The 144,179-nt window shown below is 39.2% G+C and overlaps 1 protein-coding gene across 1 annotated transcript; it reads left to right on the top strand.

The window, feature by feature from the left end:
- Window positions 1–30,927: 30,927 nt before the first annotated feature.
- Asxl3 (ASXL transcriptional regulator 3) lies at window positions 30,928–138,018 on the top strand. The gene is made up of 10 exons (XM_052155944.1): window positions 30,928–31,020; window positions 32,478–32,586; window positions 54,197–54,318; window positions 66,933–67,050; window positions 68,135–68,254; window positions 78,999–79,162; window positions 122,038–122,134; window positions 125,063–125,168; window positions 128,722–130,675; window positions 134,060–138,018. The coding sequence occupies exons 1-10, from the start codon at window positions 30,943–30,945 to the stop codon at window positions 137,831–137,833; spliced, it is 6,642 nt and encodes a 2,213-aa protein (XP_052011904.1). The 5' UTR covers window positions 30,928–30,942; the 3' UTR covers window positions 137,834–138,018.
- The last annotated feature ends 6,161 nt before the right edge of the window (window positions 138,019–144,179 follow it).

Genomic DNA, 144,179 nt, shown 5'->3' with positions numbered 1-144,179 from the left:
TGTGGTTTCGTCCTGTTCAATATTGTTTTGAAATCAAAATGAGACTGCCGAGTCTACAGCAACCCCATTCAATACCTGTACATACTGAGAGTCTGCAGATTACCTGTTAACGAGGGAAGGGAGCGTGGCTCTGTGGCTTTGTTCTTAGATATCTTAAGAAGCACTGGAAATGGGAAAAGGGGATGACAGTTAAAATGCAAATAAATAAGATATCCAATAAAAAAATTAAATGTGTAATTTAAACAAAATCTCAAAGCCATTTTTTCTGACACAGCTAATGTGGATATTAGAATAGATTTAACAGATATGAAATAGTGTGACCTTGACACTTGTGACATTTTATACTGACTTTCCCTCTTCGCAGGCGACACTTTAAATTGCATATTTTTATGTAGTCATGATAAAAGGTACACAGATTTTGTGTGTCATTTCCATGTAATTTTTGAAATACATAGACTGTGATTACATTCTAACTGGAAAAGACAATGTGTGAGTTTTTTTTTTTTAAATATCTGCACATAATAAATTGCATGCTGTTGTTGAGAAGTTGGTAACGTGATCGATCAAGTTACAGCTTTCTATAGACTAGATTCTCTTTTCCAGGAGGGTATCTTTGCTAACCTTTCCTCTACCTTCATATACTGGTATGAAGGAATGCATCAGTATCATTTGTCTTATAAAACATCTGGTCCAGTTGTGTTTATGTTTTTCTGGTTCTGATGATGCTTAGGCTTTAGGTCTTTCAGGCCCATTGGCTGTCACAATCGATCAGTCACAACTGTTTGGAAGGCTGTTCAGATGGTTTGTCTTATAATCAAATAGTCAGGCTGCTTTGATAGAGGGGAGAGTGGGCACGTTCTACCCTGCTGTGCTGTGGTGGATATTTGATGCTCTGTGAGCTCCTCAGCTGGGTGTTTCCAGGTCATCAGGACAGGAAGCTGGTGGGCTTTCATCTGCAGTCAGAAATAACATTTGCATCCAATCCGCAAGTTTGGGAAGGTGGCAGACAAGTTTTACTGCTGATTTTCTGTATTTGACTTGCTTATTCAGAAGTTGCTTCTGTAGGAGGAGCACTGAGGTAGTTTTGTTACCTCAGGAGGTTTCTTGTCCTTTCTCATGTAATTTAAAGGTGAAGATCAATAAATAATGTTCAGTTAGCATGACATAGACAAAAGCTGCAAGGTCACAAGGTCATGGATTTAGGCTTGTCACCCAACAGGAGCTAAATAAATAAATAAATAAATAAATAAGGCAACCATTCACCATGGGCAGGGTTCACTATTTTAAGATTCCAGTGACATAGGCTGTTATGTTTTTATATTATTTAAGAGATTAATTAAATAATTCCTAATAAGGATAATAGGGTTATAAAGGATATATACAAGTATATGAACATACATGGGTGCTCACACATACTCATACATACCCATATACACATACACACACATACACACACATACACACACACACACACACACACACACTCCCACACAAAGAAATTATCAACTCAGTGTCTTGAGGGTTAGAGACAGGGTAGTATTTATAAATATGTTTTTACAATCCTATAGATGTAAATGCTATCCTATATAAAAATGTGTTAAAGATTTCATTAATATTTTACTGTAATTACACATCCCAGTCGGGACTCTTATACAGTTTCCTAAACAATGTCTATTTGTTTTGGCATTACTCAGAAGGCAGGCACATTCCAGAATTCTCCATGTGAAATATTCGTTTGACAAATGAAGGTTTTGTAATTACTCTAACATGTATGGGAATCTTTTTACCGCCATGATCATTCTCTGAATACATTTGTTTTTACCTCCTACTTTAAATGCATTTTATGTTTTTCTGTCTGTGAGTCTTGGTGATGATATGTGGAAATTGGGACCTCCACTTTAAACTGCGGTTTATTAAAGATTTTGCATTTTTAAAGGATAAACTGTCAGAAATTCAATTACCACATTTAGTGACAAACAATAAAGTCTTCTGACATTGCTCTTGGTGAGATTTATGTTGCTAATTAGCACTATAGGAGGTGATTCTTCCAGGGTGCTGAAATGTTTTGTCTAGAGATAAGAAACACAAATAATTTCTATTGCAAAATCAATTCTTATCTCCACTGTCCACGTTAGCAGCCTTCCCTTCATGCTGAAATGGCGGCCCAGTTTGTTTGTGTCGGAACGTTCCTGGAATTACAGTGTTAGTGCACGGTGTCAGCCCCACCATTTGTCAACATCTAATTCTCTCATTGTGGAAATGCTGTGCACAGTCAGCCACGGAGAGAGGAATGTGTGTGACAATGGCGTGATTAGACAGAAACACAGCCCAATTTGCATATGGTTATGTGTGTGCACTTGTGTATAGGCAAGCACTTGGAGTAAGCTAGTACTTGGTTAGCCTGTGATTTTCCTTACTTATTGCATGAGAGCACCCCTGGCCCTTCTCCCACTCTCTACGCTGCCCGGTTGCTTCGTGAGGCATATCAGCCTCGCTTCCTGATTACCCCCCTCCTGGTCCACATTCCACCTTTTCCATTATTCAGACACTTACTTTGATATATATTATTGTACCATTTTCTTATCTAGACACTAGATCTCAGAAAACACCTTTTCCAATCTATTTTTTCCCTCCAACAGCTACTGTCCTCTAGAGTAGCATTTCTGAGCTGATAACTGCAAATTATTCCAGGGCCAGTATAGGCCAGTTTGTGAGTTAATGAAGTAATAAGGACTAAGTCATATTCTGTGATAATTACATGAAATTAGGTTCAGCACTTCATTTCTAATAATGTCATTGAAATAAATCCATGGCATTCTGAAATATAAAGCTTATGCTGAAAGAAAAAGCATATTTCATATTTTACAAGTAAGTAAAAATTTGAATTTTGAAAGTTTATATATATGTCTGTTGGCTTCCAAAAATATATCAGTTTAAAAGTTTTGTTGATGGTTTATGTCTTATGTATGAAAATGATTTTCTATTAAGTGATAGAATATGGATTATGTATATAGCTTAAACATGAATATGACTAATTATTTTAATATGACTATAGTCTATCATAAAAATTTTGCTTAGCTATAGAATAATTGAAAAGATTTTCTAAATTTTAATTACATTTATTTACTTATTTATCGAGCATGTGTACGTGCATGTGCATGCAGTTGCACATGCACACGTGTGCATGCACATCCTACAGCGTGCACATGGAGTAGAGAGCAACTTGCTGGAATCAATTCTTTCTTCCCACTAGGAGCGTCCCAGGGACCAAACTTAGGTCATTAGGATCTGCAGCAATTGCTTCTACCCACTGAGCCATCTCACTGGCTCTTGAAATGATTCCCAAGAGAGACGTATAACATATTAGTGGTAAAACAGTTTGCAAGTTAACACACAATTATGTGGAATGATTCTCTGTATGCTTAGAGCTTCTCTGAATAATTCTAATCCAGCTGGACTTGGGGACTTGTGAAGCCTTCAGAGCAGGCATTTGATATTGCTACTACAGTTAATTGTTTACCTTTTATAATGTAATTTTCTCCAGTGTTTCTTAAGAATTAGAAGATAGGGTTAGAGACCAGGAGTATCTTGGCCTACATAATGGGGGCCTTACATATATATGTGTGTGAGTGTATGTATGCGTGTGTGTGTGTATGCATATGTATAGAACCCATACATCATTCATAAAGTTCAGAGTGTTCATGTATGTATTTGTATGACATGTGTTCATCTATGTATATGTGTGTGTATATATATGTACATATATATGTGTGTATATATATATATGGTAAATGTCTTTTTTGTAGAGCATGTGCCCATGCATGTATATGTGTGTCACATACATGAATGTGTATATGACATACATGTGAGCATATGTGTGCATGCATGTATATGTTCATATGTGTATATATGTATTCAGTATTCATGTGTACCTTACGTGTATATGTGTATGCTGTGTGCATGTGTATATGTATCTGTGGTATGTGTGTGTATGATGTGTATGTGTTATACCCGCACACTCACATGTTCTTCTGTCATTTTTCACATTGGTGCTATGTAGTTGGACTTCTGTATCTGTCAGAGGCTATGCTGCACACTGATGTAGTAAGTTTCCAGGGTAACTTTTCCTATTGCAAGGTTAAGATATATCCAGAGTAATTCTGAGTCTGCTGTTGCTGTCAAATCTCAAGTTGAAGTCTGGTGATCTCTTTTCTGGAGAGCTCATAAGTCTTGTATTTCCCCACCTTTTGCTGGTCTTCAGCTTGCCTTTCTTCAGGAAACCACACAGAAAGCCACATACTCTTCAGTTACAGTTTTACAAAGATCAGATCATAACTCCATGGTCATGCCTTTATTACTCTCATAGAGGTGTAGTCACACTCAGGTCTAAGGTTTCATCCTATGAATTTCTGTGAGGCAGAAACATTCAATCAGTAAGAGTGACTCAGGATTTGGAACGTTTCCAGAATCTCTGAGGCACTGTATGACTGTCTGGAGTCTTGGTTATCCGGCTTGCTTTAGAAGGAACCCACAGCCACGTGTTCAAGCACAGTGCTGCATCTCCATCGAATGCACCATGAATGTGTGCATTCCTGTATTATTTCTAATGCACCAACCAATGCAATACTCAGCTTAAGAAGGTTTGTATTCAAGTATAATATATATATTTAAATAATATGAATTGATTTGGATTTTATTTGAAGCCTTTGGTAAAAAAAAAAAAAAATGCTGTGGTGACTGCGTACAACCCTGAAGGCATCAATATCCACTAAGCTGTGCAATTACAGCCACGAAATGGCCGTTGCTTAATACGACATTTTATTCTGTCAAGCTTTCGTTCTCTATTCTTCCAAGTAATTGAACAAAAAAAAGGTAATTTAAGTGATTTCAGCTTTACCAAGATCTAGGTATAATTTACTCCAGAAACACTGAATACCCTATAAATATTTCAGTGCAGAAATAGAACCAGAAATGGATGTAAAATTACCCCGTGCACGAGTCTTTCCAAGTATCCTGTTCAGGTAAAACTCTACAGAAAGGAGATGACATTTACCTGGGATATCTTATTTAATTCCTTAGTAAGTGTGTTTTTGGCTTCATCTCTCATTTCATCACTCTCCATTCTTAACTGTCACATGTCAAAAGCAGTTTCAGTTTTGCTTCAGTGTTTTGAACTTGATGGTACAATTCAAATGCAAAACACTTGGTGTGCTGACATACAGACTTCTTTTTAGCATTGATTTGTTTTTACAGGCAATAAAAAGGAAGAGAATTTTGTGGAGCAATGATTTCTAAAAGCTGCAGCAAATGATTCCTAATAAGTCTTAGTCTTTTAGGTAACAAAAGACTATCATATACTCTCTCCTACATAATTAAGTAAAATCAAATTGATACTTATTGTCTAGAGTTCTGTCTCAAGTTCAGGACATTAATACATAAATATATATCTGTATACGTGTGTGTGTGTGTGTGTGTGTGTGTGTGTGTGTGTGTCTGTACTACATGTAATGAAGTCCAAAGTTTCATATGTACTTTCAAAGCTATTTAAGTTGGCACTTATCCTCCGCCTCATGGGCTGCTTCTTAGTCTGCAATTATGTGTGGCTATAGTGTTTAGATGTCAGACAGAAAGGGTATCATAGTGAGAGGACAGAGGAACATCACAGGGCAGCAGGGAAAAGAAATTCATGGAGGAAAAAGATCATCACACAAGATGATTCAAGGGAGAGTAGTGTTTACTTTAAATGGCCGTAGAATTTGAGAATATTTTAAGACAAAGATTGGATCTGTTCACATGTTTTGGGCTATTGCTGTGTTCTCAAGCCTGTAACTGTTGTGGTAAACACAGGAGCAAAATTATGGTCTATTATTTGAGAGTCGTCAGTGTGAATTTTCTTTGTAAAGAAACCTCTTCTTTGCAAGCAACTCTAAAACACAGTGCATGCTGTCTTTTAAGATTTTTATGTTTGGGAACTTTTAATTTTCAAAGTATTAATAAATGTATGATATTGGAACATACGAGGAAGTATTATCTAACTACTGCGTTCATCAGCTCGCTAAGGGAAGTTACTCCATGCTTGCATCCATTGTTGGTTTTAGCATAGGACTGAGATAGCCTGTTTCCTGTAGCTATTGCAAGAAGATTAATGTCAGGCTTTCAATAATGAAATCAATATTGACATTTATTAGGGTTTTCTGTTGTGCCTAATGCTAAGAACATGTTACATGAGTTACTAATCACTTGTTAAAGCAAGCTGTGATTGAATAGAGAGACTGCCATGCCCCATTTTGGCAATAAAGATCTGGAAGCAGATGAAGAAATTTGAGAACCTTCATTTCATAGCAAGTGCTAAACATGGGTTTTTTGAAGTTCTAGGCTTTGATTCACAGATACAGTCCTTTAACCCTTTGAGACACCTGGAGCCTGACTCCAAAGTATAGTTGTTTTTATTAAAAAAAAAAATCTGGCTACAGAGATGATTCAGTGGATAAAGTGCTGGCCATGCATTAATTAATACGAGAAGTCAGGTCTTCAGAAATACATAAACCAGGCAGGGCCGGTAGCCTACCTGTAGGCCCAGAGCTTAGGAGATGGATCCAGGGCCCTGTCGCCTAGCTGCCTAGGTAGACTAGACAATTAAGTGAGCTACAGGTTCATCAAGACCATGCCTCAGAAAATAAAGTAGAGAATAAATGATGTAGAACAGGCGGTCAACCTCTGAGAACACCCATACACACTTTTGAAAGCACACCCACATATATGCATATTCACATATACAAATGTACCTGCATGTGTGCACACAACACCACACATACACATTCAGATGTTGTCAATGATTTGATTCAATTCTATTTCACGTGCATACACATGTGATTCTATTATACATATATATGTATATATACATACACACACACACATACACATGCACACATACATACATACCACCCTTGGAAGTAGTTTATTGCAAGATGGGTACCTTATATACATATTAGATTATATATAATACTGATATCACTAATTCTAAAGTCTGTCTTGAAATAAGTATGTTCAGATAATTTCATGAGTTAATGGCTTCATTATTAGTATGGTAGATGGGTGGGGGATAGACACTTCATAGCTCATATAGATTTGGTGGATGTTCAAGCTGTGGGCATGTTCTGAATGCCATTCTTGATAGAGGCAAAGGTGGTGACTTGCACTGGAGATCTGGGCTACAGAATCAGAGTCTACATTTCAGATACAGCTTCTTACTGTAGAAAAATGATACTACAAAGATATAAAACGTGCTTTGGGTAGTTAGAGATTTAGAACTCTATAAAATACTCACCTTTTCATTTTAGAATTGTTTCTAGGGAATGGGAAAATTATGGACAAAGCCTGGTTACTAGCAAAATGTGTATATAATGTAAAGAATGATTTTAGGTGATTGTAGTCTGTATTCTTGTGTGGGAAAATGAATAAAAAAGGGTGATTCTTATGTGAACCACAAATAAGTTGTATAGAGGGATGAATTCTTTCCAGGGCTGTGGATAGGAAAAGAAGTCCCAAGTGAACACATGAGTATAATCGTTGAAATGACACCACTACCTTCTTTAGGACAATTCTTCATTCAAAGAATCATCATATAATGTTCTAGTCTTATAATCTAAACTAGGACCATTAGGCAATGCTCCTGCCTCCATCCATTTACTTTCTGTGGTTATCTAGTATTCAGGTCTGTGTTGTTCATTATCATTCCCACGTGAAATATAGCCTATCTGCGTAATGAATTATGTTCAGTTTGTGATCCAGTGCGTACTCATTGAAGGTGACTTGCTAGCTACTGGAAATAGAACAACAACATTCACAAAGAGCCACTGAAACAGCTTGTAGCTAATGAGTAGTCAAGAGAGTGGCTCAAGTATGAAGTTGTTCTCTGCTGGAGTTGGCACTGAAGGTCCCTTTGGAATGCCCAACCCCCTCCTTCTAAGAAGAGAAATTATGAGTCAGGAACCCAGTTCTCTTAGGAGTTAGCAAATTCATTATTACTGCTCACTTTTGATTTTGATTTTTGGCTTTTGCTTGTGTTTGCTTGTTTGATTTTTTCGTTTTGCTCTGTTTCTTTTGATGAGTCTACAGTGGCTTCAAGCTTGATATGTAGCCAAGACTCACCTTGCATTCCTGTTCCTTCTGCACCTCTATTCCAAATGCTGCGGTTAGCAGGTATAGCCACTCCCGGCTTATTGCTCCCAATTGAAGCCCAACTATGATATTTTATATGTTAGCTTAATTACCAAGATTAATATTAATTTATTGTCTTCCTGAATACTATATTGCAAAAAGACAGTTATCATTTTCCATTTTCAACTTCTCAAAAATTACCTTGTACAATATGGTAGTTGTACAGTACTTTTCAATATTGTATGAAATAGAGGAGAGATTTTGAAAAACTTCTCAGAGGCATTTCTGAACTATCTGAAATAAAAATTGCCTCAAATGTAAAACCCACTCTTCCCTGTTCACCTACTCAAGCAATATGTATGTAGCCTTTTTGAGAAACTGCCTTCCCCTGAGAATGTAGGGGATGCTGGTTCTGGATAATGGAGGGAGTTATGTCTCTATATGAGAGAGGGTATTAGGACTGATTTCTACAGAAGACCATTTATTGAGGTCAGTACTTTTACAACATAAAAATAGCTCGAGAAGTTAATCTGATCACGACTTTCCTGTTAGTCAGATCATTCAAAGCCCCTCTGCTTCAGGATAAGCTAAGCTGTGAGTGAATTTTCACTTGGAATTATAATGATTTGCTTCTTGTGTTGACATATCATATAGCCTTTGGCTCTTGTGTTTACAAAGAAGTAATCTTGGCTTGTAAAATGTATATGCTCTGTCTCTACTAACAAAGCTGGCGAATGTTCACATTTTCTTTCCACCTCAAAGAGACTGATCATTTTGGAGTGGGAGGCCATTCTACAAAAGCAGTGTAGTGGAGACAGGGAGGAACTGTTCAAGGAAGAAATGACATATGTCTTGTTTAAGTTCTGGTTGGAGAGATGTGCCCTTCTCATGTTTTGTTTCCACTGACAAGCCACAGTGACCTGTAGCTCATTGGATTGACTTCCAGCAGTACATGCTTCTGAACTGGTTGGCAGATGATAAGATGAAAGAGATATAGCACTGAGAATTTATATGTGTAACTAAAATTCTTGGGTTTGGTTTTGTGGACTCTTCTTTGGCTTCAAGATCTTACCCAAGGGAGGTCCATAACAGATGGGGTTGGTCCTGTGTTTCCTCCATGGGCTTATTAGAGAGTCAGATGAACCCAGCCAGGGTCATGGAGTCTACAAAATGGCAAGAGCATTTTTTCTGACCATCCTTAGCTCATTATTTTTTTTCAAGAACATACGAAAAGATTCACAATGCCATGTAAGGGTAAGATGCGTGAGGCAAGGGACAGAACATGGTCCTGCAAAGTGATGAAATCCAAAGGCTTCTACGGCACACATATTTTTCTTATTCTCAGATCACATGTGTTTGTGATTTTTATGTAGTCCTGTTTTAAAATATCATGCTGTTATTTTATTTTACTTATATCTCCTTATTGCTATATAAACAAACTGAAGACCAATTACATGTATTAGATAGATATAATTATATTAAAATATTGTGTGTTCATAATATGACATGAAGAGCCTGAAAAGTGAATGGAAATTTGTCACCTAGTAACAACTGAAGCAAAATTATTCATCAGGTTTTCCCAGTAGCAAAAATCATTTGAGTCATCTTATGAGTGGAGTTTTAGTTATCAGTGTGGCATGGGATAGAGGGTGTGTGTGTGTGTGTGTGTGTGTGTGTGTGCGCGTGTGCGCGCATGTGTGATTTGACTAAATATGGCTAAATTCAGTTTCATTTGATGCTATCAAATCTCACTTTCAACTAATTTATCATATACTGTTTAGTTCCTCAATTATAGAAAAGTTACATATAGAAAATATAAATTAAAATTTGAGAATAAATTTTAAAGCATATTCTAAAGATCCTGAGATTATGAAGATATCCATATTTAGTTATGACTTTTAGATAGTTTGTCATGGGTTTGGAGAATTGAGACCAAACAAATGACTTCTGACTGCTTTAAACTATAACTAAGCAAGTGCTTAGGCATCTGATGCTGTTGTGGGCAACTAGAACAAATGGCTTAGTCACATTTAAATTTATGTCTCAGGTTAACATCTACAGAGGGAACCAAGGAGCAACGAAATGGCTGGCTCTGCACGTACGTCCCTGAATGCTATGCCGCCAGGTCCTTGGATCATGTCCCTTTCCCATCTCTCTTAAAGCCAATCATCTGAGAGCGGCTAGAGCTGAAAATGGGAAATCCCTCTAAAGGCATGTTCTGGAAGCATATATCCATTTCCCTATGCCCCATTAGCCTCATACACATTTGTATTGATCTAAAAGGGAAGTTAGGGGATATATTTTCATGCACCCATGAGGGAGATAGGTGTGTTCCCAAATAAAGATGATGGAGAGAAGAGGGGGAAGTCACAAGGAAGGACCCTAATATGGGAATAGCGCCAGCCGTTCTTTCAACTTATTTTTCGTTCAAATTTACTTTTCAGTTTTGATTTATATTAGACAAGTATCCATTACACATGACATGCACTTCCACCTCTATCTGACTCTACTTGGCTTGTGAGAGTCTTTCTATCTCCACCTTCAAAGCCCAATTCAAATGTGAGGTTTTCGGCCAGTAGCCTTCATTTATCATTTTATCTCCACTGTTTCATGCTAATGTGATGTGTGTGTTCCTTTACTGTGGTGTCTAATAAGCTCTTAAATTTCCCATGTTGTAATAGGACTGCCATTTCACTCATACAGGAATTTATGTCTCATTGATTTTTCTTTCTCCTATGGTTCCCTTCATATAATAGGCTGATGAAATTTTCTGATTGACTGAATGGAAATGTGAATTCTAGCTCTATTTCTGCTTCAAACATAATGTGTTATCCTAGATAAGTCACTCAGTATTTTTCTCTTGTCTTTTCAGTAAAATAGGCTAAATTCAACTTTATTTGCATCATAAGACTGTTATGAAGATAAAGTAATTTGGAAAACCTTGGAAAATGTGCCGCCAAGTTTAAGATATTTAGTACAGAAAATTTCACTGTTGGCTGCTTTGTTTCTAACTTGGAAACAGTTAATCATGATGGAATGGGGCCCAACTTGTATTCTGAAATAGTATGCAGTAGCATTTTGGCAGCCAATGCCTCAAATTGCAAAAAGAAAAATATAATAGTTTATGCCTCTTATTTTATATAAAATTTTGTTAGAATTGAAAAGGGGATGCTATTTAGTTTGTATTCTTAATTAAGAATCCACCACAACATTTGAAACAATTGTTTCTTCATGGGATAGAAGCCAAGTGCTTTGCATTCCAGGAGAAGGGATTTCCCTGATGAGCACCTTAATGGCAAGTACATCTTTCATTGAACCAGATTTTTAGAGTCGTTCAAGTTTTGTTAGTGATTTGATCAAAAAGCTTTAAGCACAGAAAATGAAATTTAGGAGGATAGGTTTCAAGAGAGAACAAGAATGCCATCTTAGAAAGTCTACCTCTATATGTGTAAGGAATCATTTCTTGGTAAATCTATCTAGTTACTTGTGTTTTGTCATTGTGTCTCACATGCTAATATTTATTGGAGGTTCACAGCATGTTAAGAGTTTTCCTTGATATTGAAGTAGATTTATTGCCCAGTAAACTGCACATAGCATAGAATTTGTTTCAGTTATATGTAGTACCTTTTAAAGTTCTTGTTAGTTGCATAGATCTAATGCTTTGGCTGGCTGTTGTAGCCATTAACCACATAATTCCTGTTTGCCATTTAAGTGAGGTACAGGTTGTCACCTCCCCTGGGATATCTTTTCCATAGGACCTTGGCAGAAATTAATTTGCTTCTTTTCTGTCCAGTGAGTAGTCTTCAACGTGTTGTTGTTGTACTTGTTATCTTATTTGCATGTCTTTCTAAACCTAGCTGAGTTATGAATTTTTAGAAAGCCGTTGACACACGCCTTCATACTTGCAGTCCTTTTTGCTATTCCCAGATCATGGGTTTATTATAGCAGACACTTATTTGATGAAATATCTATTACTTGTAGGCACCTGTAACAAGTATCTGCCTAAGGGATAGTCAGAACGTTGGGTTGTACAGGCGGGGATCAGTGATAGATCAGACATAGGATACACAATGTGAGTGACATATTGCTAAGGTCCCACTTTATTGTAAATTTGAACTATGCAACTAATAGATTATGTCTTTATTTTGTATCTCTATGATTGTAAAATAATATTTTCTGATTTTTCCCATAATTCTTCACATGAATCTTAGTGAAAGACAAACCACTTTCTATGAGATGTGATGATGTTTCTGAAGACTATGTTAGACAAATATAATGAGTATTATGTTTGGTAGAAATCTCAGGTCCAGATCTGTCTAAAAGATCTCTGGATATTAAACATACAGAATACTGAGCAATGGGTGAATGCATGTATGAGGTAGGCAGCAGAGGCAATATAGCAGATGGCCATTTTAAAGCTCTTTCATCTTAATGTAAACTGAATATTGCTCACAAGAATGAGATGAGCCTGGCTAGTAGATTAAGGTAGAGACAGAGAGGCAGTATTCTATTAGCTTTAAATGGAATTGTTTATAACAGACAGTTTGCATATCACACCTCTTTTTTTTTAAATGTAGGGTGAATACATAGACGCTGAAGCTGAGGTGATCCAAATCATTTAAGTTTATTCTCAACATATCCTAGGAACATAGAACTTGGAAAAATTTTGTGGTGGGATTGAAAATTATAGGTAGTAGCTAGTATTGCATGATTTTAAGCTAAGGGACATGCCATTAAGGAGACAGTCTTTCAACAAAGTACCCAAGAAAATGTAACTAGATAACTCTTTGGCCAATCCTTGAGAAATCATGTAAGAATTCAAGTAAGAATTCAGTAAGGAGAAAGACAGAGTTTATGTTAGTTTTAGTTCTTTCTACTTTTTAAGATAGAATAGCTCTTGGGGTAGCCCAGTCATTTATGCCGCTGAAGCTTTTGCTCAGTCTAAGATTCCGAGCCCTGTGCCTATGATAGATCTAAAGCTCTTCACAGTGGACAGTCTAGGTGTGCCTTTGAAACAGAGGTTGCTAGGATTATGAAAGTGTTGCTCACAAGGTAAAATTCAGGGCAGGTCCTGAGATGCTTAGTAAAAAATGGAGCCTCAAAAATTAATCTGCCCTAGCTATTTCCTGGGAAAGCTAAGACTTCTTAAATATATATAAGCATAGTTTGATCCTGTTTAACAAATTTAGAAGATGAGGCTTGGAAACCTACATTGTGTTTTCTCTCTTCCCTTCAGGACAAAGTATGTTCCATTTGGGATCACCTCAAGAACCTTACCAGGCAGCACCAGGTCTTCCTGGGCTTATTGCTTCCTTTCTACTGGAAAGAACCTTTCCTTGAATGTTCATATCTCCACCCTGAAAAGGCAACACATAGAGATGGGTTTAGCGGCTATAAATAAATATGACAAAGTAGAAGAGTGGTTTGTGGGAGTTTTACTATATATACACATATATAATATTTTCCAGTCTGGTTTCAGACCCCGGCATGGCTTGGCGACAGCGTTGGTGTGTATGAAGGCTCTTCCTGGAATGAAGGATTTGGGACACCTTTCCATGATGATTGTATTAGAGCCTCAGCTGCTTTCGTGGTGGTCATGAGGTGATGCTGAACCGAATGCTTGAACTAGCAGGAGTGGCTGGGATTGCATTGGAGTGGTTCCGTTCATTCCTTCCGGGTAGGTACCAGGTAGCGTTGTGGGTGAAATGGACATTGAGGGACTTCCTGTATGGAACCCCACAGCAGTCACTCACTTCCCCTGTTTATATTTAGTGGACATGAGAGAGTCACAGGATGCCCAAAGGCCAGGTGGTGCAAGCTGAGTGATTGGGTCAAAAGGTGATGAGAGAGATTCCTTAACAGAAGTCACTCATATCTGTCATCTCTGCTTCTCCAGTGTGACACTGTGGACTAGCATGGAAACTCAGAAAGTGGGATGTGTTGGGAAGTGAAAATATGAAAGGCTGTAGAGTGATTTTAATATCTCTGCTTGAATTATGTCTTTGTCAACTTGTGTGGCCATATGCTATACATTAATTTATCTAATCATGATAATCCTACTTTAAAATTAGATACAAATGTTTATTTATTTTTCTCCCTGGAATATCTCCATGTCTTCTTCCCTGTGAATAGTGACTACATTGACATGGTCTTCTTTGTATAAGTTGTAGTCTGCTCATTCCCCATTTGTTTAGGATGCTTTACAGGATAGTAGCCGGATTACATTAATGATTACCTTTGAGGCTAAGGGCGCATGTATTATTTTTGTCTTCACCAAAAGCACATCATTATTCTGGCTGCTATGCTAAGAATGAAATTGGGTTGTACCTTTAAGGTATATTGTAGCATATGTCCTGCCTTTATTATTTTTTGTGCTGCTCAAGCGTTGTTAAGTTTTTTTTTTTTTTTTACAATGTTCTATCTAGAATTTCTTCTACATCAGATATGTTCCTCAGAAATTCAGTGCTTCCCCTTGGTTGTTATTTATGCACATAATATTATATAGTTATTTTCATTTAGAGTATGATGTGTGTTGAGTGTTGAACATCCAGGAAATTCAGGTAGAGACCTGAAAGGAAACACAGATGTGTGTGTCTGTAAATATCATTAGAGCTGCTGGTTGAATGTCATCCTGGCAAAAGGGCGGGAAACTCACATTTGTGCAGTGAATGATCAGTGTTAGGAGGAGGGCCAAGCACTTTCTATTTTTTCATTCATTAAATCTTCACAGAAGCGTGGAGGAGGAGGGTGCTGGTTCTTTATTTTATATATGAGGAAGTTGATGCTAAGCGAAGTCATGTATTTGGTCCAGCTCCTCACAGTGTCACTGGGAAGAGGTGACACTTGTGAACCTTGGCTTGTTTTCTCCATCACAATAGGCTACAAAAATGTTGGATTTCAAGTCCAGATCCCCGGGGGTTGGGGGGGGGGAATAAGAAGAAAAACAGGCCTATTAGGAAGCAAGAACAAACCAAAGAGGAAATGGGAGACACAGGAAAGTACTAGCTAACTGTTTATTTTGAAAACTTCCAGAGCTTGCTTAAAACTCCCCTTTGACAAGCTCTGACAAAGGAACCATTTTAGGGTCAGCAAATGTTTCCCTTTTGGGAGGAACAGATTTAGAATTTGTATTTTAAGGCTTTGCTCTGATACTTGTTCACTGTGTGTGTATTGAAAATGAAGTAATGATGCCTTATATCGTATCCTAGGAAATTAATAATCAATGTGTAAAGTCATTATTCAAGCAAATGCAGTGCTTCAAGACAAACACCAGGTGCTTAACAGTTTATAATGGAAGTTTTTTTCTTTAAAAAAAACTATATCTGTGCATGTTCCCCATGTAGAGCTATGTGTAACCAAGGGTAGAGATTTTGGATATTCTGCCTGCACATGTTATGGTGGGTCTTTTCATTTCTATGAAGTTTGGAGCCCTCCAGGTGGTTTCTGTTTTGATGTGGCTGGATCACCACAAAATGGATTCACCAGCCTCCTCACCTGATAACCCCAGAGTTGATACAATGCACCCTTGTGCTTATAAACTGTTGTTAGACCCTAGGAAATTATACAAAGGGTATTTAAGTTGTTGTAGTTGCCACTCACAATATGCTGATACTGCTACTGGCACCTAAAGGTACAATTGATTCACCCAGAAAGCTCTTTAAATTGAGATCTGTTCAGCATCCACAGTATCTTGGCAACCTATGAAGTGGTGTTTAGAGATGGACACAGCACCTTGCGACATCCTGACTTAGCTGTAGTGAAATATTGATTTCTAAGAAGTGGTTGGCAAGTGCATGAAGGAACTATTTCCTGAAAGCTTAAATAATTGGCAGTGTGAAGCCTCCGGAATATCAATTCACGCTCAGTGAGTACAGTGGATCTTTCCGTACTTAATGTCTGACAAATAGCCAGAAGCCATGACATCCCAAGTTCTAGTGTTTAGGTGGATTACAAGATCAAGGCAGATAAGAACCTTTCTCCTACATTTACATAAGGAGGTAGTATTCTAGAGCATCCACAGCTATTAAATCAGTTCCCAATGGTCACTGAAGTAGAAGCACAGGTTTGCAGTGTTTTTTCTTGCACTAGCATCTTAGCTTGTCCTTCTCTTGCTTTCTACCCATTTTCTCCCTCATCCTGGCTGGGAGAGAATTATCCTCTTGGGAAATTCTTTGTGAAACTGGTTGGAATGGTATTGCCTGAAAATTCAGTATCCAAAAGTTTGTTTTATTTAAAACTGCATTTATTTTCATGAAGTAGTCAAAATACATATTCTCCTAAGGAAGATATTATTGTAAAGCAAAAGTTCATATATATATATATATATATATATATATATATATATATATATATATATATATGAATACACACACACAATTGTACCCACACAATTACACACTCATACCCACACAATTATACACTCATATACACATATGCTTGCACACCTGCCCATGTATACACACACATTACTACACATATACAGTTTTATACACACACACACACACACACACACACACACATAATACAATTACTATTTATTCTCTTTAAGTATTTGCACTGATCTTCTCCATACTCCTCTTTGTCTTACTGGGCACGCATTCTCCCCCTCTGAATTAAGACTATTCCTTTTGGTTTGTGCCATGCCTAAACATTTCCAAAATCCCTACAGGCCACTTCTGTCTCTTCTGTATCCCTTTTCCACGATGATGGACTTAAAGCAAGAATCGTGTGAACTATACCTTAATTAGATCTGAACTTTGTTGCTGTGTTCATGTGTTATATATTAAGTTTGAGGAAGGGAAAGAACACTTGTATTCACATGTCTTTTTATTAAAACTTCTGTTTCAGAAGGTAGCTTTCACACGAAGCCTTACCCTGAGAGGAGTTTTGTAAAATAGTTTATTATATAATTTGATTCAAATTTTACAGATGTATTTCACACCAGCATAATGCTATGACACATAAATTTCATCAAGCATTTTACTAGGGTATATTTATTAAATATGCACATGTGTTTACTAATAAAAATTAGATCAGTAAACAAAGTATCTTGCAAATAATTGGTCATAAAAAGGAAAAAGCTAACTTAAATCATCGTTATGAACACCAGTCTTAAACAGCAATGGCTGTTCTAATTATTTTTAGCTGTTTCCTTTGTCAAACATTTAAAGGTAAAAATTTTCTCATAGCCAGCAAAATTCTGAGCTGAATTCTCCTGACATTCTGCTGATGAAGGAATTTTAGATGAGGCCAGCCAGAGAGAGAATTCTAGGAGGGAACAGATGGGAAGAAATGGACAGGGGAGTGCCTCTCTTCCTTTCGGAGCTTTGGAGCCATTGCAAATGATACATTCTTATTGAATTATTGTACTAGTGTGTTTGATGTTGGCAGAGATACAGATATGGTAGAAAACTAAGATGCCAGGTAGTCACACTATTGGTGAAGAATTTTAAGAATTGTAAGATATGTCCTTGGTCGGGGAGTAAGCTTTCATGGCTGTGAGGCACAAACAGAAGAACAAGCATCCCGAGGTTTCTCATGCATTAGTGTATGAAGAATTGCAACAAATGGAAATTTACTCACTAGGAAGACACATTGGTGATATGTTAATTGTATTGGCAGAAATTATTAAGATAATAAGGAAGAACATAATGACAGTGGAACTTCATGGCCCAGTCACATGCACAAAGATGTGCTAATGTGTAAAACAAGGGAGTTCACAGGTATGTGGATCACCATTTGGACTTGCTACTACTAATAAAAATAAGATAAAGCTATCCTTGGTTATTTTTTGTTTGTTTATGTGCTTAGTTGGCTAATCCATTAATTAATTAATTAATTATTCTATTCATGCACTTTTATTTCCAAATGATACTTCTAGCCAACCATTTATTACTGGTAAAGACAGAACAAAACAATTCTTTTTAAAACTTCTTGGAGCTTTAAGCAGAAGGATCTTTATGTAATTACATAATTCATATCCTTATGAGTTAATTATTTCATATCTACAAATTATTTTAAGAACATCAATTAGTTATAAGAAAAAGATGAAGATTGAGAGATTCCAATCATCACTTATTTCAATGCTGGATACATTTAGATGTTCCCAGGTATCATCAGTGGGACACTTAACTGTGTGCAAAGGTCATTTAGAAAGAGCAGAGGGATCACTGATTCTTGGGCTTCACTGGTATTCTGTTGTTGCCATTGTTCAGTAGATATAGAACCCTGAGGTTGGCATTTCAAAGTTCCCCTAGAAGTCTAATGTATAGAAAGGTTGAAGACTATTGAATGAGAAGCAAGAAGGTAGAATATTCAACCAATCAACATTTTAACATTTAATTTATGATGCTTTTATAGCAGTATCAAAAAGAATGAGTTTAAAAAGTGAAATACTCTTGGGTAGTACTTAGGTAAAGTATAACTTTAAAATGGGAGAAAGCAAAATAGACTAGAAGAAAGTTTGCAAAAATGCAAAGTTTAAAATATTTGAGGCATGTGGTATGGCATGATTCTTCCTCTTTTATTCATTGGCAAATGTTTAGCTGCATGCTTGTATTTTTTTAAAAGCAAAATTATATTAATATCTTACTGGCAAGATCTTCTTCATTACTTCCTATGCATAGGTTATTTGTACTGGCAAATCGAGACTTATTCTGGCTTCTAAAATAATCATGTACTTTATTAGGTCTATTTAATAATATTTAATGAAATCTTTATATCATTTTCCACTTTCTTTGATGTCAGGAATATTTTAAATTTGTGTTTTGAAGTTTGAAATATAATTAATGCGAGAAAATGATTTTTCTCCTTTTTCCTCTATCTTAGATGCCTCAGGTGTCCCCACCTTAAATGTCTTCTATATATCATGTCCAAGTATTAATCTCCAACATCAATCCTGATGTGTATATATGAATTTTGTTTGCCTATCCTTAAAGTTCAGAAGCTAATTTCCCATTGCTTCAAAACTTCCTCTTCTATGTTATTTACCTTAATTAATAATACTGCAGTTTACCTATAGTACTGAAAACAATCCTAAATCACCCCAACATTTATCTTGTCGATGCCTTTTGCATTTACATTTTGCTGAAGATAGAACCCAGGGCCTCACCCTTGCTGGTATTTACTGTAGCATGGAGCTGAATGCCCTCTCTATCCACAAGTTCTTTGAGTTGTCCTCCACAACTTTGCCCTAACACATCTCTACCATGGTTGTAGTGGCGAAATTCTTTACCATCTCTACTGCATTCCCATAGTATGGGTTCCTCATTGATCTATCTTCTTCTAGGCTTATCTAAGTTGAAATCTGTCCTCATGCTGAAATCCTCTCGGGTACACTGTCATCTTCCACATTCAGAGCAGGCTGTATCCATGATTTTTAAAAAGATTGTATCATGTTAGTTAGGCGTGGTGAATTATATCTTTTATCCCAGCACTTGGAAGGCAGAAGCAGACAGATCTCTCAGTTCAGGACACTCTGATCTACAAAGTAAGCTTCAGGACAGCCAAGGATATACAGAAAAAAACTGCCTTGATAAAACAACATAAAACAAAATACAAAGATTGCAGCCTATCTTCACTAGCCCCTGGCAGTCGGCTAAGTATCCAGCACCACATCAAAGTGCGTCATGGGGTATTCTATCCTGTCCACGTCCTATATGTTTTTCCATCTATTTGGAACAACCTCTCATTCTCACCCTGTATTAGGTTAGTGTAGGCTTACAGATGGATATTAGCCATCATTGACTAGTTACTTTTGTTAGAAGGTAGCTTCGAAAAATTTTAATGGACACTTTAAGTAAAAAAACTCAACTTTTGGAATTTGTTTCTGAAGGATAGCTATACGATAATCATCAGCATATACAAGTCTCTTTTTCAGTGTGTGAATGGTTAACATGGCATGCAAACTAAGTATTCTATATTATTTTACTGTTTAAATGTTCTACGGTAAACACTTAAAATGTTACACAGTATTTCTACATAATAAGATATTTTTAAAACCATCTAAGATTCTATTACTTATTAAACCCCCAAAATAGAATATTTCTATTGGAAAATTTCCCAGTCACAGCAAAAAGACAAGCCTGTTGTAAGGCAATAACTAGAAGAGATGCCTATTCTATAGGATTGATTGATTGTATCTATTTCAGTACAAAATGTTGTACTCACTCCTCCTGGTACAATGTATGGAATTTATGTTGGGGGGCAGGGAAGTGTGGAGAAGACTTTTAATTGTTTGTAATAAAGTACCTATATACTTCCCATGGCAATAATTACTTATTTCCTTGTATAAAATGACAATTAAAAATAAAATCACAGGAGAATAGATGATACAATTTTAGGAAAATTTGTGAATAACTAGCAATAAAAGTCAGACTTTTTTTCTAGTTTGAAAAAAAATTGAAAATAATTAGATACTTCCATACTAAAGGAAAAACTGACTTGTAATTCACATGTGGACATGTCTTCATGCTTGCTTGCTTCTGATTCATTAAAGGCATTTCAATAGAAACAGCTGACTTCTCTTTGAGTTCCTTTTCTCCTCAGAGGCAACCGATATCAAAGATTTGCTATGTATTATTATACTTTAGACTCCATAATTTACTGTGATTACCTATATAAATATTTATCTACATTCATAGGTATATGTACTAAACATTTAGATAATTTTTGTCCTGTAGCTACTCTCAGGAAAAATAAGAGTTTTTTCCTAGGGCTTATACAAAAATATAGGATTGTTAATCTATAGAACATATAGATAAAGACTCTTTTCACTCAATGATGCCAAATGTTTTTCCAAATTAGTTTGTATCAGCTTATATTCTCAGAAGAATATTTCACCATCTCCATGTCTGGATAGGCTCAGCCAATTTTTGGAACTGCCAAGCTTCCAAATTTTTCTTCTCTGTAAATTGTGAAATGTTAGCTTATCAATGATTCCTGAATGTGTGAGGAGCATAGAGAATCGTTAATAGAGTCAGACTGCCAGCAGTAGCAACGTAGTGTCAGACTGGCCAGAAGCTCACACTGTCAGATCAGCTTACACTGTAATGCCTGTAGTGGGCAGGAAGATCATGATAGACAGGAGAAGCCATTAGTGCTTTTGGTAACAAAGAATACTGACAGCAGAGAAACATACAGTCAAGTAGCCAGTAGGAATATACTTTGAAAAGCTAGCAGTGTAACAATTACAGGTTGATTTAAAACCTTAGTTATAAATGTATTAGGAGATCCTTAAAGCTCTGGTTGTGTCAGTAAGATGGCTCAGTGGGTAACAACACTTCCAACCAATCCTGATTACCTGAATTCAGTTCCCAGGACTACCATGGTGGAAAGAGAAAACCCGGTCTTAACAATCATCCTCTGACTTCCACACGTGTTCAATGGCACACATTTATACACATTTACCTATGAGGAAGAAGTTAAAAGTAAATGAGGTAAAGTAATTTAAAAGACCCTACATCTGTGCTATTTTATGTGCCAGATAAGGAAGTCATAGATTGGGTGAAGTTATCTTGTCTTGGGCTTTCTATTATTCAGGTAAGGATGTAAGCAGACCAATTTTGCTTTATTTAACTTAGTCATCTTGTGGTTCATTTTCAATATCTGATGCAGGGGATTCTGGGAACGTCATTGTCTACCCTTCTCTAATTCTAGGAATGGTTTCACTTTGCTCTGGCTAGCTTTATTCTCAGTAGGCTCTGAGGAGGTTAAACACACAGGAGTTGTTTGGTTTTTTTTGTGTGTGTTTTCACTGCTAATATTCCAACTGAAAGTTACTTATGTTGTCTCTATATTTTTATATTAATATTGCAAAAAGTATGCAAAACTCCTAATCATTATGTCCACAGAGATACATCCAGCTATCATTCCTGGTGGAGAAACCAAGACTATTTCATTGATTGCTATGCTAGAATCACATTAATAAGGAGGAGTGAGCCAATCTTCTAGATACCAAACAGCCTAGGGTAGATATGTTATGTTTGCATGCATAGCAGCCCTTTCTTTCAAACTGGTTGCAAGTGGTGAGGTTGGGAAGATAAACTGTGGAAGAGTTTGAAATAGCATGAGAAAGAAATAAAGTTTTGAGAACTTCCGAGGGGAGGGGGCAGCTTCTCGGAGCACAAAATTATCATTATGCATATGGCGGTTTGACTCTTTTGGAATTTGTATTTTGAGTGCAAAAATTAAGCATTGTTGGTGAGAGTGATGATTCCCAACAAATGGCTTCCCGTGGACCAAAGAATCATAGAAGCATGACAACTTCCTGAGCATAGCCGAGTGGATGCAGAGATGGAGCAGATGAAGCTGAGGTAGGCGTCAAGGGCATCATAGGAGACTCAACTGTATTTTGTACTCAATCAGTATTTCCTCTGGTAGGGAAAGGAAAGTCACCAATTATCAAAATCAGTCCCTGACTGCTATGGCTGTAGGAGGAGAAAAATTGCTTGGCCAAGTGTGTAGGACAAATTGAAACAGGAGGAACTGAAACCAGCTAGGACACTGAGAGGCAATGGAAGGTTTCTCTTGTGAGTGAGGGACAGAGTGATTAGAATGTGTGAAAGAAAAGAATGTGAATTTAAGATGAACTCTAGTAAGGCTTCCTACAGGGGAAAGGAACTGAATAATCCCTTGCTTTATTTAGGGATGGTGGGAAGGAACCAACAGGAATCAGGAGAAAGGGGTTTTTCCTTGCCCAGTGTGTCTTCTGTAAAGGTAATTCTGAAGTCATGCCATTCTCGGTTATGAATAGGTACATTTTTCAGTGCTACCTAAAGTTCTTGGTTATATCTGTATTTTGATTTCTAAAATTTGTACAGGGAGAAATCATTACATTGCATCATATTTTGTGATAAAAAGATGTTTTAGGGAGTGGCAAGATGGCTCATTGAGAGCATAGATGGCTAAGAGATTAGGGTTGGAGAGATTGCTCAGTGGTTAGGGCTGCAGAGATGACTCAGTGGTTCATAGCACATGTTGCCATTGTAGAGGACTCAAGTATGGTTCCCAGCACACACATGAAGATTTACAGCTCTCCCAAACTTTAGAACTAATGGATTTGACATTGTCCTCTGGTCTCCACAGGCACTAGGTACACATGGTAATACATATGCATAATACTTTTTTTAAAATTGGATATTTCATTTATTTACATTTCAAATGTTATCCCCTTTCCTGGTATCCCCTCCACAAATCCCCTATCCCATCCCCCCTGCTTCTATGAGAGTGCTCCCCCATCCACCCACCACTCCCACCTTACCACATTGGCATTCCCCTCTACTGGGGCATCAAGCCTTCACAGGACCAAGGGCCTCTCCTCCCATTGATTCCATATAAGACCATCCTTTGCTACATATGCAGCTGGAGCCATGGGTCTCTCCATGTGTATTCTTTGGTTGGTAGTTTAGTCCCTGGGAGCTCTAGGTGCTGGTTGGTTGATAAAGTTGTTCTTCTTATGGGGTTGCAAACCCCTTCAGCTCCTTCAGTCCTTTCCCTAACTCCATGATGGGGTCACACACATAAAATTAAAAAAAAACCTGCATCTTTATAAATAGATGTTTTGCATGCTTTTGAAAATATCATTATCATTTTGGCAATAAAACTAAATGTTCTGAATATTCCTAAGTACTTTTCCTAGTGATTTCAATCATGTAAATATAGATAGAATTGTCTCATGCTTTGTCATCCCAAAATAGGACACATTCCTCAGGGTTGTGTTTTGAATATTCTTTTAATATATGGGTAGGAAACAAAGGTAAAATTTTCCTAATTTTGATATGCATTGTTGATTTATTTGGTTAATTTGGAGGAGGGGACATAACAAGTTGTGTTTTCCAACGCCATTTTGCAGCATTGTTTGGAGCATGGCTTAGTATATCACAGATGGCTGTGGGACTGTGGCTGTTAGGCTTTTGTCACTGTCTGAAAGGATGAGAGCTATAGGTAGAGCACAGTGTGTACATCCACTTTACTATGACACCAGTCTATCATGCTGGGCTTAATGTCTGCCCACTGGTATATGGATTCAATATTTTATTTTTTGGAAGACCAGTTTTTGGAAATCTCTCTTTGGGAACATGTCCTGTGTCCTGTCGTGGATGGGGAATGATACAAAGTTTCCATGGGTTGACTGTAGGTGTAATCCAAATCTTGCATTTGGATTAAGGGCAGTTATCCCCTTGGAGTACACTAAAGGCAGCATTTAAATTCCAAATGATTTTCCTCTGCTTTGAAACATGCCTTAAGGCTGCCTCTCTTGATTCCCCTGTCCTTTCATATGTACTCAGAAAATTCATCTCAGCTCAGCATACATTTCTATTATGTGCAAAGCACTGTCAGAGTGTAAATTTATTTGAGGATTAGCTTGACTTATATAGGGTTTGTGCAAATGTTTGTTCAATGAATAGAAATTTTTTCTTTAATGATCTAGTTCTACAGAGGCATCTCAATTATGGGTCTGGATTCTCCACTCTGCTTTTCCAAAGCCTTTTCTTCCTTAATTTTCATGACAAGTATTACCTAAGGAAGACAAGCAGCCATTACCTTCTACAGGCCAGCTCGTTATAACATCTGAAATCAAGCCTTAGGAAATGGTTGTCATAAGCAGTGTCAAGTGAAGGCAGGCTCCGCTAACTTAACATCTACAGTATCTGGCTTTTGTTTGTTTCTTTCTTTTTTCCTTCTAGTATTCTAGGGAGGGGCAGTTCTGTGGTTTGAGTGCCTGATGGTTCAGAGAGCATGGGCCTAGGAATAAAGTCTGAATTTGGTCTAGAACTTGGCTGTCATTTGATATCTTTCTTAGTGTTCAGGCCTCAGTCACAGCCATAAGGCTGAAGATTGTGTTGACACTCTATGGTGACCCTACGGAATATGGAGAATAATAGCAAAGGCCTAGACATCCTATAGGTGCTCTGAATATATGACGATCAAAATAACAGATATACATTGCTATCTTTCTCATTTATTTTCAATATTACGTAGAACAAGCTATTCACCAAGTTCCGTGTGTATGTGTGTGTGTGTGTATGTGTGTGTGTGTGTGTGTATGTGTGTGTGTGTGTGTGTGTGTGAGAGAGAGAGAGAGAGAGAGAGAGAGAGAGAGAGAGAGAGTTATTTACTATGAGGTTAAAAAAAAGAATAGAAATTAAATAAAACTTTACCTAGCCAAGTTTTTACATGATCTCTGAAATAGCCAGATAGACCTCAAATACTTAAAATTTACCAACATAAACCTCAAATTTATCAATGCTTTAGCTCAATCTCATTATGATCTAGGTCCTTCAAATACAAAATGGGAATAGCAAAAGTTACTATTTCATAATAGTCCGATTAAATATGATACATTTCGCAAATAGCCCAATTTCAGTTGTACCTCAACTGACTCTGGAGTCTTTCTTGTTATGTTTGACTACTTTTTTTAGTAGTCCAGGTGGCATGGCAGTGTGTAGCAGTTGTATGAGGCATTTACCAGTGTCAATGTGCCCTTGTGGAATATACCCCACAAAATGTCTGTAATTGGTAGGAGCAACCTTGCCTTATGTTAAACAAAGTCTTTGAAATTTATATAATAGATTATATCCTCTTTTATATTTAGAATGAATTTAGAAGATTTCTTGGACACTAATAAATTAAAATAGTGAGTAAACTCTTGTCCTTCCACAGAAAAATTTGTTTTCCATGATGACATATCAGTGCAGTAAGTGTTTCTATGGGTTTCTGAAGTCCATTAGCCAGACTTGTAGGCTTTATATAGTGGAGAAAATTCTAGCCTTCAATACTAAGAATAACAAATACTCTAAGAAGACGTTTCTTCATATAAGCCAACAGGCAATCAGAGCTGTGTGTTAAAGTTTTAAATCTGAAGTGTCTTCTTAAAATGTATGCATTAAGTTGGAACACAATTAAATCATGCTATTTGATAATTATCTCTTGCCTAGGTGGCTCTACTTGATAAAGGAGTATTAAGATAAGACTACATTTTTAACTTTTCCTTAGAGATGTAATGAATACTGAAAGTCATGGAAGAGCTGAAAATAAAAGTCAGTGGTGGAATCCTTGCCTAATATGTGCAGAGCTCTGGGCTTGATGTCTTGTACTGAAAAATTATGATGTAGATATGTTCCCATATAAATTTACAACATGTCTTCTTTGAGCCGTCTCACTTTGGTTCATATTTATTTTACACTTTTTAAATTCCAGTCCTGTTATTCCCCACCTCTCAGACTCCACTGGGTTCCCTGGAGACTTTCTTCCACAAATCATGTAGATTCTGTTCTCAAAATCCAAACATCAGGGTTATTGCAGTCCTGTGAAATGCACATTCTGTGGTGGGGTTATTCATCTGTCATTCTACACACACTGATTAGTCACATAATGTATTCACAGGTATCTAGTTTTGAAAGTATTTTGGTTTTTAGTGACAGTAATATTTCACAGCTGCAAGTTAGTGTGTTCTTGATTTTCTAGGGTGTTTTTAATCATCTATGTTACTGATGTATTACTTGCATACCTTGTGTTAGTCAATATGCCCACAAGGCAACTCATTCACTGCCAATATGATCAATTCTTCTCCATTGGCAGGCCTATTTGTAGTAAGCATTCAAATAGCCAAAATAACCAAAGATGCATTTTTCATTTTTTTAATATTTCAAGAATGTGATTTGTAAAATATGACGTAGAGTTAACTGTACACTTTCTGAGCATAAACAGCTCAGTTTTCACCAGTAAGCCAAAAGAACCCCAATCTATTTTTATACTCTAATGTGTATTAACAGATATCACATCATTTATTCTTAAAAATATTCTTTATAAAATGAAGTTATTTTATCAAACCTTACAGTGGAAATGTTTGTAAGAAGTTATTATTCATTCCTTTCATAAAGGAGAGTGAACATATAATTATTTATATTAATAGCACTTAGCATAGCTTTTCTCTAATAAGAGTGCTACATAATTGCTTATTGAACTTCTTGAGTCTTTAGACTTAAGTTGCATAACATTGATTTTTCATAGTCATATATTTGAAAAATGAAATTTAAAAACATTTACCAGAAGGAGATTCTATCATTTTATCAAAAGCCACACTAATGTAATAAAATAGTTTAAGATTTTCATGACTTAAATATTCTCCTGAAATACTATGTGTATTTATGTGTGAAGGAGTGGACACCTGCAGTTGAGATAGTCTTTGTCAGAATTCTTTCAGTCACATTTCCCAGCATCCTTCCTGGTTTTTAACATTACTTAAATAGACATGCTGTCCATTCTCAGCACTCAGAATTTGCTGTCAGTAAATTTTATGTGTTCCATCAGCAATTGGATGGTAGAAAGAAACGGTTTTTCTGTATTTCACATAGCACCGGAGCTCTGCAAAGTGTCTCTGGGGGTTCTTTGATGTCTAGACAGTTTAAATTATGCCTGCTCCCTCCCTCCAAATTCCACCCCTGTTCTGCTTCAGGGGTTGTGGGAAATGAAACAAACCAGAAGGGTTCCACAAGCCTTGAGTCCAGGGGAAAGCCAGCAAGCACAGTAGCTCTTCTCTGGCAGGTGTAGAGCAAACGGCCCAGTTACAGGCCCTGTGAGGCAGAGGTTGGGGGCAAACACCCTGCCTATTTATTTCTTCTTATATTTTTCATATGGAAATAGATGCACATTGTCAGTAAAGTGGAAACATCTTAGAAAATTTAGCAAAGGAGTCACAGTCACCCTAGAGCCTAATGTTTCAATTTTTCTTCCCCAAGGCAGCCAAATCCAAGACTCTAGTCCCATTCTCAAACATTGTCTTACTTATTGACATGGTGAAGTAAATTGTTCTTTGTATGACATAACTAATTTTATTTCCTTCTTTGTCCTTTGTTTCCCTTTCACCAATGGATGTCACCATTCCTCCAACGTATCCTGCTAGAAAGTAAGTAGCTCCTGATATTTTTGAACTATTTTGTTAAAATGTTGATGCTTTATGGTTCCGCCTACAATATATGTTCTGTTTTGGAGCTCATGTGCTCAATTCTGATGGTCAAGATTAATGCTTGTCTCAACTGTACAGAACCCTCTGGGGGCGCAGATGTGTTTTAACCTCCTTCATAGCCATAGTTGTGTGTGTGATACTCTACATTTTATGAATATAGAATAATAAAATTATACAAATATGGCTTTCATTTATCTTTATACAGCAGTTAAGTGAGATGACACACATGTTTTTCAAGAAAAGAAGGCTGAGTTATCTAGAATATGGAATAGAGATTAATAACAATAAATAAAGACGTAGGCTAGACTACTTTAAAGGTGTATTTTTCTCATTGAATATATTATATTGTATTTATTCCTTTTAATAAACATTGGTATCTTTAGATGAAAACATTTTATTGTTTTTAAATGAGATATATCAAAATAATGATATATAGATAATTTTATATAGAAATGCAATTAAGAACTTACATAGTCCATAGGGATGACTAATCAGATTGACTTGAATTGCAAAAAAACTTTATTTCATCAAGAATGTGAATGTAATTTTAAATCAAAACATTTTATTTGTTTCTTTTGGAAAATATTTAGGGAAATTAAAAGGTGTATTTTTAATCCTTTAGAGTGTTATCAGCTTACAATTGTGAATTATATATTTTAAATTTTTCCATGGTAAATCTTGAGCTTATTAAGTTAGTAAACAATATAACTTACTAATGTACTTGTACCCATTAAAGCTTACTGTCTGTATGACCTTAGCTGACACTAACCATAGCATGAAGCTGTTACTAAATGGCCAATTTATCATCTGCAATCATGTTTACCTTAGAAAACGTAAACTGGAGTGGTGTTATATTTGTTCTGTATTCTCAGTTGCCTTTAAATCTACATTCCTCTTTAATGTTCTAAATCTACACACCTGGAATTGTGTACATTAATAATGTTGTATGAAGAGCAGGAATGCTATTGTGGAGTTTGATGTCAGCTGGACCATTGTATTAAGTTATAGCTTTAAAGATCTATAGTGTGTAATTTTTTTGGCTTACATTCTATGTGACTTGTCATGTTAACATCTTGGCATGTCCCTGCAGAAAGTCTACAATTCTGACAATTTTACTAATTTAAAACTGTTGAAATCTGGCACACTCATTCCCAGCATCATTTTTTTTTCTGAGATTTTTGTCTGGATAGTGGATATAAAAATTGCATATTTTGCAGTGCTCAGTGTAATGTGTTGCATTATTTATCTGGAATTCATTTGTAGAGAGAGAGTTCTAGGGAGATGAATCTATTTTGTCTTTATAGCTATGGCTGGTCCCACTTATATATGAGCAAACATCTTTTATCAGGGAAAAGAATGAAATGAGGGCAGTGAGCTTGTAGGATCTTCATGAAGAGAGACATTACACAAGGCCATAGTGGTTCCCACGTGAGTCAACGGTTACAGTCACAATGTCCTCTGACCAGACTTATATTAGGGTTCTTGTTTCCTGTCAAACCCAATGGAATTATATTTATATGTTGGCACAGAAAAGCTGCTTCCTAAAATAATAAAGACTCACATTATTATAATGCTTCCAACCCTTCAGGATACAATGCATATCCATGCTGACTTGCAATAGTGTGTTCCTGCAGTTCAGCAATTTTTTTTTTAATTTTTACCAACACGCTTTCATAGTAAATAAGAGATTTAATCATCTTGGCTTTTAGCAAAAGTTAGTAGCATACAATTTTAGTTTAACCTAATAATTCAAAATTTGAAAATTCATATCTTAAAGGCTCCTTTGTTTCAAAATATTTGAGGTTAGAATCATTTAAGTCTTAAGGGGCTTGTGGAGTAGGGCAGGGAAGTTCTATTCAATACTGATTTCACCAAATACTGATCTTTTGGACTACTGGTAAATAAAATGCACATAGTCACACGGTATGTGTGTGCACATAGCCATTAAACTAAAGCAATGTCTACATCTTTCACTTATAGCTTGCAGTACACACACAGTACATTTAATTAACATCTTTGTAAGGAATTGAGGACAACCCACAAATGTTTGTGCATGTGTATGTGAATTTGCTAATATTTTCAATCATAAGTGTAACTGTTTTCTTTAAATATTGCTGTAACAATTCATTGCATCACATAGATAGTACAGAAGTGATTGTTATTTGTACAAAATGTTCAAACACACATTTCTTTATTCCACATATGACATTGTAGAAGCTGTATGAAAGATAAGAACATAGATGCAAATTCTATATTTACCATGTGAGCAGTTTGATACTAGGAGCAGCCTAAATACTTATAATTTCAAATCTGTTCTCCACTGGTTTCTTATTATTCTTTTGTTATTTTTCAGTCTCTGAGAAGATTTTTTTTTGATCATTCAAGTGCAACCACTAGGTTATCTGAAATATTTTAAAACTGAGGCTTCATCATGCCATTTTACAAAACACCATCACATAAAGCCAAGTTGGAGACTTGGTTTCTTTAAAGTAAAATGCTGGTTGCCTTGTGAATAAAAACAAAATCTGTGTTTAGGAGACTTTTTGCCTGAAGCCTGTAAAACAGATGAATCTGATTAACTTTGGGGAAACTGGACTGGCCCTTCATTGTAATGTAGATGTTTCAAGGGTGGGAAGATATTTTAAGAAGGCATGTAAAGAGGTTTTTCTTTCTTTCGTTCTTTTTTTTCTTTTCTTTTCTTTTTTTTTTTTTTGACTCAGAATGCTTTTGCTTAATAAGTTGTGTCTCAGCTGGGCTCATGTTCTGCATGCTTTCCTTTTTCCAGTGGAACCTCTCCCTTAGCCTGCCTGAATGCCATGCTTCACAGTAACACACGCATAGGGGATGGCACATTCTTCAAAATCCCTGGAAAGTCGGGCCTCTATGCTCTCAAAGTAAGTTGGATTGTTTTGCATACTGTGTTGAAATACATGAAGGTAAATACAACTGGATTTTTATGAATGACCTCTGTGCCCAGAAGGTTTTTGGATGCCCTAGAAAGGGTTCTGTATGAATGATTAATGGTGCCAGGTTTCTTTAAGGAAAACCTTGGAGTTTTCTTTATAACATGGGGGAGTGGAAAGAGCTGTAGCTCCGCAGAACCTCTGCATTCTCTGAGACTTATAGGGAGGAAAGTCGCAGAGCATCAGCTGGGAGGGTTTGCTGGGCAAACTTACCAGACACATCTTGACCTCCTGCAGTCAGTTCTGTACACTTCCGCACCTGTATGAGATTATGATGATTTAAATCAGATATTCCATGTGGTAGCAAGTAATAAGCTGGAGAAAGTTGGGGGTTTTGTTTGTTTTGTTTTGTTTTCTACCAATAATGAATGTGTGTGTATAACATATGTGTTATAGAAAATAAAAAGTTTAAACTATGAGGCATGTAGTTCAATATTAGAAGAAGCTTTGGATGAATGCGACTTAATTGTTTAGTGGACTCCTCATTGCTCTTGAGAGTGGGAAGTGACAAATGAAATAGAAAATTCCTCAGAACCGTAGCTTTTTCCAAAATAATTAAGAATATGATCTACCAAAATAACTATAATCTACTATAATAACTGGATTTGGTGTGTTCTACAAGACTGGCTAAATTAAAAACACATTATTGTTGTAATAAGTGATGGGTTGTTTTTAAAGTTCATTAATTTCCTTTGAAAAAGTTTTTCTTTTTAATGCCAAGAGATATACCTGGCAAAGTAATTCTTCCGTAACTAGTCTTACATTGTATGTTATTAAAAAAAAACATACAAGAATGTTAAAATTACTTGTATTTTTCCATTTGTTTTTGATAGATTCCAAGGTGTTTCATTTATTGGTCAAAATTCTGAGCCATTATCCATTAGTCTTTATCAGAAGAAACATAGGATTGAAAAGTGAAAACTATATATATCAAGAGGAGATCTTGTGTCTAGGTTTCTTTCATAGTTATGTAGGTGTTTGCTTTAAGTATACGGTTGTTTTGTCTACATGCATGCACAACAGAAGAGAGCATTGGATCCCATAGGACTACAGTTACGGGCGGGCGGTTGTGAGCCACTGTGTGGGTGCTGGAAATGGAGAGGAGGTGATGTTAACTGCTGTGTCGCCCTTCCATCCCTGTGTGTAGATTTTAGAGGACTATCTAGAAACATTTACCTTAGTGATGGTGCTTTTTCAATGCTCTATTTTTTCCCTTCTTTTATCCTAAGGACTAATTTTTCCATTGAAAGTCAACTGGTACTATAATTCATACTCACATATAATTCTGATGATACCTCAGGATTCTGAAAACATTATTCAGTGGCATTCAGTTGCTAATACATTTGTAAATCATTTTGTTGTTGCTGTTGTTTTCAACAATCATACAGAAAGAGGAGTCATCATGCCCAGTGGATGGAACGTTGGATCTAGTCTGTGACCCAGACCTGGATGGCGCTGAGATGGCAGAGGCCAGTGCCAATGGAGAGGAGAACAGGGGTGAGTACACCTGACTCCTGCACGTGAACACACCTTCACTCTTTTAAAAGTGGTATTGTTTAAGTGAGAAGCCACTACTTGGCTTACTCCACCATTACAGATACAATTTTCTGCTGCATTTTTATCACTTAAGACTTACTGTCCATCATTTTTGTTTTAAAAGCTTAGCACCAAAGAAAACTATGATATTCTTTCCCCTTTTGTTTATTTTAAATAGTCCCTTTCCTGAATAACTTTCTTGGGTGTTACCAGAATCCATATACTACTCCTAGGTAGTTAGAGAGGAGTCGGGTAGTGTTTCTACTTCTATTTCAATGATGGACTAAGATCAGCATTGTCTTATGCCTAATGACTCTAGTTTTTGTTATTTGTTTATTGTTAGTTAAAGTTAGTGTTGCTATTCCTCAAAAAATCAAGACAATGTACGGTAGATTTTCAATCCACAGAAGCTACTGTGCTGAACCTCAGCCAACTCTCTGGTCCCACTAATGGCCACAGATCACTCCTGGGGAGGAAGACTACCACATTACATTCCCATCTGTGGACTCATAGGAATTAATAAATTATTTTAAAACAAACAAACTTTGCAAAAATATAGCATTTCAGTAATAAGCACAAGTCATCCATTTAGCTCTTAGCATAGTGAACAACCTAGCCCTTTAACAGTCTGTGTGCTCTTTAGGTGTCAGAAGCCAAATGCTACTTCATTTCTAGTTGAACTGTAAACAAGCTTGTAGGCTCAACATTTCAAAGAGATTCTGTCTTTACTAGATGGCTACAGTGTTTCATACATGGTGTACTTGAGTTAGTATCCATGCTCCTCTCCCTTTTGAACCCTCCTTTTGCCACCGGGGTAGTATTTTGACCAGGCAGAGAGACAGAGCTCTGGCATTCTAAATGGACTGGCTAGTAGGGTCTCCTCTTGTGTTTGTACATGTTGGAGGGGAGTCTACCTGGGTCAGTCTTAATGTTATGCTGACTGTATGTGTGTGAGTAGTCTGTATTCTCTCATATTCTCTCATATTCTCTCATATTCTCTCTCATATTCTCTCTCTCATATTCTCTCTCTCTCTCTCTCTCTCTCTCTCTCTCTCTCTCTCTCTCTCTCTCTCTCTCAACATATGCTCTCATCTTCTATGATCCAAATGCTGCAAATACTGTTCTCATCAATAAGAAACAGCAAAAAAAAAAAAAAAAAAAAGAACTTTCTAGTGAAAATTGAGTAACTTGACAGACAATTACACAAGAAAAAGGTAAAGGTTGTTGCTTATGCAATGGTGACAACTGATATGAAGAAGTGAAATAAACAAGTTTCTACTTGGGAATGGATAAACTCCTTTGTGGGATGAGGGAACAGGATTTACGGGTTGAGAGGTCTGTGTAGAGGGAACAGCAATTATAAAGACCTAGAGACAGTAGAGTATTGGGAATATTACAGAAATAGCAAGAGATGGATACACAAGGGAGATTTTAATAAGATACAAAGTCACAGGGGTATATTACATAGTACCTTGAGGTATCCAGATATTATTTTAAATGAGATACTAAACCATTACATGGTTTTCAGGTAGAAAGACAATGGGCCTCTATGGAATTCTACTGTAATCACCAAGTATAAAGAAAGTGAGATACATCTACAAAAACCAGGGAGGAGAGTTAGAGAGCTTTTGTCTAGTGGGAAGGGGACAGTGCTGACAGGGAAAGAAAAGCAGTGCATGGGGTGGTCATGATATATTTGAGGGATCCAATGGAGCTGCTAACAAATGTAGAATTATAGTGAAGGGCTTAAGTTCAAATCTAGACTTTGGGTGGACAAAGAATAGCATTGTCCTCAATACCTTAGCTTCTGGATCACTTACCTTTATTGTTGCTTGAACAAAAGTTAGTGTTTATTCTGGTGCATGGTTTAAGTGTGCAGTTCACCATGGCAAGAAGGCGTGGAAGCTGCAGTCTGGAGCAGCAACCGCATTGCACTTGCTTTCTGGAAGCAGATGAGGTTTCGCCTGCTTTCTGCTTTTATTCTACCTGAGAGTCTAGCCCCATGAATAGTGCAAGCCACAGATTTCAGTGGGTTCTCTCATCTCAGTTAAGCTCATCAAGAGATTTCCTCTCAGACATGCCCAGAGATATGCCTCTGAGGCGGTTCTAGATCCTGTCAACTTCATGATAGATAGCAACTGTCCTTCCTAGAATGTTAAATTTCCTAATGGGAATTGGTTTGGGGAAGGTTTCTTGAGTAGGATATCAGGTTAGGGTGTGCAACATGAAATTGTGTTTGTGATCCCAGATGGGATAAATGGTTGCTGACATGTAAGAGAAATGTGGGGCTAAGAATGGACACCTGGAGATTTTCTGTTTACTGGAATTATTTGTAGACATGAAATTGGTTGAGGTCTCTAAAGGTAAATTACAAGGAAAAGAGGGTCAAAGGCTGAGCCCAAGGGCAGTTGACTTTCAAGAGGTTGGAGAGTCTCTAAGAAAAGGTAAGTAAGATTACAAAGAGATAGATTTAGGATATGGTTTTTTTTTTTTTTTTGTATGGGAACAATGAGAGAACAATGTGTTTCTAAGAAGAGAGATTGAAAAATGGCAATACTTCCTCCCATGTAATAACTACCAGTCTAACCTGCTTAGCTCTGGACTCAGAGAATGGGTGCATTGTCATTCTTAGCTGCACAGGATGCTTGATGCCAGTCCTGGTTGGAAACCTTGTCCAGAGATGAGAGGAGGTGTAAAGGGAGAAGGGGAGAGAGAGGTGGGAACAATGGGGAAATCATTGTCTACTGGGATCATGCATTTTTGATAAACACGATTAAGAAAGAGACAGCTTTGATGTCTTTACACATAGCTTGCATGTGATGGGCACATGAAAGCTAGAGAAAAGAAATCAGAAAGGAGTATAGACAATCTCAAGGATTTAACAATTTTGGAGGTAGAGAAAAAGAAGTGGGAAATGCTTGGGAGTAGGGTATAATCCATACAATTGTTTTTGCTTAATGAAGACTAATTATCAGAGTCATTATTTGTTTACTGGTAGGAAAATTCCAGTGGAGGATAAGCAGACCCCATGGGAAGGATGTTGTACTGTCATGTGCCCAAGAAGATGACTGAATGATATCTAGGCAGATGAGGAAGCTGGCTTAGTTAACAGTATAGGCATAATGGAAAGCAGTCAGCAGGAAACTCAGTAGGAGAGGTGTCTGTATAAACATGTACGGAGAGGACATAAAGAAGTTGCCCTTTTCAGTGTTTTCTATGGAAAGGATGTCAGTTTAGTAAGCTATAGTTTGTATAGGAGAAGTGCTCTCACAGACCTAAGAAAAAGAATAATTAAATCTGCCTATGCATTTGAAAGCATTAAGGCCATATTCTTACATTTATCAATGTTGGGTGTCATAGAACAGCAGCCATACTGTGGTTTCTCAAGAGTTAACATTGTGGACCACAGGTAGATTCAATGGCTGTTGGGTCTTGCTAAATGTGGTTGATGATGCAACCTAAGAATGAAGGAATGGAGAATGTATGGTTTCCACAGTGGTTAAGCAAGATGTTGCTAGTATATCTGATGGATTGCATGTACGGAATTCAAGAGTGATCTTCATAAATATTGAAGCTGAAGAATACAATAGGAGTAGTATGGATAAAGTTTACTGAGTAAGAGCTAAAATATTCCAGAAATGGAGGGTTGGACAGAAGGTACAAAGTACAGTTAGCCACAGAAGTCTATAACCAGCACACTTACCTTACCTGACTGAGCAGAGGCAAGGGTACCTTGAAGTAGAACAGCTGTGGTAACCCATGAGCAATACTCACTGGCTCAAGCATTATAACAGGAGAGAGAGGAGGCTGGCCTCTAAGAGTCTGGCAGCTACTTTATAAGAGGAAAATGACTGACTGGGAAGGGATTGCTCTGTGGTCTAACTGCCTTTGAGTAATCTGTTGTTCTTGTAATGAATTACAGTAAACGTTATTGGTTCAACAGCTTGGATGTGGACTGATCCTTTGTATGCTCCCAGAATGAGTCACACTGATACCTATGCTCCAACGACATGAAACACAATACTGGGGCATCCAATGAACAGGGACAGAGAATGGTCCAAAGGAACAGTAAGGTTGCATAGATCACTCTACATCCTATTTCCAGGCCCAGTAGTACAAGATGTGTGCAAAAGACAAAGTCTACCATGTGGGTCCTGGTACACACCAGAGAGAACCCAGATTTGTCAATCAGGAGGCAAAATAATGGTTCAGAGAAAATGATGAGATTGTAGAAGTTTTGCTAATGACTGACCCTGAATTCCAGGGGAGATGAGGATTTTAGTGATTGGGCAGAGATAGAAGATAGGGGAGAAGCCCTCAGCCAGTAATTAACTCAAAGCAGGGATAAGCAGACTTCCCTAATTTGACATGTGATTAGTTACTTCACAGAATAACTCAGACCCACATATATCCAGCAAATGTGACCCAAATTAGATTTCCTGGCATTGCCTTTGAAGTTGCATTAGGGAAATTGCTTTGGGGAAATCACTGAAAGAATAGTAAATAGCTTATTTCCTTGAGTACTCCTTGGCTCACCCACCTTTGTATCTTATTGCAAACCATAATTGCTCCTTTCAGGACAAGCATATTTTCTATCCAAAAAAGTACCATGTATAGTGTAGAAAATCTAGAGAGTAGAAAATCTATTAAGTGTGTGCTATGCCCAGCCTTTGCAACCATCTTACCTTGCATGTCTTTACACATATTTTAATATTTATTGAATTTCTGTGATGTAGACAGTTGTTAAGATTTTGTTATTTGATTGATCACAAAGAACAAACAGTAATAGAAACCTCTCTTTCACACTGTATTCAAGCTAAGGTATCTATCTGTCTGACACCACAAGCCAGTTTCAAAGTATTCTGTAGCTCTGACTGGAATAGCAGGGAACAGTCATGAAGTAGTGATAGAGATAATTTGCCCTTCCAATGTGAGCACTGATATGTTCCCATCATCCTACTGTGAATGTTGTCCACTTGTAAGGGAGAAGTGGGAGAGAAAAGGAAAGAAGGATGAAGAGAGATGGGTCCTCATTCTGTCCTTCTGACAGCATCCTCTCGTAGTGCCTCTTTGATGTAGAGACTAAAAAGATGTAGGTGGATAATAACCAGTAATTGGTAAAATACCTGTAGCACAATTGAAAAAAAAAACAGCCTGGTGTCACTGAGTTATTTAAAATTAATAAGGATAAATTGACATTTGTTATTCCACCAGCAAGAGAAGCAAACCTGTATAGGAAATGAACATGTCTGCCATTGCCTGACAGTGGACTGGCCTGGAGAGATGGCTCACTGCTTAAGAGTGCCTATTGATCTTCAAGAGTTCACATCTCAGTTTTCCTGACTTCAGCTCCTGAAGATCTGACCCCTTCTTCTTGCCTATATTAACACTAACAGATATACACACAAAGGCTTAATTTTAAAATAAAGAAAACCCTGAGGATAAAGCTATATGAACCAATATATATTATAGTGCTATAGTATCTGAATTGCCAGCCTTTTTAGTAGAATTCAAAGCACTGAAGGCCTACCTTAACCTTCTCTTGGAGTCAGCTGACCACAAAAACCAATTCTTAGAAAATGTCAGCTTTTTTTACAATATACATTTATTAAAGTTTTGTTGAAACAGTCTACAGTGTGGGAAAAGAGATGTATTTTTGACAGTAGAATTTATGCAACAAAAAACTATGGCTGCACACATGTTTCTTTGACTTCTGATCAGTCTTTGAAGTGGACAAGTATTGAACACATAGACTTGAAAAAGTAAACTGCTCAAATTTTATAAGCTAAGCTCTGGAGATCAAAGAGTGATTTAGGTGGATCGGCTGATATATCTGTGTTGACAAGCCAAGACAAGTTATGCCTATATAAGTATAGATCTGTGTCACACAAAGAAAATATTATGAATTTTATGGTCTACTTTAAGCAGAGATTTATGATTGTGTTTGTGTTTGAGTTGTTTTTTGAGTATAATACACAGGTATATCATGGTTTTCCTCACATATTAAGTTGGTTTATAATGCATTACTCTCTTGCAGAACTCATAATATTTTATATTAAGTAATAGCATCAGTATACAGTCTTGACCCTCTTTATCCTCTACTTAAAGGTTGTTATTAATGAGAAAAATGTCTCTTTTATAGCTGTAATGCATTTCATGCTTAAGATAAACAGTAAAGCACTCCCTATAATGAAGAAACTGAAGAATATATAATTTTCATCTACAGAGATCAAAAAAGGAGTGGGGGAGAGAAAAGAAAAAAAGTTCTGCTTGCTATTAACCCTAATGGCAACAGGGAGGAAGCCACACTCAAGCCAGGGAATTAGTATTATTGAAGTTTCCATTTACAGGAAGGGAGAGGAGAGGGCAGGGGAAGAGAGGAGAGGGAACAGGAAGAGAGAGAGAAGGAGAGAACAATGGAGGGATGGAGGGACAAAGGGACAGAGAAAAACACAAACTCATATTCAATATGTTGACCTTAAATCCCAGTATGGATAATGATTTCAGCATTTCAAGAATTTTATATGACCCTTTTCCATTATTCTTTATGGCTAGTTTTATAAGTGGATTTTGGTTGTGTGATTCTTGGCAGGGTTGTGTTAATGTAATGAAACATTATTCAAGTCACTATTTTCTTTGGCTCAGAGGTTACACTTTGAGGGGGTCTCTCTCTCTCTCTCTCTCTCTCTCTCTCTCTCTCTCTCGTGTGTGTGTGTGTGTGTGTGTGTGTGTGTGTGTGTGTGTGTGTGTGTAATAAAACTATTAAAAGTAAAAGGTGCTTTAAGATGGTTCAAGTGTATGGGTAATATCTCTGCTAATAAATCAATTGCACAGAGACCAGGAGCTTCATGGATTACATGGAAAGTTTCTAAGGAACGCTCAGGCTCCCTACAGAAGTGCTCACAATGTGTACTTATCCTATAGCATACTCACATTGGAAGGGGTTGGGGATACAGGTAGAAGCTTACACAGGGGACTATGGCTTGAGCTCACTACATTAGTTACCTTTTCCTACTGCCTTGGCAAAAATACCCGACAAGGGCAACTTAAGAAAGGAAGGGTTTATTTATTTTTTCCTCTCAGTTTGAGCAGTGAATGCATAGCACAAAGCAGTGTTTCACATTCCCCCCATGCCAGGCAGCAGAGATAAATGCTGGTACTCAGCTCTTTTTTTTTTTTTTCCTTTTTAATTCACTCCAGATTTCAGCCCTCGAAATGGTCCAGCCCACATTCAAGGTACTTTGCCCTTCTTAGTTAATCTCCTTGGAAACACTCTTACAAGTTACACCCATATGTCTGTCTCCTAGGGGACACTAACTTGAGTCTGGTTGACACTGAAGATGAACCACCATAGCGTCTTGTTTTGCTATTTACTTGCAGTGCCCTAGTTTTACATGTTTAGAGGTGTTACATGTCCACACACATGTGTTTGGGGTGGGATATGTAGGATGTTTAAGCAGGCTTCCAATTTCCCATTGAAGAAGAGAGCATGGTCATGATCTGTCTGGCATCCATTCCTAAGAATTTTGTGGGCATGTAAAAGAAATTCCTTCTGGTTTTGTAGCAGGCCACCTGGTTATTTTGCGGGGGTGATAAATAAATTTGTCTCTTATCTAGCATTTATGCATTTTAGTCAACAGCTTGTTAACTAATGGAGACACCTGCTCTACTTTGGTGGGCTCCAGGAACTTAAGTGTGTGAAAATTTTGTTGTGTTAGCTACATATGGAAGAAAGCACAGAGGAAAGAGAATCCTTTAGAGAAATGACCACTGGTGGGATGGAAAACTTCCTCTGCCCACGCCTTCCCATTCCTCAGGCTTTCATCTCTGCCCACAGATTTCATAGTTCATGAAGAAATAAAAGAGGTTTCCAAAGAGCATTGTGCTCTGACTTGTCTTAAACACAGTCCATTTAAGAAGACAGATTTTTAACAACACACCAAGGGAGGAAAAGAATCTTCCAGTCAGTCCTTACGTTTTTTTGCTCTGTGCTTTTGATAACCTTTATGGCAAAGAAGGATTTCCTTATGCTGAGTCTTTTGTGCTTTTAATTAAAGCAGTTTTCTCCTTTCTTCTGCTGCCCCATGATGGAGAACAGCTGGTTACCCTCTCCTCTCCACCCCCTTGTCTTCTCCAAATGACTCACTCCCCCTCCTTCAAACATGATTTAAATATTCCTTCCAGTGCTTTCATCCATCAGGGGCCTCCTTTTCCTAAATCTCCCTCCTTGACCTCTGAACTCTGTTCATGTATAAATGGGTTTTAGTCAATTTTAACAGCTCAGAGCTATGGAGGAAGAGAAAGTTTGCTTTTCAGTGCAGATAAAGTTCTCCCATTACATATCATTTCCCAACCTCTCTTGTGTTACAAGGGGGAAATTTTTATAAAACAAGAAAGATGAGGAGTGTGATCTCATAAGAAAAACAAGCTCCCTCAAATGAAAATACAATTAAAGGTATCCCCTAATTATTCATCTTAACGAGCTAGTTTAGATTTATATTGTCTGAGACATACATCAGGATAAGGCGGCCCTGCTCTTTAAAGTCTCTCTGTTTAAAGTCTCCCTGGTGCCACATACTCCATTTTCTGTCTGTAAAGTGACTCTTTATAAGTGTTTTTCAAACAGTTATCTGTGTGCCTTGCCTGATTCTTTACATACTGACATGTGAGGTGATTAGCAATAAGCTCATTACTGAAGCCCTTGCCCTTGCCCTTGGTCCACACTCACCCTTTGCTTTTATATTTTCTGTGGACCTTCCTATGTTTAATTTTCTGGGTCTATTGTTCTATTTCTATGCAACTATTGTAGGAAACTGAGTAGCATGAAAGACTTGGGATGTCATGCTAGTATAAAAGAAATAATTGGGGAGCTAGCGTGATGGCTCAGATGGTAAAGTAGCTGCCCCACAAGTGTGAGGACCTGACTTTGGTTCCCATCACCTACATTGAAATATGTGTGCTGTGACAAATGCTTAACATTCCAGCATTGGGTAGGTAGACTTGGGAGAATCACTGGTCAGCAAGCCTGGCAGAATGAATGGATCTCATGTTCTGATAAGATACTTGTGTCAAGGAATAGGTGGGCAATCTCTGAGGAAAGGCATCAGAGATGTTCATACAAGTGCATTTAAACACAAATACACACACACACACATACACACACACACACATTCATACCTTGCCAGAGAGCAATCTAAAATGGGTTTTACCCCATACAAACAAACAGAATCTGTTCTGTTTCTTTCCATTATTCTGAGAAATCCTTCCCCTTTGTATGACAGCTTAAGAGTTACACAGCAAGAAGCTGTAACTGCTTTTCTTGTTAAATATGTCATTTTAGGTTGATGCTTTCTTTTTGTCTAATCCATATTTAAAGGGATGCTTTGACAGATAACTCAGAGATATTAGCAGGATTAAGTTGGAATGGCAGACTAATCAATACTTGGAAAGAGTGATTCCTGTTACCACATCTGTGTGGGAAATATCTAGTTACCATTGGAGCTCCAGTGCTTTGTTTAGTATAAACCAAAATGTTTATTGACCATTCCTTGACATTCTGAATCAATTGTGGTATACCCAGTTCTGTGATGGGCAGCTGCAATTTTCTAGTTGATATCAGTCACAAAATTGTGAAGAAGAATAAGGAGTTAGACTTTATGACAATCATCCAGGTAAATACACAGTGCAATGTACTTAAAAATATACACCCATATACAGTATATACACGAATGCACACACATGCATAATATATGCATGCACACACATGCATACATGTATACATGCATGCAGAAATACACATATGTATACAGGCATATGAACATGTACACATGTATGTCCTTGTTAGATTTTATTATTAATTTGTCACATCTGGGAAGAAGGAACCTTAAATGAAGAATTGCCTCTTTTGGATTGCATGGGTATGAGGCATTTTCTCGATTGCTAATTGACATAGGGGAACCTAGACCACTGTAGGTGGTGCCATCCCTAGCAGGTGAGGTAAGCCTGAAAATAAGGTGTCTAAGACAGCCAGAGAACAAGCTAGGAAAGCAACACTCCTTCATAGTTGCTGCTCCAGATTTCTGCCTTTAGTTGATGCCCTGACTTCCCTCACTGATTGATTATGACCTGTAAGTATAAGATACAACAAAACCTTTCCTCCTTGGGTTGCTTTTAGACATGAGTTTATCATAGCAATAGAAAGGCAAACTAGGAAAATATAATATTAACACCTTATTCCCCATTACTATTTTTTTTTGGCTGTTTTTGTTTTGCTTTGTTTTCTGAGATAAGACTCCACAGAGCTAAGGAAACAGATTTTGGAAACATAGTAAGACTTTCCTTCTCTTGGCTATATTTTATTCATATACATTATTGTATTGAATAATATCAAGATTCTCAATAGTTAATGTATTGAGACTTTTAATGGCTTCTTTGGAAAATTGCTGTTTCTGTTACTTTATTGCTAGCAGTCTTCTGTTGCTAGTTTGTTTTGGCATATCATGTCTTTGGAGTGTGTGTGTGTGTGTGTGTGTATTTCAGCAAGAAAGCTTGCTTAGGTCCAGTTGACTGCCCCCACCTTGGCACAGGATTCATTTTAGAGCAGACTTCTCTCCATAGACTGGATCCAAAAAGGATTAAGGAATTACCTTTCTCTGAAAGAATTGGAGTCCAGGAAATTTTAATTGGGGTCAACTGAGTTGCCTGTTCTTTTTTATGTCAGTTTTTATACTTTCTGGCATGCATTTAGTTGCTGCATTGATCCAGAATATCTGCTTACACAATTTCAAATGCAAGTATTATGCAGAGAACACATTGTAATCCATGCTGAGACCATTGGGCAATTTCCCATGTGGCTACTACTCTGGAATCACTCACTTATTGATCTGTCAAGACAAAGTAGAGTTATCACTATTATGTTTCCATGGGCAGAGCTATCATTGGAATTAGTCATTCTATACCATTGTTCTTTGAACAAAAATTTCTTTTTTATAACAAAATTACTTTGGTTTTATAATGTGTACATGTATGTTTGATCAGCTGTATGTGTGGGTAAAATCTACAGATCTAGAAAGGAAATCAAGAGGGGGCAAGATTAGGTGATAAGGAGGGGTGAGGTGGGTATTAGGGTGCATGGGACATGAGAGAGGAAAAGTGTCTCTCTCTGCAGAGCCATGGGCAGATGATGGATGTGGGAGAGACGAAAGGCAGGTAAAGGAACCATAAACACATACATTAAAATAACATAATGACATCTCACACATTATATGGTGATTTAAGTAAAGATAAACCTCATGTTCCCACAGTAGAATCATGGATATTTTTGTATGTTTATTAGCTCTTTGTTAATGTTTTAAGAATGGTCTATTTAGTTCCAATTAGAGATTATCCTATCAAGCAAATTAAATATATTCAGGAAACATATATTTTCTCTTCATTTTCAATTCTATCTATTTATCATACATACATACATGATACATACATACATACATACATACAGCTATGCTATAAATAGAAACATAACTATTTGGAGAGCAAAGAGACCTAACAGCAAGGGCTAAAGATGGGAAGAGAAAGGGGAGTATAAGTGTGTGAGGGGATCTGCTCCATGTCTAATGTGTGTGCACGACTGTCATCATGAAACTGTCACTATACTGTCTGTTTACTCTGTTCTTTTCTGCATCTCATATTGTGCTGCACATGATGGAAAGTGTTTAGTAAAAGCTGAATGACCAAACTAACAATTAATAAATAAACAATAAGACCTAATAAGGACCAACTCACTTTTAGAGAATTACTGAGACCACATGGATGACAGAGAATTGTGTCTAGTTCTCTGATATCTATTCATTGCAGTATTTTTCAGCTGACATATCAGTGACTTTTCTTCAGGAAAGTGCTGGTTTTGAGAGTATCAGTTCTGGTTGTTTTAGGAAACTAATAGGAAGCATTAGAAAGAAGAAAATGAATAGAAATGAAAATGGTTGAGGTCAGCACCCTTTCCTGTAGGAGGTGCTTGAAGTCAGATCTCTCAAATGGCTGTCGCTTGTGGGGGTGGGCAAGTGGGACATACAGCAGTGACTAGAGTGAAAGCCTGCATGACAGTGGCTGAATACAATGCAGGACCCAGCATGCACTGTGGTTTGCACCCACACTACTCCTGCCATTTTATGTTGCTTAATGACTTTAGCTTTGACTTTGAAATTTTGATTTTATTTACTTATGCCAATAAAGAATAAATAAGTAAATAAACACATAAAACTGGCATCAGGGAGCCAGGCAGCTCCACAGCCTTCTGTGCAAGAGTCAGATTTAAAATTGCATCTCATGATGCTGATAGAGGATTTCAAGGACATAAATGACTCAAAAATTTCAGGAAGCAACAATCACTATTCTTTAATATCTGTCAATTGAGTGCATATCAATGGACTCAATTCCCCAATAAAAAGACAACGACTGACAGACTGGATACATAAACAGAACCCAGCATTTTGCTGCATACAAGGAACACACCTCAGTGTGAAGGGCAGACACTACCTTACAGTAAAAGGCTGGAAAACAATTTTCCAAGCTAATGGTTCCAGGAAACAAGCTGGAGTAGCCATTCTAATATATGATAAAATTGACTTTCAACCAAAAGCCTTCAAAACAGACACAGAGGGTCACTTCATACTCATCAAAGGAAAAATCTACCAAGAAGAAATCTCAATTATGAGCATCTATGCTCCAAATGCAAAGACATCCACATTCATACAAGAAACTTTACTAAAGCTCAAAGCACACATTGTACTTCATACAATAATTGAGGGTGACTTCAACATCCCACTCTCATCAATGGACAGATCATAGAAACACAAACTAAACAGAGACACAAGTGAAACTAACAGAAGTTATGGAGCAAATGGATTTAACTCATATCTATAGAACATTTCATCCTAAATGAAAAGAATATACCTTCTTCTCAGCATCTCATGGTACTTTCTCCAAAATTGTCCATTTAATTGGTCCATTTAAAATAGACCTCAACAGATATGAGAAGATTAAAATAATCCCATGCCTCCTATCAGATACTATGGAATAACTCTGGCCTTCAATAGCAACAAAAACACAGAAAGCCCACATACACATGGAAGCTGAGCAATCCTCTACTCAATTATACTTTGGTCAAGGAAGAAATAAGGAAAGAAATTAAACACTTTTTAGAACTTAATGAAAATGAAGGCACAACATGCCCAAACTTATGGGACACAAAGAAAGCAGTGCTAAGAGGAAAACTCACGGCTCTGAGTGTCTCCAAAAATAAACTGAAAAGAGCATACACTAGCAGCTTAACAGCACATCTGAAAGCTCTAGAAGAGAATGAAGCTAGTACATCCAAGAGGAATAGACAGCAGGAAATCATCAAACTCAGGGATGAAATCAACTCAGTAGAAACATAAAGAACTATATACAAAGAATCAACAAAACCAGGAGCTGGCTCTTTGAGAAAATCAACAAGATAGATAAACCCTTATCCAGACTAACCAGAGGGCACAGAGACAGTATCCAAATTAACTAAATCATAAATGAAAAGGGAGATACAACAGAAACTGAGGAAATTCATCAGATCCTACTACAAAAGCCTATACTCAACACAACTGGAAAATCTGGAGGAAATTAACAATTTTCTAGCCAGATACCAAATACCAAAGCTAAATCAGGATCAGATAGACCATCTAAACAGTCCCTTAACCCCTAAAGAAATAGAAGTAGTTATTGAAAGTCTCCCAAACAACAAAAAAAGCACAGGACCAGATGGTTTTAGCACAGAATTCTCTTAGACCTTCAAAGAAGACCTAGAACCACTACTCTTCAAACTATTGCACAAAATAGAAACAGAAGGAACACTTCCCAACTCATTCCGTGAAGCCATAATTATGCTTATGCCTAAAACATGCAAAACCCAAAGACAGTGAACTACAGACCAATTTCCCTTATGAACATTGATGCAAAAATACTCAATAAAAGTCTTGCCAACCGAATCCAAGAACACATTAAAAGGATTGTTCACCATGATCAAGTAGGCTTCATCCCAGAGATGCAGGGGTAGTTCGATATATGGAAATCCATCAATGTAATCCGCTACATAAACAAACTCAAAGAAATCAAATGGTCATTTGATTAGATGCTGAAAAAGCATTTGACAAAATCCAACACCCCTTAATGTTAAAAGTCTTGGAAAAAACAGGAATTCAAGTCCCATACCTAAACACAGTAAAAGCAACATACAGCAAACTAGTAGCCAACATAAAATCTAAATGGAGAGAAACTTGAAGCAATCCCACTAAAATCAAGGACTAAAAAAGGCTCCCCTCCCTCTCCATATCTATTCAATATAGTAGTTGAATTTCTAGCTAGAGCAATTAGACAACAAAAGGAAGTCAACACGATACAAATTGGAAAGGAAGAAGTAGTACTGTCACTATTTGCAGGTGATATAATAGTATATTTAAGCAACCCCAAAAACTCCAGCAGAGCACTCCTACAGCTGATAACTTCAACAAAGTGGCCAGATATAAAATTAATTCAAACAAATCAGTAGACTTCCTATACTCAAAGGATAAGCAGACTGAGAGAGAAATTATGGAAATGATGCCCTTCATAATACTCACAAACAGCATAAAGTATCTTGGTGTGGCTCTAACCAAACGAGTGAAAGATCTGTTTGGCAAGAACTTCAAGTCTCAGAAAAAGAAATCAAAGAAGACATCATAAGATGGAAAGATCTCCCATGCTCGTGGATTGGCAGGATTATTATAGTAAAAATGGCCATCTTGCCAAAATACAGATTCAATGTGATCCTCATCAAAATTCCAACTCAATTCTTCATAGATTTAGAACAATTTTCAAATTCATCTGGAATAACAACAGCAAAAAAATGATAGCTAAAACTGTTCTCAACAATGAAAGAACTTCTGGGGGAACCAGTATCTCAGACCTCAAGCAGTACTACAAAGCAATGGTGTAAAAACTGCCTAGTATTGGTACAGTGACAGGCAGGTAGATCAATGGAATAGAATTGAAGACCCAAAAATGAACCAACACACCTATGTCACTTGATCTTTAACAAAGGATCTAAAACTATCCAGTAGAAAAAAAGATTGCCTTCTCAACAAATGGTGCTGGTTCGACTGGTGGTCAACATGCAGAAGAATGCAAATTGATCCGTTCTTATCTCCTTGTACAAAGTACAACTCCAAGTGGATGAAGGACCTACACATAAAATCAGACACACTGAAACTAATAGAAAAGAAAAGTGGGGAAGAGCCTTGAGCACATGGGCACAGGGGAAATTTTTCTGAAGATAACACCAATAGCTTATACTCTAAGATCAAGAATTGACAAATGGGACCTCATAAAATTACAAAGTTTCTGTAAGGCAAAGGACACTGTCAATAGGACAAAAACGGCAACCAACAAATTGGGAAAAGATCTTTACCGACACTACATCTGACAGAGAGCTAATATCCAATATATACAAAGAACTCAAGAAGGTAGACTCCAAATAACCTTTTAAAAAATGGTGTACAAAGCTAAACGAAAAAAATTTCAACTGAGAAATATGAAATGGCTGAGAAGCACCTAAGGAAATTTTCAACATCCTTAGTCAATAGGGAAATGCAAATCAAAGCGACCCTGAGATTCTACCTAACACCAGTCAGAATGACTAAGATCAAGAACTCAGGTAACAGAAGATACTGGTAAGGATGTAGAGAAAGAGAAACACTCCTCCATTGCTGGTGGGATTGCAAGCTGCTACAACCACTCTGGAAATCAGTTTAGTGATTCCTCAGAAAATTGGGCATAATACTACCAGAGGACCCAGCTATATCACTCCTGGGCATATTCCCAGAAAATTCTCCAACATGTAATAAGGACACATGCTCCATGATATTCATAGCAGCTTTATTTGTAATAGTCAGAAGCTAGAGAGTAATCAAATGTCCTTCAACAGAGGAATGGATAAAGAAAATGTGGTACATTTGCACAGTGGAATACTACTCAGCTATTAAAAACAATAAATTCATGAAATTCTTAAGCAAATGGATGGAACTAGAAAATATGATCCTGAAAGAGGTAACCCAGTCACAAAAGAACACAAATGGTATACACTCACTGATAAGTAGATTTTATCCCAGAAGCTTGGAATACCCAAGACACAATTCACAGACCAAATGAATCTCAAGAAGAAGGAAAAACAAAGTATGGGTACTCTGGCCCTTCTTAGAAGGGGGAACAAAATACCCACAGGAGGAGATACAGAGACAAAGTGTGGATCAGAGACTGGGGGAAAGACCATCCAGAGACTGCCCCATCCCATATAGGCATCCATCCCATGTACAGTTACAAAACCCAAACACTATTATGGATGTTAACAAGTGCTTGCTGACAAGAGCCTGACATAGCTGTCACCTGGGAGGCTCTGCCAGTGCATGACAAATACAGAGGGGGACACTCTCAGCCAACCCTTGAACTGAGCACAGCTTCCTCAATGGAGGACCTAGAGAAAGGACCCAAAGAGCTGAAGGGGTTTGCATCACCATAGGAGGAACAAGAATTTGAAACACCCAATACCCCCAGAGCTCCCAGGGACTAAACCACCAACCAAAGAGTACACATAGAGGGACCCATGGCTCCAGATACATAGGCAGCAGAGGATGGCCTTGTTGGACATCAAAGGGAGGAAATGCCCTTGGTCCTGAGAAGGCTGGATGCCTCAGTATAGGGAAATTCCAGGACAGGGAAGTGGGAATGGGTGAATTGGTAAGCAGAGGGGGGATGGGTTAGGGGTTTTTGGGGGGAGGGGGTAAACCAGGAAAGGGGCCAACATTTGAAATGTAAATAAAGAATATATGTAATAAATAAATGAATGAATGAATAAATAATTGTGGCATCTCTCCAATGTAAGGTGCTGAGTAAGGATGGCACAGGGAGATATGTCTGTGCTTGCTGCATGTTTGTGCAACTTCCAAGCCATCTGCAGGGCACATTTTTTGAGTTTGCTTTCCTATGTGTCTTAATTGACTTTAATATATATTTTTTTCAAAAGATTTTTTAATTAAAATGTTTTAAATATAAATTTGTACTATACAAACTACCTTTGTTTTCCTCTCCTTCAGTTCTTGATAAGCATAGCAATTAAAAGTTAACTGTAAAAATAGATACTTTAAATGAATTTAATGAAAATCAAATTTAAAAATCCAATGTAATGAGCTTGTCTTTGCATGTAAATCTGTCCCGGTTTTCTAAGCTCACAGCTGCTGTGGGGAGCATGAGAGCACCTCCCATCACTGCAGGGACTGTCAGAACTATATCCACTGACTTCCAAGGGTGTATGGTAGGAAGAAGCAAGGCGGCTTTAGAGGCAGTTAGAGGAACCTGTAGAGAACATGTTGGAGTTTGCTCTTCCAAGATAAGTTTACTTGGCAGCATAATGAGGAAAAGTCTTTAGGGAGGGTACAGTGAAAACCAGTGCAACAATGGCAGAGCAAGTTGTGTTCTTGCCCTCTTTGCTACTTCGAGGTGGTGGGAGTTATAGAAGCCAGTGAAATGTGAGACCAGAAATGCATGCAAATTCAGTCTGTTTCTAGTTCCTCCCTCATGTGTCTTGGTTTGAAGATCAACTAGCTTTGTAGAGCCTTTGTTCTGTTGTGAACAAACACTCGGATTAGAAGGGAACCATCACAGTACCTTTCAACTGTAAACCTGTAGGCTGTGTGACATCAGTTATTGCAATCACATGTTCAAAATCAATGGAATGAGAAAGGCTAGAGGACAACTTGGAGACACCTAGAAAAAGAGCGACATCCAGTTTGCTGCCACCTTGTCGCCTTGTCTCTCATCAAAAATACTTCATGGTTGCTTATAATGTTTGCTTCAGCCCTTTTGAGTAAGGAGTGGCTAGCTGGTGTGTGCAATGATGGTTGATGGGAAGTTTAAGCGTAGATTTAAGTTAAACCATGCTTTTAATTTGCTTAATTTGGGTAGACAAGCAACAGGGAGCAAAATGTAACAAAAAGTGGCAACAAGTAGTAAAATATAGCAACATGTATGGAAATGCAGCAAAATGCAGAACACAGTAGCATCTCTGTTCCTCATTTTCAGTGTGTTCATCAATGTCATCTATGAGATTTGACGTGTAATGATCTGTTGTTAATTCTACGACTATACTGATTTAGTTTTAAAGGAATGAAAATTCCCAGCTCCCATTCTGTCTTAAATGCCAAGAAGGTATCAGATTCTAAGTAGCATGTCAAGGCTTAATATTTTTTGGTTAAATCATGTGTCCTAATTGTTCGATTTTCTAACTCCTGTTGTAAGTCCACTTACAGAGAATTCCCTCTGATATCTCTTCTCTAACATTAACTTACCCTCACTTTGCAGTTCACAAAACAAACTTTGCCCCTTAGATGAATATTTACACCTCCAATTATTCATCACACCTATTCTTAGAACAACTATAAAGATAAGAATAAAAGACGAAAGCCTAGCGTTTTGTCAGAATATGAATCTGTACAGTGGATGGGCATTTTCAATTCTACGAACCTCCTATCATGTCTGGCAAAAGAACGAGTAAACTAATTGTGATGTTCATATTTTGTGTATATTTATCCATACTTTAAAATAATGTATGTTTATTATAAGCCACTGCTTGGAGTCTGTGGATGAATATGTCCATATCCAAAGTCAAGGTATACTCATTTATAGATGTAAATATATATTTAATCAGAAGCAAATAATTAGGGGAAAATATTTTTGCCAAGAGAAACATCAAGAACAACAGGAGGTGTGAGGAGTGGAAAGGTGGCTAAAGCATAGGTAGAGTTATTGGTGGTGCTACATTGCATTTTGAAGGAAGGGTAAAGAAAAAGCTCACAGATTAGGGTGAGGGAAGGCCAACTTGAAGATGTAATTTACAGTGTTCATGGGGTCTGAATCCCCAGCTCCTATGTTTGGAAGATTGATTATTTTGGGCTGGAGAGAAGGCTTGGCCAGTGAAGATACCTATCACCAGGTCTGAGGACTTGTGTTAGACCTCCCGGGAAGAATTGACTCCTGCATCTTGTCCTATGACTTCCACACAAGGACGGTGGCAGGCCTACATTCACATATAAAGAAAGTAAAACAAGAAAACAAAGTTTTAAAGAAAAACTTTCTATTAAAAGTTTGTTTTCTAAACAAATTGATAATAAATTTGAATCTACATGTTCAGTGTAGCAATTTTTGTTTTTCCTGTGATTTTCTTATGACCTATAGACTGCTTTCGGTTCTCCAGGTTAATCCAGGCAGTAAGTTTTCAGTTTCCTGAGTGGAGACGCTACCAAGAATGGAGAAGTCATAAAGTAAAATTGCTACTGCCTACTTTACTTTTAGCTAGGGTTTTATTATGTCCATTGGCTTAGTCAGTGCAACTGGGATGATATATTCTGCCCTGTGCCACCACTTTGGTTGATCATACATTATAGAGACTTCAGAACATTAACAGTCTTTGTTATTGGTTTACAAATTGATCTGTCTTTGGAGCATGATCCGATGAATACTTATTGCCAAAGAAGCTTTTGTGAAGTGTTACCAATCATACCAGGAAAGAAGTCTGGTAGCCATTGTACTTGGAAGTGTTACAAAGGAGTCTCTACTGGAAAATTTAGACTTCCTTAATGAAACTTGTCACATTATATCAGGTGGAAAGAAAGACATCTGACCTCTACTTCAAAGACTCTGTCCTGCATGTGCACCCAAATCTCTTTTTTTTTTTAAGTTTTATTTTTATCTCTATGAACATTTGTGAGCACTTGCCTGCAGAGATCAGAATAGCCGTCAGATCCCAGATGCTGGAAACCAAACTTGGGTCCTTTATAGAACAAAACAACCTTCTAACTACTGTGTAATCTTTCCAAGGGGCATGTGTCAAATGTGTTTACTGTAGCACTTCATTACTCTATTACTGAATAACCTAATCCTTTAAGCCCTATTAACTTCCCACTTAGTACATCTAAATTCAAGCTGCTAAATGATACTTATTAAAATGTGGAATTTTCTTTATCAGATCTTCACTTTGGGGGCCAGTACTTTCTGTGGAAGACAGTCAGTTACAGGACCGGGCTAGCCTAGGCTCCCCAGTGTCAGTTCATTGTCTCTAACACTGTGTGACTTTCTTAGCCTTTCTGGCTCTGCCTTTCTTTCTTCCTTACACCAAGATGACACTTTTCCCTCTTTACAACAATCAAACTGTAAGAGCTGAGATCCCATATGCAAAGTTTCTTTAAAAATAATTAACAGTAATTAACATTTTTTGCTAAATATGTTCATTTTGGCTTCCTAATTACTTTCTGTATTAAAACAAAACTTAATTAACACTGATTTAAACAAAACTTTCCAATGAATTACATGTTCATTCTTAGGTGAAATGTGCCAAAGTCTTTCAAAAGCAAATATTATGTAAAGACTCTATCCATTTTGCAGTAACTATTTCTTTTATTGGGGGTGTGTTCTGGTTATTGATAACTGAACAGTCTTTATTCTGTAGTTTTCTTAAAAAGTCTGTTCAAAATCTCCTCCCCCAAGTTGCCATCACTTGGAAAATAGTCTTGACTTATCTTGTATCCAGTGCCCTTAAAAAGCCTTGTTTTGAGCTTTGACAATATGTTCTCAAGCTATTTTCTTCCATGAAACTTCCTCCTGCCTCCTGCCTTTGACATATGCCTCCACTCTGTGACTTGTCTTGCTACATTCTCCCCACTTTGTTCCTGCAAAGCTCACTCCTTCCTCACGTGTGAGGATAGCAGGGTCTTCTCCTTATCTCTGCCCTGAGCCTTCTAGCTGGAACAGGGCTGAAGGAGGAAGCCCCAAACAAATTGATCGTGGAGCAGTGGACTCTGCTCCTGGATCCGCTCACTTCAGAAAGACATCAGTTCTCAGCAGCAGTGTTTGGAAATAAAACTTCCTGTGTGCGGCAGGCCAAAGAAAGGCCAAAATCTGAGAAAGTGGACAGAACACATTGCTATCTGTAGAGGGTAAATTATTTGACAAAACAATTGTCTTGAATTGATAGCAAGAATCATAGATCTTAGCCCATAGAAAGAGAAACACAGCATGGCCCTCTGTGAATTCTCTAGGGACTAACTATTGAGTTCAAGAGTCATTTTTAGTCTGTGGACCTGGGTTTAAGATAATGCCATTCACTAAGATGGTTCCAATGTAGCATCTGCATATGCAGATAGACCTAGTGTCCATTGACCCCAACTTGTAAGGCATTTACATGGCTATTCATATGTGGTCTACTTGCCCTAGGGCGCAGACCCAATTGCCAGTGGGAATGGAAGCAGGGCTGCAGACAGCAGTCAAGTGGAACTGCGGCCACAGTTACTAAATGATCCCTTCTCTTTGGATCCAGATATGCCTCCTCGCACTGTGCTATTTTGCTGTATTTTAAGTATCCATTTTCAACTGGAGAAAAGCTTCAAGTGAGTTAATTACAGTGGGTGTAAAAAAAGGAATTCAAATTAGTAATATCATTATCTCTCTCTGCTTCTAGTGTGTACGAAGCAGGTAACGGATGAAGTATCTTCCACTCGAGACTGCAGCCTTACGAACGCGGCAGTGCAAAGCAAGCTGGTGTCTTCCTTCCAGCAGCACACCAAAAAGGCCCTGAAGCAGGTAAGAGCCTGCCTTCTGCACTTTACCCTCAGTTCTGCCTACAGAAGATTAAGGGTGTGGTGGGGACCCAGTAAGGTAACTAGGAACCTAAGATTAGAAAATAAGAAGGGTACTGTTTCTATACTATTTGGTAGAATAATTTTACTATATATTGAAAATTAGGCAAGAATTAAACTGAGACCTCTGTTGTAAAACAGAATAAGAAATGTGCTTAGAGTCATGCAAGAATGCATGTGTTTGTGTATGCATGTGTGCCTTGTAGTAAATTCAGTTGAGTTCACAATTGTATTCTATAATTTGAAAATTATATCTGTTTATGTTGTTTATATTCTTCCTGCTCATCTGGTTCTCACCACAGTATCTATTAGTGGGTATTATTTGATGCTGAATGGAACCTCCTTTTTATATCATAGAAGGTACCTGACCTTGGTAGCTTTGACCTATCCTGTTTTGTGTTTTGAGGGTGGTGGAGGTAATGGTTTTAATATTGTGCTTGGTCACTGACACAGCCTGGTTTAAATAACTGTCACTCTGACAATCTGGGCAAACCGCTTTGGTCTCTGAATCTCTTAAGTGTCATTGAAACTGGGGTTTTGAGAATACTTTTCACATAGGATTGACCTGGGGAAGAGGGAAGGTAATCTGTAGGAAGCTCTGATGCAGAAAGGCTGCCCCACAGTCCTCACTAGGTGAGTGTGAGCTGCCTGTCATCACCACACCAGCAAGTGCTGAACTATGCAGAGAAGGAAAGAGGTACCATGGTTAGACGGAGCTGTGGAGTAATATTATACTAAGTGTGTAAGCTGTACCCTGCACTCCTGTCCAAGTTCAATGCATTCATCTAGCAGTTGCATCAAGTCAGGAACAAAGTTCCAGTCCTGTAATGTGTTGATAACTAAGGAAAGAGAAAAGATCTTTTCCAAAATGACTTTAAAGACGTCTCCAACAGCCAAGCTCCCCCCGGTTGCTCTTGGGACTTCTTCTTCCCTTTCATCCTCTCCTGACCATGCTCACTCTGGTTGCTCTGTTTTGTTTTGAGGTAGATTCTTATGCTTTACACTAGGCTAGCCTTCGACTGCCAGCACGCCCCCCCCCCCCGCCCCGACTCCTGCTGGTATTACGTATGGGATCATCATAGCAGCTTACGTGCACTTTGAGATTTTGGGTGCTTCTACTCACCACCTCTGCCTCAAACAAGGAAATACAAGATGTCCTCATTCTTCATAGCTGAGAAGTATTCCATTGAGTAAATGAACCACATTTTCTGTATCCATTCTTCTGTGGTGGGATATCATTCTGAGCTAGGTAACTCAGAGCCAAAAGGACATGCATGGTATATACTTACTAATAAGTGGATATTAGCAAAAAAACAAAAGTACAGAATACCCAAGATACAGTCCATAGAACTCAAAAAGGTCAACAAGCTGAAGGGCCCAAGTGAGGACACCTCAGCCCCACTTGGGAGGGAGAAGAAAGCAATCACAACTGGGGAGGGAGGGAGGGACCTGGGAGGGAAAGAGGCCTGGGAAGGGGGCAGAAGTGAGGGGGAGGGGAACCTGATCTGGTATTGGGTGAGGGAAAAGGACTGAAGCCCTAAGGGCCAGCAGAAAGAATGAAATCATGAAACCTCAGGAGATATGAGTTTGGAAGGACTCTCCAGAATGCACCAGAGGCCTGAGAGGTGAGAGACTCAAAGTGAAGGACCTTAGGTGAAATGCCTGACAGTAGGGAGAGGGAACTTATAGAGCCCACCTCCAACAGGAAGACAGGGCATCAAGTGAGGGAGACTGGTCCCATCCCACAGTTACAACTCTGACCCATAAGTGTTCCTGTCTGAAAGAGTTACAGAGATGGAAATGGAGAGGAGCCTGAGGAAAAGAAGTTCCAGCAACAGAGCCAAAGTGGGATCCAGCTCAAGGGGAGGTCCCAAAGCCTTACACTATTACTGAGGCTATGGAGTGCTCCCAAAAAGGGATCTAGCATGACTGCAGTCCTGAAGACCCAACAAGCAGCTGAAAGAGTCAGATTCAATATTACCCAACCAATGGACAGAAGCTGCTGATCCCTGCGGATGAATTAGGGAAAGGCTGAAGGAAACTGAGGAGGGGGAGGGTGACCCTGTAGGAGGACTCTTGAGATCTCACAAACACTGGACCACCAAACAAGCAGCATATACCAGCTGATATGAGACCCCCAAAACATACAGTAGAGGACTGCCAGGTCTGTGTTCATTCAGAGATGATGCACCTAACCCTCAAGAGACTGGAGGCCCCAGGGAGTGTAGAGGTCAGGTGGGGTAGGGGGTTGGAAACATCCATGTGGAGACAGGAGGTGGGTGGGGAGGAGGTGTAGGATGTGGAACAATTGGAGGGTGGACACTGGGGTAGGAAGTAAAATATGGAGTGTAAAATAAATAAGTGAATTAATTAATTAAAAAATTAAAAATACAAGGAAATACAGAAAGGAAGCTGAACCATCTTAATATTGAGTTATGTTCTGTATTAATTACTGAATTTATGGTACTTCCATCCATATTTAAGGTACTGACAGTATTTGTCCTACATAGGTTCAACCTCCTTTGGATAACTTACCCTTCATATCATGATTCTTGTGAAGCATTTTTAGATGCCGCAGAGCAGAATGGGGAATCAGCATTCATATCCCTTTTTAATTTAGGAAATAAAGGCTGGAGTAGGTAGGTAAGCCCAAGCAAATGTTCGTTGAAGCAGCAAATAGGAAATAGGATGTAGGTAATAAAATACTAAACAGCATAGAACAAAGGATACAAAATTGGACACTTGTGGCTGTGGCATTTAAGAAGCATAAATGGGATCATAAATGAAATGCAGGCTCCCAAAGTGTGTGGTCCTGAAGATGTGCAAACTGTGAGTCCTGCTGTGCATGAATGGGAAGAGACAGAGTCTGATGACTCTGATGGTTGGCGACATTTTTTCTCATTTTCTTTAGACCTTTGTACCCTATACAATTATTAATGCTGTACAAACTTGACTCGGCAGTGAGTTGCTGGTCACTTTCCTTCCTTCCTTCCTTCCTTCCTTCCTTCCTTCCTTCCTTCCTTCCTTCCTTCCTTTCTTCCTTTCTTCCTTCCTTCCTTCTTCTTTTCTTTTCTTTTTTTTTGTACTAGATGATGTGGCTATAAGAAACATATCTTTATTGTTTGTAGTTTAAGGCTTCTTATAGAAGTGCATCATATGAGCTTCGCAATGATGGAAGAGAGTTATTTATTCCTTTCTTGTAACTTCTGTCTTATACCCAAGTAGCAAACTAGTAACCAAGTATATGTGACTCAATATAGATCAGATATGTTCATGCTCCTTTAATAACTAATTCATATTGTACATAATGTTCAGGATAAAAGCACCCTCTACAGAATTTTACCTCGATCCCTGGTAATCAATTGCTGGATGCATTAAGATAGCATTTGAAAACTTGCCCGAATGTAAGGCATTTGTGTTGTAATTCAAACAATATTCACAGTTGGTGATTATGATTACATATAACTTTTATCAATGACTACCATGTAAATATGTACATATATGCCTATATATGATTTCATGTATATGAATATATGTTCCATGTGCTTGTATATACATGCAAATCATTCATAACCATAGCACCTAAGTCAGATAAATTCCTTTAATGATGGTTGCACAAACTGATGTTTACATTAGAGCTCATCCTTTGAACTCTGAAAACACTCGTGTCCATTCTTGTTTTTCTTTATTGCTGTTGTTGGTGAAAGGGTCTTGTACAGCCCAAGCTGAGTTTGAGCTTACCTTGTAGCTAAGGATGACCTTGAACTCCTCATTCTCCTGCTTCCACGTCTTATATTTATCACCAACCCCAGCTATAAGCCTGTTTTTCAAGTAATCCAAGGCATAAAGAATTAGCATAACTTGTACAAGACCACCAATCCAATGATGCTCAGAGATGACATTTGAATCTACAATTGCTATCTTCATCATTAATACCTTCTTTTAGCATAGAGTATATCATGCTGTTTTGAAACTATTTGTAGATATTTTTAAATTTTTGTTGGTTATTTTATTTATTTACATTTCAAATGTTATCCCCTTTCCCAGTTTCCACTCCAAAAAAGGCCCTATTCTACCTTGAGGGTGCTCCCTCACCCACCCACCCATCCACTCCCATCTCACTGCCCTAGCATTCCTCTACGCTAGGACATCAAACTTTCACAGGACCAAGGGCCTCCCCTCCCACTGATGCCAGATAAGGCCATCATCTTCTACATATGCAGCTGGAGCCACGGGTTGCTCCATATGTGCTCTTTGGTTGATGATTTAATCCCTGGGAACACTCGGGGGTTTTGGTTGGTATTATTGCTCTTCCTACGGGGTTGCAAAACCCTACAGCTCCTCCAGTCCTTCCCCTAACTCCTTGGTCCCCACGCTCAGTCTAATTGTAGACTGCAAGCATCTGCATCTGTATCCGTAAGACTCTGGCAGAGCCTCTCCGGAGACATCATATCAGGCTCCTGTCAGCAAGCACTTCTTGGCATCAGCAATAGTGACTGGGTTTGGTGACCGTATATGGGATTGATCCCAGGTGGGGCAGTCTCCGGATGGCCTTTCCTTCAGTCTCTGCTTCATTCTTTGTCCTTGTATTTCCTTTAGACAGGAGCAATTCTGGGTTAAAATATTGAGAAAGGTGGGTGGCCCCATCCTCAACTGGGGTCATGCCTAACCTCTGGATGTGGTCTCGACAGGTTCTCTCTTCCCTTTGTTGGATATTTCAGCTAATGTCATCCCCATTGGGTCCTGAGAGCCTCTTGCTTTCCTGGCATCTGGGACTTTCTATTGGCTAACCCCAGTTCCCCATCCCCATTGCTACACACCTCTGTTAAATATCCTGACCCTCTGTACATCTCCCCCATTTCCTCCCACACCTGATCCTCTCCCCCCTTTTATTTCTCTCCCCATCCTCTATTCCTCCCAAGTCCCACCCACCCTCTACCTCCCAGGATTATTTTGTTCCCCCTTCTAAGTAGGACCGAAACATCCACACTTTGGTCTTCCTTCTTCTCGAGCTTCATATGTACTATAAGTTGTATCATTGGTATTTGAGCTTTTTTTACCCCTAATACCCACTTATCAGTGAGTACATACCATGTGTGTTCTTTTGTACCTGTGTTACCTCACTCAGGATGATATTTTTTCTAGTTCCATCCATTTGCCTGCGAATTTCATGAAGTCGAGGAAATTTACAGTCTTGTTGTTTTTCTTTTGTGTCAGGAGGACAACATAGTAGGCTCTCTAGGAATACCATTTCGGAAACAGATGGCTTTTGTTAAGAACATGCCCTTAGTGATGGCTCATGCTCAGGTACATCCACCACTACAAATTTACTAAAACTACATTCTCATTCTTGCCCCTCTATGGTAAAACATCTTTGAAACTGCAGTTAGTTCTCCCAACTTTATGAGAAGCCAGGTGCCAGGGGACTTCCTCCATCAACAGACATATACACTAAGAACAGTCCAACTCCTTAGAGGACCCTGGCTTTATTATGTCATTTGCATTATAGTTTAGGTCTTCCCTGTAGGCTTTTCAAGAGGATAATGGGGTGAAATGCCCTAAAATAGAGTCTGTTGTACCAGGATTTGGGAGAGAAGGTATTACTTTATCTCCATGAATATCTACCTATTTCATGAATATTCATGTGAACTTAAAAGCAATCCCATAACACAAGTCAATGTGTTGCTAGTGCCTCCTCCTTAATAAACTTCTTTTTAAAGTGCACGCGCACGTGTGTGTGTGTGTGTGTGTGTGTGTGTATGTGTGTGTGTGTGTGTGTGTGTGTGTGTGTGTGTGCATGCCAGTGTCTGTTTGTGTGTGTATTCTGATTCAGTATAGTTATAATATAAAGAAGCAGTTGAAAACAAATTCCAAACCAGGCACCTTTGTATCACAATATATATAAGAACAATAATTAAAGCACTCATAACCAAAGCCGACATACCATCCCAGGTCTAAGCTCAGACCCTTTGGTACAGGATGGCACTATTGCAAACACACTTTCTGACCTAGGAGCTGCTGATCACAACTGTAGGCTGAACTATGAAGAAGCTGTATTGCAGTGGCTATTGCTTAGAATCTTTTCATTTGTTCAAAGTATCTGAATTTTTTTATCTTTAAATCATCATGGTATTAGTTAATGTGGTGGACATAATTTTATGTCCTTGAAATTTCATTGTTGTTCTGCATAAACATTCTCAGAATTGTCTATTGATTATTACCTAGAACTCTGTCTCTTTTATTTTTTCTTTTTAAAGATTTATTTATTTATTATATGTAAGTACACTGTAGCTGTCTTCAGACACACCAGAAGAGGGCGTCAGATTTCATTTACAGATGGTTGTGAGCCACCATGTGGTTGCTGGGATTTGAACTCAGGACCTTAGGAAGAACAGTCAGTGTTCTTAACCGCTGAGCCATCTCACCAGCCCCCTGTCTCTTTTCTACTGTGGCATTTGGTTGGTAAGATCCTAAGACCATGTGGAGTGATTATATTTTTAACTTTGAAGAAGCTAAGCAAGGCTATAGTTTGGAATCTTAACCTACAGAAGAAAGTGATAGTCAAAAGCAGGGTGTGTTGTGTTTTGGCAGCAGTGTGGTACTGACCATAGCTTTGTGATGCTTCTGTTGATTTGACTTCTCTCAGTCTCCTTAGCATGGTTGCAGACCCTTCACCCTTGCACCATGGCAGAGCAGATACAGTCTTGATATTTTACTGTATGCAGTGGTGGCGGTGGTGGTGGTGGTGGTGGTGGTAGTTTCCTGTCACTGACATTTACTGTACCAATCACAGTGTTTGCTCTTGGTCCCCAACGCAGACAGCTGTCTCCCAAGTGTGCTTACATTTCTAGTAATTTTAGTGTTAGCATTCATTGCCTGAGATATTCATATTTTCAATAAAGAGCTTACTGTGTTCTGAACATTCTTAAGTTACATTGTTGCTGTTGTCTCTTGATTAAAATACAGTGAACACTTATTGTTTAATGTGCCAAGACAACACAGAAGCTCCTGGATTTCAGCTTTGTTTCATTTATGCTATTAGAGTACAGAGGAGGAGGATTCCCCCGCCCCTTTTAGAGAGAGAATTGTCTGGAAAGCTTTCTATCTAAAATGAAATATTTATACATAAGTGTTTTTTTCCTTTCTTTTTAATAAGAAAACATCACAGTATTTTTCTGTAGAGAAAGCATATTCAGTCAGCGGTTTCCCTTCCCTTTCACAGAAAGACACAACTACCTTGAAGTTAGCGTGGTAATATTTTTACTTTGTACAGAGACATTTTTACTTAATTTTGTACTTACATATATTAATATTTTGCCTACATGTATGTACACACACCGGTTGTATGTCTCATGCTCTGGTGTCCTGTTATTAGAGTTACAAATGCCTATGTGCCACCATTTTGATTCTAGGAATTGGACCAGCATCTCTGGGGAACGTAGCAAATGGTCTTAGCCATTGCTGTGTCTCTCCAGCCTGGGATCTCACATCTTGATACAAAAGCATGAAGCAAAGAGATTAACTAGACACATTACACGGCATCTAGTGATACACTTCCTCCAGCAAGGCTGCGGCACCTAAGCCTCCCCAAATAGTGCCACCAGATGTTGACTAAGTGTTCAAATGCTTAAGAATAGAATGAATTCACATTCAAACCACTGCACCTCCTCTCATTGACATTATTAACCAGACGTAGAATTTTGTACATAGGACCAGCTAGAAGGTCCATTTAGTGTTAGGCTCTTCTAGATTTGCCGCCTCCTATTTTATTGAGGTTCTAGCTTTGCTTCCTTCTGTATTTAAAATGAGAGCATGTAGAGCTGTTCAATATAACAATCTGCTTGCATTTCAGAGTAGCATCTGGCCTGACAATTAGAAGCACATCATTGGTACTGTGTTCCTAAAATGAATGTAGACTAAAGATATAAGACCAAGCAGGAAACACTGAGGTTCAAACTTTGGTATAGATAAATAACTAGGACCAACCCTGGGCCAATGGAGAACAAAACAATGTCCCCAAGAGGTCACAATGGAAAAGCATTTTCATCATTTAGAGAACCTATATATGCACACACACACACACACACACACACACACAGAGAGAGAGAGAGAGAGAGAGAGAGAGACATACACACACAGAGACACACACACACATACACACACACACATTCATAGGCACTGAAAGCAGTTTCCTGATCCTTTTCCCTTTCCTCTGTATTTAAAATGAGAGCATGTAGAGCTGTTCAATAAAACAATCTGCTTGCATTTCAGAGTAGCATCTGGCCTGACAATTAGAAGCACATCATTGGTACTGTGTTCCTAAAATGAATGTAGACTAAAGATATAAGACCAAGCAGGAAACACTGAGGTTCAAACTTTGGTATAGATAAATAACTAGGACCAACCCTGGACAATGGAGAACAAAAATATATCTATCAATCACATAGATATATTTTTCATGTTAAGGAAGATTCATATTTTTATAAGAATAAATATCAATAAATTAAATTAAAAATAAACTGTATTATATCTTTATGCTACAGATCCTCTTCTTTTTCCCCCTTTTTAAAATCTCCAAGAAACTTGCTCTTTGAGTAAAGCACTCCTGATTTGAGCGAGAACCACCAAGAACTCAGAAGACTAAGGCAGAGGACTTGGGTGTGCGTATTGTACCCTGGGGTAGAGATGAGTTCATGGAGGTACCTAGTGAATACCACATGCTGCTGCCCTCCAGACCTACCTCAGCTTGCATGTTGCCTGTTCCTTTTTTAACACATTATTTAAAAACATGAAAACAAGACCCAAAAATTAATTTGAGTCAGACATTGTTAACAGGAGGATTGCAGGTCTGAGGCTAACCCAAGAAATGTAGTCACACCTTGTATCAAAATATAATCTACAAAAGGGTGAAATGAACGTGGCCCAGTATTAATATGTATAGACTGTGTAGGGCCCCGGGTTTGATCCCCAGCACTTACAGAGATAAACAAACAAGAATTAGATGTGCTGAGGCAGCTTCCGGCCCTTCCATGGAGAATATTGGTACTTGCCTACTTCAGTCTTGTCCTCTCTTCTTGTCTTACATTGCTTTTGTTTATGTTTCTTTTTATTGTATACTTTATTTATATTTCAAATGTTATCCCATTTCCCTGTTTTCCTCCTCCCAGAAATCCCCTATCCCATCCTCCTTCCCCCTGCTTCTATGAGGGTGTTCCTCCACTTATATTTCTATACCACCAGTGCTCTTCAGAGGACTGGGTAGTGTTGACACACAGCTGGCTATAACATGACTGCAGATACTTACATACTGTCTCTTTACCAAAAATCAGCCTGTATTTCCCAGAAGGATACACAGTGTGCCCCCAAAGGCCCAAGAGCCTAGTAGGTATGGGGCGTATCTACTTACCCTTACTTACAGATATCTGAAATATCTGATGAATTTCAATAGGAAGCAAATTGTTTTTTTTTCTTCTGTTAATGTTGTGTTCTGGGTAGAAGGTATCCAGTGTCTATCACCAAATTAACTCTTCTTCCTGGAGAGTAAGTTAGACTCTTCAGGGCAGCCATGGATGGAGTCTAAAGAGATGATTTATAGTTTGTGACCTCAGGACTTCAGTTTATAATCTGATGTCAAAGGAAACAGATGTGACCTCCCCTCTTTGTTGTCTGCCCTCCAAGTGGTGCTTGGAAGTAAATATAATTGTGAGAGTGTGTTGTACATATGTATGTGTTCAGGGCATGTGCCTGTGTGCATGCATATGAAGGCCAAGGGGAAATGGTTCCCCACTTGTTCTCTGCTTTCATCCTTTACAATGGGTCTCTACCACACAACACTAGGTTATTGGCATGTGTGTGGCCAGGTCTGGCTTCTCACTGGCATTAAGGATTCAAACTCAGGTCTTTATACTTGCATAGCAAGTACTCCCACTCACTGAGTCATCTCTCCATGTTAGTATTTTCTTTATTCTTATCTGACAATAATTCACAGTTGCCAATGTTTTTATTCTTGTATTTTATTATTTCTACTCAGTTATTAAAACCAAAAGGAGCATGCCATGGCTGTCTCCAGAGGGGCCCTGCCAGAGTCTTACAAATACAGAGGCAGAAACTAGCAATCAACTATTGGACTGAGCTTGGGGTCCCCAATGGAGGATCTGGAGGGTGGTCCGGAGGAGCTTAAGGGGTATATAGCCCCATGGGAAAAACACTGACTTAGGACACCCAAACACCCCAAGACTCCCAGGGACTGAACCATCAACCAAGGGGTTTACATGGTTCCAGCCAAAAATGTGGCAGAAGAATGCCTTGTTGGGCATCAGTGGGAGGAGTGGTCTTTGGTCAGGCAAAGGCTCAATAGAGGCCACAACAGACAGGGAGGGGAAGTTGGGAAGGGGGAAATTGGGAAAGTTCTTACCATTGGCAATGTAAATGAAGAATATACTCAATTAAAAAAAAAAGAAACTGGGGATAAAGTTTATCATCATCATCATCATCATCATCATCATCGACCACAGATATTAAAAAGAAGCAGGACATCATTGACTTTCTGATTGCAGGCCTAGGCATTAGTTGTTTCTTTTGCAGTTAATCAACACTTTCGATAAGCTCCTAATTTCACATGCACACATGTGTGTGTGTTTGTACACACATAGAGAGGATTCTTTTTAATTGAATATAATCTTCATTTACATTTCAAATGGTAAAACAATTACCGGTTTCTCCCCTCCCCAAAAACCCCCAACCCCTCCTCCCACCCCCTGCCTCCAAGTATCTGCCCCTCCACCCGACCCACTCCCACCTCCCCTCCCCTCGATTTCCCTTTGCTGGGGCATCGCTTGAGCCTTCACAGGACCAAGGATCACTCCTCCCACTGATGCCTGACAAGGCATTCTAGAGAGGCTGTTTTAAAAGGTTAATATTTTGCCAGGAGGAATTGAAATTGGTGATACACAGACTTGTAGAGTTTCATTGCTGTATTTACTGGGCCGCCTTTATTCTTTTATGGAGATTTACACAGTGGGCGAAGACGTCTTGAGTTATAATTGGAAGCACTCTTTGCCTGATCCGCTTGTATTGTTAAGTTAATGTCTATAGAGTGCTTTGAGTTCTTATATAAAAGATGAGAAAGATTTATGCAAGTATGTTAGACAATTTATGTCTAATTATATGTACACGGCTTGAAGAAAGAGAAAATTCTTAAATACTTTATAGCACATGTGGCCTCATTAAATATAATATTGACAGCAGGCTAACAGTGAGAAGCATGACATGCTATTAATCTTTCTATCTCAGGTTCCTCAGCAGTGCTGGGCACTTCACAAAACTCTGTAAATATAAGAATCCTAGCATGTTATCTGTAGTAAAGGTTTCATTTGTAATAAATTCCCCAACTATTCCTTCTGTCATATAGCTTTAAATCTCATCTGAATTTTACTGTCTCTCCTCTAAGTGAGGGTTAGTTTTTCATCCCTATAATTAGGTGACTTCTAAATCTTATGGTCAGCAAGCCAAACATACAGCTCATAGCCTGTGTAAATAGAATCACATTGTTTCTGACAGCAACAGCATTATTTCTGGAGATTGTGACAACTGTTGCTCAAAGCACATTAATCATATGACTGAGACATTGTAGAATTAGTAGAAAATGCACAGAATCCAGAAATAAAAAGGTTTGAGAGCATCCACGGCCAGCCTTTTAACCTTTTGAGGAATTTCAGCATTCCTGCTGCTTCAGGTTTTAACAGCTCTTCCTGTTCGGTGTGCTTAAAACCCTTTTTATTACGGGTAATTTTCTGCATAAAGTGATCCGCTAGATAAAACTGTATTTCACAACTTTTAAATACCTTTTATTATATCATCATCGCCGTGGCAGATTCATTTATGAAATACAAAGCATTCCCATTTGAAGAGATTTATTCTTCTATCTATTTTTTTCTTGGATTTGCCCATACCCCGTCATGTTCGTGTTCTGAAGGTTAATACGAAAGTCAAGCAGACAGGAGCCAAGGGCTTCAAGCTTTCCAAGATTAGGACTGATTCCCTTCACAGAAATAAATGATTCCTGCCATGTTCGGTGATTTTGTGCAGCGCTCCCCACGGCTGAGTGAATGCATCAATACAGTAGTTCTTACATGCCTTACATACTGATGACACCCGGTGTTAACTGATTGACTGAGCAGCGCACTGGAGACGAAGCACCTGCGAGAGAATTGCAGACATATATATTTTTATCCTGGTTTTCGAAACATTTATTTTACTTGGGAGCCCTAGTATCAAGTTCTACCGGGTTTCAAGGCCCTCTGCTACGGTAGAATAAACCATTCTGTGGTGTTTTGTTATCAGAATTAGACGGAAAATGGTCTCAGGCTTAACCCCCTTTGCCCAAGCTCAATTTTATGCTTTTGAGGGAAAATGGACGAAGGTGATTATCAAGAATCCTGACAGATCAGGGGCTCTGTGGAGTTGAAGGTAGTCATGAGCGAGTGGATCATGTAATTCAATCACCAGAAATTATTGTGGATACCTTTTTATGTTATATTTTATTGTCGTGTTTTATAGGCTTTGAGGCAGCAGCAGAAAAGAAGAAATGGAGTCTCAATGATGGTGAACAAGACTGTCCCTCGTGTTGTTTTGACACCATTAAAGGTGTCTGATGAGCAGTCGGATTCTCCTTCAGGTAAAGAGCTAAAATATTGTATGCTTGGCCAGTTTCTCCCTGGAGTCTTCCTCACGGACTGAGATGGCTTTCTGGTTTGCTTTTTTTAAAAAAATCTTTTGCAATTGAAAAGATACTCTCCTGTGAAGCTCAGTTTTATACATATGTACATCTATTTATAATGTATATATATGTATTCTATATGTGTACCTGTCTTTGCTTCTTTCACTGATTTAAAAACAGCGTATTTCCCGGTTGCTGTGTTTAAGGCACCAGCCCATTTATCATGAAGTGAGTTAATTTGCTAATGTCAGGACGTGTGAGGAAGCGGATGCTGATGTTGATGCTGATGCTGATGGGTTTACTGTCCTTGCTTTAGCTTCCCCTTGAATGATGAACTTGAGTTTTGGACCACACGCTGGTGTGTAACACCATCAAAAGCAGTTTTTCTCTGCGTGTGAGTGTGCTTTTCAGCACTCGCTGCAAAGCCCAGAATCCGTTATGAGTTTTTCTGTTCTCGCAATATTCCTCTCACCTCCACGCAGCGCCGGCCTGCTCTTCTAAATTACCTCCTGTCACTGTGTCAGCTGTGAACTGTTGAATTCATTGTGGATTAGTGTTTGCATCTTCTAGTCCTGCTTCAGCATAAAGCTATTGATTAAGGTCTGGCCCTTCCATTTCCTTTCTCTCTCTCTCTCTCTCTCTCTCTCTCTCTCTCTCTCTCTCTCTCTCTCTCTCGCTCTCTCGCTCTCTCTCTCTTTTTCTTTCTGATCTCCGATATTATCGCTAAATGGCATTGTAGTATTGAAGCTTATTCATGTATTTTTACAAAAGATCCATTTCTTTTATTTCAAAGCTATTCGACCAGTGACTGCATGTCAAACTCTGCTATTAGGCCATCTGCTCTTGCTTTCTCTCCAAGATGATTGATTTATTGGCCTTTTCTCCTTATATCCAATAAGGGAATTTGATTGTGGGTACAGTAGTATATTAACTTGGGGGAAAAAAAGGAGATTATATCTGTGGTTCTTAAAACAATTTTAGATGTTTCTTGTCAAGGACAGGGAGAGAAAGATAATGGCATAATAACTATTTCCTTTTTTAGGATCCGAGTCTAAAAATGGGGATGCAGACAGTTCAGATAAAGAAATGAAACACGGGCAAAAATCTCCTACTGGAAAACAAACAAGTCAGCACTTGAAGCGCTTAAAAAAGTCTGGTTTAGGTGAGTACCAGTTCTCATTTCAGAGATGTGTGTCTTTTAAAAACCAGAACATTTTTTTTTTTTTTTAGCGTTTAAACAAGGAAACTGAAAATATCCTTCATTTATCTAAGCAAAAAAAAAAAAAAAAAATACTGAATTGAGAGCCCTTGTTGTAGTTGAGACTCAAGCTTATGATTGGACAAAGCAGAGGTGACAAGCAGAACTAGCATGAAATGTCTAATCCAGTAATTACCTGTCTAGTTAGGATGCTGTCTTCTGTGCAGTATTGTCTGTGGCCTCCCTTTACTGGAATATTCTAGACAAGGGTGGGTGGGGTGGAGATGAGGCTCTTAGGAAGGATGCATTGGATTGGTGAATGCATTGTCATGGGGTCTGCTGCCTTGGGGTTGCGCTGCCTTGATTTTTGTTTGAGATGCTTGAAATATTCACCATCTATAAAACAGAAAGACTATACAGTCTCTGAAAGGATTGGGGAGCACCGTCTAAAGGTCTTGATGTTATCAGTGGATTTTATTCTGAAAACTTGGGTTTGCTTTAGTAAGGATCTTCAAGTAGCATACTGAAGTATGAGAATTTAGACAAACATGAGTGTTTCCTGGGCTGATAACTATAGCTCACTCATCCATGTACACCTTGTTTAGACACATGAAACCATTGAGTTCACCTATGGATAGAGATAATAACATAACCTAGAGCACAGGAATATATGAGAGTCGGATGCACAAGTTTCTTGGTAGATAAAATATCCACCACAAAAGGATAAGGATCCAAGTTTAGATCTCCAGTGGCTATATGAGGGCTGGTCATGGTCGGGCATGTCTGTAACCACAGCACTAAGGGCTTGGGGCAGGGTGGGGGGAGGATAGAGCTGGGCAGACCAGAATGTTGCCGGTCATCTAGACTAGCCAGTTAGTGGCAGCATGTTCACTGAGAGGCCTTGTTCCCAAAAGATGAAGTAAGGAAGAATCAAAGATATTGTATGTCTGCCCTTGGCTTCCACATGCACGCATGTGTACACATAACCACATAATGTGTGAGTGCATGCATGAGTGGGTGTGCATGTGAGTGTGTGCATGTATTTGTACATGTGTGTGCATGCATGTGCATGTATGTGCATATGTTTGTATATGTGAGTGTGTGCATGCATGAGTGTGTGTGAATGTGTATGTGTGTGAGAGGGAGAGTGTATGTATGTGTGAGTGTGTAATCCCTATCACTCATATTTGATATAGTGGTCAGTAGAAACCATAAAATTAGTGACCTGAACTTGTACTGTCCCTGCCACCTCTTGGGCAATGTAAGACTCATTATTTGCTGAGCTTTTTTTTCTTTTTTGTTAAAGCAGCCAATGTTTATCTGGTTGATTGGTTGGGTTTTGTACTTTTATTTATTGCCTACTGTATGCTAGGGATTTTGCTAAATCCTAAGAGTTGCTTTTACTAAAGAGCATTGAAATAGGACTGGTAGATCCTTAGATAAAATATGTATGGGGAAGGAGTAGCAATTTTTAATTTAACTCTTTATATTGCATGGTTATCTATTTCCCATCATTTCTAAGGCTTTTATAGTTATCCTCCTTAACCCCAAATACATCTTTGTGTGTTGGGTAATCACCATGATGCATACACACTGATAGTTTTTTCCTTTCTGAGTGCTTTAAGGAAATGAGAATGACTTGTACATAATGGCATCCCTGCTCTATCTACACACACATTACTCACTCATTCTCTTGACAAACCCAGGTATGATTTAAAGATGAGTGACATTTCATTAAAAAGAGTGTACTAACCAGGAAGGGTGTCATACCTCTGTAATCCCTGCACTCGGGAGTCCAAGTCTGGAGCTTTGCCAGGACTTCAACTCTAAGTGAAAACCTAGCCATCCGTGACTGCATGGTAAGATCATCTCCCAAAACAAAGCTAAGCTGGGTAGGAAAGGTTAAGGACTTTGATTCCAGGACTACTGAAGCAGAGGCAGGCAGATCTTTGAGAGTTTGAGGCCAGCCCGAGCTACATAGTTCATAGTAAGACATTGTCTCAGAATTAATTAATTGGTTAATTAATAATCCACTAAATGGATTATTCAGTAACTAAATGAAATACAAGGGCAGTGTGTAGGTTCAAGGGCCAGAACACTCTTTCTTGGCATGCTGGCCTTGGTCATGCTGTGGTGTCAGAAGCTCCAGGCCTGGATCTCTTTTTCCTGCATCTCCTGTGTTGTAGATGTCACCTTGAAGTCCACACCGAAGTAGAAAGAATCAGGATTTCTCTGATGTTTATTGTTCTATTATGAGGGTCAACTGAAAGCTAGGGTAACCTGAGGTCTTTCTAGGCAATCCTGCATACCACCAGCCACATCATGTGTTCACACTTAGGCTGGAGTAGTGTCGTAGATGGTTTTCTGATATGCAAGGACTAAGTAGTAGAAATGACAATGCTGCTTTTTAGGAGGAAGGCAGCGAGTCGGAGTTCATGGTTAATGGGCTGGACGGCCAGGCATGTCAACCTTCGAATGCTACAACAGGGCATTGTCCTCTATGGAGTTTAAACATGAGAACTTCATATTTAAGGAACAAAACCTATGCATAATATTTTAACTGACTTTATGATTTCACGTTGGGCTGCACTGAAAGCTATCCTGAACTTCAAATATCCTCATGTGTGACCTTTTACTTGGACTCATTGGTCTAAATTTTGATATAATTTATGTCACTTAATTCTTTAATTTTATAGAATAAAATGATTTCCATTTTATAGTTAGAAAAATCAATCTGAGGCCCAGCAGTTTAAGAAGGCCCCTCATAAATATCGCAGCCAAGATATAGGCAAAGGCATGTATATGTCTAATTTGAATCATTTGTCTTAAACAGAAAGTGAGCGGCATACTATCTGCCCTGCATCCAATGGATGTCATTGTCACTGAAGAGCAAGCTCATTGTACATAATATTCAGAGTCTAGCTGCATGTTAGCGTGCAGGTGCTCTAGTTGCATGTGGAAGAAAAGCTAGCAGTTCTCAGGACTCTTGGTCAGCCCTCCATCAAACAAAAGAAAAAGGTAGTGGGATTTAAAATAAGTCTGCTAAAGTAGAAATCTGTAAAAACGCCAACAGTCCATGGTGACCTGGAAGGAACTGTGGCTGACTAAGTTGGCAAGCAGCTAAACAGTGGCTTATTTTGTCCAAATCAAGTTGGCAGTGCTCATCAACCATTTAATATATGCCAATGATATAAATGAAAAATGGGGAGAGAGATGTAGAGGAGAAAACTTCCAGCCTAACCATCTGCAGACAAACCATCTCATCCAGTTTTTTGAAATATATTTTAATGTTTTTCTTATATTTATTAATTTGTTGGGCGGTGGTGGGTAGGTGCACACGAGCCAGGATGTGCATGTTGGAGGTCAGAGGGCAACTTCCGGTAGTTGGTTCTCTTCTGGTTCATGCTTCCTGGCACTTGAACTTAGGCCTTCAGGAGTGCTGGCAAGCATCCTGGCCTGCGGAGTCATTTTCCCAGATCAGATGCTGACTTTTAAAAATACTCCCTAAGAGTCAGGTCATTGGGTGCTCTCCTTGTAGTGGTGCTTTCGGGTGACTGAGGATAGAGAGTGCCCCACCCATCCTTGTCATCTCCCTGCACCTTTTTATATAACTTCTGTTTGTTGGCTGCTGAGAGAATGTTGGATAAAGGAGTGAGTGAATATGTCACTGTGTGTGCTAAGGCAGTCAGTTGAGATAAAGAAGAAGTAATCTCTCTATGACTTGTGTTTCCATGGGTGAATCTGTGTCTTTAAAGAAGAGCATTCTTTATGATCCCAAATGTAAGTGAATACAGTGATGAGATGACAGTATCCACTAGCCTTCTGATAGATGCCAACAGTAAAAATGAGAAATGGGAAGATGTGAAAGAAAGAACCGCAAGCAAGACTGATCCTCTTCAGATAAACCATCATCATTTAGATTTTAAGAATACGTTTCTTAATTTTTATTATATTTATTTATTTGTTGCATGGTGGTGAGGGGATGCGCACAATCTGTGGCATGCACATGGACGTCAGAGGGGAGGAATGATTCTCCCCACTTCCCAAAAGCCCTAGGCCAGCCATCTGGGAGCAAGACTTAATCATTTCTCTCACCAGACTCAGATGTACTTTAGTCTCAGAACCGGTTTGAACTTACTTCACCTTCTCTCAGTAGGGGTGGCATTATACAAGTCCTTATGTGCTGAAACCATTCTAAATTAGAACATATACCATAAGTTTCTTCTAATTTAAATTAGTAATGCTGAAACAAAATACAGTCAAAATTAGACTTCATAGCATAAGCCTAAATTTTCATTCCCATGATGAGATTTCCCTGGTGAGATAAAGAGTCACTTCTAATTATCCCCCATGTGCTTTCTCCGATTCTGTTGCAATTACTTATGTTTTTTTTTTTTTAGAATTAAATGATATTCACCCTGTTCAAGGTATGGATATACATTTTTCTTGGATTCTAATGAGTTAGCCAAATGCAGACTGCACCCATGTACATTTTTCTAAGAATTTTGTAGTAAAAGGCCTACTACAGATCTGTGTGTCATATCATATTTCCACCTACCCTAGGAGAGGGTTTGGAGTACACAATTAGATCACAGTGCCAGCCATAAACAATAGTTATGGGCTTTGACGGCCCTCTGTAGTCTTAGCACTTGAGAGAGTTGTGGCCCACTATGGATACCCACTAGTGTGGATGCAGCTCTCTGGTTGCATGACTCTGCTCTTGGCATTGCTTATATGTGGAGACTGTGAATACTTTGAAGCCTCTGCCTAAATCTCTCTGGGAAGATGGTGTAAATCAGTGCAGCTGAAAAAAGTAATGGTCAAACTCTTATTTCCCTAACGATGTTATAGTCAAGAAAAAGCAAAGCTGTGCTGATGCCTCTGCTATTTCTAAATCAAGCATGGTAGGGAACAGGCGCCTGATAGACTTTGAGCTAAGTGTTATCAGTATCTGCAAAAGCTGTTTCATTGTTGTTGGCCTTGATGCTGGGACAGTCCATGGTAGGCTAACAGATGTCTTTTCCCTGTCTCAGCAAAGGATAAACTCACGTCTAGCCTCTCCTGTGAGTCTTCGGAGACTCTTGTAGCAGCATGTCAGCTTACTGCCTTGGTACCCACTGAATCAAGCCACTGAATAGTACACTCTCCTGCCACTTCTTTTGTGTTTCTTTTAATTAATAAATAATTTCAGAAGAGTTTTGAGTTGACAGGTGAACCAACAGAAACAATCACTCCCTTTCACATACGAACAACCTTCAGCATATATCATAGTAGTCCATCTCAGCTGGAGTCAAAGAACCTGGATCTGTGGTTACTGTCACCCAATTCTCCCTGGGTGTCCCTAGATGAAATCATACTCATCTACCAATATCATATACTGTGGAAAATGTTTCCGCTGGCCTATCTTCCACATTTGTTTTTTAACCTTTCTTACCTTTGTGTTTAATTTCTGATGTCTTCCCCCCAGCTAAAACATCAGTGGCTAATGTTCAGGGTCAAGGTTTTTAACTGTTCCTTCCTCCCCAGTCACACAGTAGGAGTCTAAAACTGTTTGCTAAACATGCCCAAGCTTTTAATGGATGTCTCTGAGGGAGTTTTAATAATGTCCCTCATTGAGCCCAAAGTCTGGGATTCATTCCAACATTATGGTTTTTGTTTAATCATTTTGTAATAAAGAATTAAAACTGCTGATTTTAGAAAATGTTCCATCTTTTAAAAATTAAGTTCATGCAGAAAATAAAAGTGAAAATTGTATAATAATTCTATATTTCATTCAAAATATTATCAGTGTTTCCTGAAGATTATTTGGCATTGTTAATACTATCTACTTTTCCTGAGACTATATATACCAAGACCCTATTTTAATTAAAAGTACTAAGTATAATTAATTTTAAGATAAATAAGAAACAGAAGATTTTTCTCATTCTTTCATTAAAAATAGATTTTTTTTTCAGACAGTTTATCTTGATTATGGTTTTCCCTCCTCCAACTCCTCCAAGATTTCTCTGCTCCCCTCCCATAAGAATCCATACCCTTTCTGTTACCAAACAGGTATTTACAGAATAACAATAAAATAAAACAAAACAAAACCAATTGGATTTAGGACAAAAAAATACAAATGAACAGAAAAAAAAGTGCCAAAGAAAAAGTACAAGACATACTTGTTCTTACACACAGTAACCCCCTAAAAACACAAAATCAGAAGCTATAATATATAAATGAAAGAGATCCGAAGATTTAAAGATTATTTTTTCCTTTTTGCTCTGTCAAAACCTTATGAGACAAAGAAACTGCCAGTGAGTTTGCTTTGTCTTGGTCATCTACTGCTGCGTGGGCATGGAGTCTGGTCTCCAATGGTTTGTATCTCCAGTTAATCTCTGTTGGAGAGAACTGACTGAGTTTTCCTTTTGGAATAATTATCAATTAGGCATAGCTTGGAAGGAAGGAAGGAGGAAGGAAGGAAAGAAGGAAGGAATGAAGGAGGGAAGGAAGGAAAGGAAGGAAAGGAAGGAGGGAAGGAAGGAAAGGAAAAGGAAGGAAGAGGAAGGAAAGAAGGAAGGGAGGAAGGAAGGAAAGAAAGAAGGAAGGAGGGAAGGAAGGAGAAGGAAGGAAGGAAGAGGAAGGAAAGAAGGAAGGAAGGAAAATGAAGGAAGAAAGGGAGGGAGGGAGGGAGAAAAGGAAGGAAGGAAGGAAGGAAGGAAGGAAGGAAGGAAGGAAGGAAGGAAGGAAGGAAGGAAGGAAGGAAGGAAGGAAGGAAGGAAGGGTTAAACACTGCCTTAAGATCTATCTGTTGCTCTCCAAAGTCATTAGAACTGTGAGAAGCTGGTCCATCAAGATGGCTGAGCAAATCAAAATGCCTGTTGCCAAGGATGGTGGCCTGAGTTCAGCCCTGGGAGCCCACATACTGAGGGAAGAACTGACCACTAACGGTGTGGTTACAAGGCCTGTACTTCTCAAGGCTTGGCTCCTCTGCTACTGGATTCACAGATCCCTGTTAGATTATTCATACAGTTCATTTATATAGGCTTTGTTGGTTGGGGATTTTATTACTCTATTTTTATCCCCTATTATAGTGTTTTTTCTAAAACTATACTCTTTGAAAAATTACCTTTGTCCTCAGAAGTCTGTTTTGAGGTTTACTTAGACACAGAGTACACTAGAATTGATTTGGGGAGAGTGTGTGTGTTTCTTCCCTGTGGCTTTTGCTTCCTTGTGATATCTGACACCTACTTATTGTGCATGTTCCTACCAGGAAATATGAGTCTTAAAGCCAGAACACTCCTCCTGATACACAAATACATGTGTCCAGGTGTGATGTGACTGTAGAACTCTCTGAATACATTGCAACAGAGGGTTAATTACAAGGACTTGGGCTGGACACATGCCCGGGATTTTTATCATGGAATGGGCCATCTAGTGCAGTCTTACTATGGCTTTGCATGTCTTCTCTGCCTGCCGCTGCTGCCACAACTCTTTAGGCTAAGTGTCTGGGAATTAGACATAAAGGGACTTCATACTTTTCCTTCTGTGGGCACTGTAGGGAGATGTTCAGCACCAGCTTTAATGAGATAAGACAATCATATATAATTGGATTGTTCTTAAGCCAATTAAGAGTACATGTGTAAGGATAATTAAAATGGAATTAAGCATTCTCTGTATGAGGAAATTTAGTTAATGTGTTCAGTCTTTTCTTCAGAATTATAAAACATAGCTTTGTCTTACATGGACATTTTGGACACACATCTTTATTTGGTTTAGTCATAAAGAGCTGTGTGCCACTGGGGGTGGGGGTGGCCCCTCCTCTTTTTCCTCCTCTTCCTCCTCTCCATTCATTAAGATAGTTCAGGAAAAAGGTAAAGTTATCTACAGCTACATTTAGTTAGTTACTATATACTAACAAAATATAACTTTATATTTCGTTAATTGTATGTATGTGAGAGAAAGCCTACTGATAACATTTTTATATTTAACTTCATTTTCTCTCTTAGAGTTAACCTAGGAAATGTATAAACTTAAAATAGTTTAGGACTTGGGGATTTGGTTGAGTGGATATAGTACTTCTTGCACCAGTCTGAGGACCTGAGTTTGGTTTCCAACACTCATGTAAAAAGCTAGCCATGAAGGCAGACACATGTAATCCCAGTTCCCAGAAGGATCTGCGGGGCTCACTGTCATGTATGCTAGAAAAGTTCTGAGTCCCTTCCCACTGAAAGACTCTGTGCTGGAAGAGTTAGGTGGAGAGCAATTAAGAAGGACTCCCTGTGTCACCTCTAACTACCCACAGATGCACTTGCCCTGCATATATGCACCCGCATACATTCCTGTTCCCTCCTACACATAAATACGCACATACAATAAACCAAGTTATCCTTATTTAGTGAGTATCAAACACTCAAAATACTCTAATTTTCCTTTAAAAAAATGTGCTTTTAATTTTATCTGCCCATTAAATCAGATATGTATTAAGAACGATGTTCCTGTTTTTTCATTGCTATTCATGTTTAAGCAATTTCTTCTCAGGCATTTCTGATTTTATTAGCTTAATTAAAAAAGCAATCATTTTTTATATTGATAGATATCATTTTTTTCTACCACATTGACTTCTACTCTTATTTTTATACTTATATTTTTATAAATAAAAATATTTTATTTGTATATTTTATATTTCTACTCATATTTATTTATAGTTAACTCTTGTTGCATTTTTAGTCAATGACTTGAGCTTTTAACTCATGAGTTTTCAAACTTTTTTCTCCCCTACTCTAAAATAGGCAGCTTAGTTATTAAATCAGTTGAGAAGCATTTTTTATAAATACTAGCATTATTTTACTTTGAATTTTGAAGTACCATTGAGCCCTGGGAATGTTCAAATGTACATTACTTATAAGGATAGTTAAACTCTTTCCTTTGGAAAAGAAAGATAGTTTATGATAATAGATCAGTATTTATTGAGACTCACTACCCAGTTGTTGCTCTTGCTATTTCTTGAATAACAAATAGCACAATGCCTGCATTTAACAGTTTAGTGCAGTTCCCTGTGTTCAATTTATTGCATGAGTGTTGGTGTTGCTTTATGAAGGCTTTCTGTGTTTTTTAATTAAGTTTATAATTTAGTTTTTAGCTGCATCTCTTGAGATTTCTCTACCATTGTGAAGATGGTCTATTTTCTTATTTCTCTCAGTGTTATGCTTTGAGGCTGTCCTATGTATTCAGAAGCTCAGGTCATTATTTCTTACACATGGACTGGATGGTCAGTTTCATTCTTGATGATATTCTTTTTGTTGTTTAAAATCTGTTATTAGTATTTTTCAACTTATCTAGGTGAATTATTATCTCTTGAAAAGAGTAGATATCTGAACTTTTTCCATTTTAATGGTAATATAAAATTTTGGTTATATTGGAGGTGATTTTATTGGTCTTAATTTGAATTTTTCTTCCTTCTTCAATGCCTGCTCTTTGGCTGTTTCTCTTCTGTTCACTAGTTTGGAAATGTGTTTGCTTTGTGCTCTTCTGAGAGGCTACTTATAGAGTTTTTAAAATGTTATTCTCAGTGCACACATTTTGTTCATATTCTCATTTCCTGAGCACCTTCTGTGTTTCATACATGTAATTTTTTTCTATGTTGCTTTAACTTCTGTTAGTCTTGGGCATTTTTCTCTACAATTAGCACTTATATAGAAGTAGCCATGATTGTGTGACTTAAATTTCACCATTTCTGCTACAGTTGTTTATTCCCTTCTTGGGTAGAAATTCTTGGTCAATAACATTCTGCAGTAGTTTGATCAGCACGATTTTCTTAGGGATAGAATTTCTGTTTCGGATATTTAAATATTCTTAGATGTTGACATTTGAAAGTTATGATGAAAATCCAGGTTTGTCTTTGTTTTCTCTCGATCCTGTGAAGATACCACACTGTCTCTATTGTTAATTACAAAGTTTTTGTGCATTGCATTGCTGTTCCCGATGACTATTTCTTGGACAAAATGGCTGCAAAGGATTTTTATTTTTTGATGTTTGGAAAGATTTCTACTCAGATGGAAATTGGAATGAGTTCACATCTTTCATGAAATTTGATGTTCTGCTTTAGCCCAGAGTACTTATCTTAAAGCTATCACCCTCAATGGTTTTAGATATCATCTCTCTGCCATCCTCTGCCCTGTTCTTTCTTAAACCACTGTAGATAGGCATTCTGGCTGTGTATGAGTCTCTGTGTTTCTTTGTTTTAAATTTATTGCTTGAGAATTTCAATATATGTATCATTGTTTGATTAAATCCATTCAGATCCCTCCCAACACTTTCAATGGGCCCTATACACTACTGCCACCACCACTTTGCCTTCCCAATTCATAGGCTCTCTCTTAAGCCTGTTGAGTATACTTAGCGTTGCCTACATACATATGGTTCTAAGGCCATCGTTGAGACACACATTGCAGTGTGAGATTCTGTTTTGGAAAAGCAAAACCAATAAAAAAAATAAAACATCCTGGTACTGATTTAACTCCAATAAATATTGATTGAACTATAACTAAGGTAGACATAAGCCTTACTAATGAATATTTTTATCTGATTTCTTCTCCAGAAATAATTTTAGAAGTGATAGAAATAAGCACACAACTGGATACATATGTTCAGTGATCACGTGTTCACATGTACGTGTCTCTTCACTCTGTAGTAAACTCATAACTCTTGCTTTATTCATTCATCCCAGGACACTTGAAATGGACCAAAGCTGAGGACATTGACATAGAAACCCCCGGCTCTATCCTCGTCAACACTAACCTGAGGGCATTGATCAACAAGCACACCTTCGCCTCCTTCCCTCAGCACTTCCAGCAGTACCTCCTGCTTCTGCTCCCAGAGGTGGACAGGCAGGTGAGTCCTCACCGGGCGGACAGAGCAGTGGCGGGGCCGCTGGCAAGGCGACTGGTATCTGAGTGGACTGCTCAGCAGCGCACTGTAGTATATAATTTATTTAATCTGTTTAGTGACAGCTGCTGTTGGATAAGTTCTTTAGTCTGACAAAATAGAACTATTATTTTTTAAATTCTCAGTAATGAGCCTATTCAAAATTCAAATCACAGTACACTCTGGTAGAATAAAAACTCACATTGGGAACGAAAAGAAAGAGAAATCAAACATTTCACTATCAAATAAATCTTTGAAGTAGCTGCTCCTTTGCCTGGAGGGAATATTGAAATTTGGTAATAAAAAAAAAAGCCAGGGTTTCTGAGAAATTATGTTAATGTTTTTACTCTGATTCTTTCCAAAAGGCATTTAAAATTTATGTTTGCATTTTCTTTCTGCAAGCCTGTCATCAATAATATGATGTCTAAAAATAATCACCTTTTATCTTCCTGGTATAACTACAGATGTCCTAAATTTAATTTTAGAAAGCTTCTAAAGTAAAGAAACACAAATATAGATACGTAAAAGGAGGCATCAATCAACTTCCAAACTGTCCTGTCAGGGAAGAGAAAGGAAAAAAAAAACTCTTCATATAAATTTTTATTAAATGTCACAAAAATTATTATATGCTGTCTTTAAAACATTTCTCTGTGATTCTTTTTTATTGGCATAAAATATTCATTGTTCTGTAATTCATATCTCAGTAAACTCTGAGATGGTGCATTTTTCAGTTCATTTGTTTAACTAGCATATGTGTGCTTATGAATTCATATGTTATAGGTCCATCTGTGAACTGAATTAAGCAACATTGATTCCACACGTCTACACCACTCTGCATAATTTTGATAGCTTTCGGAATGGTTTAGCTTTCTACTAACTTGTCCATCTTTTTATATAAATTTCATTATGACAACTAATAGTTTGTTAAAATTCTTACATAGCTCTTTAATGTATTCATTCATCTTTCCAAAAAGATTAATTTGACTTCAGATACATTTCATTGGGGAGTTTGCCACTATTTAACCAAAAGTTCATAATCTTTTATGGTGAATCTGTTTTAGATGCTTTAGGACAGCAGACAGTAAGTTTTTAATCAATACCTATGTCATGAATGATTAAATACACTCCACTTGGATACATGTCCTTTTCTCAAATGTCCTAAGCAGGAAGAGAAATAGGCGAGCTGAGACTGATGAAAGCCCACAGTGCTTTTCTAAGCACAAATGCAAATGGAAATGTCAGAGGCAAACTTAAAATTCTTCCTTTAACCTGCAGATGCAGACAGAATTGGAATCAAATGGGTAGAAAACTACCAGGAGAAGGGAGATGCAGAATTACAAAAATTGAGAGACTGGAAGGACTCTATTACAGGAAGAACAGTAGAAATGATTATGTAAAGACACCTGGAATGCATTCTAGAAGATTTCTAAGTATCAAATCAGGGTCTGAACTTTTTTCTGGGCTCTCTGCTGTGAAAATGAGGTCTTTTGAGTAGAGTATACTCTAATAATACCATTGCTTTTCAAGACTTTTCCATGTAATTGGCTTTGTTAGGTAACGCCCCCTCCCCCTCATTCCTAGTGTATACTGATTTAGGGTACGATGAGTTAGTTTCCTTACAAAATTTCCATACACATGTATTCCATACACGTGATATTGCCTATCATATTCATGCCCTTGCCTCTCCCAGATTCTTACCCCCACCTCATGCTGGTGGGCTTCGTCTTCCCAAAGAGTGTCCCTTCACACTCATGTCATATGAAGAACACTGTTTTTAAAGACAGTTATTTCCCAGTACTGAGAAGGAATGCCAACCACGGGGAACATGAAAGCGGGGATAATCAATATATGATGGTCAGGAAGAGTCACTTCCCAAAGTGTAAGAATGGAGGGTTTGAGTGGGATTGGCTTAGAAATTGAAAATGAAAATATAGTCATCCTCATCCTTCACTCCTCCTTCTCCTCGTCCCCTTCTTCCTGCCCTTTTCCTCCTCTTCTTCCTCATGTGTGTGTGTGTGTGTGTGTGTGTGTGTGTGTGTGTGTGTGTAATTTCAGATTTGCTTCAGAACCTTTGAAGGAAGGGATGGGGACTAGCTACAGATAGTCTTTTTTGTTAAACTGGGAATTCGATAGTCAAGAAAACCTTTGCAGATTCATTTGGTGGCATGTATAGTTGTTTTCTTTACTTTGACGTGCACGTGATTTATCTTGTTGACATTAAGATGTAGCCCACACTACATACTCAGTAAGTACTAGTGGAATGAAGAAATAACAAATTGTCCTAGATTTACCCAAGGATGCAGTGACCCAAGAGACCATGGTATGTATGAGCCTGATATTTTATTCAAACTGCAACATTTTCTATTACTCCATTTTTTTTAGCTATTGTAAGAAAGAAATATAAATAAATTTGGCACAATACCCATTCTTGAATAACATTCAGCCCTTTGGGAGATTATTTATTCAAGAATTACTTACAGAGCATGCATTGAGTTTTGTTTACTTGAAAAATGCATAAACTGTGAAAGAGTCAGCTGTGTGGCTTTCTTTATAATTAGGGAATAAGATTAATGCCTGCATAGGTGTACACTAAATTTAGTAAGATGACTGGGGTGCATACATGTCAAAACAGAAGCGCCAAGTCCCTTGAAATCATCACAAATGAAAACAGTTCATTCATATGCAGTATTAGTGATAACTCTGTAGTGAGGAAGTATTATGGAGCTAAGCCTTAAAGCACTGGGCCATGCTTTTAAAGTAAAGAGCATCTTCCAGGAGGAACATATGACATTATAAACTGCACACAGGCAGGTCCAGTAGACTCTGTCCTTCTGTGTGATTAAGATCATCCCCAGAGGAAGTCTAAGACACGCTGAAGCAGAGCACCTTGCCCAGCAAACTTCAAGACTTGGTTACAGGCTACAAAGACTCTTGGAACTTTGTAGGAAACCAGTGGGAACCATAAAAGATGTTTCAAATGAGAAGGGACACACGTACAATTAATTATTTGGATATTTTAGTGTCTAGACCTAGAGGAGGACAAGAGGGTTAATAAACTAATTGAAACGCTTGTTTTTCCTAAAGAGCTAGTAGCTCTATGAGTGACTGACAGGAGAGGCAGAACAGCGAGGCAGGAGACAGGAGTACAAAGAGTGCAGGTGTGGGGAGAGGAGATAGTGGCCTGGCCGTGGACATTAAACGTGGAAACACAGAGGACAGAATCCTATCCATATTTCCACCCCAGGATGAGTAGGTTCAAATGGCAGATTGCCTGTGATGTGGGGTTATTGAAAGCACTTAAAACAACTGAGATTTCATCTTCAGGAATTTGGAAGGATATCACCTGCTACTGGTTTTGTCAGCATTTGGAAGAGAGAAATTTGGACTCTATTTTCTCTCCATCTGCCGTCTCCCCTTCCTTTCTTTCTTCTTTCTTACAGTCTCTCTCTCTCTCTCTCTCTCTCTCTCTCTCTCTCTCTCTCTCTCTCTCTCTCTCTCTCCCCTTTCTCCCTCTTTCTTTTCTCTTCTAAACCAAGTGGGCTTTACGCTGTCACCTGGGAGGCCAGTGTACAGGGGACTTGATATGAGCTGTGAAGGACACTGCTGTCTGGGTTTAGCTAAAAACTTCCCAGATTGCTGCAACCACCAGTTTCCTGGCCTCCCGTTAAGGAGTGGGGAAGGCACAGGAATATGATCTGATTGCATCAATTTGTTTGAGCCTGTGGAAGGCTCTATAATTATATGAAACCCCTGGGAGTTTTACTGGGTTAAAAACCTTCCACCCAAAGCTTGAAATTCCTAACTTTCATGTTTTTCTTCCCTGAATATTCCATGTTACTTCTTTCTTACTAGGCTAAAACAACCTTGTAGGATTCCTAACTTCAGACATCTGCAAAGTGGAGTGCATTGTATGATTGTATCCTTAAATGCAAAGCGCAACATCTCTCCATTTGTCTTGCCACTGCCAGCTGCTAGGAAGACAAGCTCTCCACCCAGCGCTGCCTTTATTCCACTCTGTTCAGAAGCCTGTTTGCCTCCAATCATGAATTATTTACTGCTAATTGTTTTATTACAGTGTTACATCTGTTTTGACATTTGAAGTGACTCTTCATATATTACACAACAACTAACAGGAAATCCATCTTAAATTGACTAAAGCCTGAAAGTGATTTATTGGTTCAGGTACATAAGGTAACTGGGGTCAGTTTATTAGCGTATATTTTTGGCTGTTAATCTGGGGATCCGGTTATTGTGAAGGGGCCGTTGCATTATTTGGCTAAGTGAATTTTGTGAGTTGATGTTTTAGGTATGAATCCCTTTGTGATAGGTTCACTATAATAAAGACTTTACCTCTTGCTTCACGTTCATGATGAAAATGAATCTATCCCAGTATTTAAAGCAAAAGCCCCAGTGATTCACACCCATGGTTCCTGTTGAGGTCACCTGCTCTCCTATCAAGCTATGATGCTAGGCCAGAGAGTGGAGAGCACAGGCAGGCCTGAGACAATGAGGCCCTGCTTGGAGCAGTGTTTCCAGTTCTCCCGCTGTGAAGGTGTATGCTTATATTAGGGTCAGAGTCGCTTTGAATTTTTTTTTTCTAAGAAGCTTTGTTTGAGAGTGCACAGCAGAGATGAACGGATGGTTCCTAGGTAACTATCCCTTCAGAAGAGGGGTAATTTGAGCTTCACAGCTCCCCACTGCTCCCCACAGCAGCCCAAGGGGTTCCCTTAGAGTTGTAAGGGCCTTTACTCTGGACGAACTGGGTTTTGTGGTGTGGACTGTAAAAAGACTTCAGAACTGACTGGTTTATGAGGAAGAGTTGGAGCTTATATTAAAGATACCTAATATACCTTAAAGTGGACATAACTGATAAAAGGGCTCCTGAGAGGTCATTTACCTTTACACTAAACAAAATCAAGTTTGAGATTCGTAGGCCACCTCTATGAGCACCGAGGCCACACCCAAATCATGTACCTTCAAGCCTCAAGCCTGAGTCACCGCCACTTCAACATAAGTATATAAGAAAGGAATCTTAGCTTTGTGTGGGAAGCCTTTGTGGCAGATTTTAATCGTGCTAGAGTTGTTCTTGTTTAAGCTGGTGAGAGATCTCCGTTGGACTCTGGGTTAAGGGACTTCCTCTCCCTTCTCACACGTGTTTTCAGTGATACACCCTGTACTGGCTAGTTTTGTGTGTCAACTTGACACAGGCTGGAGTTATCACAGAGAAAGGAGCTTCAGTTGGGGAAGTGCCTCCATGAGATCCAACTGTGGGACATTTTCTCAATTAGTGATCAAGTGGAGAGGGCCCCTTGTGGGTGGTACCACCTTTGGGCTGGTGCTTTTGGGTTCTATAAGAGAGCAGGCTGAGAAAGCCAGGCGAAGCAAGTCAGTAAGAAACATCCCTCCATGGCCTCTGCATCAGCTGCTGCTTCCTTACCTGCTTGAGTTCCAGTCCTGACTTCCTTTAGTGATGAACTGCAATGTGGAAGTGTAAGCTGAATAAACCCTTTCCTCCCCAACTTGCTTCTTGGTCATGATGTTTGTGCAGGAATAGAAACCCTGACTAAGACACACCCCAAATGAGCTCAATCCTAGCCTTTTTCATATCCCTGTCCTTTCAATGGCTTTCTATTGGACACCAGGACCAAGTAGTGAATCTTTGGCTTCTCCTTCAGGTCCGCACCTCGACCTCCTCTACTGGAATTTGTTTCATAAGTAAATGATAGCAGAGACACTGCAGTCCTCAGGGGTTGTCACTCCCCCCCCTCCTCCTCCTCCTCTCCCTCCTTCTCCTCCTTCTCCTCTTTCTCTCCCTCCTCCTTCTCCTCTTTGTCCTCTCCTCTGTCTCCCCCTTGCACCCATCTACCTGACCTCTTGTTTTTTTCTCTTCCTCCCTTTCTTTCTTCTTCTTATTCTCCCTCTCCTCTTCGTCCTGTTTTCTAAAATAGCCATAAACTTCTAAAGTCTATAAAATTCTGCATTTCAGAGTGTTTCTGGCCTAGCGATTTAGTCTTCTTCCCACCTAATTGATTAGGATATTAGAGGTAGTGGAATAGGTGTCACAGAAAAACAGAAAGGGGACTATTTAGCTGAAGGAAGAGGGGTAGTGAGAGATGAGGAGGAGGAGTATAGAGGCCAGTGGAGGCTTGATCAAAATACCGTGACATATCTGTGTGATAAAACACAGAAGTTATGGCCTTACTTTCCATAAGCCTAGTGCAAGCAGTGGATACCAGTGATTAGAAGTAATGGTTTCTTTGTGATCAGAGCTCCAGCGAAATTTAGCAAGGAGTCCCAGCGAGATCCCTTTGATCAACAAGGTAGTATACAATCTGTGACTCTATTCAATATTGTTGCTGCTGCTGTCTGCTCTCTGGAATAGACATTAGTCTTACCATGGCACCTTTGAAGACTGTAAGCCAATCTGGGTTGGTGTAGTGCTTTATCCTGATCAGAATCAAATTATGGTCCTTGAGAAGAGGATGGTGAATGAATCTGTGTTCTTGCATGTTGCTGCTCTATTTCACTAATGAAATCTTACTCCTTACCTCTTTGAAATTAAGGAAGTTAATTTTAGCCATGTAAATCTCTCATTGCTCTTCAAATATCCCACTTACTAATTTATATTTGTTTTTAATAGGTTATTATGCTTAAATTGTACCACATTCAGGCATCAGGAGGCCATTAAAGGTGGTTCCTGTACTCAGAGACATGTTCTGAGCTCTTTCTTCTTTACCTGGAGGCACACCAAGGTCAAGGTGTTCTTATCTTGATTTTTCAAGATAAGAACCACTCCAGGACGAGCCCTTTCACCTGGAAACCAGGATTTTCTTTAGTGTAGTTTAGAATCTAGAAATCCACACTTCATGAAACATAAAGTCTTCTCTTGGGATATTGCTCCTCCCAGGTCTATGACAGATTTGGGAATTACATGTTGGCACAAAATAAATATGTCCCTACACATGTGTGTGGACAGTTCTTTAAGTCTGTTTGGCTTCAATAAGCATCGTGTAGAGAACAGTGAATCTGGTTTGTAACCAGTACACAGCACACAATCAACATCTATCTCTAGATATTTTCTACCTTATAAACCACGAATTCAAACCTGATCTAATACTTTGTGGGTCATTTCTTATTCTTTCAACCCCACCTAGTCCCCCACCTCTCCGAGGCACCTTCCCTCTCCTAACCAACTGCACATCTGAACATAGCCCGTGCAGGTGCTTCCTCACCAGTCCCAGACTTGACATTTCTGTCCAGGTGCTTCTGTTGACTGCTGCCATACTGTGCACACATGCCTGCAATTCTGTGCTGTGCCACACAGACCCCTCACCTCACTAAACACACACACACACACACACACACACACACACACGGGGTAAGGGTAGGGAGCTTATATCAATCTAAACTTCAGATCTGAATTATTCAGAAGGCAAAAGAGGAGGCCCCCTGCTTTCTGATTGTTTGGGATCCATAGCTATGGCAGAGAGAGACAGAGAGAGAGAGAGAGACAGAGACAGAGAGAGAGACAGAGAGAGACAGAGACAGAGAGACAGAGACAGAGAGACAGAGACAGAGAGAGACAGAGAAAGACAGAAAGACAGAGACAGACAGAGAGACAGACAGACAGAGAGAGAGAGAAGTGAATCTAATCCCCACACATCTCCGTGGCCAGGGCCAGTGCAGACTGGATCCTTTGAACACTACTGCAGGAAAGCCATCCCCACAGAGTTTTTTCTTTGCAGAGTTCTGGAAGCATTCTTCTTACCACATCAAGTCATATACCACTTTGTACTATTAGTCCTGGCTTATTGTACCTTCTTTTTTCAGTTTTCCCCCTCTCGGCTGCAGTTTTTATAAACCTTAGCTTCAGTTTCCTCTCCTCTAATGGTCCAACCTTGAATGAGCTGTGTGTGCTTGTTGGCACTCTTGACTGACCAAACTCTTAAGTGTATGGGTTGCTGGCTATTGAGCCCAGGGCCTCACACATGCTCGACAGATGTGCTACCACTGAGCTGTATTTTCAGGCTCTTGACAGGCTTTTTTGTGAAGTTGAATCCTTTGGCCACAAGCCAACCCTAGCTTTTGGTGTAGGAATAGGATATGTAATTCAAAGAATTATTCAGCCAGTTTTAATTTGATATTTATTTATGTAAAATGCTCTGCTAAGCACTGGTAATATAATGTTTAAAATTTACACTTCCTGTCATCCTGAACTCAAGCTGTAGTGGCGTTGTTTGTTCCCTGCTCTGGGGACCTAAAGGAACTAATTATAGTCTGACAGCAGAGAGTTCTAGAAAGAATCAGGATATGTACCAAAGAATCATGGAGGATGGCCTAAGTAGAGGCAGCAATGTAATTCAACAATAGTGGTAATCACTCACAATGTCCAGCTTTATAATAAAGTGTCTGTGTCATTTATCCCCAGTTCCTAAACATGAAACTCAAGATCAAGGGCAAGACCCATGTCAATTTAACGTCTTCCAAGTCCAATCAAGGAGTCAGAAATTGAACACCAGATAATGCACTTCAAGTTCATGCTGTATCCCCCCAGAATCTTTCTCACTCCAAGTACACAAAGGCAGAGAAGGCAGAGAGATCTAGTTGCACCCCGGAAGGTTGGGATATCAGGTAGGACACATAGGCTACAAAGGTGAATTGGAAAACTCTTAAGAAAGACCACAGGACCTCTAAACAGCTTAAATTAGATTAGGCTATTTTAGTGGAGGTATGGCATAGATAGACTTATAAAAAGCTTTGGTGGAAAAGTGAAGTAAGAGGACAGAGGATGGAGGTCCCCACCCTTGCTGTGGTCAGCCATGTTCTCTTCCTTCAGATTCTCAGGCAGTAAGCCTGTGTGCCATATCTTAGATGTTCTGCTGCGTTTGCTGTCGCATTTGGCAAGAGAACCCAAATTTCATGAGAACCCAAAGGTATTGTTTTACAAATGCCTTTCTTTTGTAATTATTTAAATTTGTTCTTTGACAATTTCTCTCACATACATTATGAATTTTGGTGATTCTTGCCACCTTACATTTTCTTATCTCTTTCATGTCTCTTATATGTCATGTTTCTTATCTGCCTTCCCTATGGGTCCCTTCCCCGTGATCGTGACTTTTTGCTTTGTTTTGTAACCCAATCCACTAAGGTTCTCTACGGTCTTCTTGAGTGGCCATAGGTGTGGATCTATCCTGAGTGGGTGCACATCTAAAGCCTCCCCTCCCCAGGGATCCATCAGTAGACAATAATTTAGCAGGTAGAAGTTTAACCTTATAAGCTCTTCCTTTATCCATGACTGGCTGTTAGGTATAACCTTGAGCAGACCCAGCATAGGCAATCACAGCTCCTGTGAGCTCATGGCTGTTATGCCTAGAAGATAACATTTTGCAACTACAATCCTTTCTTAATTCATCTGCCTTTTAAGATGCCCTCTTTAGTTATTCAGTCATATGTTTCTATTTATTTTTTGCACATATGCATCATTTGTCTTCATTTGCATACAGATCTCAGAGTATGACTTTATTTGTTCAATGTGTGTGGTAAATAGGAGAGGGTCAATAAATTAGGATGGAGGGATGAAGGAAGGATGAATGGATGGATGGAAGGATGAATGGATGAACAAATGGGCAGATGAGTGAATGAACTGGATAAATTGATGTAAAAAATAAGCAGATGTATAAATGAGTGGGTTAATGAATAAATAAATGAAGAGATTATATGAAGAACTTTAGCAGAGACATTGTGGAATTTAAAAACGGCCAGATTAATGAGGTTTTGAATGAAGCAGTAGTAGTTTTGCTCTACCACAAATCTACAGACCAAGAGTCTCAAGGAATGATAACAACTTATCCTTGGTTCAGGAGACTGGAGTTCACGGCCAAGGTACTTGTATAGATGATTCCCAAATGACTCTTACTCTCCTTGGTGCACACATAGACCTACATGGTTAGTGTGCACCCCAGCATTTCTCCTCCAGTGATCCTAGGCTAGAACATCTCTGCTGTGACCTCCCTGTTCCTTAAAGACATGTCTCTAAATAACAGCCACACTGCAGAGCTGGAGAGATGACTCAGTGGTTACTACTCCTCCAGGGCACTGGGGTTCAGATCCCAACACTCTTATTGGGTAGCAGTACCAGGGGATTCAGTGCCTTCTTCTCTACTCTGCAAGCACTGCACATATGACAGACACATATATACATATACACAAATAAAAATAAAAATCTTTAGTTATAAAATAGTCACATTGTGGTTACAACCTCATCATTTTCAGAAATAAAATTATGAATATTTGATAATCAGTTTAGAGAAGATGTATATCATTTGTGACCTTTTGTACAGTTGAGAAAGTAAGCTTCCACATGCTTTAGCCTAAAAAATTGAGGCTACTGGTAGGGGAAATTAAATGTGGAAGAGCTGCTTCTATTTATTGACTAAATTTTCTGAATTCCAAGAGGTTAGATTAGAATAGTAAGGAAAATTAATTTTATACTTTGTGTGTGTGTGTGTGTGTGTGTGTGTGTGTGCATATACTGAGTCCTGAGCTCAAGGGGGAGCAGCAAAAGAATGAGAACATAGTTAAGTGTAGAAGGGCAGGGCAAACTGAGTCTGTTCAGAGAATGAAGACAGTCTGGAAGGCAGCGTGATGGACCAGGGTAAGAATTCAGTATCCCTAAGGAAGTGGCAGCTGAGTCATGTTGATGATGAGGTTAAATGGTGGTTGACAAAGCTGTGCTCCTTACCTGTTTACACCCTAACAATGCTAATGAATTTTTGTGCAGTTACATTGTTAACAGATAAGCTGGAACTTAGTTTTTGAAAGAGTAAGATAATTTTTTGATTCTTAAACAATGGACGTGCAGAAGACTAGAGGAGGTTTGTGAGATGCTTATTGGCTGACTCTAGGACTCAGACTAGTAAGATTGAAAGGATGGAGCTGTACCAGATGGAGGTTTGGGAAGAAGTAGGAATAGGCCTCAAAAAAGAAAAGTATCTTACATGTTCACTGTTAAAGTCCAGCAGAGCACAGTTTAAATATGATCAGCTAGATAAACATGAAGCAAATTTTTCTTCAGTTACAGGACTTTAATTCTGATTCCAATGAGAAAACTCCAGAGGATCAGGTCACGGTAGTATTGACCAGGACAGGTGAGGAGGTAGAAATCCCCACCCTTTTTCAAGTCTCCACATAAAAAACAATGCCTCCAAAATCTCAGTGCTTGGCTCTTTGGCCAGCTGTGCATTTGTGCCTTTCTCTGCAGATGTGCTGGGAGAATTTTTAGAAGCTCCCTGATAATGCACGGCAAATCTTCCTTTAAGAATTTGCACTTTATCAACGTGTCTACATAGAACAATTTTGTGACCTTTTAAAAATATATGGCAGCTGATGGAATAAATGTCACCTAAAGTAGAGTCATATTTAGGCTTTTATTACACTTTCAAATTGAACCTCGCTGATGAATATGTTGTTGCCATGCCTGTCACCTGAATCATTTTTAAGTGATGATCTTCACCACCTCCGTTTGGTGGCATCCTTGCAAACAGAGCTGTCTGTAAACCTATATCAGACCATCCCCCAACAGAGTCTCAATAAATGATACCTTTTATTTTTGACCAAATGGTAACTGCAGCATTTCAGACCATTCTGTCTCCTTGGAGGCTTTTTTTCTGGGTCTGTATTCAGTGTCTATGGTCTGCAGAATGGCTAGCTGCTGAAGGGTATGCACAGTGTAGGCACTTTAAAATCCTATCTGCACTCACTGGCAGTAATGCACATAATTTTAACTGTGGAGAATGTCATTAAACTAAAATGGAACATTTACACAGTCCTTTTACAGCAAATTTTGGACCAGGAAAATGAATGTGTGTGTCAGGCATTTACTGCAGCCGAGAATGTGATTTATTGATTTCTGATGGCTATGTTGGCATCAGTGTATATATATTTAAAGAAGCCTTTATAAATGCAAATGGCAAAGGGCTTTTGGTTCTTTTTCCTCCGTGGAAATAGCTCATACATTTTCAATAAGCCAGACTCCTCTTAGAGATCATTCCATGTACTGTATATATTGATTTAAAAATTATACTGTTATTTTATTCTACAAATAGCATATATAATGAAATATCAATTTACCTAAAAGATTATAAAATTCAAATTTATAAAAGATATGAAAAGTACTAGTATCTTAAGCCTTTAGGTAAAAGTAAGTGTATACTTGAAATGTAATTATTTTAATGGAATGGACATGTTGGCTTTTCCCCTGCTTCTGACAGCATTTCTTAAAGGACTTAGGAAATCCATTATTCCTTCTTGCCTAAGTCACTTACTGGTGATACTAAATCACATATACCCAATGATATCCTTGCAATCCAAGGCTTGTCATTTCCATGCTTGCAATTCAGACTGTAGGGGAAACATGGAAGTATACATAGCTTATTTAATAATATGGAAATGACTTATGGAAACAACTGATTTTATCTACATTATTTCTCTCTTAGCTCACTCATGGTTAACATCAAATTGTATTAATCGGTATCTAGTTTCAACTTATGTCAGATAATGTATAGATTAGACTGAGTTACAAATAATGGGCCATTCAACAAATCGAGCTTCTTTTATTCCTATGCACAGCATGGTTAAGTGGAACAAAAACTCATTCAGCCTGGAAAACATGGTTCATACACCATGTTCTGCTTCTTACATATAAATGCTATTTGGTAACTGCATAGCCTGCAAGGGCATCCTGGACCATGTATAGTTCATTACCACTACCATATTTTATTACTGATACTTTATGTTGTCATGTGAGATTTACATAGTTGCCTTTGCTTTCTAATTCATCTAATAAAATTTTCATGGAAACATGCTCAACTTTTATCTTTTGCAGGAAGGGAGAATGAGAGGTTTTTATGAAGAATAGACTTCCCCTAGCTTTTTTACAGGTGTGGAAAGGAACAGCATTATGGTGTGATGGTGAGAGTTAATTCAGATGGCAGGTTACCCATTGTTTTAATGGGTGGGAACATTGTCTAAGAGCAATAGTTTTCTCAAACATAAAGCATAGCAAATATACTCCAGGAGGGGAGCACTTCTAGCGCTTAGCCGAGGAACTCATGAATTTCACACCTAGTGCTGTCTTGTCCCTATGAATTCTGGTTACCTGACACTCACCTTCACATTTCGTTTGTCCCAGTGAATAAGTGAATGATGCAGCTTTCTATGATAGGCAAACCTGGGAGAGGAGCGTGTGCTGTGTTTGGAGGATATGTGTCCATCCAAATCCACACATGTAAACCTACACCCCATGATGACGATGGTATTAAGAGCAAAAGGTTTTGAGGCAGTGATTAAATTCTCAGGTTGTTACCCTTGACAGTGGCAATAGTGTCCTTGTAAAAGAAGTTTCACAGGGCTTTCCACCCTTGCATCTATTCTACCAAGTAACCACAGAGCAACAAAGTACCGTCTTGGAGGCAGCACTGTCTTTGCTGATACCTGGTGGTGCAATTCTAGATTACATAACTATAGAATGCAATTCTATTCTTTATAGATTACTTAGTCTCCTGTAGTTTGTTCCAAAAAACACTAATGGATGAAGGCAGAAGGTTTTCAAGTTTTCAAATTTGAACATAGGTCTGAGTTGCTTTAGATACATCTATGTAGAGTTTGGGAATAACAAATTGGCTATAGACATTTAGATGCTGAACTATAGTTACAAGGTAGAATTTAAAATAATTGGTAGCGGTGATATACATTCATTAATTAAAACCATAAATCAATTCTGGGGTTATAATTCAGTCACAGACTATTTGCTTTGCTTGTGTTAGGATTTGAGTTCAGTCCCTAGAACTAACAGATACATTGTATATAAATAATACAGGTTATAATGTAAGAAGTCAGGAAGATTAGAGCTTGAGTCTTCTATATCTTAATGAGTACATAAAGGTAAATGTCCTTTCAAAAAAAGACTGAACAGCAACAGCCAGTTAAGTGAGGTAGAGGAAAACCAACTAGGCCATCATTGAAGCCAAGAGAGGTTGTGTATCTTCAGGAGGACATGCCCTCATTCCCATGCAAACTGTCAACTGAATGAGGTGAGGTCCAAGAACTAACTATCAGCTCTCACATACAGCTTACTGGCAATATGAGCTAGGAAGAACAAATTAGAGTTATTAAAGGGGGGAATAGAATATTTTGAATAGGATTCTTCAATACCCCCATGTGAAGGAAAACATGGGGATGAAATAATAGACTCCATATTTCTTATTGGGTACATTGAGGCTATTGATATACATATATATATATATGTGTGTGTGTGTGTGTGTGCACATATAAATGTATATGTGTATATATATGCATACATATATAAATTGCTATTACAAAGGGACCTTTCTTCCACATTATGTTATTTATATTTGAGGTATATTTTTTGTTATATTTGAAGTATGGTTTTTAGACATTTCATTATATTATTGATAATTCACTACTTTTTATTTTATATATCCAAGCTTCAAGATAAAGAAATAACCACATAATTAACTTACTAAGGATTATAACTTTTATGCATTTCTTTCTAATTTGTGTATGTTTTCAAAGAGCCATTTAGTGTATTAAATAGGAGAGAAAACACATGAGTGTTTAATGAAATAAAGGCACTTAATCCATTCTTCAGGATGGATCCCTCGTGACAAGTTACTTTTTCCAAAGACTGCCTTTCAGGTGTTAGAGAGGTGACCCAAAGAATAAGAATACTGGTTGTTCTTCCAGGGACTCCAGGTTCTATTCCCAGTACCCACATGATGACTCACAACTGCCTATAATTCCAGTTCCACAGAATCCAATACTTTCTTCTGGCCTACATGCAACACTACACATACAGAAGATTCACAGGCTTAAATGCTACAAAACACCCATACACATAAAAATGACATAAAAATTTAAAAGATACCATGTCTTAGTACCACAGTAATAAATTCAGCATGTGGTTTTCTTTGTTTGCTTGTTTGTTTGTTTTGTTTTGTCCTGGGGGTAGGTGGCCAAGCCCCAGTACATGCATAGAAACCATTGCTCTGTCTCCAGTGTTACTATTTCTTTCATCTGATTTCGAATTTAGTATTGAGCTCCTCCAGAAATTTTTTATTCTGCTTATCTTACATTCCAATCTAGGATTTCTATTTGGTTATTCATCATAGCCTCTGTGTCAGTATTACTATTATATATACATATGTATGTATGTGGGACACATGGGACATGATTATTGTGGCTCACATAGTTAAGTATGACTTGCTTTAGTTATTTAAAATTTTTAATTCATTTTATATGTATGGTATCTTGCTCACATGTATGTATACCACATGCATGCCTGGTATACAGGCATCTGTATAAAGACAACATCAGATCCCCTGGAGCTAGAGTTATAGATGGGTATGAGCTAACGTGTATGCTAAGGCTAGAACCCAGATCATCTCAAAGAGCAACCCAGGCTCTTGACTTCTGAGACATCTCTCCAGCCTGTATTTTAAAAGATGAAGAATACGTTCAAAATGCTTGTTTCAGTTTTATAGTAAGTCCCACGGTGAGGCCATTCACAACAGTTTTCTTGCCAGGTTGTTTTCTTATCCCGAGAACTTCCTATTTCTGCCTCCTTCCCTCTCAGCCTCTTAGGGCCCCACTTCTTTATCTTTTTGTCTCCATGTTTGTTTTAAACAGGAAGCATTTAACATTATATTGTGTAGCTCACGTGTATATTAATGCCTGACCCCTCTCAGGGCTTGTGGTCATTGCTATTTTCTTATTCCTCTTTTCCTCTAAAGATTTGTTTTAGTTTTGTCTATGTGTATATGTGTCTCTGTGTGAACACATGGCACATGTGTGCAGAAGCTAACAGAAGGCAGGCAAGAGGCCTGGGTCCCCTGGAACTGATGTTATAGGCAAGTGTAAGCTCCCCTGTCTGGGTGCTGGGAATTGAACTCTGGTCTTCTTCAGGAGCAGCAAGCGCCCTTAGCCACAGAGCCGCCTCATCAGCCCTCTTCTTATTTGTTTCTGAAGACTCAACTGGACTATTTTAGGGCAGTGGGTTCCCCTTCTGTGTGAGCCTGGGGCACTGCCTCCACTTCTTAGCAATTGCATCATCCATAGCCCTGGTTATGCTCATCCTCACATTCTTTCTCCTTTTATCTGATGTCCTGTTAAGCAATTAGCAACAACTATGATATGTGCAATGACTACTTAAGACCCCCTTCCTCACAAAAGGGGAAGGTTTATTTTACTTTTAATTTTATCCTCATTTAGAAGACATATTAGGAGCTTGATTATGTTTGTTTGGTGAGGCGGAACAATTAATTGATATGAGGATGTCAATAGTCCCAACGTCATTTCATCTGCTGTTCACAAACATTGCAACTCTGCTTTCAATCATTCTCCTTCCTTGGCAGGGAGCGGGGATAAATTATTGGGTTGATAGGACTGAGCTCAAGATTGTAATTCTTCTTTGATACCATACCCAGCTCTTAGGGTCCATGAATTATTGCCTGATTGGTTTATACTTCCAACATGCTGTGCTTAACACCCTAATTCCCTTAAATTAGGGCTCTTTTACTGGATGACTCTGAAGCCCATTTTGAGGTGGCTCCATTCCCAGGAGCTTTCTTCCAGGTCCTCCCTAACAGTCACTGGCCAGCAGTTTAGATCTCTGCTCTAGGCGTGCTAGCAGCCTCCTGCTGAACACCCCTTACTACAACCTCCACTCTATGGAGAGCAACTTTCATCACCAGCTTCCAGCCTGCTCAGAACTAGCTTCTCAGGAGACCTAAGAAACTATTATTAAGGACGTCTTCTTTTTTGCTTGGGTCACAAGGAATGGCAGCAGTGCTTTAGGGAGGGGCTTTTGGTAGGAGACATAGCCTTGGCTTTGCTCAGACTTTCCCGTCTTATTAGAAGCTCCACTCAGTGAACAGGTTGGGGCTCTGGGATGAAGGGCACGCCCTGCTACTTAGCTGAAACAGCTAAGACGTTTAGCTTCCGTGACCATAAACTGCAGTTGATAGAAGGGCTCTGACCCCTTTCTCACTCACTCCTCTCTCTCTTTACTGTAACCGAGAGGAGCTCTCCCAGACACGGAAGCCTACAGCAGAATCCTGCCCTTGGGAACCTGCCTGGCAGAGGGTGTGGCCTAGGAATTGTGGACATGGACTGGAGTGATTACCAAAATATAGCTGATGCTTTGACTGTCTTCACTTGCTGCATGCCAACAGCACACATCTGTAGCCTCTACGTGGTTATTCCTTAAAATAGATCTCACCACTCAGTGGTTTGCCTGAGGCATCTCAGCTTAGAGTTCTTCAAGCCACAAATCAGTGAGATTTGTCATGTTACATTTTATTTTTGGTAACAAATATTGGTTTAGCGTTTTATAATAGTACACCAAAGCCAGTTGCTAAATAAACCACCCTTTTCCCCAAATCAACATATTAATAATGAGTGCTTATTTTCTATATATGCAGTAATATAGTCAGTATTCAATATTATTTTTGAAAGATACCCAGAATAACATCTTATTTATAGTAAACCCACCCCAAAGCTTCACATCAGTTTAGATGATAGTTTGCATTCAGAAGTTAGAAAGGGCATTTCAGTTTTACTAATATATTTTATATTACAGAAACCTCTAATGTGGGTTATTAAAGGGAGGGTGATCTGCAAACCGTCTCACGAATCTGATGCTTCCCCTGATAAGTACAAGTATAATGCCATGCTTGTTTTGTCCAAGAAGAGCATTTTTTTCAATTGTATGTTTATTGTGTCATCAGTGGCCATGATTTTGAGGGGTAATTCCTGTTTTTTCTTTGTGACAGCATGATATTTCTATTAGATTTTCGGTAGTCACAACATAATTACACATTGCTAATGATAACTATTGAGCCTGTTAGTTTTGTGGTTTCTTTGCTCTCAATGAGGAGAAAAATTCCTAACACATCTGGAAGGGGAGTCAGAAAATGGCATGGTGACTTATGAGACGGAAGCTTGCTGTCTCTGTGATTAACCTCAGCAGAAAGTCTAACAGTGCTGTGGAGGTTTTTCTTGTGACATTTGAATCTGGCCTCTCTCTCTAGATTATTAGTTGTGGTTAATGCCAATGCTTTGTTTCAGTCTTGTGTGTTGTTGTTAAAGGAGTTATTAAATAAAGGACAAGTGAATGAGAGGTAGTGTGTATTGACAAAAAGACCAAGGAAATGCTTTCAGTTCTTAGATTCCCCACTTTCTTTAATCTTTCTTGGGAGTGTTTCCAGAATGGCACTTTCTGGGCTCTATCCATTTAGTGATTCCACTGAAAGAGAAATGATTTTAAAAAAGAATATATTAAATAGGATCAAAAGAACTATTATCAGTGCCGAGGTTACGTGATAAGGCCCATGCTTCTATAACATTTACTTTTATATATGAACACATTTGATTCTTAAAATTACAGATTTTTTTAAAAAAAATTTCTGAATATTTTAAAATACCTGTTAAAATTGATACCACAGAAAATGGAGTAAGTTTATTACAATGATATCAGTATTATTGTCTCAGATGTCTGGTTTAGATGTATTTCTTTGAGAAAAGGATTCTAGGATATCATATGACTCTACCAATGTTACACAAACTTGTTTCCCAAACTAGAAAATACATTACAATAGTTTTTATTTGATTAAAAAAATACTTCTTCATGAATGAGCTGGTACTCACAATTAAGGTAGGCACTCAGAAGGAAGCAGGCATATCTCTGTGAGTTTGAGGCCACCCTGGTGTGTGGAGTAAGTTCCAAGACAGCCAAGGCTACCTAGTGAATACACACCCTGTCTCAAAACAAATGACAACCACCAAAAATAAATAAATAAAGGAAAATATTTTCTATATATATAATATGTATGTTAATTTTATTAAATTTAAGTCAGGATCAATTGAGTACTATAAGCCTTCAACTTAATGAGCTGTTTTAACACCCAAAACAATTTTGAACTCTAGATGTTTAACATATGCCAAAGTACAAATAAATACATAAAATATTAGAAAAAATTAAGTTTTACTTTTTTTTAATCCATGTATTTGTGAGTATGTCTGTTTGGGCGTGGGCTGCATGTGTGAGAGTGCCTATAGAGGTCATCAGATCTGCTGAAATTTGAGTTACAGGTAGTTGCAAGCCACCTGATATGGGTGAAGGGACACAAACTCAGTAAGGCAAGCAAGGGCTCTTAACCACAGAGCTTCCTTTGTATCAGTAGAAAAAGTGTACATTGAATAAAAATAGAACCTTCTTCTCTTCCTCCCCCTCCTCTTCCTCCTCCTCCTCTTTCTCTCTCTCCCCCTCCTCCTCTTATGCCTCCTAAAATTACAATCCAGTTCCCCAACCAGAACATTCTGTCAGTCTTGTCTAAACACCACTGACTGGAGACTAATGCTTTCATTTGTAGACACCACTTATTATTATACCAAAGCAGCCAAGTTCATATTGGGAGCTTGTGGTCAGGTAGAGAGAGCTCACCTGATCTATTCACTTTCTTTGACCAGTAGTCTTCACTGTTTTCATAGAACCTTTAGGATAATTTAAGAATTTTCCACACAAACACACTGGTGTTAGAAAAGTCATCTAACATAAAATTTAAAGGGGACAATTTAAACTTATGCACAATGCATCTATGAATCCATGAATGTAAATTGTCTTTCCATTTATTGAGATTTCCCTTCATTTCTCTCAGTGATACTCCAGACTTCCCTTGGGGGAGGTCTTGGGAATCTTATAACTTCTGTCCTAATGAATTTGCTGTTTCCTTATTGTTACTCTATGTTGTTCCTTGTTTTTCTTACTGGAGTCACTAATTTTGTACATTTATTGTTTTCTAGGGAATTTTTCTTAATCCATTTTACTTTAATAGTACACATGTTTTGGCTGGAAATCCTCTCAGAAGATCATTGTAACTGTAATAATTGTAATTTTATTCATTAAGTGTCTGTATTCAATACATAGTTAAGTAGAAGTATTGAATCCTAAAATCCCTCAAACATTTAAATGTGTTATTATTGTTGCTGTTTGTGTGTATGTGTGAGTATGCATGATTGCACATTCATTTGTGCTTTGTATCCATGTGGACATCAGAGGGCAGCTACTGACATTTTCCTTATTGAAAATGGAACTAATCCTGGGGATTGAACTCATACTGTCAGACTTAGCTTCAAGTGGTCTTACCTGTTGGGCCCTACACTGGCCTCTGACCACAAATGTAAGTCTCTGATAAAGGAAGCCGTATTATCATCTTGACACGCTATTCTTAAATCAAGCTCTATTAATAGAAACTCTATATTATAAGAGTTTTTAATATATTTTACTCTATTTCTAGTAAATTTTCCACATCTACTCATAAATATTTTATGCATCTGTTTAGATAGTTTTGTCCTTTATTATATAAACAGTAAGAAGTTCTAGTTGCTCCTTAGATGTTGAATGATTCTCTGGATCTTAAGAATAAAGAACTGTCTACATCTATATGTGATCTGATAATATTTTGTTCATGGGTTTTACATTTTTAAAAGAAGAAATATTAGCCCATAATAGTTTCTTTGTGCCCTTCATAGTTTCTGGTAATGAAAGTATTGACTTCTTTCCATTTTCAATTATTTTCTAAGTATTGGCAGTTAACCTAGGTCTCAATGAATGCTGGACAAGGTTTCTACCGCTGAGCCACAAACCACACTTTCTTTGCATTTTCTTTTTTATTTTGAAACGGTTCTGAGCAAATTCTGTAGGGTGTCTTTGAACACTCCTAAACTTTCTGTATTCCTTCTTCAGCCACCCAGGCTGTGGGGACTGTTGGCCTAGGCCACCAACCTTAAAATGAATTATAATATATTATATTTGATGCTCACATTAATATAATATTTGTTTCATAGCATTTCAAAATCTTAGAAGAAAGATCACTTGAAACATAACCAAGGCCTGTATTTTCAGAGAACTTGAAGATTCATATCCAACAATATTTACAGAACTTTGATGTCTGCTGTTACATTTAGTTCACTTAAAAATAATTTTGAAGAATTAAAAAGTAGCCCTGCTGATAAATAAACCTTTTTGACTCACGTTAAAGGTTTATGGGGACTGTAGGCTTCTCAGCCTCAGCACTAGCATTTTCTTCCAGAAATTTCTTTGGTGTGGGATTGGGCTCACTCATGTGTGTGTGTGTGTGTGTGTGTGTGTGTGTGTGTGTGTGTGTGTGTGGCATAGTTACGTGTTCTCCACCAGATGTCCCTTCCTGCATCCCCAACAGTCGAACATGTTTCCCAGACACCTTCACGTGGACTCTGGAGGACAAATTTCCGGAGCTGAGTGGTCGAGAACCACTCATGAGTATTTATATTTTATACCATTTTCATTTAAATTTATTCATTCAAAGATATTTTGCACTATTCTGTGTAATACCTTACTCAAACTTCATTTCCCTTGGATGATGACATTTCTCAAATGAAACCTAAATGAATTTGCAATGTGTAGGGCAGCTTCCTGCTTGGGTGGATGGATGTGATGGAAGCACGTTATTGTAGGAGTGCCAGCGAAAGGGATAGAACACAAGCAGGTCAGAGTCACGGGAAGCTTTGCAAGGGCTTTGTAGTGTTTACTACGGTTGAGCCTTCTGGTGCCCACACAAATCATACATATCAAAAGAGTCAACCAACATTGTTGCATACATACCAGTGTGGTAGCCAGACCTTGAAACTCCCCAAATGCCTATGAGCGTCAGAGCAGATAAGCACCATCTGTAGAATATTCTTCTACTTGCATTTACCACAGTAGCAATGAGTAGGCTCATCTAGGCAGCAAAGAGGAGGCATCTCACAAACACAATGAGGACAGTCTCTGTTGGCTCCGAAAGTGAATGTGCCACAGAATTCTTCTACTTAAGGTTTAAAAGGATCAAAACATATATGAATGTCTAAATATATAAATTCAAGCTGTTCATCTTTTTTAATGTTAGTTGTATTCATATAATTTCAGGATTGACTATTTTGTCTTGGATAACCAACTAGGTGCTCATCTCTGGAGAATATTTCTCCTACACTGTCAGCATTCCTGGGTTAATGGTAGTTCTTTGCCTAAGTCCCCTGAGTTTTACTGCCTTCCATGTTAGCATGTCTATTGGTATTGTACTTCTTCAGGTCTTGATTCAAAACCCATATCATTAAAATTACTCATTAAAAAATTGCAAGTTTTATTCCATTTAGATTTTCCATTTGTTTTCTTGTATTTTTGCCTAACAGAGTAATTGTGTCAATGTAAAATGAATGTAGATATAATGGTTTCCCTTGAACTGATTTCTAAATAGCTAAATTACATTTTATTTTGTTAACAGATGTTTATATTTGTTTTATTGATATGACTTTTCTACTCCTCTGAGGACATAAATTAGTTTTTATTTCTAATGCCCATGACAGACATTCACAGTTGCTATCCTTTTGATTCTTTATATGCAAATTTGATGAATATTTTTTCAATATAATTTTTTATTTGATTCTGGGCCATGTGCCTGAAACCTGCTTTCAAAATATACACAATCTTCCAAAAGTTCATTGGCCTCTCAATTATACGTGTTGTTTATATTAATTGCATGGTATTCATATTACATGATGAATACCATACCATGGATAATTAAAATTCCCAAACGACGAATGCTTTACTGGTCTGAACATGGTTATTATTTAATTAAATGGAAGCAGATTTTAGTTATTATGATAATGAATTGTGGCCTGGTAACTGATTTTTAAACAGCTTGGATTCTAGCAGCCATCCCCCAACTTGATTGTTTGAACAAAATGAGATGTTGACTTGCCTACTTGCACTGTCAGGTTATTGTATGCGCCCTGGGTGAGAGCACATGTGTGGTTAGACACCTCTAGCCTGCAGCCAGGGAGTGACGTGAGTATCAGGGCAGAGCCAGGACTCCATTGCTCAGGTATCCCTGACCCAGGAGCTCCGCTGAGGGCTCACAGTACCACATTTGCTCACATTTGCAGTGCAACACTTCTGTCAGAAAGATTAAAATTCTATACATTCCTGCACCTGCAGAAAAGAATGGCAGTGGAACAGCAGACGCCACCCCCACATCTTTACATTTTAATTCACTGTGAAATAAAGCTCTCTCCACTTCTCAGATTTCTATTTAGTAGTGATAGGTGACTATTTAGTTTTTTTTAATTTTGCTTTTTAAAGTGAGATATATAATTAAAATAAATATACACAATATTTTGGTCAGAACATGAGAGTCACTGGTAAGCCTACAGTTGCCATTTTGTTATTAGAATTTTCATATTCTTTATACATATTTTCATGGTATTTAATCATAAAGAATGTCTGTGTCTTTTTGTTTTACATATCATCCATTTCTTATAAAAATGTTGGCTTTAGAAATCTACCTTTTAATTAATGACAGAAATAGAATATGAATAATGGTATTTAATGATTTCTTTCATTTATAGGCAAATAGCATTATAGTTTCAGAGTGTAAATGATTGCTGCCCCTGGTATTTACAGCGACACACTTAAATAAGCTTTGACATTCATTAAGATTGCTTGCTTGCAGGCCTAAGAATGGAGATGAGAAATATGAAAGGATTTAGGTCACTGGGGGAAAAGCCACTCATTTAATCATGTTCCTTACTGCACACGCTCCCCGGTTCCACCTGTGTGTTATAATCTTAGCTGACAAAATGAGGTTCCTTGTGACTGCTCTAAAACAAAAGCTCCTCTGGTGTCTCCTTAGCTAGTATTCCTGAGACATCCTGACTAACTTGGATTTCCATAAACTGTTTATCTCTGAGTGTTAAGAAGTAATTCAGAGCTTCAAAAAACTTCTGAAATGGTAACCAGTAGTGTGTGTGTGTGTGTGTCTGTATGTATATGTGAGTGTATGAATGTGTGTGAGTGTGTGTGTATGTGTCTGTATGTGTGTATATGTGTGTGTATGTGAGTGTGTGTGAATGTGTGTGTGAGTGTGTGGGTGTCTGTATGTGTGTATATGTGTGTGTATGTGAGTGTGTGTGAATGTGTGTGTGAGTGTATGTGTGTGTGAATGTGTGTGTGAATGTGTGTGAGTGTGTGAATGTGTGTGAGTGTGTGTGAGTGTGTGTGAGTGTGTGAATGTGTGTGTGTGTGTGTGTGTGTGTGTGTACATTTACTTGATGGGTTATTTTCTGATTGCCTTTAGTTAAGCTGCAGGTTATGCTGCTGTAGCAGAGTCATCCCAAAACCTCTCTAAAATGTGGCAACAATTTTCCTCTCATTATAGCCCACAAGTAGGCAGCATGGCCATGGTGGTTTTACACCTTACCTGCTAGAACATAGACTTCTGATTCTTCTCTTCTAGTAGCTCATCATCGGCTACACTGTTGTCTTCTAGAATTCTATTAGAAATGCTACTGCATGAGCGAGGATATGGTTTGATGGGGCAAATGCCTTCTCTAAAAGCATGGTGCAGATTTTTGGATCCCTTCCACCCATGTGAAAGCTGGGTGTTATAACGAACATCTGTAATTGCTGTGCTGGGAATTCAGAGATGGCAAGTCCTTGGAGTTTATTGGCTAGAAAGTTTATCTAAACTTGCAAGTCCCAGAATCCAGAAGAGACCCTGTCTTAAAAATTAAGGCTGAGAAGGTTGGAAGGGGACCCCTAATGTAGTCCTCTAGCCTCCACATGCGCATTCATAGGTGAGTGCACTTGGACACACATATGCACGTGAATTCATACAGCACTTGCACACACAGATACACACACATACAGAGACAGACAGACAGACAGACAGAAACATACCTATAATATTACAATGCTGTTTACTGCAGTAACATTATTATCCAGGAACTTTTGTAAAAGTTTCTGAACATATGGCAAAATACATTTTAAAAAAGTACAGATTACATTCATTCCTATCATAAAAATTCAGTGTATATCAAACCCATGCAAAACTATAGATTCTATTCTGGTTTCTGACCACAGCAGGCATTTAACTTGCGTGCACATCCCCTGAGTCTTAGGAAGGCATATGGTTCATGAAGCAATTCCCCCTGGTATGTGAGTGTGTGCTAGACACAGGTCCTCTCTCTCCTTTCTCCTTACCCACCTCAACCCTGAAAACTAAGCCCTCCCACACATACCCCTACATGGCATTTCTCATTTTCTCCTCAAAATAATTGCCTTCTGGGTTTTCAGTAGAAACTCATTTTAGAGGCTTGCATTAGCAGTGTGCACTACATGTTTTAGTACAAGACCCAGCTCCTGTCGATGCTTCTTTGGACCCAGTGACTCATTGTCCTTTTCGTCAGTCTCCTTACATCTTAGGACTTGGGATCTGGAAGAAACATTAGGGCCTTGTATTTTAATCAACTCCATATGGTCAAAGCAACACGCTCAAGGAGATGTGGTTGGTGCTAGCTTGTAAACAGTCCAAGGGTCTCTCTTATGACTCCAATATTTTCCTTGAAAAACAGACAAACTTTTCACTCTGTGCAAGTTACTTTGCACTCAGCTGTAGAACCCTGCCTTTTCTTCTTAGTCACTAGTCCTCTCCAGAAGCATGACAGACAATGCCTCTGAAACCCTCTTCACTCTTCTCTTCCTCCTCTTTACTGGCATTTCTACTCATATGGTATACATGGACTCTGATATGAAAACTAGTGATTCATTTTCAGAAAAGATGAGGTCTCTGTGCATAAACCATGTGTTTGTCTTTTCCACTGTTTTTATGGAGACTCTGAAGTAAGCACAAGATCACGTGCCCGGGCTGCCCAGGGCATTCATGACATGAAGGCTGTCGAGACACACCCCTGTTTATTGCAATTGTCTCTGTTACTGTCGCCTTGAGTCCATTTTACTCTAGGAAGATGGGCGCCTTTTTGAATATCTTTTTAATCATTGTGTTAGGGTTTCTACATCTGTAAAAAAAAAAAACACCACTCTTAAAAAAGACAGCATTTGATTGGTGCTGGCTTACATTTCAGAGGTTTAGTCCATTATTACCATAGTGAGGAAACATGGTGGCATGCAGGTGGGCATGGAGCTGGAGAGGTAACTGAGAGTTCTACATCTATATCGATCAGCTTGAGTATCTGAGACCCTGGGGGCACACCCCCAGCGACACACTTCCTCCAACAAGACCACACCTCCTAAAAGGGCCACTCCCTATGAGCCTTGGAGCCATTTTCTTTCAAACCACCATGGTCATCCTAGATCTGTTTGAATCTACAGAGACTACCTAAGTTTGTGTGTTTATTATTATTAAAAACACATTCTTTGAAAGGCATCTCAGGTATCTCAGGTTGCTCTAAAACTTGCTGTGTTGCCAAGGATCCCCTTAAGGTGTTGTTTCTTTGAGACTCTCTGTGTAAACCTGGTTGGCCTTGAACTCACTGCTAAGTGTTCCTGGCGAGCTCTGAGTTCACAGACCCACGTGTCTCTGCCTCCTGAGTGCTAGGAGTAAAAACCACATTTGAGCAACTCTGCCTAATCTAATGATGGCCTCAAAGTGAGCCTCCTCTCTCCTTCCATCCTACAGGTACGGATATAGACCACCATGTTAGTTGAAGAAGAGGTTTATACACAAGTTTGGCAGATCAGAAGTAGTAATAGAACAAAAAAAATATTTCTTCTAAACTCTTTCTTATAGGAGTTTTATTCTTTCTCCTGCTTTTGAAGCTTCAAGTTCACTGAAGATACTTCTAGTACCCTGACACATTGACTTGCCCAGTTCACCACCACACAGGAACATGTATCTATTAGAAGAGCCTCATCAACACCTCTTTCCTGTCACACTGTTCAGTTGAAATGACATGTATAAATTAGTCCCGTCTCACACAGCCTTCTGCTATAGTTGAGGCCACAGCATCCAGATGGAACGGTGATTTGGTTAGAGAGGGTACTGCATATGTCAACTTCTAATCATTGTAAAACTTAGTGTGACTTTGAGGCTATTCGTTTTTGTTCAACAAAAATTGGAATTTTCTATTATTATCTTTTAAGAACAACAATAATTAGCTTAATATCTACAGACAACCTAAGATGTTATAAATTAGTTGTCTTAGTTATGATTTATTTATACATAAAGAAATATATTATATACATTTTTATATAATGTCTGAAAGTATATTTTAATTATTGAATTTTAAGAGAGTCCCATAGAGAAATATCAGGTCATGAAGACGAAGGGTCAGATGCTGCCTCCATGTTATGAATGCCGTGACACATGAGCCCGGGCACGTGATCTTGTGCTTACTTCAGAGCTTCCATAAAAACAGTGGAAAAGACAAAGACATGGTTTATGTACAGAGACCTCATCTCTTCTGAAAATGAATCACTAGTTTTCATATCAGAGTGTCAAAATATTGAATAATGCTTTGGTGATAATTTTGTAAATATCCAAGGACTACTTTCTAAGTTTGCCATTAACAGTAGCTTGATGCTCAATAAATTGTAGTTTACAGATATGTCTATTTAGTACTTAACTGATAAAGTCTATTCTAGGGTTGTAATTCTATGGGCTACAACTTGCTATAGTTGGAAAAATTTAAGGTAGTATTTTCTATAATGAACATTTAGCTTCTAAAGTTTATTCAAAGGAGAATTATGTTCAAACATCCTGAAGTTAGAGAAAGGGTGTATTCATTTTCCTGGCAAAAGATCCAGAACTAGCTCTCTCTCTCACCTCTCTCTCTCTCTCTCCTTCTCCCTCTCTCTCTGACTCTTCTCCCTCCCCCCTCTCACTCATGTGTGTAATGTTTGTATTGTGTGTACACAAGTGTATGTGTGTAGAAGCGCTTGTGGCAGCCAGACATTGACTTCAAGTGTCTCTCTCAGTTGTTCTGCACTGTTTCTGAAGCAGGGTCCCTCACTGAACCTAGAGCTCACCCATTTGGTTGAGCTTGCTGACCAAAGAGCTCCATCCTCTTGACTCTGTGTCTCCAGTGCTAGGATTACATACATGCTACTATGCCCAGGTTGTTTTGTTTTGTTTTGTTTTGTTTTGTTTTGTTTTGTTTTGTTTTGTTTTGTTTGTGGGTTTGTTTTATATTTTTGTTTCTTTTTATGGACTTGTGTTTTTTCTATTTATTTTTATTTTTATTCTTCTCTCATACATTACATCCCAACTGCAGTTTCCCTTCCTTCTTTTCCTCCAAAGACAGGCAAATGAGTCAGGGTCAACCGTACTTCCTCTGTTATGAGTCCAGCAAGACCATAAAGCTACATAACTGTAACATATATGCAGAGGGCCTATGTCGGACTCATGCAGGCTCCCCAGTTGTCTGTTCAGTCTCTAAGAGCTCCTGTGAACCCCGCTTACTTGGTAATATGAGTTTTCTTGTTGTGTCCTTGCCCCCTTTAGCTCTGTTCTTCCCTCTTCTATAGGACCCCACGTTCACCTCACCTTAGGTCACCATACCCAGGTTTTATACATGGGTGTTAGGGCATCTGCTTGGCCCAACTTTGGGATATGGCATCAGTAACATTTGTCATGAAAGTTCCTTGTCTCTTGGGAGCATCTCTCAGATATCCTATTCCAGAATCAGTGGGGAAGTAAAGGCACAATGGCCGACAATAACAACATGTTATCATTGTGTTCATTGTGACATAGTATCAAGTCAGAGGTTGTTTCTATTCCCAATGAAAGCAGAGCTTATTACACATGAAAGCCACCATTTAGATGCCTGATGTTGGCATGATTGGCATTTCATTATGTGAATTTAAAAGCATATTTAGAGACAGAGAATGTTTACCTCTATAAAATTCTTAGGCCCTTGGTTTGTTGTTAGTTTATGGTCCAACTATCTTTGTGGTTTTGAGTTTTCTTTGCAAGTGGAATTCCTTATTTCAGTGAACTGTACATTATTTTTAAAGTGGTAAGTTTCGAATAGATTATTTGTTGTACCCCTTTCTGGTTGTGTTACTTTTGTCTGACCCAATTGCAGGAAAGAAATTTGCTGGGAGGGAAAGTTCTAGAAATGCACTGGCCTCTTCTCTGCAGCTGTCTAATTCTAGGGCAGCACTGTTACTCTCCTAACCTGAGTTCCGATGTTTAGACCTTGACACTTTCTCCTGCACTTAGGAGAGGTAACTAACTGGTTATCTTATATTACAGAATTCCTCCCTAGAATAACTTTGAGAACTGACATCAATGCCTGTCTAGTCCATTGTAGCCTGGGTGATAGGACAGAGTTACTCAAGGTCAAGGAACTCAGAACATAATAGCATAAGTCATGATACCAGGTAACTTTATGTCAGTAAGAGTTTATGGAGGTGCTCAACCCACAGACCCTACCATTCACCTTCAGTGTTAAAAAAAAAGTGACTTTTACTCAGTTACACAGTTCCCAAATGTGAACATTGTACATAATAATATTGTGTATCAATGTCAAAGTTAAAAATATTTGTTAGACTCTCTGACTGTACTGTTTAGATCCAAACCATATAGTTTCTTTCTTCATCATTTCAAACACAATGCTGGTTGTGTACATAGTATTACATCTCTACTGGGATACACTGTCATACTTGAGAATTATGAGATTTAAGAAAACAGACTACTTTGGTATGGTAGTGCACACCTATGATCTTGGCACACTAGAGCCTGAGCCTAGAGTTCCTGGGAGAGGATGGAGTCCAGGCTATAAGGTGAATTCTAAACCAGCCTGTGGTACATGAAACCATCATGTTATTTTAAGAAAGGAAAGGCCTGAATGTGGTTGCACGTGTATTTAAACCCAGCAATTGGGAAGCAGAGGCTGGAAGATCTCTGTGAGTTTGAGGTCAGCCAAGCCTATAAAGAACATTGCCCTTGGGGAGAGAGGGGGTTTAGAGAGAGATAAAGTGACAAAGACAAAGAGACAGAGATAGAAAGATGGAGATAGAGGGACAGAAATAGACAGACTGATTCATTCATTCAATGAATAAGACAGAAGAAAAAAAGAAAAGTAAGGCAGGCAGGAAGGAAGGAAGGAAGGGAATGTATCCTAAGGAATCAGTACACTATCAAAGCAAATACTGTTCACATCAATATGTCAGTTACTTTTCTGTTGCTGTGACAAAATGACTGAAAGAAATGACAAAAAGAAGGGGGGTTGTTTGGGCTCAGAGTTTAAGTGATCATGAAATTACAGCAGCAGAGGCACCTGTCGTGGTTCCAATCATAAGTTAGAACACATTTAAAGGAAAAAGAGAAAAGACAGATCACAAAGCAAGCCTTGGCTAAATGACTGCTAGTGAGTTTACTCTTATAAAATTTAATCCTGGTATGTTATTTATTGGACAGGATGCTAAGTTCTTTTATGTTTATCAATGTTAACTCAAACAAATCAACTTTGCAGTTGTGTATGTTTCATAAATGAAACAAAGACTAATACCTTGTCTGAGTTAGAGTTTTACTGCTGTGAACAGACACCAAATCTTATAAATGACAACATTTAATTGGGGCTGGCTTACAGGTTCAGAGGGTCAGTCCATTATCATCAAGGTGGGAACATGGCAGCATCTAGGCAGGCACAGTACAGGCAGAGCTGAGAGTTCTACATTTTTCTGAAGGTTGCTAGTGGAAGACTGGCTTCCAGGCAGCTAGGATGAGGGTCTTAAGCCCATGCCCACAGTGACCTCCTCCAACAGGGCCATACCTCCTAATAGTGCCACTCTCTGGGCCAAGCATATATAGACCATCACAAACCTGTTAAGAAGCTGGGTCTTCTGAGTATGGTGAAGATATAACAGTGGATTTGGCAGCACATGTTGTAAACCCAACTCCAGTGTAAAAGCTGAGTGACTTAGCTATGGAGAACACAGTGGGGCTGGAGCAGCTCAAATACTTCAGAAAGCTGTTCTCCCTTCCCTTCCCTTTCCTTCCTTTCCCTTCCCTTCCCTTCCTTTCCCTTCCCTTTCCTTCCTTTCCCTTCCCTTCCCTTCCCTTCCCTTCCCTTCCCTTCCCACCCCCCTCTCTCATATCTCTCTGTGTCTGTCTCTGTCTTTCTGTCTCTGTCTCTCTGTCTTTCTGTCTCTCTCTCCTCTCTCCTCTCTTTTTCTTTCTCTCTTTCTTATTTTTTGAATGTTAGAGGAAGTCGCTAGTACATTAGAACATTAGATTGTTCTAGGCTTAATTTAAGGAATGGTGCCTTCCAGTTTCATGATTGCCTGTAGCTCACTGACCTACTTTGAAGACATGGCTGCTCCGTGGAGCGGTGTTGAGCATGAGCGGTGTACTCAACAACAGCAGCAAGCATTGGTGACAGAAGCTAAACCTCATTTCTCCCCTTTTTTTCTTTCTTACTAAACAGAACAGAAAGGACAGTAGGTAATAGTAGCTCATGGTTTCTGGATGCTCTTCTATGGGATCATTTAACCAAAGTACCCAGTAGGCAGGATTATACAAACACTGGGTTAATTTTCATGATGTATCGAATAATAACACATTTTAAACACACCAAAGTGAATTTATTGAATGATATTGATAAAGCAGCTAATCTCCTAAAGATTAAAACATGCTCTTCATAACCCATAGAACATGACATCCTATATTCTCTCCCTGAATTCTTTAAACTGAAGCACGTGTGCCCCAAAACAGACAGGTTTTCAACAAACAGTGTCTGCTCACTGATAAATCACCTGAGTTTTCCTCATCTGCCTAGAGTTTTGCCATGTATGCCACAGCATATCCACCAGGATAGCTTAAATAAACGTACGTTTAGTTTCTCTCTCTCTCTCTCTCTCTCTCTCTCTCTCTCTCTCTCTCTCTCTCTCTCTCACACACACACACACACACACACACACGTGCGCGCGGACACACACACTTTAAATCTTGGTTCCTCACATAATACCAGATGTGCACTGTTTGTTTTCCTGAGTCTATGACACCCTCAACACTTAACTGGCTACTCCTCTCCATAGGAAGTTAATAGTGGGGGCAGGGGGATTAACTTACAGTTAATAATTTTATGTCTTGTGGTCACCATAACATGAGAAACTATTAAAGAGTCACAGCATTAGGAAGGTTGACAACCACTTTATTAGAGGCACTTTACAGTGGTACAGAGGTCTGTCACACCCTCTCCCAATTATTTATTTATTTATTTATTTATTTATTTATTTATTTATTTAATTTATAGGCAAGATCTCATTATGTAGCCAGTGGCCTCACATTCACACTTCTCCTGCCCATCCTCCCACTAAGAAGTTATTATTAACCTGAACCGATACATCAGGATTGATGATATACACACAGGTCACATCTCCAGAAGCAGACTGCTCTTTAATCGGGACAATGAGTGTGTGGTACCAGTCTGTCCTCAGGAGTTGTCACATGTGGTACAGGGGACTTGGGTTTTATGGGAAAAACCAGTTCAGATAAAGGAGCCCCGTCAGTTAGTTCCTCTACAGAGTGATAGGTGCCGTGACGACACTTCCTGCACCCTAACAGTTTCCACACGTGTTGTCAGTGACAGCAGCCCTCCTGTCAGAGTTTCTCAGTTTACCTGAGGCTTTTTACATTGTTAGCCCTTTATCCTCTTTCTGAGAATGGTCTCTAAACCCGCGCTAATACCTTGTCTGAGTTAGAGTGTTACTGCTGTCAACAGACACCACGATTCTATTGTGCCTTTTGTGTGTATTTATTCATTTACTCTTTGCTAAACCTCTGAAGTAAATTGCTAGTAATTCCAAATTTACTGATGGTGGAATTGAACTGTGGAGAGATGAGCTTCGTGGGCTAAAAATGTCCAACCATAAAGAGTTAAAGAAGCAGCAGCAGCAAGGATGGATCTGCCGCCATGCAGCCCCCTTCCCTGTCTGTCTGCGCATGCCCAGCTCCCAGCACATCCATCTTCACCAAAGAAATTCCTACAATACCTGCATGTTAACTGAAAAGAGCACTTGTGTGTAATACAAAAGGAAGCTCTTTAGGGACTAGATCCTGCCTTGATGCTTGGACTGAATGTTTGCATCCCTCCTGTACATTTATATTGTATAGCATATATGTCTATATCAAGTGTGTGTGTGTGTGTGTATGTGTGTGTGTGTGTGTGTGTGTGTACATATATAACATACACGTTGAAATCCCAACCCCAATCATGATGGCATTAGGTGTGGCCTTTGAAAACCTGACAGGATGATGATCAAGTTAGCTTGACAGAAGTTAGATAGCAGGTGATGCAATCTGTGAATCTGGGAATCGGTCTTTCTAGATCCCACATCTACAGACACTGCATATTTAGACTTGTGGCCTCCAAAACTGAGAAATCAATTTTGGTTGTTTATAAGCTACCTGTCTGTGGGATTTTGTTATAGGCATGAATACAAAACGAGACTGGGGTTGTTGCACACATTAAATTAATGACAGTTGTTATTATTATTGGTTCTCGGTTTTATTGAACAATAAAGAGAAAGGGACATCATTAAACTGAGCATAGGCTAAAACAGATTCAGTAGGGAGAAAATGTTTTAAAATCCTCAAAGAAGGAAACGCAGGCAGAGCAGAGCCAAAGTCTGGAGCTTCTTCTAACACCATTCTGCTCTAAGGACTTGTATTAACAACATGGAATCCTTTCCTCTTGTACTCCAGGGCCCAGCCTCTGTGGAAACAGAAGCTGTCTGTCCATTTCATGGTTCCTGGCACATAGCTGATGCTTATGAAGTGTTTGTTAAAGAAAGGAATGACTAATAGATAGTCCCTTAAACACAGCTGTTCAGAGTCTTACAAATAGAAACAGTGACTCACTGGTTCTCACTACATTATAACATAACCTTATTTTATCTCCATGAGAACACAAGAACTTACATTTCACCCGTTAGAACACTCATGTTCAGTTTAATGGCTGAGTGCATTGAACGTCTGCTTTTTCCCCATCTCCTCCCACAGAGGGAACACTGGGAAAAATTAAAAGGGACATTGTCTTTCAATAAATAAGCATAAGCTATGTGTGGTGATGTGGCCTTGTAATCTTAGAACTCTGGAGATGGAGGCAGAAGGCTCAAGGTCATCCTTGGTTACATATGGGGTTCAAGGCCCTAACTCAAAATATAGATAGGAAAAAGTTATATGTATATCTTTTCATATTTGCTAAGACTTGTTCAGATTTTGTTATCTGCCTTCCGGTCATTTTGAAAACATTATTTCTCATAAATGATGTCAGAGAGCAATGACTGTCCACAGGTTTGTCATGAAGTGGACATTACACGAACATCAAAGCTTACTATTCTAATTTTAAGTTAAAGCTTCATCTGTCAGAGCATTTATGTTTGTCTTTAGATGTCCATATTTCATTTATTTTCACTGATTCTCCCACAGGCTACGTTTCATCTGAACTGGGCTGCTGTTGAAATTAGCACACTCTGTGTGGCAAATTGAAGGCCAACAACTTATTTAAAAGGAGCTCAGAATATTAAAATTATAAGACAGTATCGCTGGACAGTATTTATTGTTTCTGGTAATATTGCTGTGGAGAGTAACTAAAACCTTATGCAAGGTGGATACTCAGTAACTGAGCCCACTTACAACCCAATCTTGAGCTATTCCTTTGCCGTTTATTTTCTCTAAGTTTCTATGTTCTTCAGACACCATTTCCCTCTTACATATGTGCTGAAATTTAAAGCTGAAATCATGAGATGAACTTTTGATAGTCCTGTTTGAAAAAAATTTTTTTTCCTGGTCACTAAGGTCAGAAATTACTATCCCACATGTCTTACTCTACGGGAAGGCTTCCCTCACATCTGGTTGGTCATCACAAGAAAGTTGAATGCACAGATTGGATGCCATAATTTTATCTTATTTACAAAGTAGACTTTCAAAGGGAAAACAGGTATGTGTATATGTCTATAATATATACTTATAAATGCATGCACACATAGTGCATGGGGCATGTAAGTTCATGCATATGTGCATACAATATGCATACACACACACACACACACACACACACGTATGTTGTTTATTATAAGGAGAGTCGTTTTCCACAAGTCTTATTGCCTTTATGCCACCTGAGAATCTTTGTCTGGTTTGGAGCAACTTTTCAATGTGTTTATTCAGAAATCAATAATCAGATGCCCTGTACCCCTGTCTACTCCCCTGCGGGAATTCCTTCTGGTTCAAAATGACACGTGGCCTCCTCCTGGGCACAGCAGACCTAGCTCCCAACCTTTTCTGATGAACTTTGTACCTTGTGAGTTCTTCCTGGTGTTGAGTGCCTATCACAAGAGCAGCAGGCTGTGGGAAGAAAAGAAATCATCTAGGCACGGAACAGGGGAGGCTTTTCTTATGAAAATCAGCCTTGAAACTCTGTCATAACAATTATGACACAAAAGCCCTCCACTTTTCCATCTACATGTTGATTTTTTTTCATAATATTTTCTCTCCAAAGTCTCTCTTTTGTTCATTTCAGTTTGACTCTGTGCATTATTTTTAAATTGGGTAACAGGATGAAAATTACATAACTTAAAAATTTCTTCTATGTCTTTATGCCTGTATAGTGAAATTTTCATTTTTAAAATATTGTTTGTGCACATAAAGACTGGAAAAACAGAAAATAATTCAATTGCCTGCAGTGAAATGTATTCTTATTTATTTGTTGAGAATTTTTCATATATATGTACAATGTCTTTTTATCCCATCCACCTCCTAACTCACCCTCCATCTCCTCCACAATCGTCTCTTCAATGTCCCTCCCTCCCAACTTCCTATTCCCTTTTGGTATAACGTTCTGAGTCCACTTACTGCTGCCTATATGTGCGTGAGTGGGGGACCACCCAGTAGAGCATGGCCAGCCTACTAGGGCTTGCATCCCTGAAGAAAAGCGACTCTCCACACTGTGCTGTACACCCAGCGACTGCCTCTGTGGATAGGGGTGTGGCCTCATGTTGGCTGGCTTGATACCCTGCAGGTCCTATAGTCTTCCTCTCCTGACGTCCACACTGTCCCCTGAGCCTGGGGATAAGAATGACTAATTTAGACATGAGAACTCACTGGTACTCACTCTCAGCTTTCTGACCAGTTGGGACTGTGGGAGCTGCTGTCTGCAGAGGGGTTTTAACTAGATATTCTTTGGTGAATAGAATAAGGATTATTGTATCATTTTTTCAAGAATCTATTTCCCGTTCCATATAATTACTTTGGTTATTAAGTCCTGACATTCTGGTAATATCTTGAAAGTTATTCTAAGTCCAGATCTTAAGATGTTTTCATTTATATGTTAAACAGGAATTTCATAGGAAGCATGGACATGTTTCTAAGACCTGAATGGTTTGCTCCTGACTGTTCTCGTACATAGCTGTGTGTCATTTCCCGACTCTTTCTTCTGAGAGCAATTGTTCCATAAGATATTGATAATTGCTCTGTGAGAGGATTTCAGTGCTCTGCATACTGTCTTGACCTAAGTAATTCTCAGCGGTTTGATGGGTGTTACTACATGCACAGTACATCATCACTTCCCCAGGGCTGCCTCTTAGTCTGTGGTAGCACGTCATTCCCCAGCACTCCCCTCCTTTGCACCCATGATGCTGCTTGCTCTGATCGTCTGACTGCTCTGTAACTTGGTTTTATCCTCCCAGAGCATCTCCTGTCCTCCTCACTTTTTATCACAAGTGCTCTTCAGAAGCCCTCTTTTATTTTGTTTAACCTTCCTCGGATATTCTCATACCTAACTGTTTAAAATTAAGGCTTCTTTGTTAGCAATCCTCAATCTAATTGCTTTCTAACTACTGAGCTCTTTTACATTTGTGTGTATGTGTGCATGTGTGTTTGTGTTTTTTTTTGTGTGTGTGTGTATAGCCTATATCCTACAAACAAAGTTGTGTGTATGTATGTGTCCTTTATCCTAGAAACAAAGTCGCTCACTGAATCTGGGTTAGTTAGGTTGGCAACAAGCCCTAGTGACCCTTCTGTCTATGGGGTAAGGTTGGGGTGGGAGATACAGGTGTGGGCAACAACACCATTTATCACATTCAGTCCCAGCTCTTACTATCGACCTCATGAATTATAGCAATCACTACATACCAATGATTCTGAATAGTCCTTGTCTAAAGCTCTACTGTTCTTTATAGTGGCCAATAGCCCATCACACAGCTGCTCATAACTGTAGATGTGGCAGCCCTGTGTTATGTGTATGTGTTTTATATGTAGGCCATGAACCGATGAATAACTGAATAGCCAATAATTTTCATGGAGAATATAAAATATCTTGAGAATAATATTTGAAGTTAGCTAGATGTTAAAGTAACATTTTAAATAGATCAAAATAAGTAAAATGCACTCTTCTAGAAATAACTGCATGTTTCTTTTCTCTTTTCCAATGAAGAGACAAAAATCATCCAATGCAGAGATGAAGATTAAATTCACACATGAAAGTTGTTTTTATTGCTGCCAGCTCTGCCCTAACACATTTGCACACGCACAAAAAGGTCTGAACTGTTCCTTTGACATATCAGATTTCATCCTGACTAGCTTTCTGACTCCATCCGTGTGCATTCCGAATGTTCCATGGAATCCAGGCCGCAGCAGGTCCGGTTGCCCGCTGTGCTGCCTGTGATACTGAGCTGCCTCTCTCCTCCTTCCCCAGCTCACTAAGTCATCTTTTATTCCTCAGCTTGCTCTTCCCCACACTGTCCCCACGTGACCACAGTTAGTTCCTTATTAATAGTGAGTTCCAGGGAGACTACCCAGCACTGTCTAGACCAGCGCACTGCTCACCTACAGACACTAACTTGGTTCTTTTCTTCAAGTTGTAGCTTTAGGTTGAGCAACTCTGCTGTCTGTTGAATGAAATCTAAGTTAATTGTGTTTCTAGATGCAATGCTGTTGCTTGGCCAGTTTCTACTCCTGGAATTCTCTTCCCTCTCCTGCTAATACATGTTCTAACTATGTTGGAAAATCACCTGGAAGAGATAGAAAATCAGAAAAAAAGAAAGAAAAAGAAGATAATGTGAAAGAGTATGTTAACTTTGGTCATTTATGATGTCATCACATGGGAATTGAAGGAGGAAGAACGGGAGTTTAAATTCAGCATTAGCTACCTTTTGAGGCCTGCCTTGGCTGTAGGAGGTGCTGCCCTGCCCCGGCTCTCCCCAACCAGTCTCTGTCTCTTTCTGCCTCTCTCTGCCTCTCTCTCTCACACACACAAAAATTAAAAAATTATTTTATTAAACATGAGTTTAAATATTAGATAATATTGCAGTGTTTGTTTAATGCTTTGAATTCTACTTGCCACAAACCCATTCCTAAGTGTCTTTGTCACTGTTTTGGGGTATTTTTTGTTGTTTTATTTTGCTTTGCTTTTTGTTTTTTGTTTGTTTGTTTTTCAAGTGGGCTCTCACTTTGGCGATGAGGCTGCCCTAAAATCCACTATGTAGCTTAGCCTGTCCTCGAACTCACAGTAATCCTCCTGCCTTTCAAAGATGTGATTACAGGTATATACTAATATAACCAGTTAAATTGTTTTCATAACCAAATGATAAACTCATCAAGAAAGAGTTTAAATCTTTGCATCATCCCGGGATCTGTTCACAAATACATTTCTCTTTACTCTTATTAGTTTACCTAGAGAAATCTTTTTGGTCAGGGTTTTTTTTTCCTTGCTAATTTAAAAGGAAGTGCAGCTGATCAATAGCTTAGCTAGACATTTCACCATGATAGAGGATTTTTCAGAATGAATGTTTCTATCATAGCTAATAAAAAATAGAATTTGTAGCTCATCAATAAATAACTAACCTTTCAGAAATGTTTATTGTTCTAGTTCATTAAAGCGTTATATCTTTCAGACAGTATTTTTAAAGGCCATAAAATTAATAGTGTATTTTAAAAGTTTTATTGGCACGTATTTCTTCAGTCTATTTTAGCTACAGTGTTTAATTGTGCTGTCTCACATCGGTTGGGAACCTTAATTTTCATGTACTTTCTATTTGAAAAGAAAATGATTTTCCTCTGGGGCTTAGCTTCCATGATCCACAGCGTGTTTTTATCACACTTGCATTTTCATGTGCACAGATCTTGGGAATCTGTCAGAGTTAATCTGGATCTGCTGTTTCTTTGTGTCTTAAAATTAGTAACCAAGCCCCGAGCCTGGCACAATATGTGAAACAGAAATTTTGTATATTAGCTGCCAGAGAGAACTTTCAAATCTTTCGCTAACCAAAATAAGGGTAGCAAGGAAGCCATTATGGAGAACACTGGAGACTCTGTTTGTTGCATTGGCTGCTGCTGCATCAGCTTCATGTATCTCCCTAAACACAGAACACCTCATCCCTTTCCCACTGGGCCTAATGCACATGGACCCCACACTGCGCACAGCCCTGCACCTGCTAAATTCATTCTAAATCCACTTGTGAAACAAAGGTTCCACTTTCATTTTCATCTCTCTCCATGCAGTAGCTTTTCTCCAACATCCTGGAGATCCTCTTGCAGTCTAAGCCCACATTCCAGGCTTAGAGGCACATCACTGGCCATACTTGGAAACTTTGGAAGATGTGCTTGGCTTCAAGGGCAGACTTCCTTAACCTCCTCCTGCTAGAGTGATTCTGGGAGGTGTTGGTTCTCCTTCTGATGTGCTCACAGTGTATTTGCTACCTTGGACCCAATGACCTTCATCAGTCCTGAAGATCACCATGAATTATTGTCCTTTGATTATCTGTCTCCTAAATCTTCTAATACCATTCAATAATAACTCCACATCTTCCTTTCCTTTTCACTTTTACACATTCCTAAGATCACCTTTGCAGGCATAGATCTTTAAGGCTTTTCTGAGGTGTCACCAGTTTAGATAGAATAGAACCTCATGGCTTCCATGCATTGTGGATCAAGCTAGAAAATGTCATGAAATATAGAAGTGAATTGAAGGGGACACTTAGAGCTGGAAGCCATTAACCTAGAACCTCACATTTACTTGAGAAGCACTCAGTAAGCTAGTTCTGGGCAGAGGTCAAAGCTCCAAATCTTTGGCTTATGTCATATCTACCATCATCCCTGTTCCCCTGGACCTGAGTTACCCCAGGTTGTTCCTGCAGGTTTATTCCAGACCTCTGAACTTGAACAGATTTCCAACACCTTGCAGGGTTGAGTAGGACTGGGACATGCAATCGTTTTTCCTGGCTCATTTGCATTGCATAGGCTTCAGGACCTCAGGGGAGCTTCACGTTTTCTGGGGTCATTCTAGCTCTTGTAGCACTTACAGTGTCGTACATGAGGACTACTCTGCCACAAGTTACTTGAGGGGAAATAAAGGAATGGAAGGGAGAGTGAAAGAAAAGACAAAGGCAATAACTGGTTGGTTAGCTACAGGCTGCGCCAGTCTTGAGCTAGACTTAACCTGTGCCTGACATTTTTCCAACCCTCCCTTAAGACCCATTTATGGTTATCCTCAGACCTGCTTTTCTGCTGGTAGCTCTGGTGCCAGGACCCAGACGTCATTCCAAGGTATCTGAGCCTGTGGCCATCTTGCTGCTCTTTACTGCTCTGACCCTATTTTGCATGTACCAGGAGCTATGCGGTGAAAGTCCAGTGGATCCAGATTTCTCCTGCCTGCTCCTCTTTGGAACAGCATCTCTTTTCCTCTGGATGATCCCCCTTGTGTGGGTCTTTGTTTTGTAATCCCACCACATTTGAGGTAGAAGGTATCCAGGCAAATCTTAACTACCATAATGTTATTAACTTAGTGCTTTGGCTATTTGAATATTTTTATCTTGATAATATGGTTCTGCCACCATATTACATTTGGAGACATTTGAAGGCACATTTAGATGCTACATCTTTGAGAGGCATTGCTGCAACTAATTACGCATTTTACTAATTTTCCTACAATGCACAGTGTGTTCATGATCCTAAATATCAAAATGAGCAACTTGTCCCAGTAGAAGTGATACACTCAGGATGGAGGTAGGCTTCCAGTCTCACTGAACATAGAACTTAGAGCACAGGATGCACACAGCAGGCAAGTAGGTCCTAGTACTAGCAAATCCTTAGCTCTCGGTCCCATATACCTTAACCACTGGAAACTTATCATCAAGTAGCAACTAATGATTCAGTGGTTAAACTGAATTCTAAAAATTATATTTTAGAATTATCCAACCGACAATTAGAATGGCTATTTTTCACAAAAGTTAGAACCGTAAAGCTATGTCACGGCTACCATAATACTTACTTTAAAAGTCACTGTAACCAAATACCTGACAAGAAGAAACTTAAGGAAAGAAGGCTTTATCTTGACTCATAGCTTGAGCACACAGGTAATCACAGTTAAGACATCATGATAGTGACATCATGAGGCAGGTGATTATGAGTATCTGCAGCTAGGAAGAGAAAGGTGAACGTTGGCTCACAACTTCTTTGCATTTAGGCTCCAACCCACACACTTTAGAATGACTCTTCTTCTTAAATTCTGCACAGTCTAGAAACTCCCTCACAGGCTTGCTGAGATGTTTGTGTTCTAGGTGATTCTAGATTCTGCCAAAAATGACCACTAATATTAATCACCCCAAACACACAGAACACAGATGAATGGCGAGGTTCTTGAAGAAACAGAGCCATTTGCTCCATGTAGCGTATGTTGAGAACATAAGGAGGGTGACTCTTTGTTCATTGCTAGTACCCACCCAAGGTCCAGATATGAAAACTCACACTGGTCGCCTAAAATGTATCTGTTAAAAATTGTTAAAAACAAAGAGGAAACAATAGGTGAATGAAATCTTGTATAAAATATGTTCAGAGCATTGAGTAGTTTAGTAGCTATAGCTTTCTTCTTCGATGGTGATGCTAAGGACCTCATCTGTTGCCCACCAGCTCGGCATCAGCATTCCCAACATTCTTGATGCCTGCCTTCCTCGGTTTGAGTTTCCATGACCCAGTCTAGAACAAATAGTGTGTGTTTTCAGAATTTATGTTCCTCTTTACTCCTGAAAGATGAATTATCTAATGATATATTCATGTAGTCATTGCAGCAACTCTTTAATGCTTTTATTTGGCTGAAGATAGAGTGTAGGGAGAATAATAAAAGTATGGATATATGACATCTAATTATGGGCGGTAAGATGCTCCCACAAGTAAAAACACTTGTTGATGCCATGGGTTTGATAACTGGGATCCACATGGGGGAGACAGAGAAACAACCATTCAAGGCATTCACTGACTGCTGCATCCACATCACAGTATGCACACAACACACATATATGTGAGTATGCATGCACACACATAGACACACAGACATGGGAAATGTATACACATGTGGAAATGTGCATATACAAGTACACATACACACGTGCACACACACATACATTCACACAAATTTATCTGACAGATTTGTGTTTTATCACCTATATGAACCTCCATGCTTGCTCCTTGTATGGGTGTGGCAATATGGAGAAAGACCCCATCCTTATGTTCTTCACACCATAGCCCTTCCACTTCTTGAACAGACTTGTCCTTCACTACTCGTGCATTCCCTCAGCCTTCAGCCTTCAGCCTTCTTCACACCCAGTCACTTAATGCTTAGCTGCCTGACACTGCTTCATCTTTTTATCTTCTGTAGTCAGCCCACAATTACAGTCAGGGACAGCACTCATTGTCTCTGTGCAGAAAGCCAGCAAGTAGAATGCATGTGATTGATACCCAGGAGTCATCTTTTGATGAGTTCCTTTCTTTTCCTTCCTCCTTCATCATCCTTACTAAACACACACACACACACACACACACACACACATACACACACACACACACACATGCACGCACTCACACACACACACTACTGCTCAGTTTTTGCTTCGCTTTTGCATGCTTTTACTTTGAATTATCTCTGATGGAATATTGTTTTGTCGGCTTATTTCCTAGATGGGAAGTGATGGAATTTTACGCCTCAGTACTTCAGCTCTAAATAATGAATTCTTTGCATATGCAGCACAAGGGTGGAAACAGCGACTGGCAGAAGGTAAATTTCAGTTTCCTGTTATTATGTGACATGCTAGAGCATGTGTAGTGTGTTAGAACACAGGTACAACATTAGAGTGTACAGACTGAGCACCTGGGCTATGCTAGAGCAAACACACTTTACTACTACACACTATGCTGAGTACACATGTTCTGCGGGGCACATGTATGATGTTAGATGCACCCGCACTGCTACAGTGCATGTACTATGTTAGTATACACAAGCTCTGTGGGAACACAACACACACCCACTCTGACACAGCACACGTACTATTTTCTTAATTAGTTAGGGTCTTATTTCTGGGAGATACCATAGCCAAGGCAATCTCATAGAAGGCAAAGGTTTAATTAAGGCTGGCTTGCAGTTTCAAAGCTTTAGCCTATCATCATCATCATGGTGGGACACTTAGCAGCATGCAGACACACGTGGTACTGGAGAAGGAGCTGAACTTTCTACATCTTGATCTGAAAGCAGGCAGAGAGTGACCGGCTTCAGCAGGCAGCCAAGAGGAGGCTCTCTTCCACACTGAGTAGAACATGAGCACAGGAACTCAACCCCCATCTCCACAATGACACACTTCCTTGAACAAGGCTACCCTACGCCAACAGGGCCACACCCCTAATAGCGTCACTTCCCATGGGCCAAGCATATTCAAACCACCACAACTATGTCAGAACGCATGTACTGCATTAGAATTCATGTACCATTCTAGAGCAGACATGCTATGCTAGGGAGCACATACTGTGCTAGAGGACATATGGCAGTGATGAACACACTGCTAGAGTTCACACACGGCTAGAGTACACACATACTGGTAGAGTACACACACACTATGCAAAAGTACACACACTGTGATGGAGTAAATGTGCTAAACTAGAGTACACACACTCTAGAGTGTACACACTCTGGAGTATACACACTAGAGAGCACACATACTGCAGAATGCACACCCTTTGTGGAGTGCACCTTCACATACTGTACTGAGCTTTATGTGTTTCTCTGACTTCCAGGTCTTCCCACTCCCCCCACCCCAGACACATTTTCACTTAGTACAATTTCTCCCTTTGCTTTTGTTTGTTTGTTTGTTTTGTTTGTTTTGTTTTTAGAGACAGGGTTTCTCTGTATAGCCCTGGCTGTCCTGGAGCTCACTCTGTAGACCAGGCTGGCCTCGAACTCAGAAATCCTCCTGTCTCTGCCTCCCAAGTGCTGGGATTAAAGGCATGTGCCACCACTGCCCAGCTCAATATCCCCTTTTTCTAAAGCAATACACTAATTCTTTGATAATGAGGAGCATTTTTAATATCAGACATTTTTGAAGTATGTATGATAGGCCATAGATTTTACATATACATTTACATATATATTATAATTTCCTTGAAATTACAACATAGTTTGAATCACAGTGTTTTTTCATGCTCTGGATTCTAAGGAAATGTGGACCTCCCTTTTTTCCCTGCCCCTCCAGAGCCCTCCAGAGCTTCTGTCATCATTTCCTTCCTTTGAACTCAACCCAGGGTTTTGTATAGACTAAAATCCCAATGCAGGACATGACTCCCCTCACTCTGAGTTGCTGGCCCTGGTTGCAAGCCTCAGCCTCTCCTGGGAATACTGGTCCCTCCAGCTCGCACCTTCTTAGTCCTCACAGGGGACTTCCTCTCCTCATACTGATATTTATTCTTATTTTATTTGTACTCTTTTTAACTCTATTGTATGTATCAGACAACATGCTTTAGAGGTTTGTAGTATATTTCAGACTATTCCCTAGGCCTTTTCTCACAGTCCTCTCACAGCTTCCATTGGGAACTCCCCTTTTATAGTAAATAATGACATTTTTAACATAACATTTTCTTCCCAACAATACATTTTCTCCAAGCAGCCTTGTTTACCACCCGGGTCTATGCCACCATAATCTATAAGCGCCAGATTCTGACTGGTCCCTTCCTTTCACCCCTGGTCTTTTTTCAGCATTTATAAATCTCACTAGTTTGTTCTACACACTCTAAATCCCAAATGCTGTGTACTAAGCCTGGAATTCCCCGTGCTTTTTTCGTCTTCCTTCTGCTTCCTCTGAACTGTCACCCTGCCCTCACATTTGAGGACTCTGAAACTTAGACAGTATCTGTGACTCTCCTTTCAATCTGATAGCTGTTAGCATCCTCACGGTTGCTGGCCCTCTTATAAGCTGCATCTTTCCCTCCATGCTGTTCGGCAATCTTCAGGCAGGAGACCTTTGCTTTCTCCACTACTTTGTCACCTGCCTTTCCAGACTATTTACCTGTCTGTACTCTTTCCTCACGGGATGTCATGAGGTACTCCTTTCTGCTGAAGGAAATTCTGTTCTCTCCTTAGAGTGTGCATTGGGTAATTAACTTCAGTCTTCCTTTCTTACTTAATTTCATTCTATATTCTAAGAATTGGCCACTCAAAAGGACATAAATATACATATTCATGTCTCGGTGCCTTGTGATTTAATCACTTACATAAGCCTGATCATCCTTTAAAAGCTAACTCAAGAGTCAACTCCTAAATGTAATCCTCTTTAATTGACTTAGGAAAAATTAAGTGCTGTCCTGTCTGTCCTTTCAATACATATATTATTCTTATGGCCTGTACAGGGCTTTGGACAATATTTCATAGTCCATTATGCACCTTCTACTTCCATCAGGATGATTTCCTCTAGGACAGTAGATATACAGTTTCATTTCCAGCCCATAGTAGGTAATACCTATGCCAAATGTTTTAGAGTTGGTCTAACGTGAAATGAGCATTTGAGCGATGTTCATAAAATGGACAATATTAAAAATGTGATCATTACACATCTTACTTTTAACATCCAGTGAAGTTTACTCAACTGAATGGCACGTGGCCTTTCCGAATTGGCAGAATGCATGAGCATTTTAATTCAATTTATTGCCAATTTTATTCTAGGAGAGTTTACCCCAGAAATGCAATTACGAATAAGGCAAGAAATTGAGAAGGAAAAGAAAACAGAACCTTGGAAAGAAAAATTCTTTGAGAGGTTTTATGGAGAGAGGTAAGTACTAGAGATTTTCTCTTATTTCTCTTAGAAGGAAATGAAAATGTAATTCGCTGCTTCCCACAGCACCCTCATATGCTGTAAAACCTAATAAACCTGTGAGAAAAGGCAATGGTCCCCCAGTGAATGAAATTGAAGGTAAAATTATAGTGGCCTATCAGCACTTAAATTTTAAAAATGAGCTTTCAAGGTTTATAACATGTGCACGAAAAATCATCTTAAGTCTAAAATTACAGGGGAAATCTTGGAAGCAGTCAATTTTGGTTTTCTTAAGTGGATTTTGATAAAAATTCCCTTAGTTTTTAATCCAAGTATTTTCATTAATAAAGATTCTGAAGACAGGGAATTGAGGCACATTTAATTCACATGCTTGTCCCCTGCAAATAATGAGTTGAGGTGTCCATTCTAGTGTGCGCTTACTTCTTGTGTTGGAGAGAGCTTGAGATATCACCTTCCATTCTATGTGTGTAGTGCAGTTTGATTTAATGTTTTAATAAGCATGTATGTTGCTTCATTTTTCTTTCAATTTAGTGTGTATTTGTGTATGATGTATGAACACCCTGATGCAGCACCTGTGTAGAGGTCAGAGAACAATTACTGGGTGTTATCCCAGGCCTCTGCCATTGTACTGTATACTCCAGGCTAGCTGGCCCTGCAGCCTTCAGCTGAGCCTAATGTCTTTACCTCCCATCGTACTACATGAAGGTTGGAAGTACAGGTGCTCCCCAAAGCTTCTGTCTAGCTTTTTGCATGGGCTCTGAAGGTCAGTCTTTGGTTATCATGTGTGTATAGCTAGGGCTTTTACCTGCCGGCTAAGGCCTTCTTTCTGACTATGCTTTTTAAAAGTAAGCAATAGCATCCTCATGTATATATAATAGGAACTGAACCTGAAAGCAGTTTTCCCTCTGCATCCCGTTTAGTAGACAGGCATTGTTTGGGAAGAATCTCTGTCTCAGACAACCAGATTTCTAGGAATGGGTATCAAGAAGCTATTAATTTGTAGCTACAGGTCTTTGTAGAAGAAATTGTGCTGACTAATGTTTTTATAAAAGGTACAGAGTAGTTTCAGGGAATATCTTCTGTTTCATTCAGTTTCATTTCATAAACATCTCCTGTTAGTGGTTAAATAACCCCCAGAAATCTCACTTGAGCTTTTCTGCAAAGGGAAGGAATCTGTCTTAAAGGGGCTGTCTGTATATTTGCAAATGGGGATAGTCTGGTTCATAAAGTGCTTCCTGTGCACACAGGGGGAGCTCAGTGACACTTCAGAACCAATGTAAATGATGTGTGCGATGCACATTTATAATCTCAGCACTGGGAAGGCGGGGCTGCTAGTCAGCTGACCTTACCTGTTTGATAAGCTCAAAGGTCATTGAAAAAAAAAAAACAGTATCAAAACCCAAATTGCATGCATACACAAAATACAAACACCAGCAGGGGGACAGAGGAGTCAGGCAGATGGCTCAGCAATTAAAAGCACTTTCTATGTAACCGTGAGGATCCTAACACCCACACAGCAAGCAACATATCCTGAAGGCACCTGTAACTCAAGCTCCAAGGAATCAGATGTGTTTTTCTGGGTTTTATGCATGTATGTATATACACACGTGCACTCATGTATACAATATTAATAAATAAATTATAGATAGTAAATTAATAAATAAAGCCAATGTGACTAATGTCTGAAGAATAACAGTGGAGAGTAACCTTTACTGTTTGTATGCATACACACCCATGTGCACATGCAGCTACACACATGTGAAAACATATACATGCATAGACACATTCATTCATGCTAAGAAGCTTCTTATTCAGCATGGGCCAGCCTTGGGCCAGCCTTGGCGAATTGTCCTCATTCACGGTACTTTTAAGCACTGAGGTCTTTGATTTCTCTAGCTGAGTTCTGAGATGTACCTACACATATGCAAAACTAAGTAGAGATAAATTAATAGAATTTATTTAAGCATACACACAGATTCGAACACATGAACACCCACTTGAAATGTCTTGATGGAGCAACCCAGAAATTCACATTGTCGGAAGCTTCCTAGGTTATCCTGAAGCTTGGAAGCATGAAGAAGTGGGAAGTACAGGCCTGAAGCCTGCCCGTAGACCATCTACATTGATGTTATTACAAAGGTTAGGTAGGTAGCAGGGAACATGAAGCTAAATATTATGGTCTATATAATAAAGTTCAGTAAGTTGTTGAAAATCTTAACTATACAAATAATTCTCATAAAAATCCACAAACACGCACAGTTTATCCAAGAAGTTTGGATACTCCCAGATTCCCAAGCTCACTTGATGGAGGGGCATTGTCACAGAAGATGACAGCTACTACACCACAAGTAACGACTTTTCACAACCATTAAAAACACTCTGAAACACAAGATCATACCCTAGAGGCTTTTCTTGCTGTAGACCGGTAAGTCTCAACCTGTGGGGCATGACTCCTTTGGGGGTCAAATGACCCTTTTAGAGGGGCCAGATAGCAGATATCCTGTATATCAAATATTTACATTATTATTCGTAACAGTTATACAGTAGCAATGAAAACGATTTTATGGCTGAGGATCAGCACAACATGAGAAACTGTATTAAAGGGTCATAGCTTAAGGAAGGCTGAGAACCAGTGTTGTGGGCCATTGCTAGGTTTTTTGTTGTTGTTTTTTACTTCATGACATAAAATAACTTGTCCTTTGATCTTTACTATCTCATTAATTCATATTGGAGAGCTGACACACAACAGTAGCAGCTTCTTCAATTTTGCTCTCCCTACATTACATGGATTCCCCACTGTTTGGGAGAGCCACCCAAGCACCAGGTCCCTCTCAGGTGACTGGCACCAGTTGTCTTTTCGTTGCTCTGAGGTTTCCTAAGAATATTGCTATCTAAACCTTTTCATCACCTGCACCCTAATTAGGCTTCACTTATGTGTCTCTCTACCATCTGCTGCTGATGGTGCAACTTAATATGAATTAAACAGTGACTCATCAAAATTGTTTTATTTTCATATTTAATTAGACAGATAGTAAGATAAAGATTGCATGGCATTTCTTAGATTGTTTCTAAGATACCCGATCTTTGAACATCATTTCAATTTTAAAATCTGATATATTTCTCTAAATTCCCATTTTTAAAAGTATTTCCATTGTATGCTTTAAAGTCTCTACAATTTTTATATTACAAAGATATATTTTTGCTTTCTGATTTAAAAGAACTTTGGTTTTATTTATCTTTGATTTTTCTAGTCATATTCTCTGATTCATTGTTATTTGTAACATTTAAATTCCCTTTACTAATACTTGGTAAGATTCATAACTCCTTACTTATGAAACAAAAATTGCCTTTCTTAATTAGCTATTGCTTCTTTTAAGCATAATGGTAGCACTGCGGCTCTATCAGGAACTACTTAACATAAATTAATCAAATGGCTTAGTGGTTGCATGATTAAATTGATACATTTGCCTTTATTGAATACTGAACTTGTAAGAGATCCAATCTAAGCCAATTTCATGGCTATACAATAATGTCTCTACTTCTTCCTCAGATTGGGCATGTCCAGAGAAGAATCTATGAAGCTTACTTCTGGACCAAACCATGAAGGAGCTGAAGGGAGTTCCTCACATGGGGACTCTGGCCTTCCTGGTCCTTCTGCTCAGACTGCATTAGAAGAACAGCAACCAAAAGTCATGAAAAGTTCAACTTCCTTGGAGGCTGACTTCTGCACTACCGTTTGCCCTATGTTAGAGGTTCCAGTGAAGGATATAATGACAGAATCTGAAACAGAAGACATATTTATCCCAGAGGAATCTGTGATTCAGGAGGAAGTGGCAGAGGAGGTAGAGACGAGTATCTATGAATGCCAAGATGAAAATCTTAAAACAATAACTGAGTTTTCTGAGGAGTCTGAAAGTCCTGCCACCTCTTGTGAAGAACCCCAGGTAGCAGCCCCTGAAGACAGCTTGGAGTCCTGTGTTGTAATGAATGACATTTTAGACACTTTACCTCACATTGAAGTGAAGATAGTTGAGAAATTAGAATGTCCTCAGGAAGAAATGTCTGTTGTTATTGACCAACTAGAAATCTGTGACTCTCTCCTTCCTTGCCCTTCATCTGTCACCCATGTCCTTGATGTGGAACAGAAGGAACAAGAAACCACCATAGAGACCAGCACCATGGCCCTGAGAGCAGGGCCATCTTCTCTAGAAAGCCAACTTCCAAATGAAGGAATTGCTGTAGATATGGAGCTGCAGAGTGACCCTGAAGAACAGCTCTCAGAAAACGCTTGCATCTCAGAGACTTCCTTCTCCTCTGAGAGCCCAGAGGGAGCAGGTGCCAGCCTTCCATCCCCAGGCGGGGAGACACACTCCACATCTGAAGAGTCCTGCACTCCAGCCTCTCTGGAAACAACATTCTGTTCTGAGGTGTCCAGCACTGAGAATACAGACAAGTACAACCAGAGAAACCCCACTGGTGAGATCCTTCATGCATCTCTGGCATCAGAAGTATCTCCACTAGCCACCTCACCTGAAGTCTCAGAAGCATCTCTTATGTCCAACTTACCTCTGACGTCCGAGGCATCGCCAGTATCCAACTTACCTCTAACATCTGAAGCATCTCCAATATCTGATTTACCACTGACATCAGAAACTTCCTCAGTGTCTTCCATGCCTCTCACCTCTGAGACGCCTTTTGTATCCAGTTTGCCAATTCCTGCAGAGACTTCTCCTATTTCTAAATCTTCCATGAATGAAAGAATGGTGCATCAGCAGAGAAAGTCACCTTCAGGATCTGAAGAAGCTATCTCTCCACAGAAAGAGGAACCTTCCATCCCCACCAATCCCCTGGGAGAGAACCTCGTCTCCCACCCAAAGCCTTTGTCCACCATTCCAGAACCCATCAACATGAGTTCTGCCATGCTGCCTGAAGCACTTCCACCTGAAGAATCGCATGGTCAGACTCTGAGTCAGGAGCCTTGTAACACTCATGTTGAAATGGAGAAGCTCTATGCCCCTTCCATCCCAGAACTTCCTGCTACAGAAATGACAAAAGTTAAAAACCATAGTGTTCTGCAAAGAACTGAGAAGAAAGGGGTGTCTTCGCCTTTGGAAGAACCTGTCTTCTCTGAGGAAACAGAGATCAAGGGAAATGAGCTTCTTCCAGCTAAAGTACAGGACAAACAGTATGTGCCATCAGTAGATAAGGCTACCTTTTTAGAAGGCTCACGAAACAAAATGCATAAGCAGAGCGGTACACTGAATCGATTGGAGACCTCACATACTTCCAAAATTTCAGAGCCCTCCAAGTCACCCGATGGGATAAGAAATGAAAATAGAGAATCAGAGTTATCAAAGAGGAAAACCGTGGAGCATAGCTTTGGAATATGTAAAGAAAAAAGAGCTAGGATAGAAGATGATCAGTCAGCCCGGAGCCTAGCGTCCAGCAGTCCCCCCGAGAAAGAGCAGCCGCCACGAGAGGAGCCCAGGGTTCCCCCTCTCAAGGTATGGAGTTCAAAAGATGACTATTATATATATGGCCCCTTATTTAGAAACTTAATTTCCGAAAGTTAATTAGATGCTTCTCTTTGAGCAAACTATAATCTAATCTACTTATGTTCACCCTAACATTAAATTGTCTTTTAAAAACTGCATAGAGGAGACTCCAGGGATGGACCAGTGGTTAAGAGCACTTACCACTCTCGCGACGACCCATATTCAGTTCCAGCATCCATATCAGGTGGCTCAGCAGCACCTTTAACTCCAGTTTCAGAGGATCTGTAACTTCCTGTTGTTTGTGGTACTTACAAGCACATTGCTGCACACACATACACACACACACACATACACACACATTTTTTAAAACCTTAATAAGCTATACAGTGACTCCATACAAGAAGGTCTAAATGATCCATTTGTTTAAAAGCAGGATTTAGCAACAATGTAGAGAAGGGCAGGGCCTGCTGGACCCTACACAGTATAAAGAGGTCAGGAATTTTGTGGCTAGCATGGTATAGAGGAGGAACTTGGGAAAGGATAGAAGATAAAGTTCCACAGGTGTGAATGAGGAGCAGAGCTGGCACTGAGAGATGAAGACTCATCAAACACTGAGCTGCCTCTGCCACAGCCACAGATAAAGAACATGACCTATGAGGCACCTTTAAGTATTTCTTAAGAAAATTTTTTAAAAATTCATTATGAACTGAGAGAGAATGCAGTAGATGTATCAATAAATTCAAGATTCTGTTTCTAAGATATTAGAGAGGCCGCAGATGTCACCAAATTATATAGCTTTTTGGGCAGATAACCCTCTTTAGATTCTTTGATTCTATCCTGGATCTGTGTATCTTTTAATGAGATACATATGTTAGGTAAGTTGTAGGATGGTAAGAAAAATGAAAATTGAGCTTGGTTCAAAAGAAATTTCTAATTAAAAATTTTGCTATGCTCTGTCATATTTATTTGTGTCCTTTGTCTATTCTAGTTTATGTTTGTATAATGGATAATTTCCTTATCATAGGTCACTGTAGAATTAAAGCCATCCTAAGCTTTTTAAAAGTAGTTTTGTTTTTGTTTTTCTATTTTGCTGTTACACCCAATGTTATAGGTGATTCAGGAGCTTTACATGGCTGAGTTTTAAGAGTGTGCCTTTAGTTATTTTACTTAATAAAGCAGTGCCTACTAAATAAGATTCTCATCATTTAAAGTTCTGTGGCAAACACCAATTAGTAAATCACCCTGCTGTCTAATTTATAAGCCATAGAAAGAAAGGCATAAATGTGCTTTTTACATTTTGTTAGCAAATCAAAAGCTGATATTCAGACTGCTATACACTTTCCTTAAATACATATTAGTAGGTTGGATAGATACATATATGATAGATGTGTGTTTTCAGAAAATCAGAAAGTAATTTATATCCTTAGTATTTGTCTTGAACCTCTTGATTAGGCAGACTTAGATAAAATTTTATTATTTTAATTAATTAGACTAAGGGAAATATTAAAAATAAAAATGTAATCCCTCTGGCAAATAGGTGATTCTTGGCTATGGATTGGAGGGCATGATTTATAAGCAGTTTGTGATAAGAAAAAAAGATTGTTCAGAGAGATGAGAAATTATCTAGAAGTGCAGAAATGTATCTCAGGTGGGAAGATCCTGTACCCATCTAGGAATTATAATGCCAATATACATACAAGTTTTGGAGAAATATATACATCTTCTGGGACAGTCTTGTTCTAAATGGGAAGGGGAAAGACACAGAGCACATACCTATGAACAGCCAAATTAGGTATTTACAAACTCTCTGTCACTATATGATTGTCAAATCCCTGGGCAGGTAACTTCCAAGTTTGAAATGAGGATAGCAACCAGAGCCCTTCTAGCCCCAAAACTGTGACTCTGAGGATGTTCTTAGGGAGTGGTTCATCACAGCCTTGCTTTGGGAGGCTGTACAATAACTCTTGTGCCTCCCACATGAGATGATGACTTTTTGACCTATTGACCTATATTGACTTTTTGGCCTATTAAATACCATGATTAGGTAAGTAGTGTAGACTGGACTGGGGCAGGTTCAGTGTCCCTGTAGATGATCAATGTTAGAAAAAAAAATCACCCAAAACATTTGTTTTGAAATGTAAAAGTAGTCAAATCACCTATCCCTGCTTTTATTAAAATGTTAGGATAATACACGGGTTAAGTACAGGATCCTCTGTCTACATAAAGCTACTGACCAGAAATAACTGAGTTTGTAAGCCGTCACAGTATGCTTATTGCACACAGTAGGCAGCATGCCAGATGTGTGTGAGAGTCCATCAAAACTCTATCACCCTCTGCTCATAGAGCCACTGAGACACATAGTGAGCTTCCACGAAGCCAGGATGAGAACTGTGGTCCCCATGCTTCTTGGCCAGAGATGTTTCCTTTGGATTAACTGAAGGAAGATTAAAGTAGGAGTAAATATCTCAGTTGGTTTGTCTTTCTCTAACCGGGAAGATAATTTTAAAAGTAAGTATCTGTAAGTCTCTCTCACTATCTATCATCTGTTCTCTCTGTGTGTATGTGTGTATATACATACAATCCATCTTCTATCATCTGTCTATTTATATATGTATCATCTATGTATAATCTTTGTGTCAACTATCATCTATCTTTCTTTCTATCTATCTATCTATCTATCTATCTGTCTGTCTGTATGTCTGTCTATCTATCTATCTATCTACCTATTTTTTAAGACATGGTCTTCCTTTGTTGCCCATGCTGACCCAGAACTCACTATGTAGCCTAGGCTAACCTCAGACTCTCACTGGCCTCCTGATTACAAGAGTGCTCCCCTAGGAGCTACTCTCAACCTAAGAAGCATGAGGTTTGTTTTACTCATATGTGACTTTAAGAATATTCTTCATATTTCTCTAAATGAAATTATTGGTTGATGCCTTCAGAGGTGAAACACTTCATTGTCACATTCATCCTGCACATTTTGTTTATGTCCTAAATGTACATGCAGGTATTTGGACATATTTCAACACACATTATAAATGAAAGCAGCTCAGTCTCATCCTACTAACCATTTTTTTATTAAGGCAGAGGTTGTCATATGGTTCCAACCTGCTTCAAGATCAATAGATAGCCCAAGATGAGATCAGGTCTCACTGTGTAGCCTGAAACTAGTTTTGTAGACCAGATTGGATCCAAGATCATAGAGAACTGCCCGCCTTTATTTCCTATTAGGGTCAGGACGACAGAGATATAACCCAGGACTTGATGCACGCTAGACAAGCTCTGAGCCAACTGAATTGTATCCGTAGCCCTCATCCTCCCCTTGAGTGACTATGCTCCACCACCCTCCTTACTGGTTGCATGCTAATATCTTTTTATTCTCTCCTCTTTCAGATACAGCTTTCTAAAATTGGGCCGCCTTTTATCATTAAGAGCCAGCCAGTCTCCAAAGCAGAGTCCCGGGCATCCACTAGTACATCAGTCAGCAGTGGGAGGAACACAGGAGCCAGGACCCTTGCAGACATCAAGGCCCGTGCTCAACAAGCCCGGGCCCAGCGTGAGGCTGCTGCAGCTGCTGCAGTTGCAGCTGCAGCGAGCATTGTCTCAGGAGCCATGGGAAGCCCAGGGGAAGGCGGGAAGGCAAGAACCCTGGCCCACATCAAAGAGCAGACCAAAGCTAAGCTCTTTGCAAAACATCAGTCCAGGGTCCACCTCTGCCAGACCTCCAAGGAGACCCGGTTACCTATTGTCAGCACCAAGGAAGAATCTCTCAATATGGAAGCCTCTCCTACCCCCGAGACAAAAATAGAAGGCTCTACAGGAGTCATTATCATCAATCCAAACTGTAGATCTCCTAGCAGCAAGCCCGCACACATCCGGGAGACCACCACTGTATTGCAGCAGCCTCTGAACCCACCTCAGATGCCAGAAACTGCCACTGACTTGTCTGTGCATAGTTCTGATGACAACATACCTGTGTCACATTTAACTGAGAAAATTGTTTCATCTACCTCTTCAGAAAATAGCAGTGTACCCGTACTTCTTAATAAAAGTCCCATCAACCCCATCCCTATGTCTGTCTGCAGCACCGCCATGTCGGGAGCAATTAAAGAGCATCCCTTTGTGAGTCCTGTTGACAAATCTTCTGTCCTCATGTCTGTTGACAGTGCAAACAGTACGATTTCTGCTTGTAATATAAGCATGTTGAAATCCATCCAGGGATCTGAAGCCCCATGCATAGCCCTTGTACCAAAATGTATCAACAGGACTCCTATGCCAGCTGCTCCAGAAGGTGCTGGACAGTCTAACTCTATGGATGGGAAGGCCCTGCTTGTACCCAGCAGCAAGGCTGCTAATGTAATGCCCAATCAGTACACTTCTGTGCCAGCTCCCACCATTGGAAGTAATTTGCCAAACCATCTCTGCACTAGCTCTGTCTTGATTCCCCCCACAGGGATTAATAACAGATTTACTTCTGAGAAGATAGCCATGCCCGGAAGTGAAGAACAGGCCACCATGTCCGTGGGTGCCAACGTGAGAACAGCCCTTGGCTGTGGTGATGCGGTGACTGTGGCTGATTCGCTGGTTCCACGCCCACCTGTCGCAATGTTTGCGGGAAACATGCTCACTGTAAACTCTTACAACTGTCCTCCCAAAGCAAGTGGGGAGAGCTCAGACAACAATTCAGGGCCTCGAAACAGAACCGAGAATTCTGAGAAACCTCAGCAGCCACCAGGGGGCTTTGTCCCAGCATCCGTAAACAGATCAATTCCGTGTAAAGTCATTGTGGACCACAGCACAACACTGACCTCCAATGTGTCTCTGACTGTCTCCATTGAAAGTGCAGACTCAAGCTTGGATTCCCAGACTAGGTCGGTGAGGACAGACGTATCCATCCAGCCTGTGGCATGTCCTCAGGTGTCTGTCATCAGCAGACCTGAGCAGGCCACAAGTGAAGGGCTTGACCATGGGTCTGTCTTCATTGCTGCTTCTTCGGCCAAACAGGACTGTAAGACAATGCAGGCCACTTGCGCTGCTCTCCGAGAACTGCCTCTTACTCTTCCAGATAAACTGACCGAAGTGACCGTGACCGTTCCTACTCATGGCTTTGCTGAGCAGGCGCGAAACTCAAGTACTTTCAAGAATGAACCGGACACAGCCTGTAGCAATCAATATAACCCAGGAAACCGGATTTGTTGGAGTGAAGACCCAATGAGAAACACAGCACAGCCTGTGGTGAGTCATTCAGGCTCAAGTAAACAGAAAGAGCATCCAGAGCAGACTGGCCTGAAGGCTGTGAAAACCGAACATGCTAACTATGCACCTGTGTCAGACCTCCACCCTAGGAATCTCATCACAAATGTCAGTCTTCCTGTGAAGCCCGAACCGCATGAAGTAGACAAGGGCTTTAGAATGGACACCGAGGAGTTTCCTGGCCCTGAGCGCCCTCCTCCGGCCACAGAGGTGACAAACAGCACTGGTGTACAACAAGCACAGGCCATGAAGCCTTCCACCACGAGCCCTGTGGAAGAGGCTATTTCCTTGGCTACAGACACCATGAAAAGACTCCCAAGTACCGGCAGCTCAAGCTGCCGTCTGTCTTCCGTGGAAGCTAATAACCCACTCGTGACACAGTTACTGCAGGGCAACCTGCCTCTGGAAAAGGTGTTACCACAGCCAAGATTGGGAGCCAAACTTGAAATCAACAGGCTCCCTCTGCCTCTTCAAACTACCTCAGTGGGTAAGACAGGGCTGGAGAGAAGCATGGTCGACATGCCATCCACCTCTCCAAATCCAGACGGTAAGGGCTATTTGGCAGGGGCTCTAGCACCAGTCCAAATGAGAAAGCGAGAAAACCATCCCAAAAAGAGAGCAGCCAGGACGGCGGGAGACCACGCTCAAGTGAAATGCGAGCCGGGGAAGATGGTGATGGAGCCCGACGTCAAAGCGGTACCCTGCGTCATCAGTCCAGGCATGAGTCAGCTCGGAGGACACAGCCAGCCGTTCAAGCAGGAACGGCTCAGTAAGACCTCCACGGCCACCAGGATCATGCCCAGCCCTGAGATCAAGCAACAAAAGCGGCTGCTGCCTGCGTGCAGTTTCCAGCCGAGCCTATTCCACATAAACAAAAACGAAGGCTTCCACGCGGACGCTGGTACCTCACATAGACAGCAGTTCTACCAAATGCCCATGGCTGCCAGGGGACCCCTTCCCACGGCTGCTCTGTTACAGAACTCTCCCAAGACCCCAGTGGGCTGCAATTCATTTGCCTTCAATAGGCATCTGGAACAAAAAGCATTGGGAGATGTGAATCTTCCCACAGCACCTCACCAGCTAAGACTAGCCACTATGCTGTCCCCCAACATGCCTACAAAAGAAGGTGAGGATGGGGGAGGCACCGCCCACACAATGCCAAGCAAGGCGGTGGTCCATGCTCCACTGCCACCCCCACCACCCCCTCCACCACCACCCCCTCCACCCTTGGCCTTGCCCCCGCCACCCCCTCCACCCCCTCCACTACCTCCGCCTCTTCCCACGGTAGAAGTCCCACCGGATCAAAAGCAACCACCAGTTACCATGGAAACCACTAAGCGACTTAGTTGGCCCCAGTCCACAGGCATATGTAGCAATATCAAATCAGAACCTCTCTCTTTTGAGGAAGGTCTAAGCAACAGCTGTGAACTGGGCATGAAGCAGGTTCCGTACGACCAGAACGAAGTGAAGGAGCAGCTGAAGGCATTTGCATTAAAAAATGCAGAATTTTCTTCCTACTTGCTCTCTGAGCCCCCAAAGCCTTTTACCCAATTAGCTGCTCAGAAACTACCAATACCCCAGCAACAACCGCTCTGTGGAAGTTACCCGACGATACACTTTGGGAGCACAAATTTCAAAAGGGCAGCATCTGCCATTGAAAAGTCCATTGGGATTCTGGGAAGTGGCTCGAGTCCCGCCACAGCCACCACCACCACCACCACGGGTCTGGCAGGTCAAAACACCCAGATGCCGCCAGTTCAGAACTTTACGGACAACAGCAACGCAGATGAGTTAGAGCTGAAATGTTCTTGCCGGCTCAAAGCCATGATTGTGTGCAAAGGCTGCGGGGCCTTCTGCCATGATGACTGCATAGGTCCATCCAAACTTTGTGTAGCTTGCCTGGTTGTCCGATAAGAGCTGAGTGAAGGATTCAGCACCCCCTCCCTGTACCCCACTGTTTGACATGAAAAAGCCTAACATAATTAGCAAGGAGTCAAGTAAGGCGTTGGCTTCTGCGCCAGCATATTTTCATTGCGAAGTAAGTCATCTTGGTTTTTTTCTAGGTGATTATTTTCTTACGTTTCTCATACGGGGTTGATGCCAGGCATGGGAATGGATGGACGGCTTTTGCCTGTTCAGTCACGATTCACAGCTTGGTGTGTTTCTGTGTATGCAGGTCACTGCCTAATTTTTTTTTTTCATTTTGACAGTTTTTTTTTTTCTTCTTTCAACCCAGGCCTAGACAGTTAGGGCGTCGTGAGTTGTCTAATCACCAGATATGCAGCTGTTGAACAACTATGATAAGCATGATATGAGCTAGCCATGTGTCCTTCCACAGTTTCAACATCACAGCAAGCATTTCTGCAGTGATTCTGGGGACCTACCCTGACCCAGTGGTTCAAGTCATAATAGGAATGGGAGCCTGCTTTAAAAGTGTGATTCCTTCTGTTGCCTCTAATCACAGAAGGTGATGAAGGCTATGTCTGTGGAGTCCACTGTCCCAGCCCTCTTTCCTCCCTTCTTACTCTTTCTCAGAGACTGGCAGAAAAACCTAAGTTGGCTTTGGATTTTGCCCACAAATTGTGGTTGAATACGTATTGCATCTGAATTGACAACTGGGCTTCACATAATAGGTAGTCTGATTGTAGCCCTTGGATATTCAATAATGTAAAATCCATTGACTGATGGACCTGGGCAGAGTATTGTGGTGTTCTACTTGTGGCTTTTAAGAGCAAATATGAAAATCTGTGCCCTACCTAATACTAAAAGCAAACAATAAAATGCTCTCCATGCATTATTGTGGGCTGATGATATAGAGTATTAGCCGTTCTACTCACTCTGTTCCAAAAACCCCATGGAAACTGGGGATACATGGAATGGATGCAGCCCTCAGTCATGCCAAGTTACCCTGGACTTTCCAGAGATTGGCCACCTCTTTACGCAGGTGTCATTGATGACAGTGACTACAGAAGGCAGTATGAATGGTGGCATTTTTCAGAACCATTTATTCCTTCTTGATTCACAATCTAGACAGTTGTCTTTGACTCTGAAATAACTCTTATTTTAAAAAAAAAAAATGCAACCTCCTGCATGTGTTGCTGTTTCCTTCCTCATACCTAAGAGTGGAACTGGAAAGGGGATATTGCATCTCACATTGTTCCCTTCAAAGTTCATCCAGTAAAAACTGAGGATTTGAGCTCCTTCCATATACTGACTACTTGCATTCCAGAGACAGCTGTGCTTGGTCCCCAAAAGCAAGCTCAAAAGCACAGGCTCACCACTGGAAGACAGAAGGAAGGAGAAGTACACTCATTTAACCCCAGACTCAGAGCACAAAACGCAGAGTACCATTAGCCCATTGGTTGTGCCTATAAAATTAAAAGAATTCAGAGTGGAAGAAAACTATGTGTCCAGGGTAAGAGTGAAAGATATTTTCACGTGGGATCATCTTTTCAATATAAACTTTTTTTTGACATTCCTTGAAAATGCATCTTAAAAATTAACCAGAATGAGTAGAAAATACATTCCTGAAAGAAACACAAGCCACGCTTAGAAAACATAACCAACTGTGAGTGGGTGGGGGGGTTCCCCTTCGAAATTTATTATTGTGATGTTGCCAAATTTCTTTAGGTGGCAGAGACATTGTTTTAACAAATCCCTGAATGCGAGAGATTTTTTTTTTCTTAAGACAACAAAGCAAAGAAAGGCCTGCCTATGGCTGAATCGGGGCTCTGGTCCTGTTTGCTGCCTTTCCGTATTAAAGCTAACAGAACTGACAGTGGAGAAAGGCAGTGGTGGGCTCAGCCAGCTACACCCAGGACTGCAGTCTTAAGGCCTGGGTGGTGAGCTGCCTGCCTTGCCAGGGTGTATTTGCATGCCGTGCTTATCAGTAATGCCCTTATGGTCTGCTTGGGTATGACATCATCATAATTTTGAAGATTGTGCTCTTAGCCTCACAGCTGGGCACCCCAATACACAATGACACTTGCATGCCAACTTTTTCCTATTTAATCGCTGCTATTCCAGCGTCAGATACTGTCTACACCAGCAGATTCTGAACTACAACATCAGTACCTGACACCTGTTAAAGAAACCCAAGTCTACGAAGCCTTTGCACTCTGTCTGAGAGGAACAGTTGAGGCTGAAGGGATACTGAGCTCACTGTCAGTTGCACCTTTGTCGAGTACTGCCTGCCAATTGCTTCCTGGGAATAAAGAAAAGTGTCCTTCTGTATGTTTGCATTTTTCACGTAGTAAGTTTGGAAATTCAAATGTTGATAGTGCATGGATTCTGTCACCCAGGTCCAAAGATCATAATTTTTCTGCAGCTTCCTCTTTTCTGCCCCAATTCAAATTCTTGATGTTCTCTTATAACTTATTTTCCTGAGTCATTATCTTTGGGTGAATATGATAATGAAATTCAGAAGCGAAATGTCGGCTAGGTATCTTGTAGGTATGCACTTCACCTTTATATAAAAGCCAGCATATCTGAATTAGGCGAGCAGCTTCTGAGCCTCCTGATTCTACATGTCTCTTTGTGTGTGCAACTTGACAATGTTATTGACTATGCGATTATGGTGATGTAATGTGCAAACTTCATATGTGCATTTTCCTGATCATTGGACATTATTAGTCCCCTATCAGGAACAGAACTTGCACATGTAACATGTATTTATTTTTAATCACAAAGGATGTATTTCTCAAAATAGCACTTTTGGAGCAGGAGAGGGAGGGGAACTGCCATCCTCTAATCCTCTCTATTGGGATATGCATATGCCTGAGGTGTAGAAAACATTTAGCTAGTTCATGGGCATGTTTATAAAAGCGTTCTGATGCAAAATTCATTTTCAAAATGAAAATATTTATCCTTCCCCAAAGTAAGAATGCAAAAATCAGTGACCAGAGCACCACAGTTATGTAGACTACTTCCCTGTGAAGGCCTAGTGTTAACGAAACAACTTGAAAACCTGTGAGGCAGAGCCAGGTTCCTAGAAAGAACTTCATAGCAATGTCTATTTCCGAGGTGAGCTACAGAAGCATAGCTTACTTCTGGACCCTGGTTATTCTTACTCAGTTCAAAATAAGCATACAGAAATCACCTGGGAGCTGTGGTGCTTCATAATGTAGTCAGAAATATTGTTTTCTTTTTTTTTTTTAAAGTACACGATGCTGCAAGCCTGTTTCCTTTACAAACACTCGCACAATTTGGAAAGAGGGATTTGCTGTGGCTGGTCTCCCTGCTTCTTCAAGTGGGGTTGAGTGAAGCCCAGGTGTAGATGCTGACGCCAAGCTTAGCCCTCTATGGTCCTAGCCTGGTGTGGGAGCTCAGCGTCCTCATAACTGCCTGGGGATACCTATCCCACCGAACACACACAGCTCAGACTCCAGTCCATCTGTGCTCCCCGAGAACAATGTGAAGAGTCCTGGGACAGAACTCATCAACTGTCAGGGGCCTATGTAGCCAAAATGTCACTGTAAGAATTGTGTTGCCTCCTGCTCTCATGTTTGTCACAGTAAGGCAAGCCAACGGCGTTTCTACTTTAATTTAAAGGAGCTGCCTTTTTTAATAGCATACACTATTTAGCTTTGAACTATATTTTATAGTCACAAGATAATCTAGACTGTAGAGAGACTTTGTTGTGTTTGTGCTTTTCACGAATGTTCCAGAAAAGTGCTTTACCTTGTTCCCCTCATTTCCTGACTCTGCTGTATTCCCTCCTTGCTTCGCAGAAATTGCATCTCATTTATGTTTTCAGTACCATTTATTTTTACAATGTGTTCATGTGTATTGTTCCTTCTTTTGGTCAGTATTCTAAATGTTTACATCTGTTTGACATTAGCCGTGTAATGCCTTTTTTTTTTCAAAGGTGGAATTTACTCCTCCAGTGTGACAGCAAAATGTGAAGTCAACCAGAACACACCATGCATGGCACACACAGACTGGGGGCCAAGGCCCTGATTGTACACAGACATTTCCTATCCGCATAGAGAAAAGTGAAACCCTCCTTCAGTCCTCTACCAAAGAATATATATTCCCACAGGAAAAAAACTCAGAAAGGTGTGTAAACCCCTCAGGAGGAGGTGCAGTTGATCCACAAGACTGCGACAACGGAAGAGCGTTATGCTTGCTTTGATACCTGACTAAATGTGACTGGCTGCAACAAGCATTTCAAAAGAAAGTTTTAGGCAGTGTTTTGTTTAGAATTCAGGGATCATGCATTCTTTAATGGTGCTGTTTTTTTTTTTTAATTTCTTCTTTTCTACAAAGAATAAAAAGTGTTGCCTACAAAAGTGACTGCTCATGATGATGTAAGTTAAATGGAACATCCGTCTCTATGTTTCTATGTTCCTCCCTTTCTCCGAGTAAGAATTTGGTTTCAGTATCTAAATATTCTGGAGAATAAAGAAATTAAAACACGAAATACTTGTCATTTTAATTTGTGAATGTTATGAGGTTCGAACGTTCTATTTGCTGAAGCATGCATATAGTGTTGAATTATCCACTCTTATTCTCGGTGTGAGGAACTGTCAACAAATGATTGTAACCATTGTTAACGGAGTAAAATCAGAAATTGATAGTGTCTGCTGAGCATACCATAAACGGCAATGTTTGGGCCTTGTCATGAGCATCTTAATTTCTTACATCAGAAGCATTCATGTAAATAAATGTTTACTGCCAGAATTAACTTATATTACAAAATGAAAGCATTCTTCAAGGAATTGTTCTGGTTGATATTATATCCGAGGTTAACGATTGGAGCTGGTGTTATTTGGATCCACTGCTATGAAGCATTAGAACAAAATTACCCCAGTCATGTTTATCAAGGTAAGGAAATGACTCAAAAACCATTAAATGTAATTGACTGTTCAATCTGAGTGCAAGGGTGCTTTATGCACGTGGAAATCACTGTCTTTCACCACCACACGGCAAAAGAGGATGCTTACTTTTGGAGCCCAGGTCTAAACTGCACTTCACTATTTTCAGTTATAACTGTTAAACCAGTTAACATAATTCATTTTATTTACAATCATAACCCTTTGTAAGTGCTGCTTTTGCATTATTCCACAGACCTAATCTAGGCTCAAATCCACTATATCAAATTAAACAAACTATGGGACTGGAGATAAGTCACCAATTCAAAGTCCTTGCTGTTCTTGCAAGGGCACGCATCCTTTCTTCCCTGCTCAGCTCCCATACCGGATGACTCACAACCACTTTTAACCCAAGTTTCAGCAGACTCAACATGTTCTTTTGGTCTCCAAGGGCACTTATAAACACACACACACACACACACACACACACACACACACACCTTAGAAATTGAGTAGCTTATTATTTCTTAGGTTGACATTTATTTAAAATGACTTGAATGTTTCCATACTTCATTTATTCATTGTCATAAGATGGATATGAATACACAGTTTTGTGTAAACATTCCTTTATTTTAATTATTAATGGGCCTGATTTTAGTAACAATATTTCTTAGGATATAAATTATTTGTGTCAAACCATGGCCTTTGTCTGTGTCTGGAGGTTCCTTAGTTCTAATGTGCCTATCTTGCTATAATCAAAGGTAATTAAGACTTTTAAAAGCATACTTAAAGGGTTAGAAAGATTGCTCAGTGTCTAAAAATATTCATTGTTCTGCAGAGGACCCATGTTGATTACCAGCAAGTGTAACCAGAACAAAGTGTAACTTAGAACCAGGGAATCTCACACCCTCTCTGGCATCCACATGCACTGCACACATGTGACACACAAACATACATGAAGGGCAAACAGTTGTACACACAAAATATAAATAAATCTTAAATAAAACCAGGAGCAGCCTCACTATGAAAGTGTTTGGTACGATGATTTGGGAGCTCTCTTCTACACAAAAACAATTAGACAGACATCCTAGTGGATATATTTTAGTCCACAAAAGTAATTGGAGTCTTTTTGCCCTAAATTACTTAGATCTTAACTTCTGAACACACAGATATTCAGAATGATTAGAAAAATGAAAAGTTGTGGTCAACAAATGTCTTGTGCAGAACCTTATGGTGAGCAGTGACTGTTAGACCCACAAAACACTTTTATCCAAGTTGTTCATGTAACTAAATATAATTGTTGCTCACTTGTCAAAGGAGTACCCTGAGGTCAGGGTACTCCTTTGACCAGTGAGCCATTTTACTTCAAATAAAGTTTTGTAGCTATATTGAGTGATATCCCATCACAATACCTGTTTATAAGGAAAACTGATGGTAAAAGTAACCAT

Source organism: Apodemus sylvaticus, chromosome 13 (assembly GCF_947179515.1).
Source record: "Apodemus sylvaticus chromosome 13, mApoSyl1.1, whole genome shotgun sequence".
NCBI classification, from domain to species: Eukaryota; Metazoa; Chordata; class Mammalia; order Rodentia; family Muridae; genus Apodemus; species Apodemus sylvaticus.
Note: the sequence above shows the minus strand (reverse complement) of the source record. Positions and strands in the feature narration are given on the sequence as shown.

Bases quoted from the DNA above. Each gene is read 5' to 3' on its own strand.
- Asxl3 (XM_052155944.1), top strand. From the start codon at position 30,943: ATGCTTCACAGTAACACACGCATAGGGGATGGCACATTCTTCAAAATC. The intron at 68,255-78,998 runs GTGAGTACCAGT...CATTCATCCCAG, and splicing joins CTTAAAAAAGTCTGGTTTAG to GACACTTGAAATGGACCAAA. The intron at 79,163-122,037 runs GTGAGTCCTCAC...CTTATTTCCTAG, and splicing joins TCCCAGAGGTGGACAGGCAG to ATGGGAAGTGATGGAATTTT.